At 40.6% G+C, this 144,179-nt stretch overlaps 2 protein-coding genes and 2 long non-coding RNA genes across 9 annotated transcripts; 2 read left to right on the top strand and 2 right to left on the bottom strand.

The window, feature by feature from the left end:
• Positions 1-8,843: 8,843 nt before the first annotated feature.
• Positions 8,844-61,199, bottom strand: GRHL1 (grainyhead like transcription factor 1). 2 transcript variants are annotated; one of them, XM_038560754.1, is made up of 16 exons: positions 61,024-61,199; positions 57,535-57,721; positions 54,737-54,807; positions 52,148-52,538; positions 51,065-51,141; positions 49,482-49,638; positions 49,178-49,289; positions 48,110-48,204; positions 28,079-28,237; positions 20,319-20,406; positions 18,911-19,050; positions 17,365-17,402; positions 15,141-15,232; positions 14,725-14,810; positions 11,882-11,946; positions 8,844-10,519 (listed from the first exon to the last, which is right to left on the bottom strand). In XM_038560754.1, exons 1-16 carry the CDS (start codon positions 61,041-61,043, stop codon positions 10,405-10,407), a joined length of 1,893 nt encoding a protein of 630 aa, XP_038416682.1. In that variant the 5' UTR covers positions 61,044-61,199; the 3' UTR covers positions 8,844-10,404. The 2 variants fall into 2 exon arrangements, with proteins under 2 accessions (XP_038416682.1, XP_038416683.1); XM_038560755.1 differs by having other exon boundaries at positions 20,355-20,406.
• Positions 49,172-55,469, top strand: LOC119869767. 2 transcript variants are annotated; one of them, XR_005372056.1, is made up of 3 exons: positions 49,172-49,329; positions 49,410-49,565; positions 55,190-55,469. It is a non-coding gene; the product is annotated as an uncharacterized LOC119869767 (long non-coding RNA). The 2 variants fall into 2 exon arrangements; XR_005372057.1 differs by lacking the exon at positions 55,190-55,469 and adding an exon at positions 50,836-54,149.
• A 14,199-nt stretch (positions 61,200-75,398) lies between the features above and the next one.
• TAF1B (TATA-box binding protein associated factor, RNA polymerase I subunit B) lies at positions 75,399-142,080 on the bottom strand. Of its 2 annotated transcripts, XM_038560752.1 has the most exons (15): positions 141,976-142,080; positions 140,226-140,324; positions 137,060-137,147; positions 134,653-134,750; positions 132,724-132,819; positions 127,182-127,335; positions 120,962-121,118; positions 114,639-114,738; positions 92,123-92,270; positions 89,931-90,108; positions 89,311-89,357; positions 87,381-87,471; positions 85,013-85,083; positions 83,774-83,996; positions 75,399-78,468 (listed from the first exon to the last, which is right to left on the bottom strand). In XM_038560752.1, the coding sequence occupies exons 1-15, from the start codon at positions 141,991-141,993 to the stop codon at positions 78,270-78,272; spliced, it is 1,767 nt and encodes a 588-aa protein (XP_038416680.1). In that variant the 5' UTR covers positions 141,994-142,080; the 3' UTR covers positions 75,399-78,269. The 2 variants fall into 2 exon arrangements, with proteins under 2 accessions (XP_038416680.1, XP_038416681.1); XM_038560753.1 differs by lacking the exons at positions 120,962-121,118; positions 127,182-127,335; positions 132,724-132,819; ... (2 more) ...; positions 140,226-140,324; positions 141,976-142,080 and adding an exon at positions 112,784-112,859.
• Positions 118,885-123,729, top strand: LOC111090481. 3 transcript variants are annotated; one of them, XR_005372054.1, is made up of 6 exons: positions 118,885-118,945; positions 119,770-119,876; positions 121,072-121,330; positions 121,662-121,766; positions 122,631-122,724; positions 123,679-123,729. It is a non-coding gene; the product is annotated as an uncharacterized LOC111090481 (long non-coding RNA). The 3 variants fall into 3 exon arrangements; XR_005372052.1 differs by having other exon boundaries at positions 122,631-122,727; positions 123,679-123,728; XR_005372053.1 differs by lacking the exon at positions 123,679-123,729 and adding an exon at positions 123,302-123,477.
• Positions 142,081-144,179: the final 2,099 nt, after the last annotated feature.

The following is a 144,179-nucleotide window of genomic DNA, read 5'->3' as shown; positions in this document are numbered from 1 at the left end:
GTGGGCTATGCGCCAGGGGCAGCAGGAGAAAGGCAGCCGCCGTCCAGCTGGGCCAGACGCCCACAGGCCAGCCCCTGGCTGCCAGCCACCGGGGAAGGCTGCACAAGCCTCACACAGGCCCGGCCAGCGTCTGGCCTCCCAGGCCGGCAGGCACAGTGTGAGAGACCGTGGAGGGAGGCCTCGTGGCAGCCGTGCATCCCCTCCTGCCTCCGACCCACACTTCTCCCCTGGCTTCCTAACAGGAGGGGTCGCTGGGGCACCTTTGCCCTCTGGAGCCACAGCCCTCCAGCCCGCATGGTCTGCAGGATGTTTGCTTATTCTTATCACCGCCAGCATGCAAACAGAGATGAAGTGCTCCGTGTTGGCACCTGGTAACTGGGCCATCGGTGTGGGCCGCCAGACTCACCACGGGCTCCCTCTGCAGTCAGGGGACAAAATGTCCACTCCCCGGTCTGGCCCAGCAGGACATGGACATGGGAGCACCCAACTTGTTGGGAGTTGAGGAACTGTAGCCAGGAGAGCTGGCTGGCCTCAGGTCCCAGGAGGCCAAGGAGGGCTGTGTCCATGTGCAACACCCTCCCTGCATGGCTGAGCCTCAGGTCTGGTCACACGGGCCACCCACAGTGCCCACGTGGGGAACAGGGTCACCCCGAGACACCACCTAGGGATGGGGAGCTGGGGAGGTGGCCTGCACACCTCCCAAAGGGGTGCTCTTTGACCTTGCATTTGACCATAAGTCAGAAACGGAGGGCTGGCCGGGTCTTCAGGGCCCTTGGCTTATTCCCGGGCATCTCAGGCCTGAAGGGGAGCAAGCCTGTGCATTTGTGTGTTTAATAAAATTGTTTTATTAAGACTTTACTTTTTGACAGCAGTGTTAAGTTCATAGCAAGATTGGGAAAGCACAGAGATTTCCCGTATACTTTTCCCCAACACACGCACGCCTCCCCATTATCACATCCCCACCAGAGGGTGTATTTGCCCCAAGTGCTGAACCTACACGACACACCATCGTCACCCAAAGCCCACAGCTGACATTAGAGCTCATTCTCGGTGCTGCACCTTCTACGGGTTTGGACAGTCGGATGACGACGTGTGGACATGGATCCATCATTGTAACAGCCTAGAACACTCTCGGTGCTCTGAAAGTCTTGTGTTCACCTCTTCATCGGTTCCCCATAAACCCTGGAAACTCTAATCTTTCTTACTGTGTACGTTGCTTCACTTTTTCAGAATGCCACCGAGTTGGGATCCTGCAGCATGCGGCCTTTGCAGGTCGGCTCCTTTCACCTAGAGATATGCATTGAAGGTTCCTCTGTGTCTTCTCCTGGCTTGGAGAAGCGCAATTCTTTGCAGCACTGAAAATATCCCATTGTCTGGATGGGCTGTGGTTTATTTATCCACTTACCTACTAAAGGACACCTGGGTTGCTCCCAAGTTTTGGCAATTATGACTAAAGCTATTATAAACATCTGCGTGCAGGGTTTTGCATGGATATAGGTTTCCAGCTCCTTTGGGTAAATACCAAGGAGCGTGACTGCTGGATCCTATGGTAACAGAATGTTTAGTTTGGTAAGAAACCAGCCCACGGTCACTTCCAAAGTGGTCCCACCGGTCTGCATTCCCACCAGCGGTGAACGAGCATCTCTGCGGCTCCCCGTCCTCGCCAGCAGGCGGCGGTGTCCGTGCTCTGGACTTGGGTCATCCTAGGAGGTGTGCAGGGGCATCTCTGTTGTTTCCGTTTGTGATTCACTAATGACATATGACACGGAGCATCCTCCCACATCCTTACTTGCCATCCGTGTATCTTCTTTGGTGGGGGTGTCTGTTACGGTCTTTGACCTATTTTTTAATAGAGTAGTTTGTTTTCTTATGGTTGACTTTCAAGAGTTCTTTGTATATTTTGAGTAACAGTCCTTTATTTGATGTTTCTTGCAAATAGTTGCTCCCAGTCTGTGGCTTGTTTTCTCCGTTCTCTTGACATCGTCTTTCACAGAGGAGATGTCTTAAATCTCAGTCAAGTCCAGCTTATCTGTGATTTCTCTCATGGATGTGCCTTTGGTGTCAAATCTAAAAAGTCCTTGGCACACCCAAGAAAACCAAGGGTTTTCTCCTCTGTTAGCTTCTAGGAGTTTTATGGTTTTGCACTTTACATCTAGGCCTGTGATCCACTGTGCTGGCTTTAAGGTCTGGGTCTAGAATCATTTGAGGGGAGAGCTCTGTCTCCATTCCAACAGGTACCACGGGAAGTGCACTCGGGCCCTCCCGGCAGAGCCGTGTGTGTGATAAACTCCCTGGTGAGTTTTAAAACCTCTGAGACCAGAAGGAAATCATGGGTCACTCCTGCAGATGGTTGTTTACAGGGAGAGGCCTCTCCCAGCCTAGAGAACAGGCCAGCTGGAGTTCTTAAAGCATTTTTGCATCCGATAACTTCCCTGGTCAGTGGTTTAGGTCCTGACATACACTGAGACAGAAAGGGAGGGTGGGAGAAAAGAAAGAGAAAGAAGGAAGGGAGAGAGGGAGGGAAGAAGGAAACGGAAGCAGGAAAAGGGGGAGATCCTGGAAGGAGATAGGAAGTAAAAAGCAATTATTTTGCACTGTTTTACTTTTTATCACTTAAGATTTTCCTGAAAATTAAGCAGACTATGTTTTTACCCCCCAGTAGAGCCAAGAAACCAGGTCATGCGAGAAATTGAGAGATAACCACAACGTGACTCTGACCTGCCGTGTGACTTCGGGAGGACCCTGCACTCGGGGTGGCGTGCGCTCATGTGTGAGGCAGTTTCCCTGGGCTCTGGGCTTAATTTCCTATAATGAGTAACAGGAAAATCATGCGCTGAGAGGAGGAGAGGTCAGAGGTCGCTGTGACCACTGAACTGACCCTCCTTCGAGGACACATACAGCACTTAAGCCTGATCACAGGTGTATACCTGCTGGGGCTGCTTCAGGGAAAGAAGTCACATCCTCTCTCCCAATCAGCAAAAGAAAACCCAACCACCAGATTCACTCCCCTTCCTCAGCATTCTAGAAGTTGGAAAAGAGAGCAGTAGAGCGTCTCTGTAGTAGCAACATACAAGAGAATGTTCAGGAAAGTGGGCGATCTTCCAGGGGTTGCCAACCATTCATTCATCTCACAAACACTGGACTGATTGGTTCCTTCAGACAGTGAAAATTTATTATTTTTTACTTTAGGGAGAGAGAGAAAGAGAGAGCGAAAGGGTAGGGGGAGGGGCAGAGGGAGAGAATCCTGAAGTGGGCTCCATGCTCACGTGGGGCTCGACCCCAGAACCCTGAGACCATGACCTGAGGTGAAATGAAGAGTCAATGTTTAACCAATTGAAGCACCAAGGTGCCCCCCAGTTTTTTCTAAGTTTAAAAAAATTTTTTTATTCAAGTGAGGCTCAAACTCATGACCTGGAGATCAAAAGCCCCATGCTCCTCTGCCTGATCCCACCTGGCACCCCAGTCCATGAACGTGTATTGATCATCCTATCAACCGGTGCCTCGGCAGGAATGAGACGGCACGCTCAAGACATCGTAACTCAAGGAGGGACTATTTATAAAGGGACTATTTGCCAAGATGGAGGGAGGCCGACACCACGGATCCACAAAAGTATCTACAAGGTGCCAGGCATTTCTGTAGGCATTTGGGACTCGTCAGTGAACAAGTCAGACTAAAGCCCTTGTTCTGCTAGAGGGAACATTCTAGCAAGGATGGTACATGGTAACCAATGAGTGTAATAATCAAGTATAATATATGGCAGGTTAGCAAGTGGCATGCTATGGAAGAAACAGAGTCTGGGGTGGGGGGTAGGGAGGGAGGGAGACAGGGGTGGGAGGCTGGGGGTGGATCACCCGGCCTCTGTTTCTGTGGCTTTTCTCCCCTCTGCACACAGGTACTTCCTAAGTGTCTAGGGCAGTTGCTATTTCCTACTCAGCTGATCACAGCCTCATCAAGGGTGGGCTGAGTCCACGTCCTGTGGATATAAGGGAGGCTCGTGACGTACAGGAGGCCCTACAGACGGGCCTGATCAGGGCTGGAAAGTCAGGACAGTCCCGAGGTCGCCAGGGAGTGTAATGTTGGCCCTGACAGCTGGAAGCAAACGGCCTCGGATGAACTTTCCACACAGGGATGTGGAGAAACGAACTCGCCCACAAGGGCAAGCCTCAGACTCAGCCTTTCACTCACCTTCTTAATGCCACTAACATCCCATCAGGCCCAGAAAACGTGAATCTTTCTCCTCAGTAACATGACCCAGATTGGGCAGATGTCTCAGTCGTGGTGGTTTTATTAGGCTGACACCTGCTGTCGACATCATGTAACCTCAGGAGATGAAGCCGCGACGAAGGGGTCAGTTCCAAACAGTGAGAAGGCTGGAATGGCTAAAGATGAAGAGAGGGCAGAGAGGGTAGTCCGGGGTGACGTCAGAAGGGTGAGTGGCACAGAGCCTGCCTACGTTAGAAGGGCTTTGGCTTTTCCTCTGAGGGAAACAGGGAGCCACTGTAGGGTTGTGAGCTGGAGTGGTTAAATCTGATTTACATTTCAGAAAGATCTTTGTGACTGCTAGATGGGGAATAAAATGAAGGGGCCCCTGAGTGGAAATACTGAGTCCGGCTGGGTGATTGCTCAAGTCCAGGCAAGAGATGGTGGTGAGCAATGGCTATGTTCTGGGTATGTTTTCAAGGGAGAAGCAGCAAGACTTTCTTAGAGATTGGGGGCAGGATGTAGAGAAAGGGAGGTTGGTGATGGCTTGTGGGAAATAATATATCCTGCGAACACACTTCCGAGGAGTCGTTTAATAGAGTTAATTAGGAGAGGATTAACAGTTTCTGTTCTGGGCAACTGGAAGCACAGAATGACTATCTCCATTTGCTGGTGACCTTCTCTCTGCTGAGACCCTGCTGGGCACAGGCTCATTCAGAAAGGCCCGGGCATGCGTTCCAGGCCCTAGCAGTCTGGGGCAGGGGTGGAGAGGAGTGTGGCCGGACGGCTCAGGAGGTAATTACCACATGACACTATGGAGGCGCCAAGGGGGATGTCAAGACTGTGCTGGTGGGTGCGGAAAGGAAAGTGCCCAGCAAAGCTCTCCAGCTGGTGATGGGTGAGCAGGGTCACAAAGGATGGAGATAGGAGCGCCTGGGTGGCTCAGTCTGTTGAGCGTCTGACTCTTGACTTCCACTCAGGTCATGATTCTGCGGTCGTGGGATCAAGCCCCGTGTCAGGCTCCATGCTCAGTGTGAAGTCTGCTTCTGATTCTCTCTCAAATAAATAAAATCTTTACAAAAGAAAAAAAAGAATGGAGGTAAATTCTCCAGCCAAGACAGGGAGGAGACCCTGAGGAAGCAGAAAAGATATGGGCACCAGTCAAGAGGAGTCGCGAACGAAGGGCAGGACTTCTAAGCTTGGGGATGGGCTCTCGGGCTGGGGGCTTGAGGACACAGCAGGCAGGCAGGATGAGCCATTTGTGGTTTATCCTGACAGCGTCTGACCCACAGCTGAGGGAGCCCGATAGCCCAGAGGGCCCGGAGGTGGGTGAGCTACAGGCTACAACGGAAGCTATTGCAACATGGAGACGAACGAGGAGGAACGGAGGAAGATACGCCAGCCCCAAAGGTCCGGCTGGAGGTGGGGGATGACAGAGAAGGCAGTCAGCAGGGACCACGGTTTCCGGCTTGGTGGTCATCACGGTGGGAGCCCCGGGAGGAGGCACATGATCGAGAAGGACGAGGTTCCTGGAAGCTCAAGTGTCTAGCGGTGAATGTCCAGGAGGTGGTTAGATCCAGAGCTGAAGGGAGGGCTCTAGATTGGAGAAAAGAATCTGGGAGTTGTGGCTGTTCAAGTGCCCGAGATCAGAGGACTGAGGAGACCACAGACTGGCCCCTGGGGACAGGGACACTTCGAAGCAGGAGTGGGGTCAGCAAAGGGGTAGCCGGAAGTGGGAGGACCAGGGAGTGTGCTGCCAGGTAAACATTCTTCCCTCCCTTCTCTGCCTCACTCCCCCCCTTTCAGTTTCCCCAAAGGCCTAATTTCTCTTTGTGAGGCTGTGCTTGAGAGAGGGCTCCCATCCCGGGGCCATGATGGTTCACCAATGGACATTAAGTGGGGATGATCCAATTGGAGAGAAACCCAGGATTTTTGCTGGGAATCCTGCATCTAGGATTTCTTCCACTTCCGGACTTGAAGCAGGGGACACGTAGTTTAAGGAATTGCTGGCAACCACCTGGAGACCACAGAGAGCCAAACTTAGGATGAGGACCCCAAAGGAGGAAAGAAATTAGGTTGCTGGTGACACCGAGCTCCAAGATCGAGCTTTGCTACTTTTTGTTGACTTCTGTGTTATGGAAGTAGTACTTCCCTCATTGTTTAACCGGCTTAGAGTATTTCCAACACCTGCAGCAACCCAAACCTTCCAGAGGACATGCCTGTCATGAAAGCCACAGTAATCGGAAAGGTTCTTCAATGGCCAGTGCCCCAGAGATAAATCCAGCAATCAGGTACCCGGTAAGCGGGGAAAGAGATTCCAGGGAAACAGCACAGGACAGTGGAAAGAAATGGTTTGGAGTCAGATGGGCATGTCTGTCTCTTCCTAGTGGTGTCATCTCCTGAACCTGAGTGTCGTCTGCAGGGTAGGGCTATGTCCCCCTTTCATTAGATCCTGTGAGGATTAAAGGGTGTCGTCAAGGAGCTGGTACAGCGATAAGTGGCAGGGCAATGTCGGGTTGCAGTGAACCGAAGTGCACAAGAAATGAGAACGGAGGGATCCCTGGGTGGTGCAGCGGTTTGGCGCCTGCCTTTGGCCCAGGGCTCGATCCTGGAGACCCGGGATCGAATCCCACGTCGGGCTCCTGGTGCATGGAGCCTGCTTCTCCCTCTGCCTGTGTCTCTGCCTCTCTCTCTCTCTCTCTCTGTGTGACTATCATAAATAAATAAAAATTAAAAAAAAAAAAAAAAAGAAATGAGAACAGATTATCTCCTTCAAGGGCAGAGGCACACAATTGGCAGAAAATGAAGTTAGCAAAAAGCCCCCGAACGTGCAGTTAGGCTCAACTTCGCTCACACAGAAAAGCACAAATCAAAGCAGGAAGATGTCGGGAATCAAACGCTCGTGCTCAGTAGGAAGGCGTGTAAATTGGTTTCGCTGAGGGCGACCTGGCAGTGTCTATAGAACGTTTACTGAACATATTCTGATTTGGCATTCTTCCGCCAAGAACTCATCCTATAGTTTCCCTTTACAAGTGTGTAAGGACAGACACGTCAGCCCGTTTCCTGCAGCAATGCTTGTGATGGCAAAACCTGGCCTGGACGTCCGTCAGTGGGCTCGGATTAGGGAAGAACACAGAGGTGAGTACAGTGCGGTCATTAAAAACATATCTGAAAGATAGTGGTGAATGGGAACCCTTGCAAAAAAAAAAAAAATAGTACACTATTTGTGAAACAGCATGAATAGCACATGAGTTTGCAGCAAGGACTCCTGCACGGCCGTGGAGAAATTATTGCTGGTTATCTATGGGGAGTGGGATTAGGGAGGTAGGAAATTTCCCCGAGAAATCTTCCCATGGAGCTCAATATTCATTCTAATGGCTTGGTTTTTCTTCTTCCTTAGCATGTGTTAGTTACATTTATAATATGACGATTAAGACAAAATTCGGCTACGAGAGTTGAAGGGGGTGATGGCTGAAGAAGTTGAAGGCCAAATGTGTGGGAGGCAGGAGAGACAAGAAGGGAGAGAAACCATCTGTGTGCCTTCTGTGCCTGGAGAGGCAGGAGGCGTGGGTCCAAGCTCTGACGACACCCTGCACTGACCAGGGGGCCTCCACCTGCTACATACTGGGGACCGAGATTTGCAGGGGAGATGCACACAGTGCTAACACTGGATGACACTGCTGTACTGCTTCCTTACGAGCAGGGGGCTAGAAACCGTGCCCAGGAGTGCACTCTGCACCGTCCCACCAAGGCACAGTCCTGCGTCTGCCTTCTCCTGGGGTTCCTTCCCTACCCTGTCTCGTGGGCCTCAGGAAAGCACCTCTTCTTGAGCACACTCTCTTAGGGACTTCTGCTCTGTTGACTTGATGTAGGCAATGTCTACCCTGGGGCCTGCTGGTCCAGGTCGAGGCCATACTGTTTCATGAGCTTCTGACTTGTAAACAGTCTCTCTGCTGTCAAGGGAGAAAGAAACACAGCTGAATATGGGAAGTTCAGGGGAGCAGAAGGGAACCTGTGGAGCTCCTCGGAGCTTCGGTGAACATGGAGTCCAGCAAAGGCTCCAAGCTGGGCTCTGGCACCACCGAGTGACGAGGAGTGGAATCTGCCCCGAGATTCTTGACCTGTGGCCCGAGGATTAGAGTGGAAAATGAAGAGATGTCACAGGAAATCTATCAGGGAGTTCACTTCATTAATTTGATCATGTATTCATTAGAAGTTTCTATTAGCGTTTGTCATATTTAGGCCTTGGGTTACCTGAATAAGCTCACAACTGCTGTTTGATTTAGAAAGTCTGGTGAACTGAAACATTATTGGTCAATTTTAAATCAAACATTTTCTGTAAAGCTTTTAAAAACTAAGAACACTGAGGATCTTAGGTCTGAAAGTGTATACCTTTAGCTTTAGTGGTTAAATTTTCATTACAAGCTGAAAAATTTTTCAGGGCTCCCTTATTTAAGAGCTTGGGTCATTTCAGACATCCATAAGGAAAAATCAAGATGAAGGAAAACACAGGAGTATCCATTTGAGAAATGAGAAGAAAATGCTAAGGAGATTCCTTTCAGCTCTATTAGTTTAAGATCTCACATTCTGTATTACTAATGAAAGGATAACGTCAAACGGAGCAAGAAGAAATGACATGTTATGAAATAGACATATAAAATTTAATCCCTTTGGTTTAAAATACATCTTCAATGATACAATTAAAAACAATAAAGACAAAAACTTATTTCATAAACAAAATATAAAATAGTTATGACCCGTGTCCCATATCTTATCTTAGAAAACCAGCAATTTAGTTCACATACTTCATTAGAATATTTTAATGTAAAAATGTCACCATCAATCCTACTTATACAAATGACCTATTCTAGCTCCCTGAACCTAGATACCCGTGATTTTGTTATAAAATTACACTTTAGTACTTTCATATATTTAAAAATGTGTACAAAATGTTCCCCTGCCATAGTAATACAGTATCATAAACTCATGAATGCTTTCTAGAATTGTTAGCATACAAGTCAATCAAAGCATGAAGGCTCTGAAACATGATAAAATAGAAATCATTTCCTACAAGAGGAAGATGAGAAAGGACTCCACTTTGGGTCGTATCACCTACTACACAACAATTGCGTGTGTTTTGTCATAAGGACTGTGTGTTCACTCTCTTAGGTACGTAGGATTGACATTAGCCTACATAACAGCTAGTAGTCGCAGTAGTGTTTTTTCCTATACTTCATTTGTTAAACAGTGCAGAAATCCGAGTAACACTCTCAAGAGCAAACAATCTATGCCATTTGAGAAGGTTTTGCTATGCTCTGGGATGACTGCTGTTTAGGAAAACACATCTTAGTGAGTTCCACTAGGCACAGTACTCAATCTGCTTGGTATACATTATCAAAAATAACTTAACCTTTCATTTAGGGGAAGTCTTCAAGGTAGACCTTATTGCATCTCTTCACTATATGTACAGACACCACCTTTATATATTATCTATTTGTATTAGACATGTATATACACATTTACAGACACAGGCCTTCAAAAATGTATTGCACTTATATACAATGCAGCGTTAGCTTAACTGATTCATACTGTAACCCATTTTTCAGTTCTTCATAAGAAAGGCGGTTGATATGTTCAAGAAAGTTGCAAAGGAAGATTCAGTAACATGCCCTATTTGAGTAAACATTTTCTGGAGGCTGAGAGGCTGAGGGAGAAAGGGCGCATCCTCTCCTCTTTGGACGCTACTCCCGCTAACCTGAGGCAGGCAGAGTTACACTGAGCTCAGGCAAGGGCACGAAATCCTTAAACCCAAGCCCGCTGCCTTTTCTGACTTGCGCTAGTGAGCAGGCCCACCGACACTGAAGAGGCAAGGTACATATCCCAATATTTTTATAAATAATGTAGCAGATCTTCCAAAGGTTCCCAGAGAGTCTATTAAATCTTAGAACAAAGTTTTCACTTTTAATCCTAAGTATTTATATCAGAAAATTCAAACATAATGGTGTATGGATTTCTGTCATCTGAAAACGCCAATGTAGATGTGGAATGCTATCTATAAGCCACATGCAGCACCGTCTCCAACTCGAGAGGAGTCCCTTCCGTTGACATCCACCCATACCTGCGATGTACCTGCAGCTTGCCAAACAGTAGGAGCTACGTCACACCTTCCCTAAGCTCGCTGGGAGTGGCAGGCCAGTGTGCCCTTAGATCTCGGTGAGAGTGAGTCTGTAAGACCCCCCCGCTTCTTCAATCTGCAGCTGGAAGGTATCTTCATTGGAGTAATGCTTCACGATGTTGTCGTCCATGTTCACCAGAATACTGGAAGAGGAGAAGCAAGACAGGTCTACTCACTCCTGCCAGCTTGGAAGTCAGGCAGACCCCAAGGCAGCGTGGCTGCTAACCAGCTGCAACATGAGAGGTGCCTTCTTCATACAGCCTCCTGTAGCCCCGATTCCCTCATCTATGAAATAGAGGTAGTCTCAGGGCCTGTCCTGTGAGACTGTTTGAGGACTACGTGAGGGACTCAAGTAGAGTTCCTTTTTTTTTTTTTTTTAATTTTTATTTTTTTATGATAGTTACAGAGAGAGAGAGAGAGAGAGAGAGGCAGAGACACAGGCAGAGGGAGAAGCAGGCTCCATGCACCGGGAGCCCGATGTGGGATTCGATCCCGGGTCTCCAGGATCGCGCCCTGGGCCAAAGGCAGGCGCCAAACCACTGCGCCACCCAGGGATCCCTCAAGTAGAGTTCTTATAAGAGTGTCGGGCCAGCGATAAAGCACACTAGCTTATTTACTGTTATTACTGCAGCATGTAGGAATCACTCATAAACAGGAGCTATTACGATGCACAAAATAAGTCTACAGAAGCACTTCATTGATCCAGCTTTAGAAAGTATACCAGTAAAATTAACCGATGGGATCTGAAGCCACAGCTCCCTGACCAATGATCTTCCCTGGTAAGTTATCCTCAAAGTTTAACTGAACTACTAGTAAGTCCAACCCTTCCCATTGGGTTCACCAATTAGGATTTGCTTTAGAATGAAGTCAAACGATTCTTAAGCCATACTCTGCTTATCCATATCAAACAGCATAGTCACTTAAATGAAACGGAACTAAAATATTGATTTCTAGACAAAGAAGCAATGTTCTACGATTGAAAATGTGAACAAGGGCAGGAGAATACAGTAGAAGGAGCATAAGTTGAACCTGAACTATGGCCTTGGCACTAACCTGCTACTTGATCCGGGACATACCTCAGACATTCCTCAGCTGCCTTGTCTATAAACTAATGAATATCACACCCAGCTCAGAGGATAATGTGAAAATTAAATAATATGTGAAGTATCTGATCCAGTGCCTGACTCATGACAGGGGCTCAACAAATGGGGTAGTGCTTGTTGTTATCCTTATTAAATTTCATAACGTGCTCTGGAATTTGGAGCTACTTCGCAGCTGCTAAGCAAAAGAAGAGCAAATAAAAATTGTATTTGAAAAACAAAGTCCACAAAGATGTCTTAGAAAGGTAGATCAATGTTGTGTGGATAATTTAAGGAAAAAATACATCCTTGCATTCACGTTTCTGTAACTTTTTCTAGACTGAGCACAAATGCATGTGAATCGCATTAATGTCACATAATATTAACATTATTCAGAGGTTACTAGGAATGCCAATTAACACTTACCCTTTTTTACATTTCTTGAATATTTTCCCAATCTTATCATGGGGCACATCATATTTGTCTGAGATCTAAAAGAACAAAGAAAAATAATTACAAAATGCTGATCTCAAGGCTTTAAAACACAAACTGTAACTATAAATACTGTGGTACAATCACTTAGATTTCTTTCAAGAATGCATGTGCAAAAACATGCATATCCCAGGGAGGGTGTGTCACCTGCCTCTGGAGGGAGCTGCGGTCAGGTGCTTGACATCTTTCCCTAGCTTACTGATGCCTCTCAGTGTATTGTATGGTCATCTTTTTAAAAAATGACTACTTTATAAGCAGTTTTAGGCTTACAGGAAGATTGTGTAGAAGATACACAGCTACTCACTGCCCCACAGCCCCCCCAGTACTAACATCTCGTATCAGGGTGGTGCTTTTGTGATCATGATAACCCCACATCGCTACAATATTATGAACTAACACCCATAGTTTACAGTCAGGCTCATACCTTACGGGCTGTGAGAAATGAATAATGACATGTACCCACAACCATCACAAGTACTTTGATTAAGTGCATAAAGACCCTGCTTTAGGGTCAGACACATCTAGTTTGAATCAGCTCTGATTCACTTTCAACACGAATAACTGTTGGGACCCTCAGCCTCCCATCATCAGGAAAGTGAGACTCTCTGTGTGCCACAGGACTGCTGCAAGGATTAATGCGTGTTCAGCACAAAGCAGGAGTTAACTTCAGATACAGAATTACGAGAAGGAAAACATTTTAATGTCCCACAGCCCAGAAGAAACATAAAAGTCCCTGATCACAAACCAAGACCTGTGCTACTGTCAGTTCTAACTAGAGCTTCTCTGAGAGCAGTGAAGACTTCGCAAAACCCCAAAGGCCTGGCTGACGTGGCTGCGGCTGCTGGGGTATGGCCTTCAGGCCCTCCTGAGCCTCAACTCTCCCACCCTCCCTTTTATGATCTGTGAGGATCCACACAGCAGTGAAATTAGTGCGGTATCAAGTGTTTAGGTTTCCTTTTAGAAGACAGAGGCTATCTTTAAGGAGACAGAATGAATTAATCCAAGAATAAGCTAATTCAGTCTACACCAAATGCTTTATCTGGAGTTGTGCAAACTACCCCCAAACGGGGGTTACTGCCAAGCCTCCATCTTACAAGACCAAAATCAGAATAGCACTGAGAAAGGGGTCTTCGGAAGCCCAGCCTGCAGACTGCCTTCCAGCTAACAAAAACACCCATTTCAAACCAAATCTAAGCTCCCAATATCCAAACAAATCCATTTTTTTTCTATCACTGAAAATAATTCCTTGTGGATCTGTGAAGCACCGATTAGGAAACCCCAGTCCTGAGAGACACATGACACTGACAAATTTTTTACGGGTTGTGAGCACATTTTATTTGCACAGTAAGTCTCAATGTTTTTCATTTCTTTTCTCTCCATAATTAAGAATTTGTGCACTTCTGAAAACATGAGGCAAGGTTATCAGAAGACAGGGTAGACAGAGTAATCTAGGAGAAACTGCACAATGCTGAGAAACAACAGAAAAGCAGAGGCTAATAGTGGTGTTGGCTTTGGCAGGGAAGGGAATGTGTTCAGAGATGCCTGGGAGCTCAGGGACCCCGAGAGACCATGGCTCCCCCAGTCTATTGTCCCCTCACCCTACTTTTTCTTCATTGCATTTATCAGTGCCTGGAAAATTACTTCCTAGTTTCTCTGCCTATTTTATTGACCCTATGTTTCTAACTGGACCCTAAACTCTATTGGGCAACGTGTCACTTACTCCTGTAACTCTAGTAGCTAGAACAGAACCTGATACAAAGCAGGTGCTTAACAAACATTTGCTAACTGAGTTCAGCATGCTACAGTTGTCCAGGAAACCAAGGGAAACACATTTCTAGCCCAGCAATGCACATGCTTTGAGCTCAAAGATGCCTATGATTTAGGGGGTTATTCCTAGGATACATTGCTGATTCCTTGCCCTGTATCCCAAAGCAAAGCCAAAATGGCCTTCTTCTCATGATATCTCTTGCTGTAATTCCAGAAGGGCAGGCTGGGGTCAGCTCAATGCTGAGGTCTTAGTGGGAAGGATTATGGTTATCACTGGCTATACGTCTACACTTTCTCAAATAGGCTTTGGGTAAGGACTGGTCATTCCCCAGGATCAGGAGTTTCAAAAGCAGACCAAGGAACCACTGTTTTTATGCAGGAAGTTTTTAAAGATTTCTATTTGATTAATTATAAGTTTCGTTAGCTTCTAATGATTTGTTAAAGTGCAATTTCCCTTTAACCAAGTATATTAAAGCTATTTCAAGGGTGCCTGGGTGGCACAGTCGGTTAAGCATCCAACTCTTGATTTTGGCTCAGGTCATGATCTCAGGGTCCTGGAATCAAGCCCTGAGTCACACCCTGTGCTCAGCAGGGAGTCTGCCTGAGATTCTCTCTCTCCCCCTCCCTTTATCCCTCCTGCTTGTGCTGCCTCTCTCTAAAATAAATAAAATCTTAAAAACAAAAAACAAAAAACCCCAAGAACCAAATTAACAAAAAACCTTATTTCAAAGATCATCACAAAAGCACTCAATTCAGTTGATAAGACATTACTCAGAAGTCACTATATGCCAGCTAGCGTGCTGGGTGCGGTGGTGTGAGGCCCTGCGGTGATGGCCTTGCAGATGACTGAGGTCTACACAAGATTGGATGAAACATGGGCTGTATCACAGGCACAGGCCTCAGAGATTTCAGTATAACTAGGAATCTGGGTCTTCTGATAAAATTTGTTTCAATGGAATTCTACTTAAGTTTAACTTTCTAAAAAGGGTTTCCAAGTTTATACTACTTACAGCCTCCATCAAGCCTTTCAAAGATGGAGTCTTGAGCATCAGGGCATCAAAGACTTCCTCTGACTCCTTTCGCACGTAGAGCAGCACTAATTCCCAGCCAGGAGTAAGGAGGGGGGAAGAAAAAGGACAGAGTTATTCATATAAGCAAAATAAGAGAAAAATCTGGATACTTGTTAAAATAGAGAGAGACATCCACATCAAGAACAGTAAACAGGAACCAGTTTCAGATGCAGCTTGAAGAATACAGCTTCTTTTAAGTCTGCTGTAAGTCCAAGCTTCAAGCCAAGAACTGGTCTAATGGAAGAATATTCAAGAAAATCAAGCTAGACAAGATTTGTTTGAGCGATTCAGGCCTTTGATAGATTCAGAATTCACCTCTATTTGACAACTCCCACAAGAAATGTAAACCAACGCACCTCTCTTTGGTTCTTCTATCCGAGTCAGCTTAGCAGGAGGTGGAATTGCAAAATCTTCCTCTGATCCATAGGGACCCCTTTTTAAGTTAGATCTGCAGGCAATCCAAATGATGTGATTAGTGACTTCAACTTAAATCACTTGCAGAAACAAAAAAGAACTTTACTGTCTATCACTCAAGTTTAGATTTAAAATGACCGTTCTTTTATCTGGTCCAGCTTCCTTAGTTGTGGATGAAAATCTGAGGCCAAAGGAAAGACACAGACTAACCAGCTCATACTATTTAATGGCAGAACTGGGACTATACTCAGGTCATCTGCCAGATGCCCTACCCCAACTGCTCTTACACTAGATCAAACTGGCTTCTTAGGAATGGAGGGCTTCTTTTCAGGAAGCATTTTATGGAGGTAGGATTTGAGAGAGAGATATATAAACAAAGGTGGTAACAAAGGAGAGAGAGAACATGTCAACAGCATGGGAAAGTGTGGCCAGCAGAGCTAGGCTAGATAAAACAGAATGCCCCATAGGAAGATAAATCCAGAAGGGCAGCCAGGACGTTAGAGTGAATATCTTAATATCTTGATCATCCGGCTGTAAGGAATTTTAGACTTGTGCTGCAGGCTTTAGGAAATCTTTCAAAGTTTTGTGAAATGGGAATACTGTAATCAAAGTGTGAGGTAAAGACTGGAGGAGACTCCAGGACCCACAAGCAGAAGAATCTCTGAGAGGACTCTGGGGACGATCACAGCATAAAACTCAAAAGGATCTGAACACAGCAGCGTCAGTACAAATAAAAAGAGGAAACAGACACCAGTGTGTCTGAAGAAAGAAGTTATGGGGCGCAAGCTCCATGCTGTGAGGGGGTTCAGTGTGGGTGAGCAAGAGACTAGTATAGTAAGTGAAAATGAAGAAAGTGAGTGCTTGGTTGTGAGCAGAACAATCACTTCAAGAATAGAGGCTGGGCCTTAAAATACTGTCTGTCTGAGTTTCCAGCACATACCAGGCCTCCCATGAAAGCACCTGTAGGCAATGTCTGAGCGCACAGAGGAGCATGGCCTTCAGAGAAAAGGCTCCCTATGTAACACAGGTCTGAAAGGGGAGTCCCAAAGATGGGATCGACCCCTCAACATGGTGGAGCACTGATAAGGGTGGCTGCCGGTGTGGGCAGTCAGGGCCCACATGGGCCGGGGAGAGGGGTACCCACATGTCAGGGGCAGCAGCACCTCCACAGCAAGGAGCACACCCAGGGCCGGGTTCCTATTCCAAAAGGAACCAGGATTTCTTGGAGAAGAAGCTGATCCTCAGGTTGGGGAAGGGAAAGCACAAGTCCCTGGAAGACACTGTGCCTGAATGCGATGGAGTGCTCAAGAGGGAGGGGAGCACCCCAAAGGGACTCAGGAACAACTTGAAGGACTCCGCTGACCCTCGGGGACAATTTGAGCAAATGATAGCTATGATTTGCAACAGGAGTAAAGCTGGACACTATGAGTCCATACGGATAATAAAGAAAAAAATGAGTAACTTGAAAGTCTGATGAAGAATGAGATTTTTACAAAGCTTACAAAGCACCTCCCCGCAGACCACTTCTTACAAGAGGAGGACAAGTGCCCTCGCAGTGGAGAGGCCTGGGAGACACCACCTTGATCAAGTGATCAAAGTGAACAGCATTAGCAGGAGGTAAGTCAAAATTATGCCACCTGACAGGACACACTGAGAACGCAGCATTATGTCCACGACATTCCTGCCAAGATGCATAATTACCTGAATCTAATCACGAGAAAACAACAAATAGACCCAAACTGAAGGACATTCACAAAGCAAGTGACTTGTAATCTTCAAAAGTATTAGGTCAGGAAAGTCAAGGAGACATTGAGACTGTTCCAGACTGAAGGAGATTAAAGAGACAACTATCTACACGGTGTGAGTCTGAACTGGATCCGTTTCTGCCATAAAGGACGTTTTTGGAACAACTGTCAAAACTTGAATGGGATGTGAGGACTGACAGATACCAACATCTTGTTAATATCCTGGCTTTGTTATGTAGGAGACTGTCATCCTTTTTAGGAAATACACACTAAACTGTTTAGGAATGATGGTCACTGAGTCTGCAGCTTACTTTCAAATGGCTCGAAAAAAATGAGTTCTTTGTATTGTACTTGGAATTTTTCTGTAAGTTTGAGACTGTTTAAAAGAATTTATTAAAATAAAATAAAACATAAACCTTACCCTTCACCCTCCAATTCTTCTGAGGCAATAGGAAGGACCTAAGACCAAAAAAAGAGAAAAAAAACAAAGAACAGATTGCTTTTCTAGCATATGCTCAAAATATTTCAAACCGTAAGTAACTTATTTCTAAAATGAAAACAATTTTAGGGATCCCTGGGTGGCTCAGCAGTTTAGCGCCTGCCTTCAACTCAAGGTGTGATCCTGGAGTCCCAGGATCAAGTCCCACATCGGGCTCCCTGCATGGAGCCTGCTTCTCCCTCTGCCTGTGTAGCGTCTCTGCCTCTCCCTCCCTCCCTCCTTCTCTCTCTCTCTCTCTCATGAATAAATAAAATAAAATCTTAAAAAAGAAATTTTTGAATTTGTCTAGTCCAGTACAAAATCCCTTAGTCTTGTTTTTCAGTAACCAGATTCTTACAGGTATCTTGAACTCTAAAGCAGGAGTTGGCAAACGAGGGCCCATGAGCCAAGTATGGCCCAACGCCTATTTATATAAATATTTATTGGAATATAACCACACTCATTCACTGGCAGGTTGTTTATGGGTGTTTAGGCACTACAATGGCAGAGTGAAGAGTCACAACAGATACTATGTAACTCCAAAAGCCTAAAATATTTACTATCTGAGCCTTTACAGGAAAAGTTCACTGATCCCTGCATACCCCAAAGCTTCTCATTAGAAACTGGATACATGGTTGGGGTGCCTCAGTCGATTAAGTGTATGACTCCTGACTTCGGCTCAGACCATGATCTCAGGGTTGTGAGACAGAGCCCTATGTAGGGCTCTGCATTCAGTGACGAGTCTGCTTGAGAGTCTCTCTCCCTCTGCCCTTCCCCTGACTCACATGTGTGCTGTCTCTCTCAAATAAATAAATAAATCTTAAAAAAAAAAAAAAAAGGAAAAGAAACTGGATACATTGGCAATACCCTCCCAACCCCAAGAACTGTAAAAAAATCATTAACCCGTATAAATCTGTGTATGGCAGACTATCTTCATATATTTTTGAGCTCTGCATAGAAAGCTCTGCATAAATATGCTCCACTCTATCCAAGCTGCTATCTGTACTAAGCTTCTGCTCAAAGCAGGCACGGCTAGTTGTGAACTTTTACATTAATTGCCAAGATAGGGCCATCTATGTGCCAACTATGATTCAGTAACTGGAACCATGAAAAGAGCCTTCGGATGTTCTTTCTGATGTTAAAGTGACCTACCCTAAGTATTCCTCTGGCTTTTCCCTCCTGCTCAGAACCATGTGAGGTAAATCCACAAGATCACAGATTCAGACTCTAAACTATATTACTATTCTAGCATTTTGAAAATGAACTAAGACATAAATACATACATACATACATAGTGAGGTTGAAAGGTTCGGTACTTCATTTTCAGCAATAATGCTTATACCTAGTTTACTGCAAGGACAGCATGTCACCCCAACTGAGTATTCCAAAGTGACCCATAACACTGGTCAAACCTCACTAAATTTTGGTTTCTGTTTACCATGAATGTCAAAGACTCCCTTGCAGCCACCCTGGGGTCCTGGTTACCTACGTGAGTACCCCGCTGAAGGTTGGCAAAGTGCACATCCGGAATGAAGAGGACAGGCTGAGTATCAAGATCAATAAAGGGCTTGAAAACCGTGATATCCATTCGTTTGTGAGATGGAAGCAGTGGCACTTTAACATCAGAAACTGGAAAAAAAAAAAAAAAAAGAAAACACCATAGTCAACCACTTACATATACATAATGGATGCAGGCCATAGAGATTTAGAATTTAGAATTCTCTTCATAGAATTTAAATTCTCTTCAAATTTAAGAAACTTAAATTGTAGCACTATATAAGGTACAGGTCATGTTGCCTAAACTAAGAGGAACATCACAGTTCATGTGAAGAAATATGCTGCTTGTATTTATACTAAAATCAACCAAACATCTTAGCAAAATGAAAAAAGGCTATTTTTAAACATACACAGAAAATGTGGAACAGAGGCAAAGCATATTTCATTTTTGTCTGAAAGGCTAAGACTTATAACTGTATAAACATCATTCAGAACTAATTTCACCTTTGCTACCCCCTGATTAAATAATTCATATTCTAACAGCAATGTACTCTTCACCTTGAGAACATACACCTTTATATTTCCAACTTAACCTCACAACTTAACCTCAGAGAGGATCATAGTAAGCGTGACTGTCTAGGCTTTTTATTAAATTATAGACTCCTCTTTCTCCTGTCATTTGCCCTGAAGTCCTCAGTGATGAACTCTCCTGGTTAGCTCTCTCTGAAGTGATATTGGGAGTCCGTACTTTGATGCTAGTTGGAGAACCTAACGTGCTGGGCTGCAGAGCAAATGTCTGCTGAGCCAGATACTAGCAGCCCACATACCACAGATGAAATACTACTGCCACACTGAACAGCATGGCATTCTTCCCCCTTAAAGCTGGGAGATACAGGATTTTGTGAATATGAGTACTGGTCACATAAAAAAAAAAAAAAATAAAGAAACAAAGCTTTCCTGATGAAATGTCCAAACAGGAGAGCCCTACAGATTCTGAAACATTAGAATACTATACATAAGAAAACTGCACTCATTTAGAAGTAAGATATCCTAAAGTCTCAAGAGCATTATTATTATTCTTAAAAATCTAGACAAGTCCCAATTTTATCATCAGTTATTCAGACTAGAGGATATGTTATTTTTCAGGACTGGAATCAGTATCCCAAACTAAAGCTAAGAGCCAAAATAGTCTGAACTCCGGAAAAACTCAAGAATCCTTTTCTGTAGTTCCCCAAGAAAATTTCTTAGATCAGCCATTCATCTGATTTTGCCACTGGTAAAGGAAGGAATGCTAGCACCTCACACATTAAGTATCTACTACTGTATCTTTTACGTGAAAACTCTAGTCACCATTCTGAATGGAAAGGTCTGAAACACTTGGTGGAAACATTTCTACTTACAGGCATTCAACTGGGAGCTGGGGTCAGTACACTTGCCTTTTCTTTTGCTTTGTTTTCGTTCTTCATCCCTGATTTTCCTTTCAGCTCCCTATATGTCAAGAGAAGACAAGGCACAACTCTATTTAACTAATTCTCTTTAAAATAGTTCATTCTTATCTAATGGGGGAAAAAGATCTCCCCTTTGGAGATGAATTCCCTTAATTATGATATTTATGGAACTTATCATAGTAGTTGCCTCTAAAAGTCCATGTTTTTTTTTTTTTTTTCCATTCCCAACCCCCCAGCTTTCTTTAAAGAGTGGAAGGGGAAAGGGGTAAAGGGAGGAAGAGAGATTCTTTTTTTTTTTTTTTTTGAGAGAGAGATTCTTAAGCAGGCTCTATGCCGAGAGCAGAGCTGTACTTGGGGATCAATCTCACAACCCTGAGGATCATGACCTGAGCCAAATTCAAGAGTCAGATGCTTAACCAACTGAGCCACCCAGGTGCCCCTAAAAAGCCCGTTCTTAAAACTACACTTAAATATGTGAAATCATAGGGAAATAACATTTACTTAAAAAACGAAAGCAAAACTCCCCTCAACAATGGATGTGATCAGGTTAAATGAAAAGCTGAGAAAATCTGCTAATGTACTACACTGCCTTCAAAAACATGAGTGGCTGTTCCCTTTGTCTAGTAGAGAAGTTGAACCTGCTTTGAGTGTACTTTCCTATATGGGCAATGTTATCGCTGAAAACTAAGATTCTGTCCAAGGACTTGGCATCAATCAACTGACAAAAATGACCAACTATAACTCCCAAAAGCTAATATTTAAGTAGAAATCTGAATAATCATTTAAAAGAGAAAAAAGTATACTCCCAATCCTATTAAGAGAACATATGTACACAATATATATCAACTATACAAAGAATGGCAGTGCCTTGCAATTGAACCCACAAAAATAAAAAACCATACTATATGACCTATAATCAAGTATAATAAAAATATAACTATTAATCATTTTGTTTCACCTGTTGGGATTTTTTTTCTGGGTAGTACAGGTTTCTTCACAAAGTTACCCAGTTAAGTATGAACAAGTAACTTGTTTTTCTGCAAATAAACTCCCTGATATCAAAGTGAAGCAATAAAAATCATCCCACATATCTTGGCACTATTATATAATAAATATAATAAAACCACATTTTGAAAAACAGAATACAAACCACCTTCTGCCTCTTATAGAAGGTGTAAATATACTAACATATTGGTAAACATACAACCTGCTTTTTTTTTTTTTTTTTAAAAGATGTTTTAATTTTATTTTATTCATGATAGAGAGAGAGAGAGGCAGAGACACAGGCAGAGGGAGACGCAGGCTCCATGCTGGGAACCCGATGCGGGACTTGATCCTGGGACTCTAGGATCATGCCCTGGGTCAAAGGCAGGCACCAAACCGCTGAGCCACCCAGGGATCCCCTACAACCTGCTTTTATACAGATTGCTCTGTTATGCTGATGCAAACACCATATTCTTGACACAGAAAAACAGGTTGATATCCCCAATCTCCCACCCATTACCATATAGTTGGTCTGTATCTCTCTCAATTCTTTCCAACAGTCTAACAATTACTTCATTTGGAAGGTAGTTTTAAAAACTAAGACATTAGAAAAAAAATGAAAAAAAAAAAAAAACTAAGACATTCCCCTCCATATTTATCAGCTACATCCATAAAGAATAAAGAACTTGTGCTTCTGTAAAGATGGGACTGGACTATCAAGGACCAGACTCAGCCTCTACCCTGAAACAACTTCAATATAAAACAGACAGATGCATGAGGATTTTTAAGGTTAAGGCCACCAGGCAACAAAGAACAGGGATCCATGAGAGAGAGGAAAAAAGCAAGATGTGAGCTCTTCAGGGGCTGACTGCCTTCACAATTCCCAGGCTGTAGCACAGGGAGGGATGTCCAGAGATCTGCTCCATCCAGGTTCCCTGGATAGAGAAATGAGTTGAAAATCCAGACAGGGATCCCTGGGTGGCGCAGCGGTTTGGCGCCTGCCTTTGGCCCAGGGCGCGATCCTAGAGACCCGGGATCGAATCCCACATCGGGCTCCCGGTGCATGGAGCCTGCTTCTCCCTCTGCCTATGTCTCTGCCTCTCTCTCTCTCTCTCTCTCTGTGTGACTATCATAAATAAATAAAGAAAAAAATATTTAAAAAAAAATTAAAGAAATTAATCTATATTGAAATAATATAATTTAAAAAAAAAAAAAGAAAATCCAGACAGATCATGGAAGCAGGACGAAGTAGCAATGCAGAAAGAGTTACATGAGAAACAACCCCAGAGATCTTTGGATGGTCCCCCTGAGTAGTCAGTATAGTACTGAGAAAGAAACAGGTATAAGGTTGGTCCCCCTAAGGTTGAGGGAAAGCCCTCAGAAAAGACTAGAGGACAGTGACTGAAACTCACACAGGGAAAATAGTGCCTCTTCCACTGGAAAAACTTCAAATCCCCAGGGTAATTGGTAGAACAGTCAGGAAAACCTCAACTCAGTAGTGGAGAATAATGAGCTGATACTGAGCACTATACCAGACTCACCTATCAGACTGTAGAAGTAAGACTTGAAAGGATCAAAATGTTTCCAAGTAACCTCACAACTTCACTAGCTCTCTCAGGACAAAGCTCAAGAAGATTCATAAGATTATAAAACCACCTAGAACTAGACAACATAAAACTCACAATGTCTATCTCATTAGGTTACTGGGCAAGTAAAGAAAGAAGCAGGAAAACATGAATGTATGAGGATACCAAACCACTGAAACCAACCCAGAAATGACACAGAATTCAGGCAAAGACATTAACATGGTTATTATAACTGTATTCCATATGTTCAAAAAGTTAGTGGAAAAAAACACATATTAAGACACAAAAGATGTAAAACAGACCCAAATTGATCTTCCAGAGACAAAAATTACAATGTCTGAGATGAAAAATACTCTGGATGGGATTAACAGCAGTTTAAACAGGGTGAACAGAAACACTGATGAACTTTAGGACATTACAACAGGAACTATCCAAAATGAAACACACAGAGAAAAAGTAATCCTAGAAAGTGAAGAGCAGAAAAAAAAAAAGAAAAGAAAAAGAAAAGAAAAAAGAAAAAAGAAAAGAAAGAAAGTAAAGAGCATCAGTGAGCTTGTGGGGACTTTAAGCAGCCATACAAGTACATGTATAACTAGCATTCCCAAAAGAGAATGAAAGAACAGCCATGTTTCAGGAAACAATGCCTGAAAAATGTTCAAATAGGTTGAATACTAAACTCAGAACATGCAGCTCAATAAACTCTAAGTACAAGACACTTAAAGAGACACATCAAATTGTTGAAAACCAGCAAAAAGAGAAAATCTAAAAAGAGTCATAGAAAAATAGACACATGAGATACAGAAGAACAAAGATGATGATGGCAGATATATCACTAGAAATGGAAGCTTGGGGCGCCTGCATGGCTCCATCAGTTAAGCATCTGACTCTCAATTTTGGCTCAGGTCATGGTCTCAGGGTCGTGAGATCGAGCCCCACATCAGGCTTTGCACTCAGTGGGGAGTCTGCCTGAGATTCTCTCTCCTGCTGTCTCTGCTCCTCCCCTAGTCATGCTCTTTTTCAATAAATTAATACATAAATAAAATCTTACCCTCCCCCCAAAAGTAAGCCTGACAACAGCAGAGTTATGTCTTTCAAACATTGAAGGAAAAAGTAGTCAGCCAGAATTTTATACCCAGCAAAAAGATCTTTCAAAATCAGAGGTGAAATAGTTTTCAGACATAAAAAAGCTAAAAGAATTCATCAGCAGTAGACCCTGCAAGAAATGTGAAAGGACGTCCTGTGAGATTACAGAGAGCCATTTATTCACACTTTTCTGCTCTATCTCTCTCTCTCAACAACTAAAAAAGGCTGATCTTGCTCCATCACCTCACCTTTTTAGGCAGTGACCTAAAAAGTTAATCTATGACATCCGTTCCTGATTATAGCCACAGTGGATATTACTCAGATGGAGAAAGCTATCTGCAGGAAATAAAGGTCAATGACTTTTTTCTGTATAAGAATGAACCCTAAAAAAAAAAAAAAAAGAATGAACCCTAGATATACAGATATATATAAGCCCACAGAAAGAAAAGTCACCAAATTTCCATTGGTTAGAGATCCAATTCTTGTTCCCGTTTTCTCTGAAAAAGTGTTAAACTGCTGCTGCTTCTGCATTAAGACAAAGTTCCATTTATTAAACCAGTCGACCGATTCATAATAAAGTACTGGTAAAACCTTCTTCTTAAAAAAAAATAAAAACAAAAAACAAAAAAAACCCTTCTTCTTAGGAGAGAAAAACAACGTAAATACCTCTGAAGGATACCAAAAGATGTCTTATTTCTAGTTTCTTATTGTGGATGTGGACCAGACTCATAAGATATGAGAGTTTTAAGAGCAAACACAGAAAAATGAATTGACGGGCACCAAATAACAGGTAAGTCAAATCTCAGAAAGGAGAGCATCAAGGAGGCAGGTGGGATATTCCACAGAGAAGAGGTAGCACCAGACAATCCAGAACACCAAAAGCAATCACAGTCATAAGGGACGACAGAAGTTAAAACAAGATGTACGAGGGCAGCCCGGGTGGCTCAGTGGTTTAGCGCTCCCTTCAGCCCAGGGTGTGATCCTGGAAACCCAGGATCAAGTCCCACATCAGGCTCCCTGCATGGAGCCTGCTTCTCCCTCTGCCTGTGTCTCTGCCTGCCTCTGTCTCTCATGAAGAAATAAAATCTTAAAAACAAAAACAAGATATACAAGAATCAAGAGTGGGTGTGAGGTCACAGAGGAGTTTCATGTGGTTCAAAGAGTCAAGGACTTTGAAAATTAATTATACACAGCAATATATAATATTTTCCTCCCATGCAGAGTTTTATATCAACCCATAACAGCTCTGAGATTAAAACCCAAGGATGAAAACAGGATGTAAGTTTACCTCCCATGTCCCCTAACCCCCTGTGATTATATGACACACCACTGCTGTGTGCCATAAGGGCTGCAAAAGGGGAAAAGAGACCAACAATTGTCATCCCTGAGATGATCTCTGCTCCAGCAAAAAAGGAATAAAAAATGGGTCAGCAATATTTTTAGGGGCCTTAAAAAGAAAGCCATGCCTTTGGAGGCTGAGGGTATGTGGGCATCTAGATAGGCCACACAAAGCACTCTTAGGTGAAGATGCCTGGTTTCTACCAGGTTTCTACAATACCACGGTGTTGTATGATTTCCTTTTTACAACAGTCCAGAGCTTACACACATTATGAGAAAATAGTGACTGGCCTGCACAGTGGACATCATATGTGCGACCTTGGATAACACGCTCCTACGACATGGGATCTAAATGAACAGGTGAGGAGGCAAGCAGCAACTCCAGAAGATGAAGTCAGGTGTCACCCCAAACCACACTCAGTTTTGCAACTCTGAAGAAAAGGCTTTCTGCTTCACCAGTATACATTAGCACACATTCACAAAACAAAAAACTGGTTTGTAAATTTTGTACAACCACTGATTAATAACTTTGTAAAATTCATGAAACTTTCCCTCTGCTTCATTTTCTAAATCAGCTACCAATACAGGAGCTTCCCTCAAAAAGTCTCTCATTAAAACCAAATTTTATTTAAGATCATGTATTGATACTGTTCCTGCTCTGCAAAACTGCTTATACAGCTTTTGCCATCAGATATAGAAAACTCCAGTTCGTGCTGATTCATGCTGACATCATTTAATACAGCCAATATTCTAAGTGTTTGATCCATGGACCGGAATCAGTCCACAAACTGTTACAGTCCGGAAAGATATATTATAAAGAGAGTAGGCACTTGGGAATTAAATAGAATAACTTTATGCCTGTTGAATCAAAAAATTAAAAATTGGGGGTTACAGTTTGTATCTCTTCTTCTGGCTCAAAAAAGGAATGTGGTGTGAAGGAAAGAAATCTGAGAGTGAGGAATCCCTGCTCCCCATTTGATGTGACTCGTCATTTGTCAAATGCAATGTATGTGGAGAGTGCTGTGCTGGGTAGACGAACAGTCCCTGAAGCTATCCACACCCAAATCCTCAAAACCTGTGAATATGTGAGCTCACACAGCAAAGGAGACATAAGGGGGCTAATCAGCTGGCATTCCAAGAGGGCAAGTGTCCGAGATCATCTGTGTCAGCCAAGGATAATGGCAGGGGTCCTTAAAAGCAAAAGAGCCAGATGAGGAGATGTGGCAATGGGAGCAGTGCCAGAGGGATGTAATGTAAGGCTCCTGGCTCTGAAGGTGGAAGGGGCCACAAGCCAAGGAATGTGAGTGCCTCTAGAAAGTACAAAAGCAGAGAAACTGATTCTCCTCCAGAGACTCCAAAATGAGATGTGGCCCTCTAACAGCTTGATTTTAGTCCAGCAAGATCTCAGACTTCTGACCTCTAGAACCATTCAATAATAAAAGTGTGTTGTTTGAGCCACTAAGTTTGTGGTATTCTGAAAACTGCAACAACAGAAAATGAATACAGCCTAGCACATTACCAGGCACACGGTACTCAATAAATGTTACTGAATCTGGGTGTATCAGAAGGCTTTCTGGGGATCCCTGGGTGGCGCAGCGGTTTGGCGCCTGCCTTTGGCCCAGGGCGCGATCCTGGAGACCCGGGATCGAATCCCACATCGGGCTCCCAGTGCATGGAGCCTGCTTCTCCCTCTGCCTGTGTCTCTGCCTCTCTCTCTCTCTCTCTGTGACTATCATAAATTAAAAAAAAAAAAAAAAAGAAGGCTTTCTGAACTCAGAAGGTCTCAGGCTGCTCCACTGAGGCCACATACTATGTTCTGGTCCCCAGTGTGAAAATCAGGACAGCAGACCTCTGATAGCACGTACACTTCCAGTTTTCTAGTACCTTCTAGAAATCTTAATAACAGAGAGGGCTGTTTTTTAAACAGGATAAAAAGAAGGGACTGGCCAAAAATATGGTCCAGTATTTCCTAAGTAAGAAAAGTTAAAGTCGCCTCAGTCTTATTTCATTGGAGCACTTGTTTCTCTGGGGCTGCTGCTGAGTTCTTGAGGAGAATACAGTCTCCAATCTTCGAGACACAGTGGGCCTACTAGCTGCTGTCTGCAGTTCATTCCAGCTGGGCCCCTGGCTCTGCACCTGGCAAAGTAACCAATTCTTCTCCAGATAAAAGAGATGACATTGAATTCGTTTAGGCTTATACTTTCTCTTCTTGCCTACCTGCTACTCTAGAGACGAATCTGAATCTCATCTGATTCAGTGAGCTGGCTGACAATTTACCAAAAGCCCAGAGGGAGGTAAGCTAGTTAAAGGACAGCCCTTTACAGTCATCATTCACATGGAGCCCTCAGACACAAAGCTCCAGAGCTACTGCAGCCCCTGCCTACAAGTCTCAGTAAGCAGAGGGGCCACCCAGGACTGAGCATAGCCCCACACGTATTCCATGTGCGCCACCCGGATTCTATCAGACATGCCCAACAGAATGGATTCATTGGCCCTTCAAATTTTTCAGTTAAAACAAGATTTTTTTTCCCTCCCCTGTATAACGTGTCTATGCATGGCTAAAACAATAATTTCTAACTTTAAATAAGCTATTTCATATTTTATCAGCAATACATTTATATCAAACTTAAATATGAAAAAGACTCTTGGTCATTCTCCATGAGGAAGAGTATATCTCACATGCTTTATTCTTACTGTCCCTACCCAATCTGACAAGCTTACCTTATCACAGAAGACTTTTATCTGGCAGTATGCCCGATGCACAGGCTTATTGCTACGGTTGTTATAACTATAGGTGTCAATTTGAATATTAAGAGGCAACCCCTTCACGCCTTTCTGAGAAGAGAAATCTGTGCTTAAGCAGTTCACAGAGATGAAAACCTGAAAAGGAAAAAAAAGGTATTATAAACAATAGGCAGCAACAGTCAACCTTAGCACAGCTTGTAAAAATACCAACATCCCCAAAATTACTCAAATATGTTCTAAATAAGAGCTCAGCTGCTCACTCAAAAAAAAAAAAAAAAAAAAAAAAAAAAAAACTACAACAACAACAACTTTTTTTTTTTTTTAAATGAAGGGCTTATTTTAAAACTACTTCTGGTCATAGGAATGGCAGACTTTATTTAAAGGTAAAAAAATAGCAGCTTTGAACCTGTTGATTTTCCCTTCTAGAATATTTACTTAGCATCAGACTATGGAAGAGTCCAGTTGTCTTTCTTGATGTCATTTTTACCAATGTTACCAATAGCACAGAGATACAGAGATGTTTTATAGCTTAGTACAAACTCTGGGAACCTGCCTCCATTTATGTCTACACTACCTCTAAGGATAACTGTAGCAACCAAAGCATGCCCCAGTATTCTGGAATTTATGAACTCAGTGAGTCACATTATTAAAAGTGGCATGTTATTAAAGAGGCATTACTGACATTATTAAAGTAAGTTGTTAGGAGAAACCCAAGTGAATCTTTGTACAGCAAAAAAAAAACAAAAACAAAAAACAAAAAAAAACATGCTCCATTTCCCTCTTTCTTTTTAATTGAATTTCGATTTGCCAACATGTAACACCCAGTGCTCATCCCATCAAGTGCTCCCCTCAGTGCCTGTCACCCAGTTACCCCATCCTCCCGCCAGCCTCCCCTTCCACAACCCTTTGTTCGTTTCCCAGAGTTAGAGGAGTCTCTCATGTTTTGTCACCCCATTTCCCTCTTTTTTTGTGATTATGGATTTTAACCTCGCCACACAAGGTCACAATCAATGTACAAGAGCTCCCTTTCAACCATTGAGCTTTGTAATTTATTTCTGATGCGTGAGCACCACACAGTGGGGACTATTGGAATTACAGTTGTAAAAATCAGTGCCTTTCATAGACCAGCCAAGACCCTCCCGCTGGATTCCTTCTGGTCCAATGGCCAACAACCCCTAAGCCCCAACAACCGAGAACAGATCTACCACAAGTAGTGTGGGGTGCCACTGGCTGAACCAAGACCCAGACACAGGGAGAAGTTTAAGCCAGAAAAGCTGGGGTAGGGGAGCTTCTAAGAATGTAGGTAAAGAGAAGGGGGTGGACAGGTAAGAAAACTGTAACCATAACGACAAAAAACGCTCTCTAGAAGGTTTGCAAATACTGAAACACAGGGGTTTTATTCTTGATCTAGTCTATATGCTATTTCCAAGAAGGAAAAGACCCAAACACCCTACAATGACTGAGAACTCGTCCACATGAACAGACTGAAAAGTCATCCCTTACCCTGTCCCTGCATTAGCTCTCCACTCAGGCCAGTCTACTCATGGCCCCTAAGAACACATTTTACTGCTCACTCCTGCCTCTCGTCTTTATCCTTGTCCTTCTCCCTCCTACTGTGTCCGTCCTGTCCCAGTCCAAGTCACCCCGCATGTCCTCTCTGCGTCCCCACATCTGCAGAGGTCCAGCTCTGGAGCCATCTCCACAGAGAGTTTCCATTCACCCCAACCTGTGTTGTAGATGCCACAGCAGTGCATACTTAGGGTTCCATACCGGCACTGGGCACCTGCTTTATACACATGATCTCATTTCACAACCTTGAGAGACAGTGTTAATCCTTTTATGGGTGAAGCCCAGAGAGATTTAAAAAAAAAAAAAACTGTGCCAAGGTAGAAGGCGAAGGGCTGGAATTCATATCCACAACTTCCCCCCCTTTATGCCCTGCAATCTGTCTTTCCCAAATCAATTTTTTACCCTAATCACTTTTTTTCACTACGGGGAATGGTTTGCCATTTTTACATGTTTTATGTTTTATTTACCTGACTAGACTGCAAATATTGTAAGGCTAGGTCCATATTCGTCACGTGGAAGCTATCTCAACACTTTTAGCACAGTGCTGGGTCTAGGGCTACCTTTTCTAGCCCACTATGATTTTTCTTTCCAGTTAACCCATTTTCAGGAAATAAACAAAATGCTTTCATTTTTAAAAATACCGAAACCTAATATACAGGCAAAAAGTGGCACGTATACATTTCAAATCCATTACAGAAACTTTGTGCTTTGACTTTAAATCTTTTCCTATACTGTTGACCCTAGAACAATGCAAGGGTTAGGAGTACCAACTGCTTGCCCCCCACCAAGAGCCAAAAATCCACATATAACTTTTGACTCCTCTGAAACTTAACTAGTGGCCTGTTGACCAGAAGCCTTCCCAATAACATTGCCAATTAACACATGTTCTGTAAGTTATACATATTCTAAACTCTATTTTTACAATACCTTTTTCTTAACTTTCTCAGTTATCTCTAGGCTACGCAGTTCATCTACAACTTTTTTCAAAGTGTTACAAATCTCAAAAAAATTTTCCATTTATTGGAAAAGACCAACATATAAGTGGGCCTCTGCAGTACTGTCCAATGGTCAACAGTATGCTGTTAAGAAACACTTCATATACAACTTACAAATCTGGGTTAAGGAGGTAGGTTATGAAACAGACAAAAGATAAACAGGCACAAGACAAAAAGAAAGGCCAACACACAGTAGTCCATGCAAACTAAGCATATCAAGTAACCAAATCATCATATTTTTCATTTTACAACCAAATGAGAAAGCTAAATTTTTCTCTATCATTCAAGGCCACGTGGCTCAATTTATGACTCAAAAACAGCAGCCTGGGAAAGTTACACTTAACCCTCAACAATTCCAGGAAGTCTCTGACCCAAAGTGATATTCCATTTACAAGAGGATTTCATGGTAATCCAACCTAAAACCTAACCTCCCCTTGCTTCCCAGTGTCGAGTTTCTATTCAAAGCAAAAATAAGCAGGAACCAAATCCTAGGATCAGTATAAACATGGAGTCTTCGGAGAGATGTTACCCTATTACCCAGGATTATTTACAATCGGTTTCTTAAACATGTTCTTCTCCTATTTTTAAAATCAATTCTTTCCAAACTTGGCACTGTTTCTAAATGCAACAAAGAAAGTTTACAGCATTTCTAACTCAACATTAAAAAACACCACCTTGTCTAGATAAATACATAAACACACCAATAAAGTGAACAAGATGTGCGATATAAACATGCCAGCCAGGGACATGAAGTACACAGAGGACAGTGGCCAAAGACCTGCAGGAGAGAAATGAAGGCAGTGCTCATGAAGCCTCTTGTAGCAGGCTCCACAGCAAGAACAAACAGGACAGTCATGGGTACGTGCTGCTACCAGTGAAGGGGACATATTTGCTAGTTTAAGCTTCAACCAAAAACTAGCAAGGGTCCAAGATGCCTTATGTATCATGCATCAGTGGTCAACAGGAAAGGCTTTGGTCTGAAAATGGAAGCATCAGAGTTTTAGCTCCATCACTAATGAGCTGTGACCATGGAAAAGGTCCTTACCTGTTAAATGCAGGTTGAATTAGATGGGGTCTAGATCACTTCTAACTCTTGAGTCCTATTATTACATTTATATTAAAAGATTATGAATCCTTTATCCCTAACTCTGTATTTATTAGTGACAATAATTTTGTATAATACATTTATCAATTTTTTTTTACAAATCATATTATTTTAAAAGAACCATGTAAAGTTTCCATTTCCAGTAACAACACGAACTACTCACATAGAATTAAGAATCTTATAAAGCAGAGATTCATAAAGCATGGCGCCAGGAGCATCAGCACTGCCTGGGAAGCTGGTTGCTTCATACCCCTGACTCAATGAGAATTACCCAAAGAACATCAGCCCTTACTAGAGACAGTAAAGCCACATCTAGAGGTTCTGCTCTCATTGGCCTGGGTGGGTTCCAGACACAAGGCCTTCTTGGGTGCTCCCTAGGCAATTCCAGTGACCAGTCAGGATAAAAGCCACTGCTGTCAGGTGATTAATCTTATTAATCTTCTATATACTTGTACTTTGATCCACCAAACATCTCCTTTAGCTCCCAAACTTTGAAGTGATTAAAATGAGCTCTCTCAGTTTCCTTTCTTTAAAGAATTCAGATATTCTTACATGTATTTATAGGTATCCTATCAAGTTTTTTCATTTAAAGAATGTTAAGAGGTACAGCCCTATCAAATAATAATATTCATTTAACCAAAGGAAAGATAAAGATTAAAGGGTCTGCTCAACCTTACTATTCAGTAACACGATGCAAATTTTCCTCAAGAATTCATACTTCATAAGATAGTGACCAGAAAATAAAAAAAACACCTAATAAAAATCTACCAATCTATGCTTCTGTTTATTCCTCACAGGACATTTAATTTTCGCAGGGGGTGAACCGTGTGTTTGGGTGACCTACGGTGTCATCCCACCAAGCTGCAAAACCCTGGAGACAGAATGTTCCTTCAATCCTGTTTGTTCTGGTGCCTGGCGCACAGCACATGCTTAACATGTATGTTTTTGACCAAAGATGGAAAATGCAGAGAGAGTAGTGAATAAATATGGCTGAGAGGAAGTATAATGCAAACATATATACGATGCAGCTGTCATTTATTTACCTAAACCAGGAGACGGCTGACTTTTTCTATAAAAGGACCCAATGGCGTTTCAGCCTTCATGGATGATGATGTGCAACACAATAAACCCCACAGTAACAGTGCAAAAGTAGCCACAGACAATAAGTAGACAAGTGATGCGGTGGTATTTCAATAAAACCTGACTTACATAAACAGCAGCTGGCTGGCCAAGAGTTTGCAGAGAGCTGCAGTTTGCTGAGCCCTGATCTAAACAAACCCTTCCCTAAGGTGCTCAAACAATAATTTACCCTTACATCATCGCACTGTAAGTTAACAGCAAGGAAGTATCATTTCCCTTTCTGTCATTCAATATTTCCACTTAGCACACAAGTGACTTCCTAAGAAGGACCTCTCGCTGTCACTCACACATGGAGCCATATTCTTTATCCATACCCACACTCACAGAGGGGACTGGGGTAGTTTTAAGGGAGAAGCTGTTTCCGGGAATCTTATTGAGGAAGGTGACAGATCTTTCATCCGTAGCACCCAAATGCGTGAGAGGACAAGTGTAGAAACATGAGGCAGAGCTCCCCTCTAGGTCCCGGCGCAGCCACAAGACAGGCAAGGTCTGTTCCTCACAGTGTGAACACTTGGGGTCGGTTCTACCCAATGGGCAGCCCCCCAAAAAAGCAGAACAGGCTGAGTCACCCAAATCTGGATAAAACAAAAGTTCAGGTCACAGTCACTCTGCAGAGAAAAATACTTTCTGTGACACAGTTACAGAAAAACTGCATCTCTCCTCTGAGGGTAGGAAAGAGGTAAAAACTAAGATAATTATTACAGACCTTCAACTCCTCTATAAAAACACATGCAGTGATGACCCTTTCTCTGCTTTCATGCTTCCTTGCCACTGATTTTGAGGAAACATTTGCTTTTATTCAAACAAATGAAACATAAATCTTACAAGATGAGCATCTAATGTTCCAACCAAAATTATTAGAAGAGAAAAAAACTAACCACAAAAGAAAAAAAACTGCTCAACAGGTCAAAGATGCTCTGCAAGATTCCTTTTCAAATGTCCGGCCCAGTTTTCTAACGTAGTTCCTCATTCTTGGCTGAGAATTCACACACTTAAAACTTTTCAAAAGATTTAATTTTGTTTTCAAACCTCAGTTTAAAAAGTGAGGAAAACAACAAAAATAAAGATTTATATTATCAAAGGATTAACTTGTATAGCTTTTTTTTTAATTCCAAATGCTTACAAGCGCAGAACAAGAAATTGGATCTTGAACTAATTTATGATGATTCTTCCAGGAAGCATACGGCAGCCGTGCACTATTGTTCAAACAGCTAGCTGGTCTCTCTACTGCTACTCCTCAAAAGGGAAAAAGGGAGTGGGCAAAAGACACCAGGAAACAGTAAACTCAAAACACAGGCTGCCACCAGAAGTTCATTTTCCCAGCCAGTGAAGGGAATGCAACTGAGGACACATTTTACAGACCCAACTCACTCTTTTTGGGCAAACCAAGGCACAATTCTGGTAAAATATGGTAAAATATGCTAAAATATGAAAGAGAGTAGTCAGATATATGAGCTTTAACAGGTGAATTTCATTTGTGGGGAGAAATTATAAAAATATTTTTCACCCACCTAATTCACAGAAGGTGTTAACAAAGCATTTAAAATTTATCAGTCAAAAGTCACAAAAATTTTAAGTAGTTGAGTCAGAAGCTAAAGAGTGAAATTGGCTGACTTAAGTACGCTAATTAGGATATTTTTCATCAACAAAAAGGCTGTTCCTTTAAAAAAAATCTACTATAACCATAATACTCGTTCTATATTATCATTCACATATAAGAATCTGACATCCAAATAATATAGTCTTAAATTTTTTCCCCACTGAGAGATTTGAGTAGAATTTTGCATGTTTTTATAACACTGCTGCTATAATGGTGAAGATAATTTTCTTTTACTTTCATAATTTGGTTTATTCAGTGAGTGGAATAAAAAATTTCAAAATGTGAATCTTCAGATTTGCTAAGAATATGAGCCACCCTCATAACAGCTTGGACAAAGTTTTCTTCTTAAGAGATCTGATTTTTAAACTAAAACAGTAACAAAGTGTGAGGCTCATCAGAGTATGTGAGAGGTCACAAGAACTCATCTGTGTAACATCACCCTGACAGCCAGGAAAATGAAAGAGGCCAGAAAAATCATGAACACTTTCGGTGGTCCTCCTCCCTCTGAAGGAATTCAAATTATCCAGAATCTAGCTCCAAACTCCCATTCCAGTTTCACCCATCATTGACAGGAATTTCTACACTTTGGAGATCTGGATTTTCTCTATCCCTCAACTTTAAAATAACTTTTATTCCATTCTCTACTGATGTGGCTCATTGAAAAAGACCCAGCATCAGTTGATAGAACTGCTCTGAGAAGCATCCCCTAATGACCCAAATAGAGTTATAGCCTCATTTTACTACTACTTAGCAAGTAGTAAGTAGCCCCCACTCCTCCCCTGCACCCAAGACTCTGCACTTCAATTAGAGTAAAGAGCCCATCTCTCTATACCCCCATCAATCACCTAGGTCAGGAAAAGGAATCAACAAGTGCCTTGAACATGCCACCTCTACTCTTCTGTCACTCTGTACACTCTAAGTGCTCTATGTCCTTCCATGGCAGAGACTGTTACCTACCCATTTTTAAAGTGCTTTCCAGTGTTTAGTAAGTACATTTTTTTTGTATTTTTCCCAATGTCTATTACAAAATGGTCCTGAATTAACTGTCAGTAATGAGAGAAAAATCATGGGAATGCAAAAAGTCACATATTACCTCCAAATCCTAACCTTCAAATCCTCACAAAATTTTAAATATACACAATAGTGCCCCCTACAAAACAAACAAAAACACTTAACAAAAAAAGAGCTAATATCAATTTGCACAAATTAACCCTTCTTTCTCCCAACCTCTAGTAAAGAGCCCTCTGAACAATAAAATGGCTACAAATCAGATAATGAAATGAAAAGAGACTGCTTCGACATTAGGCAATTGTCAACTATAGTATCACTGTGAATCTTTCATTCATACTAAAACACTTCCTATAGCTCACCACTGTCTACATAATAGGGACTAAATTCCTCAGCATTCAAGATGCCATATATGTGACACCAATCTACCTTTCTAGCCATGTTTCCTACTACCCTACTACACTACTTCTCAAATGTGAACATATATATTATTTATTTAAAGATTTTATTTATTTGAGAGAGAGAGAGAGAGAGAGTGTGTGTGTGTGTGTGTGCAAGAGATTACACGAGAAGGAGGAGGAGTAGAGGGAGAGGGAGAAGCAGGGTCCTCCCGAGCAGGGAGCCAGACACACAAGGCTTAATCCCAGGACAACGGGATTCTTTTTTTTTTTTGACAACGGGATTCTGACCTGAGCCAAAGGCAGATGCTTAACAGACGGAACTACCCAGGTGCCCCTATGTATCCTTTTTAAAAGAGAAAAAATGGGGGCGCCTGGGTGGCTCAGTCAGTTAACATCCAACTCCTGATTTCTGCCTCTGTACTCAGCATTGAGTCTGCTTGAGACTCTCCCTCTCCCCCTGCCCCTCATCCATACTCTCTCTAAAGAAAGAAAGAGATAACACCCCACCACCCTCTCACCACTGCTCACCTCTGACCTCAGTCAAGGTCCAGCAGTCTCAGTTCTGCACACCTACCTGGCAAGACTACTGGCCCATTCTGGGCTCTGAACGCTTGGCTATCTTTTTATCAACAGTGTCATCTCACTTCTCTGATCCTTTTTTAAAAAAAAATGTTTTACTTTCTCTCTATTGAGACAGAGCACAAGCACAGGGGAGGGACAGAGAGAGAAGCAGACACCCTACTGAAGTTCTATTCCTATATGTTTCCTTCTATCAATATACTTACTATGGTGGCAATCTCTTCCACTAAATTCTGAGTTTTCTGAGACCTGGGCCATGTCTTCCTTATCTTTACATTCCCAAAGCACCCTGGCAGTGCCTGGTCAATATGAACCACGTGTTCACTAAATGAATGACCCCAAATTCCTAAACTGTAGTCAAATAAAACAATACACTGCCATGATATTTGAGCTATATTTACTGCATTCTTACAGTGCACCTGACTCTGGCCCTCAAAACAACCTATAAAATCAGTACTATTGTGACCTCATTTCACAGATGAGGAAACTGAGGCATAGCGCTTACATAACTTATTGCCCAAGTTCACAGATTTTTTTATGTTCACAACTTTCCTCCAAGTGGACCTCAACACCTACATCATCTTGGTAGAGAGCAGAATGTCAAGCAACTTTTTACACATACTAGACATAAAATAAATTATCTGTTGAATGGATAATTAAATAAACATTTCAAGGCTCACTGACCATATACATATCTATAGATAAATAGAGAAAGAGAGAAGGTAAAAGATAAAGCCACATCATAAGCTATGAGGTGATTTCCCATTGCATTTATCCACTTTTACACTTGAAAATGTTATCTACAGTGACCATATATTACGGAAATTGCAGGTAGCTGACAATTTTGCATTTGATAAATAAATATGTTATCCCTCACTTGCAGCTTCATGCCATACTAATGGACGTGGTACTTTCTACAACTTTCTTAGATTCGAGTGTTGTAGAAGACCAGTCCCAGCTCTTGTTTTTACTCGACACAATGTCTAGGCCTCTATATGTCAAAGCACCTCTGTAGACTAAGCTATTCCAGTTGCCTCCTTTCCACTTAAATTCACAACAGGTAATCTGTGAGGAGGGGGAAATAAGGAAAAAAGGAAAAAAAGATCCAATCAAATGGACTTTGCAAAAATATTCAGGTCCAATCTTTCAAAAAATCACATCAAGAGCATTCTCTGCCATAAGCCTTCTCTGATTCCTTCAGTTGAAAGTACTTTTTTTCCTTAGACATCGTCAACATTTTTTTTTTAACCTCACTTATGACCTGTATCATTACAGAGACAGTATGATCTCTTCTGAGGACAGGCTTTATGTTTGAATCATTTATTTATGCCCTCACAGTTCTTGCACAGAGAAGTACAATAAATGCTGAATGAAAGAATGAATGAATGTATAGTTAATAAAGTACAACCCTTTACTTGACTTCTTAAGCTAGTTCTTCTACATAGTAGCAACAGATTAATTACTTTGTTAGAATTTCCTGGAAGGATGTTAGAAATAAATTGGTCAATAATGATTGAAATAAAACAATCCTTCAAGAAAGAATGGTGTTTTGCTCCTGCCAACCAGATTATACTCAGTAGACTTTTGGAAAAGCATAAGCATATGGAGCTGAGAGCATGCCTAATTACCTACGTCAATGTTATATACTGCCATTTGTGTATTACCATGCACAGATAGTTCAAATGAGTTTCAACTGTCTGGTAAACATAAGCAAGAAAAGATCTGTTAGAAGGAAGAAAAGAAACAAGAAAAGTGGGTTCATTTATCTATGGAAGATGCTTCAAAAAACTGGTAACTGAAAAATATTTTATATTCCAAAAATGTACTTCTTTATTTGTTGTATACCCTAAAAACATTTACCTTTAGCATGAGCACCATATGGTTCAGACTCTGGCTACTCCACACCTTCTAACTCAACAGAGATAATGTTCAGTTGTCGCGCTCTGAAGATACAGTGAAAGATATACGGGAAATAGAAGGCAAAGACAAAGCCAGGACCCATGTCTCCTACTCCAAACTCAGGGCTCTTGAAACCACACTGCCACCATAAAGCACAGAGAGCTGAAGAAGCACCTCATGGAAAAATTATGCAGGGAAGCAGAAAAGCAGGGAAAAAGTGACCCCCAAATGGCTGTGAGCAGAGGTTGTTTTTTGATCATAAGGTATGAAATTAAAGGTCCCTTTCCTTCAAATCAAAGGGCATTCTACGCCCAATTCCGATTTGGCTTCATATAAGTCAGAAGGTTTAGCTGATGACGTGGGTCCTCAGAGAAAGCTGCAGCCACCTTGGATATAGTCCCAGTTGCCTCTGGGAATCTTTATTATTTTAATCCAATCTGGTATTAAAATTCAGCTTAGTCAAATACAGATATAAAGTTTATAATTCTATTCCTAGGATGTAACTGATCTACTAAATTGTACGTAGACATCCTGGAACAGATTTTAATTTAACTGCTTCCCAGATCAGTCAGAAGATCACTCCAAAACATATCTAAAAGAGCTCTTCTTAGTTAGAAAACTCCTGACATATGAAATTACAATGTGAGGTCAAAAACAAAGTTTATTTGCACCTTAAAATCCAATAGCTCTAAAAAAAAAAAATCCAATAGCACTAATTATTGAGAATAAATCACTATTTTTCCACTATGTTGATATGAAGTTATAAATGTCGACTGAAGCCAATGATAGCAGGAACCATTGTAAGCCAAAGAATCAAGATCCAATTCTTGGCTAAAGTCTAAGTCGACAGGAACATTTATTGAGCATTATATAGCAGATGCTTAATCCTAAACAACATTCCTCCTATCCAACCAAAACCACACAACTAAACTAAACAAACTCTGTTTATTGTAGTTCTGTAAGATCCCTATAGCTCCTCTACTTATTCTGTATGTGCAGGCCTAATTAAGCAAGCCCAAGAAGGTATCAAAGACTGAGTCATAAACTCAGAAGTAGAATCCAGTTCGGCTACTGATATATTGGATAGTCCTAGGAAAGTCATACTTCCCCACTACTCTGATGATGTGAGGTGATTTAAAAAAAAAAAAAAACCCTCTTACAGAATGCTCACAGCCTGAACTAGAAGCTTCCAAATGTGACACCAGGATTTGCGTTGTTTCTCAGACTATCAAATGACCATCTAGAGGTAAGAAAAAGAGTTGAAGGACTGAGGATAAGAAGGAGAAGGATCTAGGAAGAGCAAGGCACTAACCTAAACTCTTCTCACCTCTACGTGGGATGTTTCCCTGAAGAAAACACAGGCTCTGGTAGTCCTCACCCTTCCTGTGGCCTCAGTTCTGCCTTCCCACACCGCCCACATGGCAGCTCCAGTTTCTACACAGACTGCAGAGAGCCAGGGGAAAAAAAAATCACAAAGACAAAGAGAAAAGGGGGAGAGAGAGAAACAGAAAAGATGATGGGAAGAGACACACGCAGAGACATTCCAGAGGTTCCCGCATACTAACTTCCCTCTGTCATATCCTTGAAGCAGGACCTGATGAACTTAAGGATACTTGGCAGATACAGTGATTTGGCACCTGTTGTCCCAAATAAGTAGGATGTTTGTTGTGAAATATGCAGAACTGGATGCAGGTGTGACACAAGACAAACACAGATCACATTCCAGCATCTCTAGGTTTAGAACTGACGGGTAAGCATATGGGTCATAAGGGCTGACTTTGGCAGCAGGCAAGCTAACTTCCAATCAAAATTCCTAATTATAAGATATTTTCCATCTTTAAAAAACTAAAGAAAAAAGTCCTGAAATGAGTAATTAGAGAGTTCACTTATATTTATTAAAGGATTTGGAGTCTTGCATGAAGATCATCAACCATCTGAAAGAAACATGAACTCCAAGGCCCCCTACTGCTCAGATAAATGCAGTCACTACTAATAATGTCAGGCCAGAGTCAGAGCTCTCCAATTATCTCACAAGGAGCAAAATTGGTTGAAATGACAGATTTATAAAACCACTTTAGATGGAATTTCTAGGAAAGACCTGGAAAGGAGAGTTGAGGTGACAAGTTGTCAAAGGACAAAGTTCTGTAGAGGAGCTCGGTGTTTCTTGACAGTGGCAGGGTGGTAAAAGGAGCAAAATTTGACAAAAAAGAAAAAAAAGAAAAGAAAGAAGGAAGGAAGGAAGGAAGGAAGGAAGGAAGGAAGGAAGGAAGGAAGGAAGGAAGGAAGGAAAAGAAAAGAAAAGAAGAGAAAAGAAAGAAAAGAAAAGAAAAGAAAAGAAAAGAAAAGAAAAGAAAAGAAAAGAAAAGAAAAGAAAAGAAAAGAGAAAAAAAAATATAGGTGACAGCACAAATGGTGGCTAAGCAGACATGATGCCTCAAACCTGTTTCTCAAGATACAGGTTTCACTACCAAACCAAAGCTTTCTTCAGCTGCCAAGTGTCTCCCTTATCCAATCAAAAACATCATGCGCTAGGCTCTTACCCTCAGGCATGTGCTACAATAAATGTGTGCTATTGTTACCTGCGGATTCTGAATTTCCACCAGCATTCAGTGCATTTTATTTTCCATCTAGTTGAACCTCTCGCTTAGATGCTAGAGTATACTAGTGAAATACTTTCAAGCCAGAGTCCAACAAAAAGAAATGTAAGAAGTTTCAAAGAGAAACCTTCCTTACAATCAGACCCAGAACAGTTTCTTCAAAGTAAACTTTCTAATTGCTAAAAATTTACTCTGTACCAGCTAATTAAAGGCATTCTCCACAATTTCCAATTAAAAACTTCTTGCCATTTCCAAAACTGATCAAACTAAAACTCTAAAGACTATTCATTTCCTATAAAGGAATGTGACTATGTTTCTGGCACCAAAAAAGTTTATTTTTTACTTTGATAAATATGTACTTTCAAATTGCATGAACGGAAACCCCTGGAGTCAAAGGTAGGACAATTCAGAAGCCCGCTCAGCTACCACCCTGTATTCCCCCTCCTCACCCTCCCCACCACCTGGGTTCCTTAAGCCAACACAGGGATAATTCCACTCAGTGGAGTCAGCCTTGTATCTGCCTAGACATTACAAGTCCTTTGTTTTAAAAGCAGCAATGCTTCCCGACTTCTATTTAGGCCAGGGAGTATAAGCTTTTGTTTTAAATCACCTGCGTGCATTTAATCGCAATTGCAAGTAAAATACTTGACTCACTTCTCTCCCTCCTCCCTCCCATTCACACTGGAAATTTAAAGTTGTGAAACAAACCGAACCTGTCCCTACTTAATGCAACCAAACATGGCAACACCTTACTTTAATAGAGCACTTAATTGATGCTTCACTAGAATGGAATCCCTATAAATGCATGCAATATGCTCAGTCCAAACAAATTAAAAATTACTCTCACAATGAATTCCAGATATTATGCTTAGACAAAACAACAAACTGTTATTAAACTCATAAACCCGCATCCCACAAGCACCTACAAAAAGTCTTAAGTTCAAGTTACCAGAATGGTTACACCCCTCTGACAGAATGAACTCTGCAAGCCTCAATAATCCCTCAGCAGGAACTCCACCACTTTCTGCTGAGATGAGAAGACAAAAGGAAAAGATACCAATACTGCATCCACACACAGGCCCCTCATGGTAAAACTGTTCAGAACCCCAGTCAGGCTGTGCATTCTATTTTAATCCTCTTCCTTTTGTAACATGAGCCTCTCCATGACACATAAAACATTTGGCTCAGAACGCCTCGGCGTTCCTTCTTAAGAGTTGATCGATCTAATCAAAAGTAAAAGCACAAAGTGCTCTCATTGATAGGTCTTTTTCCTCTAGAAAATGGGAATGCTCTGGTTTTATCTTATTTCTGACTGCCCCTACCTTCCCTTCTCACTGACCTACAAAACATGTAGAAATTGGTTCTGTCACCCCCACAGGTTAAGATCAGGCCACCAAGAAAAAGATGTCGTTCTGTCCATCTGCAAAAAATCCAATCACAGACTGAAAAGGAGCGCTGCCTTTGAATGTCTAACGAAGACTCTTTACAGCCCTGCAGGTAAAAGGCCAGGTTGTCTTAAGCCACGGATGCACTAGACAATGAAACGAAACGAAACTCCACATCTAACTTCTTGATGTTGCAGGAGCTTGATGCACATCTGACAGTAATCTCTCTGCTGGGGAGTTTAAAAACCAAACTTGTCAAGGGCAGCTGCACCACAGAACACCTTCTGGTGTAAAAATTGAGAAGTCGGGGATCCCTGGGTGGCGCAGCGGTTTGGCGCCTGCCTTTGGCCCGGGGCACGATCCTGGAGACCCGGGATCGAATCCCACGTCGGGCTCCCGGTGCATGGAGCCTGCTTCTCCCTCTGCCTGTGTCTCTGCCTCTCTCTCTCTCTCTGTGACTATCATAAATAAATTAAAAAAAAAAAAATTATTAAAAAAAAAAAATTGAGAAGTCATTTTGGGAAAAAAATCTGTTAGATATTTTGTATCCCTGGGGTCCATTACATCTTTAAAAGGTTTGCTTTATATTTGGGGTGCCTGGGTGGCTCAGTCAGTTAAGTGTCTGACTCTTGATTTCAGCTCAGGTCATGATCATGGGCTCTCTGCTCAGCAGAGAGTCTGCTTGAGGGATTATCTCCCCCTCACCTTGCCCCCTCACACACATGTGCACATGCACGTGGCTCTAAATAAAAATCTCTAACAATAAATAAAAGATTTGCTTGATATTCATGGAGATCATAGCTACATATAGATGATCAAAGAAAGCTTGAGCTCTGCTCTGAACTACAGCTATTTTCCTATTGCCACACTGTCTAGGTAACTATAACTCATTATGTTCCTATTCCATCAACAGAGATCCCTTCCTATTAGTGTTCCCCTGGGTGGAACTGGCTGGCTGGCCGAGTTTTCACTCGATTCCAGTACAACTATAATTTCTATTTCTCCGTAGTCAAACATCACTTATCCAATAATCAACATAAATTATTTCCTGTTAGCAAAGCGCTCTTCTACTACAGAAATTTTTATGTTTTCTTTTTTTTTTTTTGATAAGCACACAGTGAGAGAGAGAGAGAGGCAGAGACACAACAGGCAGAGGGAGAAGCAGGCTCCATGCACCGGGAGCCCGACGTGGGATTCGATCCCGGGTCTCCAGGATCGCGCCCTGGGCCAAAGGCAGGCGCTAAACCGCTGCGCCACCCAGGGATCCCTACAGAAATTTTTAACAGTGAAGCCATAATGCTATTCTATTAATAAGAATTGTTATACTTTTAAAGATTTTATTTTTTAATGTAATCTCTACCCTTCAACATTGGGGCTTGAACTCACAACCCCGAGATGAGTCAAGATGAGTCGTATGCTTCACTGACAACCAGCCAGGTGCCGGTTTGTCAAAAGCACTTTCTGTCCATTTCAAGGTCTAGATTCTTGCCTCTTCAGACAGCCTCACTGTGATGACCAAGTAGCAAACATGTACTCATCCAAGGGACTAAGTGCTTTTTTTTTCTGGGTACTGAAAAGGTAAGCACTGCCTCATTAAGTACAAACATAGGTAAGACAACTCAGCACAGTGCCTAGCATAAAACAAGCATTCAAGGAAGTTAATGAAGTTAATTCTCTCTCCCTAACTTCTGTTTTCTCTATTTATTTTAGATCTTCAGGCTTTGAGAGGCCCTTACCTCCTATCACTAACCAAATCTCAATGCTGTTGTAAACTCTTACGTTTACAACCCAAGCAAGAAATAAAACTCAAGGCCAAGATGTGCAGGCTATCCAGAATTAACCACTGAGTTCTGGAAATACTGTAATTGGATAGGATAGATAGTCCCAATTTAAAAATTATTAGCGTCTCCGAAGTTCATCTGTGAAGTGGCATAAACACCCTTTCCCTTAGAAATCATGATGTTCTATTTAGGATCTCAGGCTTTCCCACAAAAACCTATTTAAGCCTACAATACATCTGAATTATAACACTGGTGTCATTAACCTGGATTTAGCACAGTGCCTTGTTCATGGCAGGCACTAGCTATTTGCTGACGTCATGAATCCCTGCGATGCAGGAGGTGTACAGTGAACTCTGGACAGAATCTTTATATAGCCCAAGAAGGTGTGTACCTTCTCTTATCTTCCTCATGCACCCTTCTCACTTCCTAGTCCTCTTTCCCATGTGACCAATGCCCTCAGAACTCACAAATTCTAAACTTCAGCACCTTACCAGAGTTCGACCTTTTACTGTTTCAAAGGTAGATGCTTCTCCCTGCCAAAATTACCTCAAGCAGCTGATCTCACATGTACATCGGAAGGAAAGAAATCTGATTATAAAGGTATTCCACAAGGGATTTTGAGTGTCTGATGGACTTTAATTTGTCCAGAGATTTCTGCCTCTTTAAAAGAAACCTGGCTACTTAGACAAATCTAACTTCATGTGGAAGACAGGTAAATGAATTCAAATAGGTCTGCACAGTAGAGAGGTTAGGGCTACCTAGGGGACTGTTCCTAAGCTATCTCTGCTTTCAAAGCAGCTTCTTCCTCCTTGCCACTTTGAAAACTCATGATTTTTCACAAGTTCCATAACTCCTTCAAGTTCCTATGGTAATACAGGTATATGATAACACTGATGGATGGGAGCGTATACAGGGACAGCGTGAGGTAAGTGTAGTTTGGGCAGTGTTCTTCCCAAACTGGAACATAGGCCATGGCATTCAAGATTCAACCTCTTATGTCCTCAAAACAGTCACCTCCAAAGAGAGATACAGAAGCTAAAGGAAGATTTAGATGTCAACACTGGGCCAGAATTCTGGTTTTACTCATCCTGGCATGGCCAAAAGAGGATATGAGATTTTTTTTAAAGCATACTGGGGGAAAAGGGAATACCACATATATACAAAAAACCCTTATGTTTATGGGGGAGAATGAACAGGAATTAAGAATCAACAAATGTATTCTAAATGAGAAGAAAGTGGGCGAAGAAAGTAGGTACTTTTGAAAAAGAACTAAAAATAAAAAAAATCTACACAAGATTCTGCATGTACACTTGTTCACTCTAGCTGCCCTGGGGCACCAATTACTTTAAGTGTAAAAACAGAAAACATCAACTTGGCCAGGACAAGCAGAGAATCTAGGTACTGAATTCCACCACACGCTTGAAGCTATGCCTGATAGCAGCATCAAAAGGTTAACAGCCTCATTAAGAAACGGCACCAACTCCTTCTGGTAGCAGGCGGTTTAAAAAACCAAGTCAGTGCTGGGGGTCTGGAAGGCGAAATGAAAACTGAATTTACCTACATCAAGGAACAAGTAGCTATTAAGGCTACTTAAGACACACCTCCAGCAATATCTCTCCTTAATACCAATATGCCGAAGGTCCTCAGAATAAAAGCAACCATTATCCTGGCCCATCATCTGGGCTTTCATTACTCCCACCCTGAAGAGTGACACATCAGACAAACAAAGCACCCTGCCCACATGCAGGGCCTTTCCGCCCAGATCTCCAGGCACTCTGACAAGTGCTTATTAATCTTGATGACATGCCAGTGAGAAAGAGAGTTGGCCACCACAGCCTTCTTATTTTCCTAGGGGGATAAAGGGGAGAAAATTGAGCTAGTGAACTAAGGGACTAAAGCTCAGGTCACAGATAGGACAGAAAAGTAGACTCAGGACTTACATGTTCCCAATCACTTCCTCCACAATTTCTCAATTAGTCCCTAATGGCAAACAGGAAGTCCATCTCTATTTTGCTTTAAGAACAGAAGCACCCAGAGGGCACAGGGCCAAGCGTTCTGAGTCCTCCTATGATATTTAATTTCAAAATAACTGTAACAACAATTATGTAAAATGAAAAGTTTCCTTTTCCTCCTAACAACTCTTCTGTAGTGAATTCAGGGTTTAATCAAGCGCCAGCCTCTGGATACAACCTGAGGATACTCGTATAGGATTGGGGTGATGGTTGGCAAGAAGACCTCAGCGCAACTGCAATTGCCTGTGCTTCCTTACAGACTGGCAGACCTGACTCGCCACATCCTCCACTGAAGACACACTTTTGCCTTAGACAGGATGTCCCCAATAAGAAAGGAAAGCAATTCTAAATTATAACACCAAGTTAACAAACATGGTTCTCAAGAATCCAGTCATATGATTTTTTAAAAAGCAACCCTATGGACGCCTGAGTGGCTCAGTGGTTTAGAGCCTGCCTTTGGCCCAGGGCGTGATCCTGGGGTCCCGGGATTGAGTCCTACATCAGGCTCCCTGCATGGAGCCTGCTTCTCCCTCTGCTTGTGTCTCTGCCTCTCTCTCTGTATCTCTCATGAATAAATAAATAAAATCTTAAAAAAAAAAAAAAGCAACTCTAGGCAGTAAAAAATCAAATTATGCAACAATACCTAATGCTGTCTTATTTCATCATTGCTAAAATTCCTGTTGAGTAAGTAAAAGAAAAAATAAAAAGGCTGAGAAGGACAGGAAGATGGTCCTCCCTTTGCACCTGGTCCCTGACGTAGAGCAGTGCAATGCACAGTGCATGTCTGCAACATGTACTAACCATCTGCGCCACCCGGACTGCCCACAAATTAATATGTTTCTATGGTGATCCCTGAGCTCCCAGTTTTTAAACTAACCTAAAGAAAACACTAAACACCAAAGCTCTAATAATTCAGTGAAAGAGGAATTATACCGAAAGAATGCTGTAGGAAGGGCAGAGATGACTTAGTATGCTTAATTTTTCTTACAAGGACCAAAAGCTCTGAATAGAATGACCCAAATGACCATGTGAACTGGAGGTAATTCTTCATGAGGAAAAGCCTCAGAGAGGAAAACCGTACTCCAGCTGTATGTGAAAGTAACAGTAGGAGAGTAGAGCTATCAATAACTTGTATATAAGGGCCTTTCTGAAGAACTCCAACAGCTTCACAACCCACACAGCGTGCCCGCAGGAGACAGGAGGCAGGTATTAACGTCATTCTGCAATGAGGATAAGGAACACAGGGAATGAGGTGTCAGGCACCCCAATAAGCAGTGCAAAGTGGCAGGCTCCCCCCCCCCAGTCTGTGGGATCACACATTGCAACACATGTGCTGACGCAGGTCGACAAAAACTGTCCCTTTTGGAGGAAGGAGAGGGAACAAGGACAGCTTCATAACATCTGGGAGAAGCTGTACTTTCAAAAAATGTAAAATAATGAAAAGAGAGAAAGTTGAGAACCCAGCTGGGTCTGCTGACTCAGAAGGACAAAGCTAATGAGACAACAGCTACTACTTCTCCCAAAGTCTTATCTCATTTTCTTTTTTTTTTTTTTTTTTATTTTTTTAAAATTTATTTATGATAGTCACAGAGAGAGAGAGAGAGGCAGAGACATAGGCAGAGGGAGAAGCAGGCTCCATGCACCGGGAGCCCGACGTGGGATTCTATCCTGGGTCTCCAGGATCGCGCCCTGGGCCAAAGGCAGGCGCCAAACCGCTGGGCCACCCAGGGATCCCTTTGTCTCATTTTCATGCACTTCATGACTTAATGGCTCTGGTCTATCTTCTTATCCAGCTTATTTTCCCTATTCCTTAGCAAAAGAACAAAAACATGTAAAACCATTTAAAAAAAAAAACAGTTGTCAAATCATTAAGCTTCTCCCACTTTCCTTCAAAAAGCTGGAAGCAGAGGAGGAGCCCCTGGACTCCGTTACCTACCTTTGCTTCATCATTAATGTCCCAAGTGAAGGAAATGGCATTATACGCAATCTCCTCAATGTTACTGATGGTATTGAAGCTCTCTTTATAGTCAGCTACATGAGCGATGAAAAAGAAAGAGAAATCATGATTTCTGATTCCATTGTGAGATTCTAGCGGTTCAAAGTAAGATTCCACTCCCCATATTATTGCCTCTGAAAAATTTAAATTAACATTTTGTTGATATTTTTAACCCTTTTTAGGGTTCACAAAATGAAGAAAAAGAATCACAAGATATTTAAAATAGAGGTAAGCTTAGACAGATTTAATTTTTTCTCATTATGTCAAAATTGAGATACTTGGAACTAAAAAGTTTAAGTAATTGTCCCAAGGTCACAAAACTAGCCTGGAGAACCAAGATTAGAACTCAGCTCTTTTACATTTTCTGAAAAGAGAATATCATGTTACAAAAGATGAAAGAGTAACGCTAAGATTAAGGGCCATCTTGTAATATAGACAATGGTTTTATGCAAAAATTATACACATGGCAAAAACAGACATTCTCATCAAGCCACTTCATTAAATATGGATTTGCACAGGTCTGTTGCTATAACCCAAGAGATCCATCTCTGGGTCTCTTTAAAGACAGAAGAGTCTAGCAGTGCAGTTCAACATGTAAATGAGAGATTGTTAGGTAAGTGCATGCCAGCAGTATTTGCTTTTACTTGTTTATTTAGGTTGTTTTCTCCACTCTACCATCATCTACGGATAATCTGGTATCTCTTAAGACTCTTCACCTCAAAAACTCTGCAGACCAAAGAGCAGGACACTCTTATGTGAGCAAGCTATAAAGCTTCTGGTCCCAGTGTCATTTGGAGAGCCACCGCCTGTGCCATATGTCCTTATGAAGGAAGTAATGTTAAATGCACTGATTCCAGGAGGCCGAGAACAGGGTTTGGAACAGATCAGTAGCTGGCATAAAAATTCAAATGCTTTCGGCAGGAAGCTGATCACTGCCAAAAATAATTGGAATGAGAAAACTGGATGCGTGCACCTCTGGGAATAAAAGCAGGCCCCACAGCTCCTTACCTATATCAATGCATCTTTGTTTAGCTGTGTGCTGTCGGGAGTGCCAGTACTTCCAATGCCTTAACTGATCTTCTCTGCTTTTGTCTTCTGCAAAAACCACCATGATCACACTCTATGAAAGAAAATGCATTATCACATAAAGACACTAAACGGTGAGTCTCTTTTGGCAATCTTACTCAGTGTTATATTTTACAGTTAGGGCTAAAAACTGCAATTTTGGATCTTCATTTAGATCTTCTTCAGACCTGGGACTATTAAGCTCTGATCAGCTTTCCCAGAGAAGAGAACTAAGAACAGAACTTACTCGGACTTTGCTGATGGGCCGGTGGATCCCCTCACTGCTGTTCACCTCTTTCAGAGTGACAGGATAAAACTGGCCTTTGTTCAGGTATGTCATGGTGCTATCTCCTGGTTTCTGTCGAAGTGATTTTGAGGCTTCTAGGGTATATTCAAAGTTGTTTCTAAAGAACAAAAAAGAGTCACAGCTCTCTAATCCACTCTTTTGGAAACTTTCTTTATGCTTTAGCTCAATCTTGAAATGCTTCTATGTGGATGTATGCAAATAGCCAACTATCAGGAAACATACAACTGACTGTCGTATTATAAATAGCATTCGCTACTTCTTACACCATAAATATAACCTTAAGCAATGCAGATATTCTCAACTCTCTCATTTGCGAGGCTACAAAATGCCAACTAGAAATTCTATGAAGTAATAAAGTCAAAAATTCAAAGTTTGGAAGCTAAGGATATTAAAGATAGTAAAGTAGCCAAAAAGGACTTTGGAAGGCAATCTCACAAGATACTACTGCCAATTTGGTATTTACCCAGCAAAGGTTGCAAACAGGTGGCTGGTAGTCCTCTGATTAAATTCGATTTGGTCTGCACAGCACTTTTTTGTTGTTTTTGCTTGTAATTTAAATGTCTTTGGATGAGCACTGCACAGTTCTCTACAGCTAGTATCACCTTAAAGTGACATGCATGTATCTCCCTCAAGTTGTTTAATAACCTTCCTAGACCAGGGATTGAAAATTACACCTATTCTTATAAATAAAGTATTATTGGAATACAAACATACCCTTTACTTACGTACTATCTATAGCTACTTTTGTAATGCAGTGGCAAAGCTGTGCAGTTGCAACAGAGGCTCTAAGGCCCACAAAGCTTAAATATGTATTAGCTGATCCTTTACAGAAAAAGTTTACTGACCCCTATCTTAGATCCTACAGGCATCTGAGTTTGTGACTCCTGCACCTTGAGGTAGATCTTTAAGGGAAGTCTAAATTTCCATAAAATCCTAGACTTTTAGAAATCAACTGTTTTTACTTCAAGATATAACATACAAAAAATGCATAAAACAAAATTATAAAATGAAATCGTAAATGCTTTTAAAAAGCAATTGAAGGTGTTTGTACATTTTCATAATTAACTTGGAAGATATTCATATTCCCAGTGAGAAGTACAATTTTGTGAGGTTTTAAAAGAAGAGGCTTTCAGGTCAGAAAAAAGCTGACTTCATTTATTTTACCATGAGTGAGGCTAATAAATAAAAGCCTTTATCCACTTGATGTTATTCCTAAATTCTCACAGAATTATATGCTTTAGGAAACAGAAGGGAGCTCAGAGATCTAATTTAATCGTCTCATCTCTTCTTTTAGACTCCATTCTACTACCATCACATAAAGAAACTGAAGGAAAGAAAAAGCACCAACACCAGGAATTAAGGAAACATGAAACACAGTACAGAGTTCAAAATTAAATGCACTAAAGCAAATGTCCTCTAGCAAAGCTAATACCACCAAAGCCACCTCTGATTTTCCAGTATCAAATTAACAAAAAAGTCATAAAAGCTGAAAGTTAAAAATCAAATTAAAAGACAACTATTACCCAGAAACACTGTCAAAAACATAGTCCTCTGAATTCATGCCAGGCATCCGGAGACTGAGATCCGAAGGGAAGAAAACCTGAAATATCAACGTAATAAGCCACAACTATTTAACTGGTTATCAGGCTTACTAAAGACCAATATGTGGTACAGCACAGAAGTATGTGGCTTACAGCAACCCACTACTCATTCAATATTTGTTTTAATAAGAATTTTAACTCTACAAAAAAATTCTGAAAGAAAAATATCCGTTTTTATATGCCACTCGATTAGATGAGGACAACATGCAGGCACTCCCCCAGAGTGCTGTCTTACTCCCCTTTTCCCAACTTCCCCACACATCTCAATTCTGTTCAAACTCTAGAATCTGCAACCGAAATCCTGCAATTACAGGGATCATCACACCAAGTGAAGGTACAGTATCAGGTCTGCACCACCGATGATGGACTGGTGCATTCTTTCAGAAAAGGCTATTCTATTCCTAACTCCATAAGCCAGAGGGATGTTCCTTTCCCCCATGAGACATTAAATATAGCTTCTTCACTCCCTAACTTTTTCATCACCACAAAACCCCCAAAGCATTTAGAGTTAATCTGTAAATTTTACACAACGCATTTATCATCAAGACCTACTGCCTCCCTGACTATACTACCAACCAAGAGAGACCAAACAAATACATAAGAAGTCATTTTATATTGAGACCAATTACAGGGATCTTGTTTTGGTCTAGGACAAAAGCTGAAAACAGACTTATGTGGAGATATCTGTTGTTGATGGAAGATTATGTATGGGGTTCTCTTTTTCCAACAAATCACTTAGCTGAAATCATAATTGTTAACTCAAATGCTGGTAAGATTAGCCATGTGCCCTTGATAATAATTTCTGGTTTTGTAGGTTTAGTTTACAAATTATACCCATGGGCCTTTTCTCGTTTTAAAAAAAAAAAAAAAGGAAAGAAAAAAATCTTTTGTTCCTAATCCATTCATTTCAGGCTGAGTTTCAAGCTTACATAACAAGGAAGAGGTGGAACCCAATACTTATACAAACACACAAAAGTCTTAGGAAGATGCTTGCATTTCCTGTACCTCCTGAACGCCTTCCTTGAAGGTCTCTGAGAAGGTAGAGTCTGGAGTTCGCCTTTGAGCATTTGGGGGTTGAGCACCAGAGCTGAACTGGTCAGCATTAAGATTCCGGTCGAAAACCACCACCCGCTCAGTGGGCTCAGGATGATACACTGCTGGAGAGATTCCCACAGCAAAACCATGGGGCTGGGTTTCTGTCTTGATGGAGTGAGTAGGCATTGTTGCTATGGAGACAGTGACTGTAGTATCAGGAGCTGTTAGATGGCCTCTCTTATCAATGCCCAGTTGGTTGCCATGGGGAAGGACAATGTTAAATGGCACATTTTTCAGTACTTGCACTCTGTTTTCTCCAGCAGAAATGAGGGACTGCTCAGTCACATTCGGTATGCTGTTTCTTTAAGAAAAGAAAAGAAAACTGTGTTTTCAAACTCAATGAAACTCACTACTTCCCCACACATACAGTTCTTTAACAATTTTTATTTTCCTAATGGCAATGGGCCATTGGGTCCTGTGCAACAGTAATAATAATTATTATTAATAATAATAATAATAATACACTTGGAAGAAACCAAATAAATAGAAAATGGCAATGACAACCCATTACGAGAACAAGAAAAAGAAAGACTTTGTGGTCATAAAATCCAAAAGTGTCAGGCAAAATTTCATTGAAGTATAGAGAACTCAGAGCTCTCCTCTACTACACTTTATTTTCAATAATCCTAATACAATGGTCATATTTCACTAGAAGCCTGAAGCTACAAATGTAACTGGCTGGAGCTTCAAGCTTCCACTTTGGTTCAAATTCTGTGACACTTATTTTATCTCTTCGTAAGTACACATATTCATCTATAAAATGGGGGTAATAAACATATCTATCCTCACAAGGTGGTGATGAGGATGAAATGAGATGATACACTGAAATATGTATAATAATGCCTGGCACACAAGAGTTCAGGAAGTATGAACTATTATCACTTGGCCACCACTTTTCCTAGTACCTATGCCTATTGGGCTTTCTCTACCACTAAAGAAAAAAAAATACCAATGTTTACACTGTACAGGTAGATATATTTGCATACAATTACTTTTGGTTTAAATATCCTGGACAACAGAAGATGATTTCTAGTCCACAATAAAATTAATGAATTTTCAAAGCCCCCTCAAACAATATAGGCTGATACCTTTAAGGAAGAAAGCAACTTGGCAGTTTTGTACATTTTGATCAATGAAATGTTCAAACCTGAGAATTTATGAAAGAAAGAAAGGAAAAAGCTTTCTAGAAAGTTGTTTGTTGAGGCTCTGTAGTAGAAAAAAATCACAGCCTTAATGTTAGGATAACTAAGTTTTGCTTCAAACTATAGCAAAATAAACTAATTGTTAATTTAAAAGTTGGAGAAGAGGGAAGAGTAGATCAAACAGGAGGAATTACGTTAGTAACTGTTGAAGCTAATAATGATACACATAGGCTTATATTTCTTTACTTCTGTTGTTTGAAAATGCCCATAATAAAAAGTAACATAATAAAAGCCATAAGCCCTTCTCTAAAGGGTAATTATGAAGATTAAAACAGCAACATGGAAAACACTTATGGAAGGGATTAAGTAGAAGAACACCAACTAACAAATGTTATCTGTGAATACAACCACAACCACATAAAATGTGCACCAATACCCAAATAGTAAATAAATAAATTGTTCAGATAGTGGGATTATGAGTGATCACTCTTTCTTTAAAAATATTTTACTCCTGGGGTGCCTAGAAAGCTTAGTGAGTGACCCGTTTGACTCTTGATTTCATCTCAGGTCATGATATCAGGGTCGGGAGATCGAGCCCCATGCCGGGCTCTGAGCTAGGCATGGAGTCTGCTGAAGATTCTCTCTCTCAAGCAGCCCCGGTGGCCCAGCGGTTTAACGTTGCCTTTAGCCCAGACCCTGATCCTGGAAACCCAGGATCGAGTCCCGTGTTGGGCTCCCTGCATGGAGCCTGCTTCTCCCTCTGCCTTTGTCTCTGCCTCTCTCTGTGTCTCTCATGAATAAATAAATAAAATCTAAAAAAGATTCTCTCTCTCCCTCTGTCCCTCCATTCTTGAACTCTCTAAATAAAGAAATAGATAAATAAATTCTACTCTTCTATTACTAATAGAACACAGGGAAATTTAAAACGTGTGTTTAATTTTCTTTTTTCATGGCTATAAAGTCAAGCCTTAATGTTCTGAAAGTTTTAACCTAAAATAACTTCAACAGAAGTATGGAATACTGCTGTGTCATCAAGTTTTACTTAGACCATTATTCAACATCATTGGTACTTAATTTGTTTTAAAGGACCCCCACCTTTGCCTTAAGCCACACCCTTCTTAAGAGAAACTCAAAGACAACTAAGGGAACAGTTCACTTACATTATTACTAAAAACATTCCTCCACAGAAAAAGAAAGTTAATGCTTTGTTTTGCAGAAAGGATCTAAAGACACTGGCAACTTCTCAGAGCAACAGAATCATAATTATCACCTAGAGCTTTTTCACTTAAACTCCTGCTTTATTTTCATAGGAACCTGTGAAAATACAATAGTACTATTCTATGCTATTAGACATTACCTTTTGCTGTGGTCTGGTTCTGGGTGCTCAACATCTGGCTTTGCTGTTGAAGACCTCCTCTCTCTTGGCACCTTAGATATTAACAAACATAACAACAATTTAGTTCTCACTTAGTGGAGTATAAATACAGCCTCTTAATTTTCAGTTAGTTCAACCATTCATGTCTACTTGATTGCCTACCAAATGCCAGGCTGCAGGGATACACAATGAATAAGACAGTGTCTGTCCTCAAGAGCTTACAAATCTGGTCACCAGATTAATATGTAAAAACTGACAATTCTTTAGTTGCCAGATAAACTCAGGGCATCACAAATTTACTTTGTTATTGAGTTTGGGTTTCATCTCGTAAAAGACATACCTCTGGCTTGGTTTTACCCATTTATCCACACAACAGAATAAAGAAGTTACTGAAAATACAATTGGACTCTCAGTGTTCTCACTCCTTCCTTTCAGATCAAATGCACAATCAAAAGGATCAGCTATACCAACAGTTCATTTCCAAGATACAAGTGCTGGCTTCAAATGACAAATTTCTTCAGATACTCTGGGATTCACACTACCTGGTACCCAAAGGACAAATCGAACTCAGTTTGTTGTTTTTGATTCTGCTCTTCTTTACACAGGAAGTGAAAGGCTAACCTTACAGGCGTAATGTAGACATCAACCCACCTGAGACTAACTCCAAACATATACCCCAAAACTGCTAAGTGTTTGAAACTGTTTTCATTGTGAATGTATGAATATAATTACCTTTAAACACAAAATAAATTGTTTTGTGCGTTAATGTGCTTTTAAAGCTTTATCAAAGCTATTATGTAGGGGTGACTGGGTGGCTCAATTAGGTGTCTGACTCTTCATCTCAGCTTAGGTCTTGATCTCAGGGTCATGAGTTCAAGCCCCAGGTCAAGCTCCACACTGGGCATGGAGGCTACTCAATTATTATACAAAAACAACAGAAATGCTTATATCCAAAGAACTGAAACAAATCAGTTCATTTAAAAAAGAAAATATCACTACACCTATCACAGGAAGCCTGACATATTAGTACTAAGATTGTTTACCTTAATGGACAGACATGATGTATAAAATATTTTTTTAAAGATTTTATTTATTTATTCATGATAGACATAGAGAAAGAGAGAGAGGCAGAGACACAGGAAGAGGGAGAAGCAGGCTCCATGCATGGAGCCTGACGCGGAACTCAATCCCGGGACTCCAGGATTGCGCCCTGGACCAAAGGCAGGCACCAAACCGCTGAGCCACCCAGGGATCCCCTATAAAATGCTTTTAGGATCCTTTATTTAAAGCACATACACCTACAACCCCAGCAATCATTACATCAGTCTTTGTCACTAAACTTGTTGGTCTTCTCTCATTTTCAAAAGTTTAGTTAAAAATATGTAACTTCAAATTTCATAATTAATACTTAGAAACTTACGATTTTTACACTGATTGAGTCAATAAAACAAGCCATATGAAGAACAGGTATCTCATAAGTTCTACTTCAAAGGAATTCTTTGGCTCTACTTCCCAGGCAAAGATTTCTTATAGTTATCATTAGTTACTACACAAGTTTCCCTTCACATTCAAATTAAAAACCAAGACAAAACTTACCTCAGTCTCTCAAACACAACAAGCTGGATACATGTCCTCATATCAGAAAATAATTAAATCTTTTGTTTAGGTCCCACCCTAATTTGGTAATCATAATCAAGCTATCTTCTTTGCGTTTTTCCCTCTGCAGTTCTTATATTCAGGAAGGAATATAGTGCCAGAATGTAACAAAAGGCAAGCAACTGGTGAATCTAGGTGAAAGTATCTGGGCGTTAATCATCCAATTAAATTTAAGTTTTCTCTAATCTGGAAGTTTTAAAAACAAAAATATGGCAAAAAATAAGCTGTGATATATAGCCATCACCACATACTATTATTGGGCAGAAAGAAGAATGCCAAAGAATAAATCAAGCAAAGTACGTTCCATAGGAGACAGCATGGCAGCTGAAGAGGATGACTTTGGCACAATCCAGACCAGGCCTGAAATCCTGGATGTAACACATACTAGTTGTGTGACTTGAGAACTTAATTTTTTTTTCCCATCTGCAAAACAGGGATCATACCACATATTTTGCAGGCTTTCTGGAAATCAGAAATAACATGTATGCTGATAACATGTCTAGTGTGATACAAATAATCAGTAAGTGGTAGCTAGTATTATGAGGACGATGATGAGGATACAGATCTCCAGACAGGAACATCACATAAAACTCCAGGGAGAGAACAGATTACTCAAGACTAATCTATAGAAAAGGCAACAAAACACATCCCACTCTTAGAACTAGAAACTCCAAGACTAGGAAATAGCTTTTTTTACTTCACAAATCCTACAATCAAATCAAAAGGCTCTGTAATATCATGTAAAGAAAAGGAAATCATCCCACATAAAGGTTGGAGCACAGGTAAATGAACCACTCTCTACTCTTCGGGGCACCGAGAAGCACCTTTAGTAAAACGTTCAATCCCAATACGATACATCTACCATCTTCTTTTATGATAGCTTCACCTTTCAGATTGAGCTAGAACAGCTGGCTACTTCACCCATTTTAAAAACAACCCTTTGATTCTATGATCGTAGATTTTCAGCTTTGAACCACAGTAAGTCAAAGCACTCATTAAACTATTTATAGTCACTAGAGAAGCAACTTGCATTACATTCTACCAGCAAATTACTGTTTTACACGCTGTTGAATCAAGTGCATCTTGGACTGTCGTTAGGTTTTTAAAAGAGGAGGCACGTCTACCTTGTAATAGTCATAGAGCAAGCCCAGTGCAGCTGCACTGTCTTCATCTCCATTGATGCTCATCATCGCTTTGGTTGCTGCAGTGAGAGGGTTTTCCAGGAAAGATTTCCAGGCTTCATCCTCACTCGTATAGGAGCGCCGCTGTGGATAAAGTGCTTCATTCTGAAGAACCAACACTGGCCGTTTGCTTCAGAGAAATTAAAAACATATATACACATATATCTCATACTTTTTACCACAAGGCACCATAAGCTAATTTTTAAAGACCGAAACAACCAATTCTTTGATATTTCAATAAAACAGCCCAGTGACCCACCCCAGCAAAGTAAATGAAGACAAGACCAGTAGACAACCCACTTGAATGAATGCCAACAGGTCCCCAGTAAGATATATGGTATTGAGGCAGCCAGGGAGCCTGAAGTCAACCTATATATGTGACCCAGGATATACTATTTGGCAAAAACAAAACAAAATAAAAAACACTCCAAGAAAATGCCAGGCTATTCAAACATTTAAGTAAACAAACACAAGGACAAAGTAAGGCAAAACAGAACATTTATTCTCCTCAGACATCTGCAGACAGGACTGTACCCTCTTAAAGAGAGTATACACGATTCAGTCATCATGCTGCTACATGTTACTTCCCTCTTTCTTCTGTTGATACCATGCCTTAAAAACTTTCCTACCCACAAACCAGGGAGAGAGGAGGAGGGGGCGGAAAGAAAAAGAGCTATTTCGTTTAATCCTCGGGGGTATATGAGAAAGTTAGAATATTCTACTGATTACCAGCAGATTGAGATGGAATGTGGCCAAAGGGGACTGTAAATCAATAAGGAGGCATAATTTTCTGGCATGGGAGTTAACTGTTTATCTCAGAGATAAACACTTAAGAATCTACAACAATAAATAAAGCCACTGAACAAAAAGAGCTTTTTAAGAAAATAGGTGGGAAATCTGTTTTTAAAAATCTTTACTAGATTTTCACACTGGGCAAGAACGGTTTCATTTTAACACTGTAGTCTGGTGAGAAAAATCCAGAAAATCAACGGAGATCTTAGTCAAGTCTTACAGAAGATTTAATTTTAAAGATTAAAACAAACATTACTGATTCCCAAAACTTGAAATGTAAACAGTCTCAACAACTGTTCAGTTGGTATTATTTAATAAGTCAATAAGAAGAAAAAGTGGAACATGAACTCCAGCAAAATGAAAGTTTTTTTTTTTTAAGGGAAAAAAAATTGTTAATGTCCAAACCTACTCTGAATTATCACTATCCTAACAAGTATATTTAAGGATCAGCTCTCATTGCAACACACAAATGAAATATGCAAATGGCCTAAAGGTGACCTACCTACTCTAAAAGTGAATGTAGAAAGACTGATTATCTGTTCAAGTAATCAACAAAGGTTAGGGTTTGTCAGTCACTCCGGCCCTTTAAAAAACAGATACAGATTTTCAAAAAGGAGAACATCTTTGAAATGGGGTGGGAACTCGGACCAACAACTTAATTTATCCTCAAAATTAGGTTTTATTTCAAAGTCAATGTTTTAAACTCATGTCTCGGCATAAACTCCAAGGCATAAAATCCAAATACTAATTATATTTAGTAGGAAAAGCAAGCACTCTTGAGGGGGTATATCATTCTAACACAAAACAAACAAATGAAAAAACAATGAAGCAGTTTATTTAAAAATGAAGGCTGCGTGTATTAATCTCAATTTCAAAATAAATAAACACACACACACACACACACACACAAAGGGGCATTCCCTACACCTTTAGGAGCAGTGTGTAAGTAAGAGCCACTGAATCAGTGGTATCTTGAGGTGATTTACTGGTGTACTGCTAAGCTATTATTAATAGTGTAATAGCTACTTCCAGAAGATTATGACAGCACTTGGCTCATTCGATTCCCGTAATGCTAGTTTTTCAGCTTCCCTCTCTCTCCCACCCCCATCCCAAATTTGTACAGGCAACAGAAAATATTTTCTGCAAATGGTTTTTGTTTGTGATCACCCTGGAGGTGTCTTACATTTTCAAAGCATGCCTAAGGCCAAAATTTTAGCTTTGGAAATTTGCCTTATCTAAACCATAAGTCAAGAAATAAACAGTAACCAGGAGCCTTAGTCTACTTCCTCATATGACAGTCAGGCAGTTGCTAGTCCCTAAAGGCCCATCACTACCTCTCCTGAGTCTTAAACTCCCTCCACCAACGATCTCTCAAAAAACTTCTGAAATGTATTTCAAGTCATGATTTAACTGCACATTCTACAACACGAGATCTAATCCACTTACGGTGTCCCATACGGTACCTAACCTCCCAAATCAGAAAAAAAGAGCACGAAAAAAAGAAAAAGAAAAAAGAGCACGCTTAAATAATAATTCTAAAACTAGAAGGAATACCTCTGGTCTGGATTTACTGAAGTATACGGATTGGTTTGGTGCACAAGTTGCTTTTTTCTTTCCTTAATTCATGCTTTAAACTCGGAACAATTTTACATTTGCAGAAAAGTGGCTAAGACAGAAATATGCCTCCCCCAGGGTCCCTTTGATGTGAACATCTTTACATGGCCACCTCGCGTTTGTCAAAAATATTTCTTTAACCACAAACTCCGAAAGACGTATTAGTACAGTACGTTCTGTTTATCACGGTGATTTCGAAGATTTCACCCTCTTGATATTTTCTGAGGATTTTTAATTACAGTAATCTGTAATTACCATCAATGATGCAAGTGGCAAAGTAACTCCTACAACAATTTTCTCACTCACACAGCCAGCGGGGGGGGGCGGGGGGGGGATGATGCCAGGACATCAGAGCACTTCAACTTTTCCCTCAATTTCTCCTTTTGGAAGTTCTAGCAGGCGGACCGAAGGACACGGACAAGGGATCGATCACCCGAGACGTCGTCTACCTCCCGAGCCGGGGAGCCTGTCCCAAAGAGCTGGCCGCGACCCCCTGAGCAAAGGGGACCCTGACCCGGGCGGGGGGGGGCAGCGGGACGCCCACACGTCGCGGCCGCAGCCCGCGGGGCGCCCCGTGTCTCCCTCCCCGCACCCCGGCCAGCAGCAGGGCGCAGACGGGGGGCGCGCCCGCGGGGAGGCCCCCCCCCAAGGCCGCTGAGGCGGAGGGGGCTGAGGAGAGAGGTCTCCCCTCCGGAATCCAGTCTCCAACACAAGGGCCCCCCCAGGGGCTTCGGGGGAACAAAGGCGCGGGGGGGGGGTTGCCGAGCGCCGAGGCCGCTGCGGGGAAGAAAGTGGACGGCGAGACGCGCGCCCCCACACGCGCGGCCTGCTCCGCGCCCCCTCCACCCGGCCTGCTCCGCGACCCCCCCCCGCCCGGGCTCGCCTCGCACCCCCGCCCCCCGCCCGGGCTCGCCTCCCACCCCGCCCCCCCCCGCCCGCCGGGCCTCGCGGCAGGTGCGGCCGGCCCTGCGCGCCGCGGCGGCCTGAAGCCGCCTGGCCGGACCCGCGCGCCGCCGCCTCACTCACTTGTCGTACTCCTGTGTCATCGCGCTTGCTCGCCGCTGCCGGGCCGCAGAACTGGACTTTCGGGTTGGGACAGTACACCCGATCCGGGGGGAGGAGGCGGCGGCGGCGGCGGCGGCAGGTCCGGAGCGGCGGCCCCGACGGGTTGGGTTCGCTTTTCTCGCTCTGAGCCGGCTCGGCGCGGGCTGCGCGCTCTGGGCGCCCGGGCTCGACCGCCCATTGGCTGGCGGCGCGCCGGCCCGGGGCGGGGCCTCGTGGCTGGGCGGCCGGCGGCGCCGCCTGATTGGCCGGCGCGGGGGGCGCGGGGGCGGGGCCCGCCGCTCCGCGTGGCCGCGTCGGTGCGGCGCGCCCCGCGCTCCTGGCCTGCCTCCCGCCGGGCCCGGCGTGGCCGCGCGGGCCCCGGCGCGCTCCTCCCGCCCCGCCGCCCGCCCACTGCCCGGCGCTGCAGTCGCGGCCCTTGGCGGCTCGCCCGAGGGACTGGCCGTGCCTTGGCGCCGCCTTCTCCGGCCTGTGTGTGTGTGTGTGTGTGTGCGCGTGTGCGTGCGGGGGGCGGGGGGTCCTTCCTCCGCCGGCCCACCGGAGCCCTCCCCGCTGCGGCGACGGAGCCCCCGCCCGCCGTCCCCCCTCCGTCCGCGCCCACTTATTTACGAGGCTCCTGGCTTTTACCTGCGAAAGCTCAGACGTCTGGGTCCTCGCCGAGCCCCCCGCAGCTGTCGGGCAGGAGAACCGCCCGCGCGCCCATCTTCCATTGTCCGCTATGTGACGGCCTCCTGACCGCGGTTCCCCCTCGCGCGGCCGGGGCGGGACCTGCCGAGCGGTGGCATCAGCCTCCAGCCGCGGCGCCGGGTCCGGTGCCCGCGCGCCCTTCTTCCGCGCCGCCCCGCGCTGCTGGCCCTGCCCGTCTCCCCCCTCTCCTCCCTGCGCACCCCTTAAGCCCGTCGGAAACCATCGCCCCATCGGGGCTTGCACCTCTCCCCCCTCCACCCCCCCCCCCCCCCCCCCGCAGAGCTCCTTCCTGGGGCTGCATCTGCCGCCCGCCGCTGGGCCTTCCGCAGCCCTGTAGCCGGCCCTCACGTCCACCCTGCCCTGGCCCCAACTGTCCTGAGCTGAAGCTCTCTCCTTCTCCAGGGTCTGCTCGCTGGCTCGACGAGTCTGGGTTGAGAGAAGTCCTGTACGCCAGGCATCGTTGTAGATGCTGGAGATAGATCCTGAGCACGTCTCCCTGCCTGCCTGCCTTCAGCATCCTGGGGTGGAGGGGGGGCGCGGACAGACCATAAACACAATGAGTAAATTGTATGGTGTGTTGGACAGTGGCAAGTTCTGCGGGAGAAAAAGCAGAGCAGGCCGCTGGAGAGCACGGGTGGAGCCCGGGTTGGAAGGCTGAGGAGGAAAGTCCTTCGAGGAAGAAGTGGGGGAGGAGGTGGCGGAGAGGCAGAGGCACACTTTTGCATAAAGTTGTGAACAGTGCACGTCAGGGGTCCCCCGTGGCCAGAGGGGGACAAAGTGGAGGATGGGGAGATGTAGGACTTCGTGCCCACTTTGGTTTTTACTGAGCAAGATGGAGGGCTTGGAGTAGAGCAGTGACCTGATCTCACCCTTTTCTTTAAATAATCTGGGTGGTGGGGGCACAGAGGTGGGGGCGGTGAGCCCAGACCAAAGATGACAGTAGTGTGGCCTTGGGTGGGAGAGTGGAGTAGTGAGAACTGGTGGGATCTACTCTGAAGGCATAGCTGGCATGATTTCCTGAAAATTTGATATAAAGTATGAGGAAAAGGGAATCCGGATGCCTGGGTGGCTCAGCGGTTGAGCATCTGCCTTCAGGTCAGGTCAGGTCGTGACCCCCGGGGTCCTGGGATCCAGTCCCTCTGCATCAGGCTCCCCACGGGGAGCCTGCTTCTCCCTCTCCCTATGTCTCTGCCTCTCTCTGTGTCTCTCGTGAATACATAAATAAAATATTAAAGAATAATTTTTAAAAAAATTTTAAAAAGAGAGTCAAAGACAACTATAAGGTTTTCAGGTAAAGGCTGGAAGGAGTGATTTGCCATCACTGAGTTGGGAAAGATTGCCGGCATATGTCTGGGGGAAGTCAGGAGTCCCATTTTGGACATAAATTCAAGACTTTTATTAGAGATCCAAATAGATGTATCGGTAGGTTGGAAGTGAGTGTGGAGTCCAGGGAAGAAGGGGCTGAGTGACTGTGGGGGAGTCATCAGCACAGAGATGGTCTTGAATGTCAGGATTAGAAGCATCTCCACTTTGGCAAGGGAGGAAACAACGGGACCAACATGGGATCCTGGAGCTCCCTGGGAAGGCTGGGAACAAGAGGAGCCAGCAGAGGAGCCAGAGGAGGAGAGATGACCGAGGCAGGAAGAGAATGGAAGCACGAGGGCTGAGTAGGGAAAGTGAGGCAGAAAGCATGGTCAGCTGGGACACGTGCTCCCTGGAGGTCTCATGAGGTGAGGATTTAGCAGCACGGGAGGCCCCTGGGGTCTTCATTCAGCACCAGCTGCCCCTCAGCCATTCCCACCACTTTCCTGTTCCCCTGGGGCCCTGAATCAGCATCCACAGACACTTCTCACTGTCCCCTTCCTGCTGTTTCCTGCTTCCATCCCCTAATCTTGGGTACAACACTAGAGCATGGAGTCTGTCCTTTTTTCCCCTTATTCATTAGTTTCCTGTTTAAATAAATTGTACTTTTTAAATGAGAGAATGTAGGGAGAATACTGCTAATAGGATAGGCGGGAGTCATCAGGGTTGCTCTGCTTGAAACGACTCACAGTGGGAAACTGTCTCTGCCTCAACTTTCCTCTTCTTCCTCTGCTGCACCTCCAGATGTGGCCAGGGTCATCTTTATAAAGCACAGAGTTTAGATGGCGTCACTCTAGTACACTCAGATGAAGTTCGAGCCCCTTAGCAGCCTGTGTAGATGAACAGCTCCACCTGCCCTCTTGCTATGCTGCTCCTTCAGGTGTTGCTCAGCACTGAGAACCACCCCTGCCTCCAATTCCCTGCTCCTCAGCTTCCCACTTGGCCCACCCCGCTCAACCTTCCAGACCCAGCCGGGACTCCCCGTTGCTCCAAGGGGAGCTCCCTCAACTCCTAGGCTGGGTCACACGTCCTGTGCGCACCCACCGTCCCTTCTGCATCACTCCATTACTGCGTTTACCACATTCTGTTTGTAATAGGCAGATTTTCTGTTTGTGTCTCTCTCCACCATGTGGGGGCTCTTCATGAGAGGGCAAGGATTGTATCGCTTTCATCTGAAGGTCCCCAGCCTCGTGGTATACACACAGAAAATATCCAGTAAGTGTTCATTGAATGGGCACATTCCTCTGCAGGCACCTGTTCTGACTCTCTTCCCTTCTCCATCATGTCTTCGATGGATCTAAACGGCCTTCCTGTTACAAACATTCTTGCCTCAGTCCCACTGCCTGATACAGGGTAGGTAGGCACAAAGTAAATATGGGATGAATTAATAAATATCAAGCCATAAAAGCAAAAAGAACAGTAAGGGCCTGAGGTTGTTAGACCTTAGGTGTACTAATAAAAACATAGGGTCTATTTTGTAAATTTTAATATAGGCTTATTGAGCTTGTCTCTAAGAGTTCCCTCAAACAGAAGTTAAGATCTATATATCTGTTGGCAATACTTCTATTATTTTTATTATTTTTTAAGTTATAAAGCTCATATGTGGTCATAGTTTAACAAAAAAAGCAAAAAAGAGAAGTAAAGGAACAACAAAAAATAAAGAAAAAGTAAATTTAAGCAACACAGAAGGTTTAGAGCACAGAGCCTCTCCTTCCTCCATCCTATCCCTCTCCCCGGAGATAATCCCTGTGAACAGTTTTTGTTAGCTTCTTAGATAATGCCTCCTTGTATCTACAAGCATACATATGTTTTATTTTCTTACATGAATGGGATTCACATGGTGCACGACCCTCGTCAGCTTGCTTATTTCCATCTCTTATGGTTTAAACATTTTCCACGTGAGCACATACACATCTACTGCACTTTAAAAAAAAAGCTACATATTATTTCTTTGTATTGATGTGTGATCATGAGACCCTGTGGGTGAGCAATTAGGGTTTTTCTCCTCAGTTTTTCACAATTATAAACATTCTGCAATAAACATCCTTTTAACTATCCACTTTGCACACTAGGTTGGGTATGGCTACTGGGTAAATCCCTAGAACTGGAGCTTCTGTGTAAAAGGCATGCAAAGCTGCAATTTTTAGAGATCTTACCAAATTGTCTTCCAAGAGGTTGTCCCATTTGGATACCAACCAACAGGATATCGGAGAGCCTAGAGTGCCTTACCCTCACCAACCATGGCCATTATCAAACTTTGCTTTGCCAGTCTGTTAGATGAAAAATAGTATCTCATTGTTTGATTTGCATTTTTTAAAATTATGAGTGAGGTTTAGCACCTTTTTATTTGGTAATAATTCTTTTAAGCTCATGGATGGAGTTGTGGGGGTTTTGTTTTGTTTTGTTTTGTTTTTTTGTTTTCAGAGAAGGAGGATCTTTAAGGCACCTTCACAAGTCATGGGTTTCCAAGCAGAGAGTGTGGAGGTAAGAAGGCAGGGCTGATTAGCTTACGTGGGCTCTGGCCCAGGTTCTACTGCTTTCTGGGCCTCAGAAGAAGGAAGACTGGCCATCTGGTCCCTTCCACCTCCATGTCTCATGACTCGAAGGATGGCTGCTAGGAGTAGTTCTGATCTTAGCTCTCCACGGTTTATGGAATTGAAGTCCAACCTCCTTAGCCTGGCATTTCAGTTCCTTCTCCATCCAGCCCCTACATTCATTTCCAAGTGTATGTCCCAGTTAAAATCCCCCGGTCAATGCTCTGGACCCACTCACAGTGTTCCCTGAGATGTCCTGTGATTCCAGGCCTCTGGTTGCTTCTGCTTTTCCTTTCCCTCTCACCATCCCAACCCACCCTGGCCTTCACAGCCACCTCCAATGCCATCTCCTCCAGGCACCCCTGCCATCCCGTCTGAACTTCTCCCTCGGCACCTCAGCTGTGCTGCTAACAAACCGCTCATCACAAGCTGCTCTGCCCTCCTGTTCATTGGGGTCTGCGTGAGTTTGAGAGAATGGCTTTCAGGCCATCAGATCTGGATTCAAATCTCAGATCTGCCTTGTATTTTTACCTTGAGCAGTCTACCTCACTGCCAGTCCTCAGCTTTCTCTTCTGTAAAACAAGGAAAACAGTATCAAGTTTTGTGACATGAAGTAAGACCATGTGGTTAAAGACTCTCCCACAATGCCTGGCACAGAGACACTTGATGGTCGGCCTCCGTCTTCTTTAGAGATGAGGGAACCTAGTCTAGTTCCTCCAAGTGTCTCTTCGTTGGCTATGCCACCTCACCTTCATCACCTGACAGGCCATCTGCAGGGCTCATCACGTGCAGGGCCTTCGCTCTGATGAAGCAGCCCATATTGGAGAGACAGTTCAAGCAGTTGCAATGGCAGGGCCTCCAACGCCTGACATTGGAGAGTCAGACCCGCCCAGTGTACCAGAGCTATCGTGTCTCTCGTTGTGACATGAAAGCCTTCCACTCTGGAGACATGGGGTGTGGAAGGGAGAGTGTGGAATCCCCACCCTTGCCTCCCAGCTCTGTGACTTAGGAAAGTTACTTAACCCTCAGCCTCAGTTTCCGCAACTGGGGGATGTGAGGTACTAATTCCTATCACCAAGGGATTTATCTGTTTTGTGAAACTCAAACTATGCCAGACCTATTGGAATTCAATAAATATGAAGTGTTCCACCTTCCCATTTCTCCTCACTGTATTTATTACAAGTTGATTAAGGGACAAAAACTAGATCTCATATAAAAAACAAAACAAAACGAAACCCAACCCTCCTCATCTAGCGTAGCAATAAGCATATTCCAGAGAATCAACAGTCGTTATTCAGGCTGTGATGACATTAGCCTTCTTTGGGCAGTACTCATTGATCAGAGATCATACCTCGGGTCCTTTGACTCTTAAAACAAACCTCTGAGGTAAACAAGGTTATGCCCCACCTTGTAGATGAGAAACGAGGTCCAGAGAGATCAAATGACATATTCAGAGTCTCATAGTAAATTCGGGACTTGAATCCGGACCCTTGTTTCCAAAATCTGCACATTCCTTTCTTGGTGGTGGCACTGCCAATATGAGACTATTTCTGTCTGACATTCTGGGTTTAGCCTGTGGCCCCATTATCACACAGCCTGGACACTTCACATGTGGCAGAGCCATGGCTGGGACTTCTAGTGACAACATCTGGTGCAGGGGATGGCAGTCAATTATTCCCCTAAATAGATTCTCCAATTTTGAGAACATGGCAACTCATAGAACTCTCTCTCCATTTTGGGGTATCCAATGCTCTATCTTCCAAAGTCCCTAATGGCCCTGTGCTGAACAAGCTTGTTCACTGAGGCTTCGCCCCTTCCCTCCCACATCAGCCTGTCATGCCAGGATGACTGCAGTCTCAGGTGAGTCTTGTTAAATACCTGGGACTCCATCCAGACTCTCTCCCCGTTTCTGAATGGAGGCAGAAGAAGCTATGTCAGGTTGGGTGTCACCCTCTTGCTGGCAACTGGAACCTAGATATCTCACATTCTTTTCTTATGGCTTCACACAGATCGATCATTCCAGTGAAGGCTCAAGAGTTACAACACAGCTGCCAGAAAGCCCGTGGCTTAGACATGCTGGCCTTCCCCCCTCAGTAAACCTCTCTTGTCTGTGACTAATCCTGAGCAGGGAGGAGCCATCATGCTTTACAGCCATCTCAAGAAAGCGCTCCAGGCTCAGGAGTGGGAGGCCTTGGCTCGCTTGCTGGCTCACATTTGCATTTTTCACTCTTTGAAGAAAAGGTGGCTAGTGGTAAAAACATCTTCATTATAAAATGTCTATTGAAAATGGTAGCATCTTACCATATTTTAATAAGAGAGAGAGAGAGAGATTATCCTTCCCTTTATAGGAAGGGAACAAGGGATTAAGTTGCTTCCTCAAAGTTTGACATTTTATTAACTCATTTTTTCTAGTAATTCTTCCCCAACTGAGTTTCTTTTTATTTGAAATTTGAGTATTTTGTGATTCACCTTTGGTTATCTTTGCTAAACACTCCGAAACTGTCAATTCCAATAACTGCAATTTTGAATTACTCTTTTTGGTGATAGGTAGAAAAAGGAAGAACTGGGGGTTGAAAAAAGGAAAAGGAAAAAAAATCAAGAGAATGTCATAAGAATCAAGAGAGGGAAACAACATGGAAGCAGGATTGGGGTTGCAGGATTGTTCTTCGTGGAGGGACAGGGCTGTGTGTGCAGTCTGAAAACACCACGAGCACCACACTGGTTATATCACTTTGGAATTGAGAGGCAGCGGAGCATTACTTCTCAGGTGTTCTATCCTCTAAAAGCTCCTCAGGGCATCACAAAACTCCAAGTGACTCTATCTGGGGCTGTCGTGGGGATTAGCAGATGGGGGCACTAACTCTGAGATAGGAAATCAGAGGGCTTTGAACACATAGATGAGTGGGCAAAGCACAAAAACTGCTTCTTGGAATGCACACGATCCTTAACAAAGCAAAATGAAAGTGCTAGCATCGCATTGAAAATGCAGAGAAGAGAGACCCTACAAAGTTTCTGGTGGGTGGCAAGTAGAAATTAACTGTATGGACTTCATCATCTGAAATTAGGTGTGTGAAATCTCCTAGATGTGCTTCTTCTTTGGCACGTTACTTATATTTTTTTAATCTCTGTGAACTCTATTTTTCATATAAGACCTCAGGTTTTTTACCCTTAAAATCTGCTACCCAGGGGCACCTGGGTGGCTCAGAGGTTGAGCGTCTGCCTTTGGCTCAGGGTGTGATCCCAGGACCCTGGGATCAAGCCCTGCATTGGGCTCCCCACAGGGAGCCTGCTTCTTTCTCCCTCTGCCTATGTCTTTGCTTCTATGTGTCTCTCATAAATGAATAAATAAAATCTTAAAAAAAAAAATCTCCTACCCAGCTCAAGGGTGCATGTATATACATGACTAACTCATGGTCTGGGGTCCAAGTTGCTCAGTCTGGAGACCTGGGCGCATTAGCACTAATTTGTAAATGCCCTAATGGAGTGTGTGTCGTAGGCTTAGAGAATGATGGATTCTGACGGGGGAAGTCGAGGTGAGAACATGGCATTTGAGCAGAGTCATAAAGGAAGAATAAAGGGTCCCCTGAGATGAGGGGAAACATTTCTGATAAAGGATAAAGCATGAGCAAAGGCCCTGAGGTGTGAGATGTTGGGGTTGTCCGAGAACCCCTTCTCTGCGGTGGCGGCAGCTGGGGTGGGGCAGGTGACAGGAGGCACTATGCAGGAGCCACAGGCTGATGGCCCTCCCAGGCTAAGCCATCAGGCTGTCAGCACCAAGGAGCCATCAAAGAGTGCTGAGGCTCAGAGCGTCATCAGATCTATTTTGGGGACTTAACTAGCAGGGACAGGACAGGGTCAAATGAGAGTGGTTGTGTGCACACCGGGCGGGAGATGATGAGGGCCTGAGCTGGGCAGGGACTATGTTGTCAGAGGATTGGACACTGGCCAGAGAGGTCCTTGGTGGTGGAACTGTCAGGGCTGAGTGACAGAGATGTTGGCTGACAGACTGGGAGGGGTTGGCGATTTATAGCCTAGGCGATTAGGTGAATGGTGCTGTAATTGAGATCCAGGGAGCACGGAGGACAAACAGGTTCGAGGCGGAGGTTTGGAGGAGGGGGTGGTGAGGAAACATGCCAGGCATGATTGCTAATGTTTTTTCCTTCTTCATGGTAGCATGTGGGCTCCTTTGATTCCAAACTGACTTCAGTGGGGCTTGGAACTTTGAGAGGCAGGGCCGTAAGTTGAAGCCCACAGGTTCTAGTCTGCCTGAGATCAGCACTTCTCAATGTCCTTACTTGTCAAATAATGTGCTGCATCGTGGAATCATTCAGGGATGAAAAGAGGTGATATATGTCGAGTGCTGAGACCGGTGCCTGGCATATTCCAAGCGACATGATAGCTGTAGTGTTGCCATGGGTATACCTCAAGCCAAAGTCATGCCCTTTTTTCCCCCTTCTGTTTTAAAAATACTTCAATTTGGGACACTGGGTGGCTCAGCAGTTGAGCATCTGCCTTCGGTTCAGGGTGTGACTCCGGGGTCTTGGGATCGAGTCCCACATCAGGAGCCTGCCTCTCCCCTGCCTGTGCCTGTGCCTCTCTCTCTCTCTCTCATGAATAAATAAATAAAATATTTTTAAAAATAATAAAATACTTCAATTTGACTCCAAACCAGCATTTGGAAGGCCGACAACCAGGTTCATTCATCAGGCAGTGATGCTTGCTGTGCACAGCCGACGTAGAAAGTAGGAAGGTGTTCGTGATCTTTCCCTTTCTATCATCATTACTTGCATCAGAGCCACTTACTGAGCATCTGTGGGATGCGGGGTTCCATCCAGAGCATGAGGAACGGCCCCGGTCTCAGAGGCTCACCGCCTGGCCAGGTCAACAGGACACGTGCGGAAGTAGGCTCCACTAAATGCTGAACGTAGGAGGTGTTGTAAGAGCTGAGGAACAGAAAGAACTCTCCCTGATGCTGCGGAAGGACTCGGTGGCCTTTCAGCCAGAGGGAGGACGACGTCAGCCAGGGGACCTAGTGAGCTGGGGGCCAGACATGGGGACCAGGTGGCAGGACAGACAGCAGAATTATGGTGCGTGGGGGGTGGGTTGCCAGGTGATAAAGCTCAGACTCTGGGGCCACCCCACCCACTCTGACCCCCAGGCTGTGATGAGGAGGAGGCGAGCAGGGGAGGCAGGAAAGGTCTTAACAAGCGCCACCTTGGTCAGACGCAGATCCCTGGGCTGCACTTGGAGAAATTCAGCAGAGAGAGACAGTGAGAGGCGGAGAGGGGCTGACACATGCAAACTGTTTCTGGCAGGATGGCCAAGCGGGGAGTGGGAGGAGAGGGCCCAAGCAGGGTGACAAGGAACCCCAGGCCGAGGAGATCTTCCCAGGGAGACTTTTATTCTGGCATGGATTTCAAAGGAGAGAAAGGGGAAAAATAAGTCAACATGTTTATAGTATGTTCTTATCCTTCAACATGGTAAAGAACACATTTTTTTCTACTTTTAACCTTTGAGTTAAAATCAGAGACCACCTTTTTCATTTTAGGTAATGTTTAACTTAATCACTTAATCTGAGTTAATGTAGACAACAATGGTGACAAAAGGTAATTACATTTAAGTGGAATTCTAACTTAAAAATTCTTTTGGAAATATCCATGAGTCACCCAGATCAACGCAAATATCCATAAAAACCATACTAATTGTTCCAGAGGAAATAATTGTTGCAGAAGGGCAAAAGGCCAAGTGAGCTGAAATACCAGGTTCTTAATTTGTAAAGTCAATAAAAGCACTCTTTTGTAAGTTCTTCTCAAGTCATAACATATTATCAGGTAAGTCTGGCCCTAAAATCACTTTATGCTTAAATACTTCACCAGGGCATAAAACAAGGGAACATACATTAAGAGCTTATTGAAAACATTTTGTGAGAGACTTAATTCTATGGGAACTTAGCTTTCAAGAATATAGAGGCATTTAAAATGAAGGGAAAAAAAAGTCACTGGCTTCATACCCAACATGAAAATATACACTTTTAATTATCTGCAATATATAATGATTCACAGAACTTTGGAAATTCTACTCAAAGTTTTAAGACTTGGAAATAATGCTCCTTCTCTCCTAAGCAATAAAGGTTCCTGTATAAATACAGGGTTGAAAAATACTGAGGTAACAAGGAACTAACTACAGACACTCTGGGTAAATGTGCAGACTCTGCTGTCCCAGCCCTGGGCTCTCCTCCTTCCTTCAAGCTCTAGAAGGCTCCACGTCTGTGTGGCAATGACAAGGCTCTTCTGGCCCCAGAGAAATGCTACTGTTCAGTGAGGTAAGGGACATAGCAGCTCTTCACCCTGCTAACCAGCATTAAATCCCCATAACAATGTCAATTTACCTGATGCAGGAAGAGCCTAAGTTGGCAGGTGGAAGACCCTCCTTTTCCTTTCAAGTCAAACCCAGAATCTCAAACTGCCAAAGAAAGCCACATTTTCCTTTGAAGGACTAAAAAAACAAAACTAAAATAAATAAATAAATAAATAAATAAATAAACAAACAAACAAACAAACACCCCAAAAACCCAACACCTATGCTAAAAAGTTATGAGATATCCTTGTAGAGTAACAAAATATTTAGGTCAGTGTTCTGTATTCTTTTTTTTTTTTTTTTTAAGATTTTATTTATTTATTCATGAGACACACAGAGAGAGAGAGAGAGAGAGAGAGACAGAGACACAGGCAGAGGGAGAAGCAGGCTCCATGCAGGGAGCCTGATGTGGGACTCGATCCTGGGTCTCCAGGATCAGGCCCTGGGCTGAAGGCGGCGCTAAACTGCTGAGTCACCTGGGCTGCCAAGTGTTCTGTATTCTTATGGGAAAAAATTCTCATTGTACCTCACTGGTTTAATTCTTTAATTTCAAAAATTTAGAAGTTTGTATGTTAATCTACTATGGTCAAACTTTTAATTCTGCAGATGAAGAAGGATAGATTTATCTGGAGACAGTGAGAAAACATGCAAAATGTTCAGTAGGTAGATAGATGTGGAGTAAGTGTGCTTCACACAGCTGTTTTCCATGAGGTTTTGATGATCCAAATTTGATAGACAATGAAGAACATAAAATTCTCTCTACTTCAGCACATATATCCTGTATTTGCATGGCTCTGAGCATAGACTGATGATCACTGACACAATTGAAAGACTGTTTTCCCAGCAGTAACTTGCTTTCTATTCTCACTCCCCTGGAAGTATCTGCTTTCCCACTATTACAATAGTTACTGGAACTGAGATCATATGAAATATTACTTGGTTTTATTTCCCTTTAGGGTGGTCACCTAATTTGTAAAATTGTATTTCATTGTAGAGGTAAGGAATTTAATTAAAAAAAAAAAAACAAGTTTTGTTCATAAAAGAGATGCCACCCAAATCAACAAATATCACAAGTCACTCTAGTGGCAAAATAATTTATTTGCTCCCCCTGAAAGGAGATTAAAAAGTTGCTTCCTGCTCCGGGCAGGGGCAGCCTGGGAACAGGGGCACACCTCCCCGGAAGCCCAGCACTTCCATGCCACCTCTGCCAGCTGTGTTCTCTCTTCCTCCTCTGTGGTGCTGCTGGCCTCGATTTGTACACCAGGCATGGCACTCAGCCTGCTTCTCCCTTATTTCATCATTGCGCACCTTTCTAGTTTAGAAATAAACTGAGGCAAGTATTCAGGCAGAGATAGGCTGTGAGGAGACCACTTCAGAGTGCCCTGTGCCAACATGGTGGGGGAGGGCTCCAGCAAAGGAGAAACGGCTGTCCCCTCTGCTAAGGCACCCTTGAGCATGGAGGTGATGCAGAAGCACCTTCATTCTCACAGTCAGAGTATGGGGGGCGCTGGTGGAGCTGAGCGCCAGTCTTTCTGAGCTAGTGGGGGCTGAGCAGAGGGATCAGCACCCATGACCATCTGCAGAGGTGCCAAGGCCCTAGAGGACACATATAGGGTGGAGCTCTTCTCTCATCTCACCCTTGAGCCCAGAGGCCATCTAGGGAAGATGGATGAGAAACAGCCTTAATAGGGATTTCAACTTTCATTTTGCTATTTATTCCGAGATGGCTGTTTTAACCCTGAAGAGATGAAGATATCTTTCAGTGGTAAGACTAAAGATTCAAAGCAGTATCTTTGCTGCCCTCCACCCTTCTCCTACAGAATGGAGAGTAGGGAAATTTACAGATAATAAAATCAAGTGGCATTAATTTTGCCTATCGAATGTGGTGAAATAAATTTTGACACTGCTGGGGCACCTGGCTGGAGCATGTGACTCTTGATCTCAGGGTTGTGAGTTTGACTCCCACGTTGTATTTAGAGATTACTTAACAAATCTTTAGGGACACCTGGGTGGCTCAGTGGTTGAGCGTCTGCCTTTGGCTCAGTGTGATCCTGGGGTCCTGGGATGGAGTCTCCACATCAGGCTCCCCATGGGGAGCCTGCTTCTCCCTCTACCTATGTGTCTGCCTCTCTCTGTGTGTCTCTCATGAATAAATAAAACCTAAAAAAAAAAAAAAAACTTTAACAAAAAATTTGACTCTTCTAACATTGTAAACTTTGGGAGCAAAGACTAAGTCTCAGGAAAGAGTGTAGTACAGCAGTTTATTTCTAGCCTTGCTGTGCAACTTTGCTCAAATTATTCAACCCCTCTGTGTCTTGGGTTTCCCATCTGTAAAATGGAGTAATAGTGCTTACATCATGCAGTTGTTGTGAGGATAAATAACTAATCTATTAATTTGACTCCATTGTTAATATATATGAAAAAATATATGAAGCACTGAGAAAAATGTCTGGCACATCAGACATTATGCAAGCATTTATTACTATTAGGTCATTCTGTAAGACTAGAACAGATCTGGATGCTAAGAGTTAGAAAGCTCCTAACAGAATGCACTGGCGGTAGACAATCAACAGACATTAGGAATTGTTTTACCCATAACATCGTATTTTGCACATATAAAATGTTAAGACTAGAGAGGAGGGCCACATGTACAGACATTTCTTATTGCCTATCAACAGTCCCTTTGCCTTTCCCTAATTGCACCCAATTTTGCTCAAATATTAGAAAAAGATCCTTCAGCCTAGGGTAGGTAGAAATGCCTACCATGTCATGATCAGCTAAAGCAGTCATGGTGATCCTACTCCCCTCTGCTAGGGATGGTGCAGTTCTGGCCAATGGAATGTAAAGGAAACTCTGCCGGGGGGCTTCTAGAAAAGGTTTTCTCATCAAAGAGACTCTTGAGAAAGTATTTAGTCATAGTTCCCTCTTTCTACCAGGATTTGTTTGTGTGGAATCGTAGCTTCCATCTTGTTTGTGATTGTGAAGCAGCAGCTGAAGAACAAAAGACCAACATGCCCAGAATGGCAGAGCAAAAACAATCTGGGTCCTTGATAACACTGTTGAGCCACTGAACCAAATCTGGAATGCCTTACTTCCAGAACATTTCTTATGTTACAATAAAAAAACACACACTTCTGGTTTGATAGTTAGGGATTTTGTTAATTGCAGCCTAAAAGCATTTCTTCCCATTCTATGTCGTTTATTTTTGGACCTTACTGATATGTGATTCAGCAGTGGTTTTCACATTAGTGTGCATCAGAATCACCTGAAGGGTATGTGGAAACATAAACTGAGTGTCCAAATTGGCAGGTCAGCGATAGGGCCTGGAATTTTGCATTTCTAGTAAGTTTTCAGGTGACATCAGTGTTGTTGGTACAAGGATCACACTTTGACAACCACTGTGATAACTACTCAAGACATTTTTATTGAATTAAATTTACCAAAATATCTACAACTCTTCCTTCTGGTAATGGAGAAAAGAAAGCTACAGAACATTTCTTACAAACATGGATGCAAAAATTCTTAATATTTCAGTAAATCAAACTCAACAATATGTAAAAAGGATGAAAGATCATGACCAAATGGGTTTATCCTAGGAATGCAAGGCTGGTTTAACATTTGAAACTCCATTGAATTTCTTATTAACCATATTATGAAAGCCATATTAATTGGCTAAAAAAGAAAAAAACATACTATCATCTCATAGATTCAGGAAAAGCATCTGAAAAACAACAACAAAAACACAACATAATTCCTGATTAAAAAAAAAAAACAAAAACCTCACTGCAATCTAGGAGTAGAAAGCAACCTGGCTGAACAACAATTAGCATTCATGGAGACCTCAAACTCTCCAGAAGATCCTATCTGGCTTCACAGTTTTTTTGTTTTTTTTTTTTAATTTTTTTAAATTTATTTATGATAGTCACACACAGAGAGAGAGAGAGGCAGAGACACAGGCAGAGGGAGAAGCAGGCTCCATGCACCGTGAGCCTGATGTGGGATTCGATCCCGGGTCTCCAGGATCGCGCCCTGGGCCAAAGGCAGGCGCCAAACCGCTGCGCCACCCAGGGATCCCGGCTTCACAGTTTTTAAATATGACTTATATTCTGATGCTCCCTACATTTACATTACCCCAGACCTCTGAACTATAGACCCCTTGCCCCTCCAGCTTTAGACTTGGATATCTCTCTGATGTCTAACAGGCATCCCAAACTCAACATGCCCCGAACACTTCCCGATCCCCACTCACCTGAGTTCCCCTGTGATGTAGGGCCTAAAATTAAGGCCTGGTATCACGTGCTGCCTTGACATCTGGTGAAACTGGGAAGGCCCCAAAATGGCTTAACTTTGACTTCCCCTCCCCACTCTGGTCCCACAGATCCGGGGGCCTTAATCAAACACACCTTATCAAGAGGACCAGGGGAATTCCTGCAGGCCCATGGGATTATTCAAATAAGCCAGTCACACCCTCTGGCAGGAACCAGGGGACACTCCATTCCCCAGTACAACAAAGCCTGCCTCCCTATCCCTGGTTGTTCACTGTTCCAAGCATGACCCTCGTTGGGCCTGCATAGTGTGCTACATCCTCTGCCAGGTGGGAAGTACATGTGATTAATTACTTAGTCAATCTCATCTATTCAATGCTGGGTAGCCTGTTTGGCTATTCCTGCAACCCTATAACACAAACTGGGTGATTAAGGGGAAATTAAAGCAGCCCCATCTTAATAAATGGTACAGGAAAAAAATTGGGGCATTTTGATTTCTCACACAACCAATCTATCACCAAGTCCTTATTTCATAAGTGTAAACTATACCCGGGACTTAATCCCTTCTTAACACTTCCACTACAATCTCTGTAGTTCAAATCACCATCTCTTGCCCAAACCAGAACAGTAGTCTGTATTGTGGCCTCTACAATCTATTTTCCCCTGCAATCTATTCAGTACAGAGCAAAGTAGTCCTTTTATGACATAGATCTCATCACACCATTCGTTTGCTCAGAATTTTCTAACGGCTTGGCTTCCTGAGACACTCTTGGGATAAAAGCCAAAGCTCTTACCATGGCCTTGAATGCAAACTCTTCCATTTCATGTGCTACTACTTTCCCTGACAACCCTAACACTCCAGCTGCCCTGAACAGCCTATTCCTTGAATCCATCAAGCGGAAATAACCTTCCCCCAGAGGGCAATGTGGCTTACTCCCCTGATTGAACTTCAAACCAGTTGATTTCTGCTCAAGGTCACCTTCCAGGCACCTTAACCACTTTTTATAATCACCCCTACCTACCTTGCTTTTTTCTTCATTGCACCTCATTGGCCCAACTATCATATATTTGTTTACTATCTGCCCCCACCCAATTAGAATAGAAGAACCTTAAAGACAGGGACCTCGTTTAACTATTCCATCTCCAATGCCCAGAATATGCCTGGAACACGGCTGCTATTTGTTGCACGAATAATCTCTGAACAAGAATGCCTCATTTTTCGATATCCTCACCAGATCTTATAGACCTTTATAAATCTCTGGTAATCTAACATGTGGGAAATAGTATATATTTTAATTTGTATCATTTTTTTGGGTTGGCCTTTGTATCTCTTTTCTTCCCCTTGAAGGCTATCTTTTCATATTCCTTGCTCAGCCTGTCTTTTTCCTCTTGCTTTGCAAGAGCTATTGATACTTTAAAGAAGTTATTCCTTTGTCTGTCATATGCTGCAAATATATTTTCCTAGTTTGCCATTTGCCTGTGACTTTGTGGTCACATTATCAATTTTTCCTTTTTGGCTTCTGGTTTGGGGGCATGCTTAGAAAGTTCTCCCCTGTTTCAAGATCATCAAAGCAGCCATACTTGTTTTCTTCTAATACTGTAATATATATGTATATGTAAAACATTATGATATTTAGATCTTTGATCTGGGATTTTCTTTAGGGCATAAAGAGTAAGGAAGTGATCTAGTTTAAAAGCAAAGTTAGCCTAAAAAAAGGGCAAAAAAAAAAAAAGGCAAACTTAAAATACAATGAATAGAAATTTCTGGATACCATTTATAAAACTTACTGTTTTAATCTTCTCAAAAAATATTCATAATTTAAAAAATAAATTCAAACACTGTTTACTTATTTTCCAATACACATGTTATAAGCACATTTGATACATATATATGTGTGTACATACAATAAAATTCTATTTTCCATAATTTTCTAGAATATTATAATTTGACATTATTATCACTATTAAAATATTTTCCCAAGAAAGTTTGTTTCATTCTTCTCAGTTACTTTCTCCCTTTCCTGGATCTTGATTTCTTTTTCGTTTTACTATATTTTGCTTTAAAAAGTCTCTTTTCAATTAAGCTCACTTCTTCATGGAGAGAAGATGTCTTTATTCTTAGCAGGAAGGAGAAGAGATTTATTATAAACTGATAGCTCCGTGAAAAATTTGATTCTTCATAGGTTGTCACATGTTTACAATAGCTAGAAAGGGAAGAAAAATAAGTTATCTTAAAATGACCATATGAAAAAAAAAAATGACCATATGACATGTATCTATCCCTGAAACATCCCCCAAACTAGCAAATACATATAGTTAGGCTTAAAATAGTACTCAGAGTTGGAATGAAACTTGGAACAATTTGGTAAAACAACTTAATTTTACAGAGGAAAAAATGTTAGCACCGTCCCTGGGTTAGCTACCGTGCCAGGATAATAGAGCCAGGTCTCACAATTCCTTACCCACAAGTCCTTCCATTCCAAATGGGCTGCTTCTTTTTACCATGCTCAAGGCAAACAATAGCACACAGGAAGAGATTCTGAGCCTATTTTTAAAATAATCCCTAATCCCCACCCAAAATAACACACCAGACATGATAATGTAGCCTATAATCTTGCACTATTATAGAAAGAAGAGATTACAAAGCAATTTCACTTATCTTAAAAGTAGATCAAGTGCCCAACTACCACCAAATCTCTAATTATGAATCTTTAACACCCCATCTCTAACTATACCAAGGTGTAGGCAATCCAGGGGACAGAGGAACATGTTAAATGGTATCAGAGGTTGTAATCAGCAAAAGGCAGACTACGAAATTGTATAGGACACAAGACCTGGATTATTCAACAAGTAATTTTTTCCCTGCAGGGAAAAAAAAGACCTAAAAGGGGAATTTACCAACCCCAACAATTAAAGGATATCTTAGCTACTTGCAAAATAAGGCCCAATGTATGGGCCTTATTTGGATTGGCTTATATTAAAAATTTCATAGCAATTGGGAAAGCCTAAACATTGACTGAATGTTTGATAATATTAAGGAATTACTATTCATTTTTTTAATGTGTGATTGATGTTTATTGTGGTTTTGTTTTTAAAAATACTATGACATTTGAAAAAAAATACTATGACATTTGAGATATGCTTCCAAATAATCTGGGGGCAGAGGTGGAGGAGTGGGTTGGCATGTCCAAAGCAAGTCTATAGTAATATTGACAAATGTTAAGGCTGAATGACAGGCACATTATACTATTCTATTTTTTAATATACTTGAAATTTTCCATAATAAAAAGCTTTAAAAAAACCTTAACCCTACAGAAGATATGAACCTTTAGATATTAGGACTTATATAACATATATGGTCCTAAGTTCCTGAAAGTTTATGCATGCCTGAAAGTTTGTATGTACATCACAAAATTCTGCCCCCAACAGTTGTGACTAGGATAACTAGGCTTAGTTCTCTCACCTGTAAAACAGGAAAAAATAACAGTGCCTACCTCACAGATTGAACAAAAGTATCGAATGAGAATACATATCAAGCACTTAACCCAGTGGTCAGCACACAGTAAGGGCTCAAAAATGTTCACCTCCACTAGGTTCTTTTCAAATCAGTTTTTGTTTTCACTTAAAAATCTTAAGATTACTTTAACAATCTACAATAAAGCCAAAACCCTACCATATTCACTAATAGGGCATTTAGCCTCAACTACTCATTGCGGTAACAGAAATCAAATATAAGCCATTCACAGGAATTCTCACAAACTGGTGGCCTCTTGCTTTTCTTTTCTTTTCTTTTAAATTTCAGCAATTGTAAGAGAGATTCTTCCAGACAAACAGTTATAACAAAAAGGGTAAAAAAGTAATGTTTCTTTTACTTAGGGAAGCTCTATTTCTACACCAGAAAGATAAGGTATACAAATTATTTGCTCCCAAATAATTGAATCATGAACAATACCTTGTAAGAATTACACTCTTTATCACAAACTCAGAAAACTATCCTAGAGTTAAAAGCCATAAAACTGAATATAACATACAATTTGTTATTGCCAAGTATTTTGCTGTGCATAGAACATGTGCCAACAGATGTTCTTGAGCCCTGACATGGAAAATAAATGTGTGGCAAATGGATGCTGTCAGAATACGTTCATACAATTTTATGCAAAGGGATAAGCACAGGTTTACATTTAAAAGAAGGGTGTAAAGTCTTTAAAAATAAATAAATAAAAAAATAAAAAATAAAAGAAGGGTGTAAAGGTACATTTGAACTTCCTTATGAGAACTTCCTTGTGAGAAGTTCGAATGTATGCAAAAGGTATAGTCTCCCAAGTCCGTATACATATAAAAATAAATAAACCTGCTAACACAAGTTAATGTTTTGGTGGTCTGAAAGATACTAGATGTTCAAATTTGACATATGATTATTTGAGTACTTTTTTTTTTTTTTTAACTCTAAAGTATTAGTTAAAATCTTTTAAATTCAAATCAAATGTTTGTGGGATGTGTATGTATGGGGGAGTAAGAGGGCATCCAAAGCCTCTCCATTTCCTGTGGATGGCAATTTGAAGTACTTCTTCTTATGGAAGGAAAGAGGAACCACCTGCCCTACTCACGGAGGCCTAGGATAGATACTTGATTAGCCAGCGCCTACAATGGGTTGTTAGACCTAGCTAATTGTCAGTAACTGGCCTACTTACAGATCGGTACTTCTACAAATGTGAGGAATATTAAGGGTATTTAAATTCATGAAGACTGTTAGTTCTGCCTCAGATAAGAAGCATAAACAACTTTTTGTATCTGAAGTGCTCTTATGGCCTTTCTCTGCTTAGTTCTTAAGGCTTGAGTGTGAATGTTCTCATAATTATTTTACTGTACGATGCTTGTCTCTTGAACCCTCAGACATGAGTCCTTCTGTGGAACAAAATTCTCTATACAGTTGAAGATTTGCTTTCTGAAGCATCAAAACACTTCATTTTAACCATATTGTATGGACATCTTTTAAAACTGAGTTACATGCTATTTGGTTATTTTAAACAGAGCACACAGCATTTCTTTCTTTTTTTTCTTTTTTTTTTTTTTTTTAGCCTTTACAATTATGGTATTATAAGTTGTTCATTTTTACTGTAAAAACATTAGAAAATACAGCTAAGAGAAACAAACCCAAAGAGAATGCACACAGCATTTTGGGTCATGCTCTGTGTTATAGCTGAGACCCCATTAGGCTTATTTTGTTAGGTGGAGCAATTAAACAGTGGTCATGAATGAACTTTCAGTCTGCTGGAACTTGAGTTCTTTTGTCTGCTTCTGATTCTGATGCTGGCTCCTCTCTCGTTTGTCAAGTGGATGTCATTTATGTTTGCAGTCAAGATGATTATCAGCAGAGCACCTCACAGTCTCCGTCCTTTGTTTCTTTTGATGATTAGGAGTTTGGAAATCAGACATCTCAGCCTGACAGAAACACACCTGAAGGCAGAGTAAGCTGGCTCGGAGTGAGGGGCTCAGAGGTTTTCTGAGAAAAGTGCATTAGCTCTAGTCAGGGACTTTGTGACATTTTTATTGGTTAGCAGGAGCCTTTTTGGCTTACTCTGTGGTTCTAGGCTATGGTCTAAATAAGCAAGGTTGACAAAATTTTGGTGCATAAAGTCATGATATCCCTAATGCTTCATCTATAGGTTATAATTTTTAGCCTTATAGTTCATGCAGAGAAAAAAATCTCAGTTGTTTCATCTCCAACTATACAAGGTCTATTTGTAACTAATTTTCTTATATTACTGTATTAAATCTGTGAAGATTTAGAAAGACCTAGAAATACACTGATTGCACCATAAAGGTAGAAGCTCCCCCCTAACTCACTCAGGACTAATTCCGCAGGCATGAGAGACAGAAGGGTGCCAGAACACCACTTCCTAACTTACAGGTCTCATGCCGGTGCTCCTCACCAGCCAGCACACTACAACCTTTTCTCTTCCTTCTGATGAAATCTTAAAATCGGAAAAAGCCATTGCACTGACCATTGCACAGGAATGTAACACCTCAGACGTGGAGTTGACCCTGGGGTTTGGATTCCAGCCTTTCCCTGTTCCTGTTGTAAAGACAGCGCCACTCTGTAGTCATTCTAGACTCAGCTAAACTTTTGGTGAGTAGTAAATTTTCATACAAATTGCTTCATTTTGTTATCTCCTAATGTGTTTTCTACATTTTACTTATCTTTGATTGATACTCAACTCAGGAAGAGAAACTCTTTAATAGAAAATTATGTTTTATTTAAAGTAATGATCAGTTACCATGTATTGAGAATTACTATATGACAGACACCAAAATCTCATTTAATTCTCATACTCTATTTTCTACACATTCAATCAGCAAAAGACTGGTGAGCACCTACTATATACTAGGCTCTGTTCTAGCCTCTGGGATTTTTCATTAATTAAGACAGAGTCTCTGTACTCAAGGACCTTATATTCTATTCTAGTGTGAGGAGGTAGACAAAAAAGCAAAATAAATATATAATAATCTATTCAATACTGATAAGAGCTTTAGGAAATAAAACACAGGCATGGGGAGTAGAGAATGATGAGGTGTGCATGTGAGGGTGAGGGGAGAGTAGGTGCTATTTTAGACAGGATGGGGAAGTGGAATTTGAGCAAAAACCCAACAGGACTGAGTCCATGTGGATACATAAGGAAAAGCATTCCAGGCTGGAGGCCTAACATGTGCAAAGGTCTGTGTGGGAAGTGTGCTTAGCAAGTTCAGGGAACAGTGAGGAGGTCGATGTGAACAGGGGCAGTGAGCACAGAGCAAAGGAGGTAAGCGAGGAAGGTCAGAGAATTGTAGGGGCCTGTAGGTCCCTCAGGGTCTTTGAACTTTACTCTGAATAAGATGGGAGCCATTGGAGGTTTTAAGAAGAGAAAAAAGATCAGTATTACATGCTCTCTGTGCCATGGGAAAAAGATAAAGATATAAGCTCCCTCATAATTCACTCATAGGCTGGTTTTACAATTGGGACGAGAGAGCTACAAGGATGGTCAACAGCTTTCTCACAATAAGCAAGCAGCAGCGTTGGGATATGAACAGCCCAATTCATTCGCACGTCCTCTTCACTGCTGGGAAATTGCCTTATAAACAATTTCTATGTATCAAGAGTGAGATTAGTATAAAATGAAATTAGTATAAAAATATGAGGTCACAATGAAAAAAGTCTTTATAATCTAAAACTTTTTCCAGCTTTATTGAGATACTTTCAACATGCAATGTTGTGAAATGATTATCACAATAAGGTTAGTTAACACCTTCCTCCCTAAAACTCTTAAACAAGACTCAATGTATAATCCCAATTTTCATGCTTATAAGCCCAACATCTTCTAATTCCAAGAAATAACCTATCTGGTTCTTATTATAGTCAACTGTAATTTTACGTGATTTTTTTTTTTTAAACTAGAAAAGAATACTACTTCATGCCAAACTGGATATTTCACGATGTTTTTTTATCCTTTGATTTCTAAAAGCATCACATACCTTCTACAGAATTTCTGTGTGCTAAGCCAATATAGTGAATTCTTGGTTGTCAGTGACTGGCCTTTCTTCTTCAGAATCCCCTGGAGGCCATGTCCGTGGAAACAGGTTCTTGTAGAGTCTCCTTCAGTCCAGTTGAACTGAAAACTTGAAGGCCTTTTTTTTTCAACAGTTGGTACTGAATCAACAAGTGTGCTAAATTGTTTTTGTAGATTCACCACCATTTCTGGAAATGGAGGACAAAAGGAAAGAAATCAAATAAAAAGTAATGTTAAATCATAGATGAGTTTAGTTGTTAGTCAAGTACTAATATTACTTTCTTAGTTTTGATAAATTCATCATGACAATGCAAGAGGACAACAACAGGAGGGAGTTGAAACTGGATGAGGGGCATTGGGGAACTACTTTAAAAAGGTTAAAATGGTAAATTTTGTTATATATTTTTAACACAATGAGAAAAAAATGAACAAGACAATCTACAGGCAATTCTCCACTTTCTCTCTGAAAGTCATACAAATATAGGGTGATTTTAGATTTTGGTGGGAACTTAAGTTCTGTTTTAAAGAATGCAACGTTCCTGAAACAGATTCCTCTGGAGATTTACGGAGGATGATATTTCTTTGGATGAGTGTTGGAATATTTGTTGAAGAAGTAAAATAATCCCTTAGTTTTTTTTAAGTTTATTTATTTATTTAAGTATTCTCTATACCCAATGGGAGCTTGAAACACAACCCTGAGATCAAGAGTCACATGCTCTAAAGACTGAGCCAGTCAGGTGCCCCTAGGCACACTATTCAAGATATTTATTTATTTTTAAAGATTTATTTATTTGAGAAAGAAAAGGAGAGCAAGAGAGAATCACAAGCAGGTGGGAAGGATAGAGGGAGAGGCAGACTCCCTGCTGAGCAGGGAGCCCAATGCAGGACTTGATCCCAGGACCCTGGGATCATGACCTGAGCCAAAGGCAGACACTTAACCGACTGAGCCACCCAAGCACCCCAAGTCAAGATATTTAGCTTTTCTTTCTTTCTTTTTTTTAAAATTAATTAATTATTTATTTATTAGAGACATAGAAAGAGGTAGAGAGAAGCAGGCTCCTCGAGGGGAGCCTGACATGGGACTCGATCCCAGGACCTCATGAGCCAAAGGCAGATGCTCAATCATTGAGCCACCCAGGTGTCCCGATATTTAGCTTTTCTACAACAGTATTGCTATATGGTGTTAAGAGAAAATGCAACTCACCTCTTCTTTTATATACTACTGCTTTGTCAATGGATGAGTGGTAGAGGGGCTTTTCGCTTTTCCATAGATACCTGTACAATATAGAAAAACATTTGGAGCAGGTTGGAGAAGAAATATATACAATGGTTTTCTGTTTTCTCATGGTATGAGAATTATTTATACATTCTGGATACAAATCTTTTACCAGATATGTAATGTACACATATTTTCTTCCACTGTATGGGTTCTCATTCTCTTAACAGTGTCTTCTGAAGAGAAGATATTCTTTCTTCTGATGAAGTCCAATTTATAATTTTTTTTATAGATCATACTTCTGGTATCATATCTACAAAATTCTGCCTAACCCAAAGGCTGCAAAGATTTCCTGTACATGCCTTTAAATTTTCCTCCATGTTCTTCCCAACATCTTCCATGACAATGGGAAGTCATCAAAGCAACCTCTTAAGCTGTTATTAGGTTTTCAACTACTGTTTACCAGTGTTTTTCGTAATCTCATACATAGGGACCCATACTTAGCTACAGAAATTGCTTTAATAACCTTCATCTGACAACATGGAAGATGATGATCAGAATAACAGGTAAAAATTACAAATTTATGTCAACAGTGAGGGTGAGGTAGGGTAAAACAGACAGGTAACAGATCACATACACAGGGGCTTTGTGCCCAAGCCCTAGTCAGCAGTGACTTACATATGGTATCTCACTTAGCCCAAAGCACCTACTCTATACAGAAGAATCTTGGTAATGTATCCCCTGGACAATCTCTTCCCTGACCCCTGGGCTCTCCCTGGAAGATGCCATTTTAAAAACAGACTCTCTTTGGTCACTAAATTCTCCCCAAAAGAGTCACTAAGAGTCACTAAGTCTAAGATGTGTAACTGAACACTGCCCAATTTGGGTTCTAATAGCTATGTCTGCAGTGTAAGTTGGTGCTCAGCTTGAGCTAATGAATTAATTCCTAGTTACCAATGAGATGCCTGAGTGGCATCATTGTTGAATACCTGGCCTCAGTATCAGTCAGGACAATCCCTGTTGACGCCATAAAAAGGAAGACCCAGTGGCTGGTTCTCCAAGATAGCCTAAGACAACAGAATGAACTTCTGTTCTTCCTGCTACTCTTGTACCACTGAGACCCAATGACTAAAGAGACATTCTTTCTCTGACAAGGAAGAGGAAGGACCCAGTTTCCTGGGTACCCATAGGCTGTCAGAATAAGTTCACACCCCACCTCTTTTCTTTCATCATTGTGTATCAAACCTGAATAGTGAGAAACTACTACACCTCTCCCCTTTTTGGCAAGGAGCCTCTTCCCCACAGTGCTTTATTCATCCCCAAAGTCTGTTTCTCTATTTAAAAGCTCTCTTAATATAGATGATAAATAATCCAGTTCTACCTGTGAAAACTAAATTTAGTTCTCAGAACACAAAGTGGCATTACTATCCCTATTTCATTGATGAGGATCCTGGAGCTGAATGAATTATCATTTTAACTAATTTGAAGAGCCTTGATTTTTCTCAAAGTATATAAGGTTAGTTGATCAAATGAGTATTACCATAAAGTTACATGAAATCCAGAGATGTTAACTTTTTCTTTAAGTCTTGTAAAGACTCAAAGTTCTAAGGATAGATATAAAACTGTTCAGAGATTAATAGAAAGATCAATACTCTATATTATGTAAGATATAGATAGCATCTATGAAAATTTATGAGCAAACTAACTTTCAGTGCACAGAGGCTAAGAAATCAAGCAACTTGCCCGTGGTCACACAACTTGTCTTAGTGCAATCAGGATTCAAACCCAGCACTGTCTGTCTCTACAGCCATCCTCCTTCCACCCTATCAATGAACCTACATCAGAATGAGAGTTCAAAGTCAAATGGCAAGACTTACTGAATTAAATATCCTCTCTTTGTGCTTTCCTCCATTTTGATTTTTGTAGGGATCTTTATTTGGGGGGAATATGCCAATTATGTATGTCACAGACTGATATTTATAATCTTTCTAATATTGGAAAACAGACGGGAAATGATCAACTTTAAGAAAGGAAGGAGGAGGAATATGAGAAATATAAGTGTGACTCATGCAAATTATAAAAAATTAATAACTAAGTATAATGTGGTACTCTGGATTGGATCCTGGATTGGAAAGAGGACATTAATGGAAACACTGGTCTAATCCAAATAAAATCTAGAGTTTAATTAATAATAACATACACACACAAAAAAGTTAATGAGAACACAGGGGTTAGTATTTGTAGAAAAAATGTAATAATGCTAAGGAGTCTAACTGATGAAACTTCAGCTTTCAAATACAAGGTAACAGATTTGGAAATCAAGCAGGTAAACCTAAAACCAGAAGAGACAACATACTTAGCCCTGGCTTCCTCCCACTTTTGTTTTTTCTCATCAATAGATCTCTTCATAACTTGGTACCATTTTCTGAAATCAAACCATGGCTTATCTGAAAGAAATGAAATCCTTGATTAGTAACCAAATCAGTCACATTTATAGCCATATATATTACTCATTTGAGTCTTCATGCACTGATATAACTAAACATTATGGAGTCACTGTCTCCTTTAACATGACTCCTGAATTCCTATCTATACTGTGGCCCTACCCAGATTATACTAAAAACTATCTTTTTTTTTTTTTTTTTGAGACAGCATAAGAAGAGACATTAGAAGATACCTTGTTCAACCTTTTACTTTGTGTAGAGGCTGACATGAAGCAATGTCACAAATTGACTTCTAGCATTAAATCCAAGCTCCTAAAACCAATGAACATATATGTGAAATCTTGAAAGAAAAGTCAAACTCTTAGAGAGTAGAAAAGTAGTTTCCAGGACCTGAGGGATGGGAGGCTGATACAAGGGTACAACATTTTGGCTTTAAGATAAATAAGGTCTGAGAATCTAATATAAGACGTGGTGACTGCAGTTGATCATACTGTATCACACCAAGGAAGTCTGATAAGGAAACAGGACTTAAATGTTTACAAAAGGGACTCCTGGGTGGCTCAGTGGTTGAGTGTCTGCCTTCAGCTCAGGGCTTGATCTCAGAGTTCTGGGATCGAGTCCTGCATTGGGCAGGGAGCCTGCTTCTCCCTCTGCCTGTGTCTCTGTCTCTCTCTGTCTCTCACGAATAAATAAATACAATCTTAAAAAAAAAATGTTCACACACAATTACAAAAGATAAAAATGTGAGGTGATAAATGTGTCAATTAACCAGATAGGAGAATCCTTCCCCAGTGTACAAATATATCAAATTATCACAATATGCACTTTAAAGATCATATATTTTTATAGGTCAATTATACTCAATAAAGCTGAAGTTTAATTTAAAAACAATGAACATAAATCCTAGTGAGGGAGTTAAGAAACTAGAATTGAATTTAAGAACTCTTATCTACCCAACTTTACCAAATTGCTCTTAGACCAGACACTGTTAGGCACTAAAGATACATTAAATAGGGGATGCCCAGGTGGCTCAGCGGTTTAGCACCTGCCTTTGGCCCAGGGTGTGATCCTGGAGTCCCGGGATGGAGTCCCACATCAGGCTCCCTGCATGGATGGAGCCTGCTTGTGTCTCTCATGAATAAATAAAATCTTAAAAAAAAAATACATTAAATAAAACATAAAAAAATAAAAAGATGGCCCCTCCCTCTAGAAACTCACAGCCTACCTATCTTTCTATCATTTATCTTGTGCTTTACTCTACATCAGCTATTCCTAGCACTTTACAGGTACCGGCAGTCTAACAGGGATAGACACATTCGGTCCCCCAGTTTTAATTCCATGTGCTAAACCTGTAACAGATGTGTGAGTAGGAGTGGTTGTGGCAGGAGTGATTAGCTCTGATTGGAAGTGGTGAGGTCAGGAGTAGGTGTGAAGAGAAAGTAGAATCTTGAAGAATAAAGGTGGATGTGAGAGGGATTGAGGGAGGTGGGGAAACATTTCAGGTAGAAGGACCAGCATGAGCAAAAGTTGAGGCATTTGAACAGATGGTACAGTCACAAAACTGCCAGTATCTTCACAGTCTAGTACAGCTAGTGAAGAGAAGCTGGGAGTAAAAAAGCAGGCTGCTCTTTACACATAGTAGGAAATCACTGAAGTTTAGCAGCCTAGGTATATAATTGGATAATTATATGAAGAAATAATTCTGGTAAAAGGTACAATTTGTATACATGTGTATGTATACGTGTACTTGTATATTTTTCAAAGTTTCTTCCTCACATTTATTGCATCTTTTAATCTACCACTTACAATCACTTTGAATTTGAATGATAAAAAATTAAATACCTTCTTTGTTCTTTTCATTATATTTCTCAGCAATATTAGATAAAGTCCTGGAAAAAAGCAAATCAATTTATTTTGAAGTCACTTGTTTGAAGATAAATTTTGAATTCTGAAAAAAAAGTATGGAATACTTGAAACTGATGCTAATTTTTTTTTTTTTTTCTGATGCTAATTTTTAATGGAGAAGCAATCACTATACACCCTGCCATTGTTTATTGGCATTTTGGGGGAAGAGACCCTTTTGTTTATTTTCCAAAATAAATAAATAATAATCTTTGAAGTTACATAGCACCAGGAACCTAAAGGCATACAGAAAAACTGCTACGAGATTCCTTAGGATTTGTGTATGATGATTTAAACTCAGGAATCAGTGAAGCAAGAAGAACATGTGATGTACCTAAAAAATAGGAATAAAACATGACACAAATAACTTACTAAGGTAGAATTAACTCTCTGACAGCTGAGTCAAAATTCATGTTAGAAGTAATTGTCACTACTAGTCAGTGTTCTATAAACAACAGAGGGCCTCTATTTTCTGTTGAGATAATATGTGGATTCCTTTACTCTGAATAATCAGGTGAAAACAGTACAATTTTTTCTTCATAAAACTGACATACACTTACCATTCTAAATTGTCATCCAATAAAAAGAGCAGTTTCAATACTACTACAATGACAGCAACAGCTTGAACATCATATTTAACAGTTTTTGCCATTTTAGCTATGGGATCAAATGTCAGAAAATCCACTTCTCCTATTCCAGTCATTTTTACCACCTGGCAGGTTAAATCATTCATTTCATCTGTTGAAGAATAAAACAGTAAAATATGAATTAAATTCTTCGCCTAACTAGATCATATTAATGTGTACCTCTGTAAGATAAGCTTTATCATCTTAAAACAGGGTACCATGCTAGAACTCAGGATGTGAATAAAATAAACTAAAAAATGATATCTGTATAGAAACACTAATGGTGGAGTCCTGGCAAGGCCTCTCTTTTCCTATTTGGACTTCCTAAAAACATCTACTATGTATAGGATACTTTCTGATACCTAACACACACCACAGGCTAGTTTTCTATCATTTTATACAACTCTCCTGTCTGTGTTTCTATAGCAATTTACATTTACTTGAAACAAAATCCCCTATAAGACCAAAAGCCTGTCTAGGAATGTATACTAACTAGCTGGCTGGCACCTTGGCTAGCACACTAGAAGCCTCAATGTATATTAAACTTGATGTACTGTTTTCCCAAAGAAATTATATGGTACCTTAGCCTCCATCCATTATTCAAGGCTGAATAATGTGGCACTTGGAACCAGAAAGCCTACCTAGTGCCTATATATTTAGGCTTTCCAATCATCAGCTTTGTGACTCTGCATTAGTCACTTAACTTCAGTTTCTTCATTTATAAAATGGGTTGTGAGAGAGTAAATTGAGATTAAATAAGATAGTGTAAGTGAATATACTTTGAAAACTCTAAATTACTAAGCACATTTCTTTACTCAGTAATCTAAGTACTTAAGATTTACAACGTTCTATTTTAATTAATTTTAAGTGAACAGTTAGTTATTATTTGGAAGAACATAATAAATTATACTGAATTAAGTTGCATTTCCTACACATATTCAGTCACCATGTCCTGCGGACTCTAGTCCCCCTCTCCATCCAACAGCAAGCATAGGAACCAGACCTTGCCATGAGCCAGTCTGTATCAGTTACATTTTGATAATCCCTTATGTTCTTTCTATTACCTAGTACTACATTTGTATATATATACACACATATATGTATGTTTGTGTGTGTATATATATATAACATATATATGTTACTACATATTTATTTTTATTTTTACTGTTGGAATTACACTATATATATATATATATATATATAGTTTTGTATATTGCTTTATTAACATATGTATTTTCCTTTCCTATTAACAATATCTTCAATCATTTTTTATATTGCTTAAGCAATAGGATAGCCACACCATGTTTGTATTTTCTCTTAAGAATATAAGTCCTGAGGGGGATCCCTGGGTGGCGCAGTGGTTTGGCGCCTGCCTTTGGCCCAGGGCGCGATCCTGGAGACCCAGGATCGAATCCCACGTCGGGCTCCCGGTGCATGGAGCCTGCTTCTCCCTCTGCCTGTGTCTCTGCCTCTCTCTCTCTCTCTCTGTGTGACTATCATAAATAAAAAAAAAAAAAAAAAAAAAGAATATGTCCTGAATTTCTCACATTTCTAGTTTTGTGAGAAATTCAGGGATGGATTCCATCGGCAGATTCCATCAGGTTACCTGCATCTTGGTATACTGTGAACAAGGTCTGTGTTTCATTGCCTTAAAGAGTTCACTGTGATCCTATCAGACTTTGACCTCCATTTGTTTTAGGGACTGGAAATAGCATTATGTTACCAAACAATAAAAATATTACCATAAGTTAGTTAACTTCTGCCATACTGTTTATTAGAATTCATTATATAATAATCATGCTTCATGTAAATGATGACTTGCTGTTTTTTTTTTTTGGGGGGGAGGAAGGTGTCCAGCTGATTAATTATTGAAACATTTGTTACTTTAATTGTACTCAGCAAACTTACTGTAAAAACCAAGCATATCCCCAAATCAATTATTTATGAACAATGTCCTTTTAACATTTTTCAATAGCCTGAAATATTTTAAGAAAGGATTCTGAAATTAAGCTTCATGTTATGATGGACTCTGTCAGATGGGTCTGTGATTTGAGAGGATTCTATATTTTGCTCATTGTAATTCTACAATTCTATAAAAGCTTCCTCACCACATACACCACACGTACCAGGGAGATTGACTTCCATCAAGTATTTCATACACAAGATGTTTGGATGAAGATAGCAGTCTTCAGTTATGTCTGGAAAACGTGGCAAATCTAAGAATTTGCCAATTTCAATCGTTTTTTTATAGATATCCTCATAAGTAGGCCAAGACTGAAACAAAAAATAATCAAGGTAGCAACTTTTGCAACATAAACTATTTTTTAAAATATTTTCTGATTTTAGAAGTAGTATGTATTTACTGAATGAATTTTAGAATGTGGAGAAAAGTTACATTAAGGGGAAAACACCCATAAATCCCTAATATCCTAACAGCAATTTAAAATAGTAATAACACTAAATTAAAAAACCACTAAAAAATTCCATTTGGCTCATAAAACTCTTACTGGTCTTCCCCGTGATAGAGTGAAATCATTACTCCTTGCCAGTCACAGAAGAACCAGGGGAAGGGACAAAGCTGTGACCAAACTAGAGATCTAAAGCCGTCAGGACTGCTCTACAGAACGACTTCCCTCTCACACTTCCTCGCCACACCCTCTCATTCACCTTCAAGTTCACGGCTAACAAATTTAGCTGTTTCACAATATTCAGAAGCTTCTATGTGGGAGCTAACACCAGGGTTTAAGTCTAATAGTTAAAAATGCATAATCCAGGGACACCTGGGTGGCTCAGCGGTTGGGCGTCTGCCTTTGGTCCAGGGTGTGATCCCAGTCTGGGGATTGAGGTCCACATTGGGCTCCCTGCGGGGAACCTGCTTCTCCCTCTGCCTGTGTCTCTGCCTCTTTGTGTCTCTCATGAATAAATAAATAAAATCTTTTTTAAAAAATTAAAATACACAATTCAGGGATGCCAGGGTGGTTAACTGTCTGCTTAGGTCATGATCCCAGGGTCCTGGGATTGAACTTCCCTGTGTGTCTCTCTCTCACAAATAAAAATCTTAAAAAAAAACTCTGCATAATTCAACTTCATGTTCTCTCATGTAACTGCATATAAAATTGTCTTATAGAATCCAGGAAAATCTATGAGCTACTATTAATAAATTTGTTTCTGTTCACTTTAAGATTACCTCTGTAGCTCATCTAGTATGCTATTTTTATTTTTGCAACTTATAAACATCCTTGAAATTAATACTACATATGATTTTTCCTCATTTCCTCATCCATTTACATAAAAACACTTGATTTGGAATCTATGCAATGTACTTTGGGAAATGTAAAGATGAATAAAACAATGCCTTTAAGGGGTTTATAATCTAGAAAGGGAGATAAGGTGCGCGAACATATAGTATAAAATAGAAAGTTATCAAGTATCTCTAGTAAGATGGGTTTTTTTGTAAGTCTTGTGGAATTTTGGAAAAACTAACATTTCTGATAGGGTAGAAGTCTATTACAATTGCGCCTGAAGACAAACATTTGGGAAACCTGTTTGGCAGTATTAAAGTTGAGCACATGTACATTCTGTGGCAAAGCAATTCTACCCCTAGCTACATATCCCCAAAAGAAATGTGCATGATGTCCAGGGAAAGACATGGATTTGAATGTTCTTAGCAACACTATTTGTAAAAGCCCCAAGCTGGAAACTACACAAATGCCATTAACGGTAAGAAAATTTTGATATAGTCTCATAATTGAACATTTTATAGCAAGGAAGTGAATGCTCTGCCTGCAACAACATGAATGAGTCTTCAAAACATCATGTTAAAAGAAAGCAGACAGACGCAAAAGAGAATGATTCCAGGTATATAAAGTACAAAACTCAAGCAACTCAGCACCAAGTTCTATAGAGTGAGAAGCCAGGGTAGTGACTACTCTGGAGTGGGGGAGGTAACGAAGGGAGTGAACATCAGGGTGGAGCTTCAGGGGTGCTAGTAATGTTTCTCCATCTAGGGACTGGTTCAGGTTGTGAAAATTCATCAACTATGTACATTTGTGATATGCTTACTTTTCTGTGATCTAGTTTACCTCAAAAAGTGGCAAGGAAGGAAAGATAATACCAGGTAAGTAAAACCATGTTGTGTAATAGAAATACTTCATACATCACTTTGTAGGAGAAATAATCTAACTGGCCTATTCAGAATTGGGGACACCCTTAGAAGTTTATGGTCCAACTTTACAAAATCCCTAGCAGGCAGATGTCTGACCCCTCTTACAAATCTCCAGGGACAGGAACTCAATACCTTCCCCAAAGGTAGTCTATTTCACTGTTAATGGGTTTAATCATTAGAAAGTTCATCTGTATTCTAAGAAAAAATTTTCCCAATTTGAGCTAATAGTCAATTAAAATTCCCCAAGTTGTTTGTGAAAGTACGGCTGTTAAATCATGTCTTGCCCATCTTCTAAATGTGTGAGTGTGTTTGGGAGCCAACTAAAGGAATAAATATTTCTCTGCTAAATTTTACTTTGCAAATTCAGGTAAAGCACAAGGAAATGCTTTATAATGGTACTGGGATATGCTTATAGAAAACAATTACACTGTTAATTTCTAGAAAGTATAAGTGTGCTTGATTTTACTTTGCCTGAAGCTACAATCTCATTTGTATTTATTTTGCATTTATTTTGATATCACTATTTCAATATCTAAACTTTCAAGTTTTATTAGAAAAAAAGGTCTTTGGTTTATGCTGTATTATTAACAAATCATCAACCTGTAGCTGAAGACTACAAAATAAATTTCTGTCAATCCAAAGTAACAATGTTGCCTTTTAAGTTTTTTTAAAATGTTGAGATGGAATAATTCTACTTGTACACTCAAGTACTATAAACTGTATTCTAATCTGTGAATTTAAAAGAGAAAAAAAGGAAAAATTCTCAGTGACCTTTGGGAGGAAGTAGTCTTTTTTCTTTATAAAATGAACTCATTTAGAATGTTGCTTCATTTTGCACAAGATCTGAAGAATCTTCTCAAGATAATTTTAACATTACTGACAAGACTTATGGCAACTAATCCTTTCAAATAATGCAGGTAGGAGACGTAATTAAGCACTTTTATCTGCAAACAAAATAAGCACCAGAGCAGTGAATGTTTCCCTTAGAAAAATAATCATCTCAAAAAATCAATTTAATGTATGAATTCATGGACTAGTAATTGTAAGGAATGAAAAGGAATTGTAGTAAATGAAAAGGAATCTGTTAAGCCACAAAGATTTAATGTATTTTCAAATGTCCACCCAAAAAGCTGATATGTCAAACTAAGTATCTGGTGAAAAATAGGCTACCATTCTTTCACATGTGAACTGAAGATAAAATAATTATTAATAATGAAGGTCTATAGATTTATATTATAGTTTACAATAGGTTCTAGATTCTCATAGTCTCAAGTCAGTATGGTAGACTTCACTTTCAACATTTTCATTTATTCTAAACGGAATTTTCCTTTTTGAATAACGCTGAAAACTTTTTTTTTAAGTGCCTACAGAGTTTTCAATATCATTCTTATTTTTTTTACCAATCTTCAATCATTGTTATGCATATAAGTTGTTTCCAATTTATAAATAACTATAAATAACCCCATAATGAATGTATTCTAGCAACACTTAAATTTGATTATAAAAACAATACATGATTACAGAAAATTTTTGAAATATAAAATACTATGATAAAGACAATAAAAATTGCTCCTAACTTAGAGAAAGCCATTGTTAGCATATTGGAGACTTTTCTCTCAGCTGTTTGGGGCATATCCACATTTATAACACTGGGAATTTCAATTCAACAGCCTCTTTGACACCTCCACTAGAATATCTTTCCACTATGTCAAATGTACATGTTCCAAACTGAGTTTTTCATCTTCCATACCCCTGAATCTTATCCCTCCATCAGAGTTCCTTACCCTGTCACAAAACCCAAACATTTAGGAATCATCCTTGGCAGCTCCATTTCCTTGCACACCATATGCACACGCACTGTTTACCTCAAAGCTGAGTCTAGAATGCTATTTCTTATCACATCCACAATTGTTTCCTACACTAAGCCTCCAGAATGGACTCCCAACCAAACAGTATCCCCATATCTGCTTTTGCCACTTTGAAGCTACCAGCAAGAGTGATATTTCAAAATCCAAATCTGATATGTCACTCCTCTACTAAAATCTAATCATTTATCTTGCTCTTAGGCTAAGCTCACATCTGTCTGAGAACCTTTGTACAAACCGAGTTAGATGTAAATGGCTTTATCTCCTACATTTTCACCTAAAATTATATTTTGTATATATTTTCTAATGTCATGAGATAGCCTTTGAAAACATAATTTTTAGTGGCTGAAAAATATTTCCCTCTATGAACCCATCACTTCCTTATTATTGGGCACCTATGTTAGGTATACATTACATACATACATATTAAACAGCTATTAAAAAGTGTTTTCACAGGCTGTTCCATGACTTAGGAAAATACTCATAATGCAATACTGAGTTTTAAAAAGCAAGAGAGAAGTTTGTAGATAGTCTTGAAGTCTAATTTTGCAATTATGTACATTAAATAAGACAATCAAATATAACAAATATTAATGGCACCTAGGAGAAATTGGATTGTGGGTGATTTTTATTTCCTTCTTTATACATCTCACTGTTTTCTACATTTTTAAAATCACTCTGAATATATTTCTTTTATAAGAAAAAATAAATATTCAAAAACACAGTGGTCTAAAAAATTACACATAGAATTACCATATGATATAGCAATTGTGTTTCTGTGGAGATGCCCAAAACAACTTAAAGGGACTCTAACAGATATTTGCACACTAATGTTCATAGCAGCATTATTCACTATAGCCAAAGGTGAAAACAACCAAAGTGTCCAAGGATGAATAAACAAAATGTAGTATATACATACAATGGAATATTATTTAGACTTAAAAAGAAATTTTCATTTCTGACATATGCTATAACACGGATAAACCTTAAAAACATTATCCCATGTGAAATAAGTCAGACATAAAAAGACAAATATTATATTATTTCACTTACATGAAGTACTAAAATATCTACCGAATCTCTTGCTCTGGGTCTCTTTATATAGGAACTATTACTTAATGGTTCTAGTGCAATACCAAAAGGGATGGTCTTTTTACCGCCTCAAATGAGGGAAGAGTCGGAACTGAACATGACCACTGGATGCCATTCCTGACCCAGAGGACATCATCAAAAGAACCAGAATGCTACCCTTAGCTTCCAAAACACTTGAAGTGGTGGTCCAACTGTCCTTAGAGGGCTTGGCTATGAGCCAACCAATGTATACATCTGCTCCAATTCCAACTAAGACAGGCTAATTTGTGGGGCCTGCATTGCTAGTGCAGCAGAGTACCTAACCTCGGGCAGGAGACTGGGAGCACTGTTACATAGTACTGTTTTACAGAATAAGACCACAATGAAGCTTTTTTGTTCCTATCCCGTTGTCCTCAGCCCACAGAGTTGAATCAGGCTCTCATTTTGACAGGATTCTAAAACATGGATAACCATCATATAATATAGTAAACATTTAATGGCTGGGTTAGTATAGTCTTACTTTGGACTTAGAAAATGCATTCATGTAGAAAACACACCCAAGGAAAGGGTCTCACAGAAGTTGTAGGTATTCATACCGTATTTTCATTTGGTGTATATAATCTCCGGGATATTCAAGCAGAGTAAGAGGACTACCAGAATCCTGTTTAAAACTCTGCAGGTATAGTAAGGTATAACGACATTCTGTTTGATACTGGCCCTTTGGTTATCTAAGTAGTCTAATTCTACCTGGAATCTTCTGTGCAACAAGATGGAATAATAACAAAAGAAAGAGAGAAGACTAGTCTGTACTGTCCAAAGCACCATCTTTATCAGAATCACCTGCAAGATACTTGTTAAAAATGCATATTCCAGACTTAATGAATTTCTGACATCCAGTCAAAGAATCTATGCTTTAAACAAGCTCTCCAAGATATTCTTAAACGCACACCTCAAAAATAATAAAATAAAACGCAGTGGCTTCCAATCCTCATTTTTCTTGCAGCCTAGAAGAGAGCCTCAGATGGCTTTACTTCACAAGCTTGAAAAGAGAAGTGTGCCCACAAATCCTAGTGATGGTTAGGATATGGTGGGAGGTCAGGGACAAAAGAAAACATCAGCTGGTTTCTATTCATGCTGTCTGGCAGTGGTGACTCTGGAAGGAGGAGTGGGAGTGAGGGAAACTGAGAACACCTGTTCTTATTACACTCACCTCAATTTCCCTAGGGTAGATTTAAACCTGCCAGGTTATTACTCTAACAAAGGTTGCACAAACTATCTGAAGAGCTGCATATGGCCCACAGAGTAAGATGGCAAACAAAGCTAGGGTGAAGTTGGAAGACTCAAAGACCTTCACTTGGAGGTTCTCAGGGAGTAACCGACAGCTCTGGGGCAGTCTTTTTTCTCCTTCAACCGACAGGGACCTAGTTTCACAAAGGTGTAAGACTGCTCCAAGCCAGGATGAATCACCTTGGCAAAGTGCCACTCCGTGGGTTTGGCTAAACCAGCATTACATCTTTTCTTTTTACTCATTCAGAGAGAAGATCAGAATGTTGCTGATCAACATTCAAAATACGGGAGATGTACTTCAGAACGAATTTCCAGTTTCCTCCTTATCCCTTCTTGCTGAGTCTGGTGAGGGATGACGAAATGCCTAACTCTGGAGAGGATTTAGAAACACTGTCAAGGAGCACAGCAGAGTAACATGTATATGACATATTCTCTGTGTAGAAATCAGTCTGTGAGTTTAACATATCTAAAAATAAAATCAATACTGAAAAGATAGAAGTATCTTACTGTAAGTCATCAGCAGAATAAGGAGCACCTGTAATAGAGACACGTGTGTGTCTAGGCTCAGCTTTAGTTTGAGCTGTTTTCTGATTATTTGGGACTGCACAGAGATGGTCCCTGAAAGAGACTACATTTTTACCTTATTCCCCCAGAAAACCTGAAAGATTTTTGATAGAAGTAACTGATGCTCTGAATCAGCACCATGCTCCAGAAACTGAAGTCAAAAATAAAACAGCAAAAGAGGCAGAGGCAAAAAAAAGAAGGAAGAGGTTATTTTTAAATTAAATAAGTAAATAAGATGAAGAGCCTATCCACGTGGAGTTAGGAATGGGAACTCAGAAAAAGGAGACGGTGTGAAACACTAAAACTTGACTCGCACACCTTTGCCTCTTCTCCTGAGCTTTGCTCTTCAGGGAGAGTAATGGCAGGAAGACTTAAGTGCTCACGGCCTGCTTGGAAAAAGAAAACAAACCACATCAATGCTCTGTATTCTATAGTCCATTCCTCTCGGTTTTAAGTGAGTTCTGTCGGATTTCTTGTCCCTGGGACAGAGGAGCCCACTTAAATACTAACGAACAACTTAATGGAAAAAAAGAGGTCACCCAGTATAAAGGTTCAAGGGTCTTTAAAACTCTTTTTGGGAGTAGTGGTTTGTTTTTAAGGTGTGCTCAACTTTCTAGAATAACAAAAACAAAACAAAACCAAACACAGAAGAAAAACAGTCCCCAGCAGCCCACACACAAAACTCCACCAGCATTATCTTCACCGCCATCTCTTAGAACAATTGCACCTTTTGTCATTTCTGGTGGAGGTACAGCTGCTGAAGAAGCCAAGACTTACTGGAGAAAGCGAAGACATGGAAGGAGGGAAGAAAATGCTTCCTTTGTTAACAAAAAGCCATTTCCATTGAAAAGTTTCAACATACTATGGAACAGTGAATGCACTTTTGTGAGCAAAGGCAAAACATACAATGAAGAAAAGCTGCCTGTCAATTAAATAAACAGTCGTTTGAAGATATCTCAAACCTTCACCCTTTTTCTTGAAAAAAGGAGGGGACAGGAGAGGGGGAATGTGAACTATTACTAGACTTGGCCGGAAATATGTCTAAAAGGTACAGTAAATATGATACATAAGACTTCTGTAGTGATACAAATTCATTTAATTCTAACAGTAAGAAATCACAAGGTTAATATGTTTTTTAAAAGACCACAAAGCTATAATAAATTCTTGTAGCATGCATTAAAAACGAAGTGCTTGGGAAAGCATTTTATTGAATTTCACAAATATTCCAGTGAGTTTATTTTCCTTCATGAGGCAATGCCTTGAGACAGGTAAGGACAAGCTAGAGTTTCTGTTACACAACAGCAGGTTCTGGTGATAAACCTGATTACAATACCCTGTCAGAGGTGAACTTCCTGCTTAGCTATTTAAAAAAAAAAAAAAAAAAAAGTACAGTGCCTCACCCTTACTTATTCTTATGATTGTTTTGAAGCAAAGATTCAGCTAAGAAAAAGCTAGCGAATGGTACATGCACCAGTATGCAACCTCCAAACTTAAAACAAGACTTTCTATTATAACGGAAAATTAGTAAGAAATAAAAGTAAAGTCAGAAGTAATGACAAGGTATGTAATATTTATGAAGGAAGAATAAAATGATTTCCACATGTATTATGATTCACAAAACAGTTCACTTTGCATTTTTAGTCTGCTAGAATTATCTTAATGATTGTAAATTTACCATGTAGTAACATAAAATACTTTTTTATGTTCATAGTTGAGTCTGGAAGTTTGTGGTGAACACATTATTTTATGTGAGCTATAGTCTTGGTCCTGGGGATGAGACTATTTTAGAAATACATCATCAACTTGCACAGACAGACCTTTTGAATAAACACAAATTTACAAACTGATAACCAATTAGGACTTGTCAACTAGATGGGAAATTGCAATTTGTTCTGGGCCCACGATGAGAGCTGGGAAAAACCTATTGGAGTCCACCTTAAGATGTCTGTTGTCTAAATATTCTCCTGACTGTTGCTTAGCTATATTCAAATTTCACATATCTGTACTAACGAAGATTAAAAGTTAGTATCCAGAAAAGCACATGATCCCCGAATAATCTCTATTTGATTTTGGAAGGGTTATGCAATTATTTTTGCAGACTGACTTCTGTCATTATCCAGTTTTCTTTAGGCTAGTGTAAAACCTATCACTCCATCTCTCTTCTCCTGGGAAATAGAGATGAGGGGAGACCTGGGCTGAGCATGCTGGGTCCTGCGGATACTGGCCAAGAATCAAACTAATTAACAGATAATCCACATGAAATCACCAGTTTCACATAGCAGATATGAAGTATAATTTTCCCAAAAGAAGCATCCTCGACGTAGCCTCACATACGTATTTTCTGACCAGAGTAATATATTACTGGTTTCAGTATGTTGGTGAACAGTACAAATTAACTGATGAGATGATTTCTCTCACACACTGGTATTCATGAGTGATACTGACACACCCATAACTTGCATTTTTCAATGTCCTTGTTTATACATCGAAGTCATGTCCCTTAAATACTTATTGCTAAAATATCAGTAGAATGATTTTTATTTTTTCCATCAAATGCCACTATCTAATGGCCTCCTCATATTTTATGTAATAAATACATCTGAAAGTTTCCTAATAGATGAATTTGAAATCTCCTGAAAATAAAGCATTTGAATGTATTCTGTTTTTTAGCTTTTTTTTTTTTTAAGATTTTATTTTATTCATGAGAGACACTCACAGAGAGAGAGAGAGGCAGAGACACAGGCAGAGGGAGAAGCAGGCTCCATACAAGGAGCCTGATGTGGGACTCAATCCCCGGTCTCCAGGATCACTCCCTGGGCTGCAGGCAGCACTAAACCGCTGCGCCACTGGGGCTGCCCCTGTTTTTTAGCTATTTCAAATCACTTAATCAATAAACACAGACTGAATCCTTGCCATATATTCAGAATTATATTAGGTCTTATGGATAAAAAATAGAAGCATTAAATATAGTTCAAAGAGTAGTTGAGGATGCAGGACATAGACAAACCCATGCACCACATATTGCATGTTACTTCTATTTTAGAAACTCTATTTGGACAACATCTTCTAGTTGCCTTTACAGTCTTGAAAAATATAAAAGAATACATGTAACATATCTGTAATCTTGAAGCATGGTAATAAAATAAATACCCATAAATCCACTACCTGATTTAAGAACTAGAACACTGGATCCCTGGGTGGCTCAGCTGTTTAGCGCCTGCCTTTGGCCCAGGGCGCGATCCTAGAGTCCCGGGATTGAGTCCCACGTCGGGCTCTCGGCATGGAGCCTGCTTCTCCCTCCTCCTGCGTCTCTGCCTCTCTCTCTATCATAAACAAATAAATCTTAAAAAAAAAAAAAAAAAAGAACTAGAACACTACCAACGCTGCTGCATCTACCAGTAACCTCCTTCCCTACCCTTCCCTCTGCTTCCCCTCCTTTTACATGTATAACTAGTATCCTGAATTTTGCTCATCACAAACTTACTTTTTAAAAAATACTATCATACACGGGCAGCCCAGGTGGCTCAGCGGTTTAGCGCAGCCTTCAGCCCAGGGCGTGATCCTGGAGACCTGGGATCAAGTCCCATGTGGGGCTCCCTGCATGGAGCCTGCTTCTCCCTCTGCCTGTGTCTCTGCCTCTCTCTCTCTGTCTCTCATGAATAAATAAACATCTTAAAAAAAAAAAAGATCCCCAACTTACTTAAAAAAAAATACTATCTTACACTAAACATACCTAAATAAATATACTTAGTTTACCTTCTTTTTGAGCTGAATACAAATGACAACATACTGTGTATGTATAGTTTGTGAATATTGCCATTTATACTCAACAGAATGTTTTTTAGATTCATTTTGCTTGTGGCTGTAGCTGTTTAATATACTAGCATCTGAATGTCACATTTTATCCATTTTCCTGTTGACAGACATTTAGATGGCTTCTACTTTTGTTTGCTTTTTTTCATTACCTAGCTGCCTTCTTTAGGCTTTTATCACCAAATACAAAACTCCATCAATAAAGAACTAGTTAAGTAAACTATGGCATATTGTATAGTGCAGTTCTTACAAAAATGAAGAGTTAACTAAATTGTAGTTATATAAGACAGTATCTCTATTCTTAGAAAATATACACTAAAAAATTTAGGGGTAATGAGCCATGATAAATGTAACTTACCCTCAATGATGCAGAAATAGAATTGTGCAGATACTCAGACCAATAGACAGGCAGTGAGAATTGCACAAATGATAAAACAAAATGGGATAAAATGTTAACAGCAGTTGAATCTGGGTTAAGGAAATATGGCTGTCCTTTGTACTATTTTCATTTTTTGCAACTTTTCTGTAAATCTAAAATTTTTTCAAAATAAAAAGTTTATTTCAAAAAATGGTAAGATATAAGCAGAAAAGGCAAAGTGCAATGGTTATTGTTACCAAGATATAATCTCATATTATTTTTATGTTTATACTTTCTACCAAAATCTCTATAAGAAATCACTCCCTTATCTTACCCTTGTCCCCTCACTCAAGATTAACTTAAAAATAGTTAAAAGATATTATCACTAGGGCAAGTATTTTGTGTAAACAAAAGCCTATAACCATGACCTTCCACTAATATGGTCCAGCGAGGGGAAAATTTTTAAGCAAAGATCAGACTAGTGATAACATTCATTAGTAGAGATTATAGTTTTTTTTTTTTTTTTAATCCAAGAATGGATGAGTAGTGAGATACTTTAGCCATTCAAGAAAGAATTCTCTTTTAGGTAACACTCCCCTAAAAAACATTTGAATATTGAATCTATTTCTAAATGTCTAAAAATTAGTATTTGGCACTTCCATTTCTGCCCATCAAGGAAACCGACTTCCCACTATAAACAGAGAAGTGGAAAAATTCATGAAATAACAGTTTTAGGCAATGGACAACAGGAAGCATAGGACTATAATCCCTGAAATAAGAGAAGTAAAAGGCCTAAGTTTACTGCCTGGAGGCAGCTTCCAAACTGTAGTGCAGGGAGCCAGGGAGTGAAACAGAGCCCTGTGGTCTTGCTGATTCAAGGAGACAGAGATTGGAGCTCCCAAAAGCTGAGGTGGCTACACTTTGCAGGCAGAGTACCAGCAAGGATAAAGCCACATACAGAGAAAACTCTGGAGATCTGCAGAGATCCTCTCAAGTCTTTGGCTGAGTACTGATCCATGCATGTGTGAGGAAATACCTCAGGCCAAGAAAAAAAAAAAATCATTGGATTCTTTCCGAGTGAATCCAAACAATTCCCAGAGCTCATACAAGGCACCAGCTGCAGTGGAAAGACTGTGTTAATAACACTGGGGGCACTGGATAAAGCCTTCTGAGGGAACATGCCATAGTAGAAGGGGTAAGTCCCAGAATAAAGGCCCTGGGCCAGCAATGAAACAGCTTTAAAACAAGCTTCTACAGGATCAAACTGATTTCTATGTTACATTACACCAGAACTAAAATGCAGTATTCAACAACATAAAATTTACAATGTCTGCATCCAATCAAAAATTACCAGGGATGAAGAGAAGCAGGAAAACATGACACATAATCAAGAGATAGACCAATCAATAGAAACATACGCAGCAATAACAGACACAATAGCATAAGTAGACAAGAACCTTAAAACATCTGTTAATAAATATTGTCAATGCACTCAAAGAGGTAAAAGAAAACAAACATAATTAGGGAAATGGAAAAAATAAACTAAAATGAAACTTCTAGAAAAGCACAGGATCTGAAATAAGAAATACATTTATTGGGTTTAACAGCAGATTAGACATTCAAAAACTAAAAATCAGTGAAACTGAAAACTTGACTACAGAAACTGTCCAAAACAGAACACACTGAGAAAGAAGATATAAAAAACAAACAAAAAACAGAAGTCTTAGTGAACTGTGGGCACTATCAAATGGTCTAACATGTAATTGGTATTCCAAAAAAAAAAAAAAAAAAACAAAGGGAAGATAGGAAAAAATATTTGAAGAAGTAATGAATGAAAAATTTCCAAATTTGATGAAAACTATACACCCACAGACAATGAATTCCAAACAGGAAACATAAAAAAAAACCATGCCAAGGTACATCGCAATCCAACTGATGAAAAAGAGTGATAAATAGAAAATTTTAAAAAGCAGCTGGAGGAAAAAAAAAACACATTACATAGAGAATAGAAAAGATAAGACTGACAGAATGGAAAAGATAAGAATCAGAAATCAGGCAGGCCTATTTCTGACAAGCCCACAGCTAACAGTATATATATATATACTCAATGATGAAAAGCTAAAAACGTTTCCTCTAAGATCAGGAAAACAAGGATGCCTACTCTCGCCACTTTTATTCAAGATAGTATTAGAAGTCCTAGCTAGAACAATTAGGCAGGAAAAAGAAATAAAATGCACCAAATCAGAAAGGAAGAAGTAAAATTGTCTCTATTTGCAGATGACATGGTATTACATCTAGAAAACACTAAAGACTCCACCAAAAAACTATTAGAACTAGTAAAGAAATACAGTAAATTGCAGGATACAAAATCAATATATGAAAATCAGTTGTTTCTATACACTAACAGAAAACTATCAGGAAGAGAAATTAAGAAAACAATCCCATTTACAATGGCATCAAAAAGAATTAACAGGCACCTAGGTGGCTTAATTGGTCAAGTGTCTGCCTTTGGCTTAGGTCGTGATCCCAGGTTCCTGGGACTGAGCCCCACATCAGGTTCCCTGCTCGGTGGGGAGCCTACTTCTCCCTCTCCTCCCTGCTTGTGCACTCTCTTGCTATTTCTCTCTCAAATATATAAATAAAATCTTAAAAAAAAAAAAAAGAATAAAATACCTAGGAATAAATTTAACCAAGGAGGTAAAAGATCTGTAAACTGAAATCTATAAGGCACTGATGAAAGAATTGAAGACACAAATAAATGGAAAGATATTCTGTGCATGTGGATTAGGATTACTACTGTTAAAATGTCCATACTCCCAAAGCAATCTACAGTTCAATGCAATTCCTATCAAAATTCCAATAGCATTCTTCACAGAAGTAAAAAAACAAAACAAAACAAAACAAAACAAAACAAAACAACACACACAAAAACACAAAAACATCCCCAAAACCCTAAAATTTGTGTGGAATCACACAAGACCCCAAGTAGGCAAAAACAATCTTGAAAAAGAAGAACAAAGCTGAAGGTATCATACTTTCTGATTTCAAACTATGTAACAAAACTTTGGTAATCAAAATAGTATGGTAATGGCATAAAAACAGACACATAGATCAAAGAAACAGAGAGTCCAGAAATAAACCCATGCATATATGGTCAATTGATTTACAACAAAGGAGCTAAGAACATACATAGGGAAAGGATAGTGTCTTCAATAAATGGTGCTGGGGGCAGGGGCACCAGGGAGGCTCAGTCAGTTAAGCATTTTTCTTTGGTTCAGGTCATGATCCTGGAATACTAGGATTGAACCCTGCACTGGGCTCCCTCCTCAGTAGGAAGTCTGCTTCACCCTTCCCTTCTGCCCTCCTCTGTGCTTGTGCTCTCTCTCTTGCTCACTCTCTCAAATAAAAAAATACATAAAATCTTTTATAAAAAGATTTAAAACAATCTGCTGGGAAAACTGGACAGCCTCAAGCAAAAGTATGAAACTGGACCACTATTTAACACCATACACAAAAATCAACTCAAAATTGATTAAAGACTTAAATTTAAGACTTAAAACCATAAAACCCCTAGAAGAAAACACAGGAGGTAAGCTTTGACAATGGTTTTAGAAACGAGTTTTTGGATTTGATACCAAAAACAAAGACAACAAGAACAAAAATAAATAAGCAGGACTACATCAAACTAAGAAGCTTCTGTACAGCAAAGGTAATCAACAAAATGAAAAGGCAATCTATGGAATGGGAAGAAATATTTACAAATATGGTATTTGATAATGAGTTAATATCCAAATAATATAAAGCACTCACACACCTTTATAGCATTAATACTCCAGTTAAGAAAAGAATAGAGGGGGCTGCCTGGGTGGCTCAATGAGTTGGGCATCTGCATTCAGCTCAGGTCGTGATCTCAGGGGTCTTAGGGTTAAGCACCCTGTTGGCCTCCCTGATCAATGGGGAGCCTACTTCTCCCTCTCCCTCTGCTCCTCCCAGTCACTTGTGCTTGATCTCTATCTCAAATAAATAAAATCTTTAAAAAACATAAAAATAAAAAATAAAAAATGAACAGAGGAACTAAATGGACATTTTCCAAAGAAGACATAACAATGACCACCAGGTATATGACTCAATATCACTAATCATTGGGGAAATACAAATCAAAACCACAATGAGATGTCACCTCACACCTGTTAGAATGGCTACCATCAAAAAAACAAAGTAACCGGTGTTGGTGAGATTGTGGAGGAGGAGTACGATAAAGGAACTCTTGGGCACTGTTAGTGGGAATGTAAATTGGTACAACTATTATGAAAAATAGTACGGAGGTTCCTCAAATTAAAAATGTAGTTACCATATGATCCATCAATCCCATTTCTGGGTATACATCCAAAGGAAACGAAAACAAGATCTCAAAAAGATAACTGCACTTTCATGTTCATTGCAGCATTTTTCACAATAGCCAATATACTGGCTAAGTGTCCATCCACAAATGAATGGATAGAGAAGGTATGAGATACACACACACACACACACACACACACACAATATAACATTATTCAGCCACAAGGAAAAAGGAAATCTTGCCATTTGTGATGGCATGGAAGGACCCTGAAAGCATTAAGCTAAGCTGAATAATCTAGAGAAAGACAAATACTTCATGGTATCCTTACATGTCAAATCTTAAACACAACAACACCCCCATCAAACTCATAGAAACAGTGAGTAGAAAAGTGGTTGCCAGGGGGTGGGGGTTGGAGGAACACAGAGAGGTTGGTAAAAGAGTACAAACTTTCAGCTATGGATAAGGTCTGAGGATCCAGTGTAAAAACATGGTGACTGCAGTTGAAAACACTGTACTATGTGATTGAAATCTGCTAGGAAGGTAGAATTTAAATGACTTCACACACACACACACACACACACACACACACACACACACACAACTATGTGAGGTGATGGATGTGTTAACTCAATGCGGGAATCCTTTCTCGAGCTATATATAGAGCAAATCGCCATGATGTACATTCAAAATACCTGAACATTTTGTCAATTAAACTTTAATAAAGCTGGGAACGAGAGGAGTGGAGAAAGAAAAAAACCAGGCAGGCCTGTAGAAAATGAAACATCTTTAAAGTGCTGAAAGAGGGGATCCCTGGGTGGCTCGGCAGTTTGGCGCCTGCCTTTGGCCCAGGGTGCAAATCCCTGAGTCCCGGGATTGAGTCCCTGAGTCCCGGGATCGAGTCCCGCGTTGGGCTCCCGACATGGAGCCTGCTTCTCCCTCCTCCTGTGTCTCTGCCTCTCTCTCTATGTCTATCATGAAAAAATAAATAAATCATTTTTTTTAATAAAAAATAAATAAAAATAAAGTGCTGAAAGAAATTAGGTACAAACCCAGAATTCTGCACTAGTGAAAATATCTTTTCAAAAATGAGGACAAATAAAAACATTTTTAGACCAAGAAATGCCAAAAGAATTCACTGCCAACAGATCTGTACTGTAAGATATATTAAAGGAGTTTTTAGACAGGAAGAGTGCCAGAAATAGCAAATATGTAGGTAAATACAAAATCATTTTACTCGTTTTAATTTCTTAAAAAGATAAATGAATTTTTAAAGCAAAAATAATCCAATGCATTGTGAAAATTATAACAGATAAAAGTAAAATGTTTAGGGGGACCTGAGTGGCTCAGTTGTTAAGCATCTGACTCTTGATATTGGCTTAGGTTATGATCTTGGGATTGTAAGACAGAACCCCACGTTGGTGCCATACTCAGTGGCAAGGTCTGCTTGGGATTCTTTCCCTCCCCTTCTCCCCGGCCCCCCAGCTCTCTGTCTCTCTCAAATATAAGTAAATAAATAATGAAAAAAAAAGTAACATGTCTGACACTAGAGGATGAGAGCAAGGAAGTGAAAGTATATTGCTGAAAGGGTCCTACACTAGTATTTGAAGTAGACTGTGATAAGTTAAAAATGAATGTTATAAACTCTAGAGCAATCACACACAAAAAAAACCCCACAGAGGTATAGTTAATATATGGAGTGGAGATAAAATAGAATCATAAAAAAAGTCAATTCAAAAGAAGGCGGGAAAAGAAAAAAAACAGAAGACTAAATGGAACAAATAATAGCAGGATGGTATATTTAAACCCAATCATATTTATAATTATATTAAATGCCAATGGTTAAACATATAATTCTAAGGTAGATAATATCAGACTGCATAAAGAAACAGCTGTAATCCTAGGATGCTGGAGATTTTAATATACCTCTCTTGGTAACTAATAGGATGAGTAAAAATTAGTATTTGAATGGTTTCAGAGCAACTATAAAACATGTAAGTAAATATAAAAAACTCATTTTGTTTCTTAATTTACAAAATTTAAGTTTCAAATTATAAAAACTTAGGAGGGGCAGAGAACAGTCTAGATTCGATACCATAGTAAGAACATAGTATTCCAGGCTGACACTCCAAATCACCAGAAATGAATGTGGATATAACTGCAGGCACTCCTTCCCATACTGCCCATAGGAAGGCAAAGCCAATCTTAGCTTAAGACTTAAGCGAGGCTTCTGGGAAATATAAGCCACATTGGCTACAAGAGTAGTAGTCCCATGGTTCTGTGCATTATGTCACTCCTGCAGTCATTTCAACATTTGGCAATAGTGGACAAGGTATTGTCTGAAAGGACAAGGTATATATTTTTTGAAATAATTATTTTTATAGAGTGAAATTTGAGTGTCTATGTGAGTATAAAATGAAACCAAATTTCTTAATTCAAAAGAAAATTACTGGTTACCTACCACTCTCAAACATATAAACTCAGCCCAGGAAGCAATATCCTTTGCAAGAAGCTGAATTTATGTAACCAAAATTATAAAACACTGTAATGAAAAGCAAGAGTCATCCATGAACTTCCTGGCACCTCCTTGTAGCAAACTTAGAAATAGGCATATTCAAAGATGTTTTTTTGTTTATAACAGAGCTCTATTTTGTTATTTTTTAAAGATTTTATTTATTTATTCATGAAAGAGAGAGAGAGAGAGAGGCAAAGACACAGGCAGAGGGAGAAGCAGGCTCCATGCAGGGAGCCTGACGTGAGACTTGATCCCAGGACTCCAGGATCATGCCCTGGGCCAAATGCAGGCTCTAAACCGCTGAGCCACCCAGGGATCCCTATAGCAGATCTTTAAAATGCAAATCTTAATTTCCAAAAACAATACATTTTTTTCTTCCAAGTAGCTTGAGGATAACTCTTAATCTTCTCCACAGAGAAAAAGTTTTTCTATCCTGGGACCTAGAAGGAATGTCCATTTCAATGTCTATCATATACCTGCATTTTGAAGATATTATCTCATATAATCCTCATGAAAACCCTAATGAAGTAGAGGTTTACCTATTCCCAAATCACATTTTTTCTTAGGCCTGTTCCCTTACTAAAGAACAAAGAAAATGGACCAAGTGATGTCTAAATTTCCCTTCAGCTTTAATATTTTATGATCCCATATAAAAGATTCTGGTGTTTATTCCTGAGAAGCTTACAATTTGGTTAGGGAGTTAAATACAAGTAAGTAATTTCAGGCACCAGCAAAAAGTACAAATAACCTCAACCAAGCAAAAATTATCAATATAACTTGAGTGGTGAATGGTTCCGAGAAATCAGGCTAAAGCTCAGTTACAACATAAGATACAGAATGTACTGGAGGCTAAGGGAGAGGAGAGGGATGGGGAGAGGCAAGGGAGAGAAGGGTAGACGGAGAATAAGGGAGGGAAAGATAATTTTTTGTTAGCCAAGACTACACTGGGGAGATTAATACAAAAAATGATAACAAATGTAAAGACACCAAGAATTACTGAACTAAATGTCTTTTCCTTTTATTTTTATTTTTTAAAATATTTTATTTTATTTTATTTTTTAAATATTTTTAATTTTTTTTTTAATTTTTATTTATTTATGATAGTTACAGAGAGAGAGAGAGGCAGAGACACAGGCAGAGGGAGAAGCAGGCTCCATGCACCGGGAGCCCGACGTGGGATTCGATCCCGGGTCTCCAGGATCGCGCCCTGGGCCAAAGGCAGGCGCCAAACCGCTGCGCCACCCAGGGATCCCTTTAAAATATTTTATTTATTTATTCATGAAAGACACAGAGAGAGAGAGAGAGAGAGAGACCCAGGCAGAGGGAGGAGCAGGCTCCATGCAGGGAGCCTGATGTGGGACTCGATCCCGGGTCTCCAGGATCACGCCCTGGGCCGAAGGCGGCGCTAAACCACTGAGCCACACAGGGATCCGCATGTCTTTTCCTTTTAGCAGAACATTTAAACAAGGCTCAGATGACTAGCTACGACCAATTTTTTAGCAACTAAATTTGAAATTACTAATTAGTGAATTATACAGGTTCTCAAATCAATCATTAAAAAAAAAAAAAAAAAAAACCCTTCTATGTGGCAGTTTTAGGGTAGATTCAGTTATAGTCCAAGGCATGCCCAGGAAATCCAGACACGTCTCACTGAGCATGGGATGCCATTTAAGAAGATGAAAAACCAATCAATCTTGAGTGCAGGCTGGTTCTGAAACTAAAAACTTGTGTTTTTCTTTTCCTAGAGGCAAACAGAGGTGGCACGGGGCACTTTGTACTTTGTAAATACCTCCCTGACTTTCAAGTTCAGCTATCCCACCACATCTCTGACAAATTACTTGGGGTCTGGATGCGGACTAGAAGAACAGGATGTGTCCTCTGTGTCCCCAGTCCTTTAAATAAATTATTGCAACCCTCCACAGTTACAGAATGAGTAAGTCACCAGAATAAGATGTATAGCATAGGGACTATAGTTGTGATACTGCAGCAGTGTTGTATGGTGACAAATAGCAGCTATGCTTGTGCTGAGCATAGTGAAAATGTATAGACATGCTGAATCACTCTGTTACACCTGAAACTAATGTAATGTTGTATGTCAAGTATGTTCAAATTTTAAAAACTAAAATAAAAGATAAATTATCAGAATCCTGTCCAAGCTAAGAAAAAATAGACTAATCTCCCATCTTTCAGGAAGGCTCCCTAGCCTGTGCTTCATGCCAGAACACATGGTTTGCACATTGTCACTTCTAGCCTGGACTATCTTTCAGTTGGATCCTCTATACCCTGTCTTTTGGTTCTGGTTGCCATCTCTACCACAGGGCCACCTCTTGGTTTTGGTAACCAGTCTAGAGCCTAGTGAGGGGCCTGAACTCAAGACCTGAGATCAAGACCTGAGCTAAGATCAAGAGTTGGACACTTAACCAACTGAGCCACTCAGGAGCCTCCAAGTCCAGAGCTTCTTTACTATCTCAATAACCTACTTCCACTTCCTGCCCCTGTTCTCCCTGTCCCACCCCTCATTGCTTGCTTGGTACAGTCCCACTTTTTTTGTCTCCCTACAAACCAAGGCTGCCTTGGCCATGCTGGATTATGTTCATTGTGAGAGTACCAGGCAAGTTACCTAATTTCTCTGTGTCTCAGTTTCCTTATCTGTAGAATAAGCATAATAATAATATGTATTTCACAGGGTTGATATTAATAATAGGAGTTTATAAAATATGTAAAACAGGGCCTACCTGAAAAAGCACTACCACTATTATTATTTCTTCTTTGTTTTTATCAGGTTAAGAGGTAGATGCAGCCATACCCACCTTCCCTGTGCTGCCCATGGATGTGGGCCACTGCAAGTGCAAGCGCGCATGGAGCTCGTCCCATCATCAATCCTGGCTGTAAAATAAATGAGGACTACATGGAAGCAGCCCTGGGAACCCACCTCCAAACTTGCTTTCTCTCTCTAAATCCATAGAACTGCTCCTGCATGAGTTGTTCTGACAGTGGAGCCATTTCTAGTTTAAAATTCTAATGTTCCCTACAAATCATTCGTAGTGATCAATACTCTAAATTCAATGCAGATGTAAAATGTTACAGAATGTTGCAAGCTTGTTTATCTGCATTTCCAATCATCCATAACTTCTGGCTCAATGCTTCAAAATTAGTATTTTATATAATTATATTTTCATAGCACCTACTTAAGGGTTTAGAAGAACCAGTGTATAAAGAAGGGCAGAATGGCAGGCAAACAGCCAAAGATGATACAGGAGCAAAAAGCTGCAAGTACTACAGTCCCAAGTCTGGGACCACCAACCATATGGCCTTGGCATTCATTCTGTCTTCCTGAAGTGTTTGCTCATGTGTAAAACTGAGATGACAGTGAACCACGATTATGCAGAGGTTTAGTAAGGATCACAAATGTCTCTTGAATTAAACTACAAACAACAGAAGGCTGTGAAGGTTAGGAAAGCCTATAAAAAAATAATTCCTTGGGATCCCTGGGTGGTGCAGCGGTTTGGCGCCTGCCTTTGGCCCAGGGCGCGATCCTGGAGACCCGGGATCGGATCCCACGTCGGGCTCCCGGTGCATGGAGCCTGCTTCTCCCTCTGCCTGTGTCTCTGCCTCTCTCTCTCTGTGACTATCATAAAAAATAATAATAATAATAATTCCTTAAGTGGCCAAATGGTAATATTTAATGTCAATATTTAAGATACTGAAAAGCTTCGGATGAAGAACAAAGAGAAGATAATCTTTGAGCACTATAAATAGTGATAAAGACTCATAATTAAAGGACAGAAGTCCTTCCACTGGAGACCTCTGAAAACAGATCTAGAAAAAGACCAACAAGTAAACAACTTATTAAAATAGTACCTCTTGAAACAAAAGAATAACTTTCTTCTCTTTTCTCAAAAGCAACATAGTATGCAAATAACAAAAAGCTTTTTTAAAAAATTTGAAATTATGGGGCAGCCCTGGTGGCTCAGCGGTTTAGCGCCGCCTTCAGTCCAGGGCATGATCCTGGAGACCCGGGATCGAGTCCCACGTCGGGCTCCTTGCACGGGGCCTGCTTCTCCCTCTACCTGTGTCTCTGCCTCTCTCTCTCTGTGTGTCTCTCATGAATAAATAAATAAAATCTTTAAAAAAAATTTTTGAAATTACCTAAATGTCTCTATAGAAAACTTCTAGGGATCTCTGGGTGGCTCAGCGGTTTAGTGCCTGCCTTTGGCCCAGGGCGTGATCCTGGAGTCCAGGGATCAAGTCCCACATAGGGCTTCCTGTGTGGGACCTGCTTCTCCCTCTGCCTGTGTCTATGCCTCTCTCTCTCGTGTCTCTCATGAATAAATAAATAAATAAATCTTAAAAAAAAGAAAAAGAAAGAAAACTTCTAAAGTTTAATCTCACCCAAACACCTATTGACAGTGCTCGCACCTCACACCATAGCTACATGTTCAGGACAACCGAAAGGATTAGAAGAGACCACATGAGGAAAATAAAAAATAATAATTCCACTCCTCATTAAATTATAATTAATGTTCTACATATACACAGAACAAAAACTAGATGCCATTTTCTAAAACTTCTAACACCAAATAATAAGTCAAGAAATAGAAATTATACTATATTATTTTTGTGTCTTATTAGTGAGTACAAAGTAAAAAAGAAATAATAACTTGCCTCTATGGCAAAGATTCCTTTGTCACGCCCATATAATTTCATCTCTTCTGGAAAACGCTGGAAAGCATGTATGTAAGGAATATGGCCCTCTTCAACAAATCTGCATTTAAAAAAAAAAGTGTTAATAAGAGATATGCACTGACTTAGCAAAGTGGGATAAAAGCTGAGGATGTGTTTCAAAGATCAGGTGAGAACCAGTTAAAAATGTTCCATCTGCCATGTTTTTAAGGATGATAAATCTGAAAAGATCTATTATTCTCTGTACCCATGTGTGGAGAAAACATTTAGCCAATTATCTAATGGTATCTTAAGTTTCTAACTAACTAGATGAAATATCTCTACAAAGTATGTATTCTTTTTTGTGAATTCACCACCAAGCTTGCAACACAGCATCCTTCTATCTCTGGCTCCCCTCACATGATTGGCATCTACTCTTCTAAATCACTTCCTTGGGGAGACCCTCCTTGATCCATTTTCCTTGTTGGAAAACCTCCCTTGTCTACCTGCCTGTCCTCAGTACCTATCATAGTAGACAGTAGATGCTTGCCCTCAGAGATATTTAAGGGAAAGGACCTTGCTCATTTGTTTATCACTCCATCCCAACATCCAGTACACAGCAATTAATCAAATATTTTGAGTAAATTATTGAGTTTGAAGAAAATAACACATATATATAAGTACATATTTATTTACAATTCATTCATTAAGTCAACAGAAATTTATTAAGTACTAAAACTCAGCACTACTTGAAGCTGTGGGCACACAGCAGTGAACAAAACAGGAAAATATTCTTGTTCCCAAGGAGTGTATGTTCTCATGAAGGAAGATAACAAAACAAATGGATGAAATCTATAGTCTCTTAAGAAAAAATGGTAAGGAGAAAAATAAAATAGGGAAGAACATGGAGTGAAGAATGGTGGTACTGCAATCTAGGCCATATATATGTATCTATTAGATTTTTAAAATATGAAAATGGTTAAGGAAAATAAGATAAAGACAGGAATAAGTTAATATACAAATGTTTTGCATTAAACTCTTTCTTGTTGGGGTGCCTGGACATCTCAGTCACTTGAGCATCTGCCTTCAGCTCAGGTCATGATCCCAGAGGGGCTGGGATCGAGCCCCGTGTTGGGCTCCCTGCTCAGCAGGGAATCTGCCTCTCTACCCCCCAACTCGCTCACGCTCTGTATCTTTCCAGCGTTTTCCAGAAGAGATAATAAACAAACAAATAAATCTTTAATAATAAAAAATTTTGTTCTTGTTCAAGCTAAACTGACATCTAGCTTCTGGCTTTCTGTGTGTGAAAGAATAACATTGCTTCAGCTTTAATTTCAAATTAAAAATGTGACTTCCTCAATCAGAGAAGGACAAACATTATATGGTCTCATTCATTTGGGGAATATAAAAAATAGTGAAAGGGAATAAAGGGAAAAGGAGAAAAAATAAGTGGGAAATATCAGAGAGACAGAACATGAAAGACTCCTAACTCTGGGAAAAGAACTAGGGGTGGTGGACGGGGAGTTGGGCGGGGGGTGGGAGTGACTGGGTGACGGGCACTGAGGTGGGCACTTGACAGGATGAGCACTGGGTGTTATTCTATATGTTGGCAAATTGAACACCAATAAAAAATAAATTTATTTTTTTAAAAATGTGACTTCTTTAACTTTTTAGTCTACTGAAAGTTGAGAATTAAAGTAAATATTATATAAAAATGGTGTTTTATGAAGTTTAATGATAAAGCATGCTTCTTTAGAACAGTCCTACAGGGAAAACCATCCTCACCTAGGTTTTCATTCATTTCTTTCATTTACATGAAAGTATTTGTGCATAGTGATCAGTATTCATATTATTTTGGAACTACATTCTTGGTTTAATATTATTTTATATATAGGATATATTGCATGCTTATCATTTTTATAACTATGTAGTATTCCACAATGTTAACAGATTTACAATTTTTGTAGTCACTGCTCCGGTGTGACAATATACATATGCTTGCCCTGTGTTAGGGGTTAGTTCAGAGTCAATAGAACATGAAGAGTCCCCACCATGGCCCTAGCAAAACAGGCAGTGGCCCACAGAGGCACAGGCACAGTGCTGCAGGAGCAGAGGGGGAGCAGAGACATCCACACACAGCAGTCTTGGGCATCTGGAGTTTTAACAACTTTCACCATTTCTAATAGTGCTGCTTGTAACCTCTTTCCAAGTTTGGTGGGTTTTCCAAAAATTTCCTTTTAGAAATATATATACTTTTCCAAAGAATAGCTACTGAATAAAAGCTCTGAATTTTAATTTTGTTAATAGTATCAGATGAGTCTCTGAATCAACCCAGGAAGTTGACAGAGACTAAAGTATCCCATATGCCCTTCCTGGCCATGTCCCCCCGAAAAAAAGAGTCTCATTTTATAATTTTGTTGCATTTTTCAAAAGTTTTAATCTGTGATAGACTGGAAATTTAACAAATTGGTTCTTTAAAAAAAAAAAAGATTTTATTTATTTATTCATGAGACACAGAGAGAGAGAGAGAGAGGCAGAGACACAGGCAGAGGGAGAAGCAGGCTCCATGCAGGGAGCCTGATGCTGAACTCAATCCCGGGACTCTAGGATCATGCCCTGAGCTGAAGGCAGATGCTTAACCGCTGAGCCACCCAGGTGTCCCCAGATTGGTTCTTCATCACAAATAATTTAAGCAGCACTGCCCTGCAGTTAGGTTGTGTCTACCTGCAAAACATACCCAGAGCCCACTCAGCTTGTTCCATTTCTATTGCCACCATCCTCCTCCAGACCACTATCTCTTGCTTGAAATACAGCAAAAGACCACCTGGTCTCTCTGCTTTCACTCCTGCCTACCTAGAATCCATTTGCCTCATAGCTGCCTCCCTTGCTAAAATCTTCTATCACACTCAAAAGCCAAATTCCTAATGGGGGTTTCCTTCTGGAGTGATGATCTGGAAATAGAGGTGACGGTTGCACAACTTGTAAGTATCCTGAAAACCAGTGAATGGCACATTTAAAAGGGTGAATTTTACTGGACATGAATTATATCTCAATGAAAAAAAAAATCCAAACTCAGCCTGGCTCACAAAGACCTGTGCCTAGCCCCTGCTTATTAGCTCTCTGTCCTCACCTTCCTACTGCTTCTTCAAATTCTTATTCCTATCAAGCCTCCTCTGCTCCTTGATCACAGACCTGGATCTCACTTTAGGACTTGATGCTAGCAACTGCCTACCACACCCCCTGCCACCACTGCCACTGCCGCCGCCGCCGCCGCCACCGCCACCACCACTTGGAGTGCTAGTACTGCTGATACTCACTCACCTGCTGGGTCAACTCCCATTCAAAGTACTTCTCAGTGAGGCCTTCCCTAATGACCAGTCTAAAGTAGCCATCATCTGATTTCAATCTTCTACATTAACACTTCACTGTTTGATCATTTTTTATTCATTTAAATGCTCATCTGTTTCCTCTAGTCCTGAACTTCATGAGAGTAAGAATTTGTTCTATATGGTTTGCAACTGTGATTCAAGGATCTAGACTCTAGAACAATACCTGTACCTAGTAGGTGGTTCAATAAATATTTGTGGAATGAATACATATTGACTATTTTTATTTATTATTGTTTTTACCACTAAGTAGGTAGGGTTCTTTATTTTTTTTTTAAAGACGTATTTATTTGAAAGAGAGAGAAAGAGAATGAACGGGCAGGGTGAAGGGCAGAGAGGGGGAGAGAGAATCCCAAGCAGACTCCCCACTGAATGTAGAACCTAACTTGGGGCTTGATCCCACAACCCTGAGCCGAAATCAAGAATCAGATGCTCAACTGATTGAGCCACCTAGGCGCCCCAGACAGGGTTGATTAAAGTTTAAGAGTTATGAATTAATCCTAAGGACTATGGATGCAGCAAAGGAATTTAAACTGGAGAGAGACACGCTGGATGTATAAGATATATAATAAGTACTGGGGCCAGGATAATAATGTATTTCCCTCACATCAATGTTTTTTAAATACTTTTTTCCAAGTTTGGCAGTGGTTCTCAAACTTCAGCATCCATAAGAATCCGCTAGCTGAAAAAAAAGAAAAAAGAAAAAAAAAAAAAAAGAATCGGTTGGCTGGCTTATTAAAACAGAGATTGCCAGGCCCTACCCCCAGATTTTCTGATTCAGAAGATCAGAATGGGTTAAATTTGGTTAGAATTTTCATCCCTCATAAGTTGCCAGGTGATGCTGATGCTGCTAGTCAGGGAATCACAATCAGAACCTATGACTTGGGAGCTCTTTCTCTGAGAAAAACAGAAAGAGGATCAGTGGTAACAGTCCCCTTTCCTGTTGCTCCAAATACTAAGGCTCGGTTCCCAAATTTGTATGTCCAACAGAGCAAAATAAAAGCCCTCCAGCTAACTAGATCCAATCTCTATGAAGGCTCTTCAGAATTCTCCTTTAAGGGAGAGCAGGAAAGAGGGAGGAAGGGCAACAGAGAGGGAGACAGACAAATGTGTAGGATCTTACTCCCATCTTTCCAACCACATCTAATATTCTCTTTAAGAATAATTATGGGTAAAAAAAAATAAAAATAAAAAAAAAAAAAAAAAAAAAAGAATAATTATGGGTGAATATTATTTTCTCCATCTTGTCAGGTCTCTAGGAATCTTGTTACTCCCTTATAGATTGCCCTGGGTAGTTGGACAGCCCCTTTACCCAGCTCTAGCGACATGATTTGATCAGTTTCTCTAAGACCCCTGGGCTATGGAAAGGAAAACGGACAGGAATGGCACAAGACTGAAGCACAGGGCCCACTTGGGAGGTTGCTAAGTAATGCAGGAGAAGATATGGAGGGGATGGGGAGAAAAATTGTTTCAAGCGTTGTTTTGGAAGTATAATTGACAGGATATGACTGACTATAGATGTGGAGAGAGGGAAGAGTCAGGGATGAATCTTAGGTTTCTGGATAGGAAGAAATGGAGTGTGTGATATTTATGAGGAAAGAAAACACTGGAGAAGGAGTTGGGTTGAGGAGAAAAATGATGAAAGATGAACCTCTTTTTGTCATACTGATTTTGTGATACCATAAAGACACCTAATAGTGTCCAACAGGCAGTTGTATGTATGAATATATGGGTCTGACTCTCACTAGACAAGTCCGGGCTGCAGATATAAATTTGGGCGTCGTCATCATCATATAGATGGTAATTAAAGCCTTGGGAGAAGATGAGATCACCCAATGAAGGCATATAGAACAAGGTGAGGTTTTTAACTTAATAGTAAAATTCACTGAATCATGTACTATCTGTATGCAGGGCAATCACCTCTGAGAAAAGCCTTGTTATTTGGTTGATGTGGCCAAATTCAAAGGCACTATCATCATTTACTGGAGGCATTTTATTTAATCAAAAGGCCTAGTACTGATGATGATGATGATGATGATGATGATGATGATGAAAACAAAACAATAACTAGCATTGAGTTCTTATTATGTGCTAGGCACTGTCCTGAGTGCTTTTCATGCAGTAGTATTACTGGAAGTAGTTACAACTCTGTGAAGTAGATGTTATTATCAGCTCCATTTCACCAAGGATGACACAGAGTCAAAGAGAAATTAAATAATTTACTTAAGGTCACATATAAATGGCATAGTCAGGATTCAAACCCAGGAGTCTGGTTCTAAATCTGTGCTCTTAAAATCCCTCTAGACATCGATTAAACCCAAATGTTAATATTTAGAATACATATAAAACAAGGGAAACATGAACATACTATGATTTTGGCACATCTTCTATTTAATGGGAAAGTCTTATACACAATGCCCTATTTACTCATTAACTATAAAACGCTATAAATTATCCTGAAAAAATGTAAATATTGACCATTCACTAACGGGTTTTTCTAATAGTTTTGTTTTTAGTTTACCTTACAAACACCGACAACCTATATTCTAGCTCTTACCAATACCAACATAAGCTGCTATGGAGCTACTAACAACCATTTGCCAATATTCAGCTCTTTCTTAGAAATGCAAAATAATTAATACTACCACTCAGGTACTTAAGTGTCACTTTTCATAGATCATTTTACTCATATTGCATAATTAATTTTCCAACTACTTGTGTAAGGTAAATACCATTATTTCACTATATAAATAAAGAAACCAAGGAGATGAATTACCAGCCAGAGGAGGATTATATTTTAGATCTAGAATTCAGCTACCCAATCTTTCCTGTCTCTTCCTCAATTTAAGCCTCCTTGTAAAATTCAAGATATCCAAAGGTTGTCCCCTGGTTCACACAGATAATCAGCAAAGACATCATCATACGAGAGGTCAAGCTTACCGCAAAAGATCTGAAAGAGTAATTGTCTCTCTTTGCCACAGTAATGACAGATAGCAAAAAGCAAGTGTCCTTGGCACCGTCATCTTCACGATTCCTTTCTCCTTTTGTAGCGAATATGTAACTCCATCAAGAGATCCAGAACAGATGGATGCTGTTTCTTAGGGGATAAATGGAGTTGTTTGTTTTTTTAACTTAAAAAGTAAAGTAACTGTTTGAACAACAAAAGAAGAACAACAACAACAACAAGAAAAAAAAATCCAAAGAGGCATTTTCAATATCTTAAAATCAAGTTATAATTGATACAATCTTTAACAAAGAACAATTTGGCAATAAAGAACAATGACAGCTTAGAGGAAACTGACCAAAAAGGTAATTGCTGGTTCTTTATGGGAGTGGGATAAGTGGTGGTATGAGCTGAGATTCTAAAGAGGGATGTGACCTGCTTGAATTTTTTACAATGAATAGGAACAATTCTTCAAATAAAAGAATAAACAATTAAAGCAAAACAAAAAGTATGTAACTGCTCTTGATCCAGGCCCCAAGCCACATGTCCCTCTAAAGCTCTGAAATACTCTCCAAAACACTAGCTAGGGCAGCACCTCATCTCACTCTCATCCTCCAGGCACCTTAACCATAGGACCATTATTTTTCCTCCCTCATTCATTCAACACTCATCTCATTCTTTGTACCACCGTTCTAGGTCTGGGGAAATGACAGGGAACAGCATCTTGTGTCCCTTGGAACTTCCATTCTAGTAATGAGAGATGGTCACTCAACAGGAAAAAATTACAACTGAAAGACAGTGGTAAGTGCTACACAGAATAGTAATATAGGGGCATACGAAGTGATGGGAAGAGGATATAGGTGATACTTTATATGGGTGGTCAGTGAAGCCCTTGGAGAAGATGGAATCTGAGCAGAGACCTAAATGAATTCAGAGTAAGTCTTGAGAATCTCAGGAAGAACACCAAGTTCATTAGCAGGAATGAACTTAAAGAAACAAGGGGACATGTGGGTGGCTCAGTTGGTTGAGTGACCGACTCTTGGTTTCGGCCCTGGTCATGGTCTCAGGGTTGTAGGGTCCAGCCTACATAGGGCTCCGAGCTCAGCACAAAGTCTGCTTACGATTCTCTCCCTCTCCTCCTGCCCCTCCCCCACTTGCATTTTCTCTAAATAAAATCTCTTAAAAAAAAACGAGCGGGGGGTGGGGGGGGAACAGCAAGAAAGCCAATGTGGTGAAAGCATCCTGGGTGAAAGGAAAGTAGTAGGAAATGATGTAAGAGGGCGCCTGGGTGGCTCAGTCGGGTAAGCATCTGATTCCTTTTTTTTTTTTTTTTTTTTTTTTTTTTTAGCATCTGACTCTTGATTTCAGTTCAGGTCATGATCTCAGGGTTGTGAGACTGAGCCCTGCATAAGGCTCTGTGCTGGGCGTGGAACCTGTTTAAGATTCTCTCTCTCCCTCTGCCTCTCTCCCTCTCCTCTAAATGAAAGAAAGAGAAAGAAAGAAAGCAAGAAAGAAAGAACTATATTACACAGGGCTTTGTAGGAGGTCATCTTTTGTACTTTGGATTTTATTCTGGATATTATAAGGAGTTTCTGGAGAGTTTTAAAAAAGGGGAACAACCTGATCTCATTTGTGTTTTTAAAAAGCTCTCTCTGGCTGCTTTAGGAGAATGGAGCCATAGGAGGGCAAGAGTGGATATAGACCACCACCATCCAGGACAGCGATGACAAGCACTTGGACTGGAGTGGTAGCACTGCAGGTGGTGAGAAGTGGTTGGAATCTGGACATATTTTGAAGGCAGGGTCAGAAGAATTTGCTGGTGGATTGAATGTGAAGTAGGAGAGAAAAAGAGGAGTAGAAAATGTGATTCTGAGAGTTTAGGCCTGAGCAATAGGGAGAATGGAAATGCTATTTACGAGACAAGGAAGATAGTAAAAGAGCAGAGTTGATGGAAGAAATCAAGATTCAGAACTGCACGTGTTAAGTATAATGTCCTATTAACTATACAAATCGAAATGGTAAGTAGGCAGCTGAATATAAAAATCTGTAGTTAAAAAAAAATCTGTAGTTCAGAAGAGAACCTAGAGATAGAAATTTCTGAGTTGTCAGGATACAGCTGGTATTTAAAGCCAGAAGTAGGGTAAGTAGCAAGCAGGACTAAGAATGACCCCAAGTAAGAGACCCCATGCTTTCTTGGACAACTCTCTAAATTATTTCTCAAAATCCCTTTTTCCAAATCCTACAAATCCTTTCTTCATAGCATTTATCATTAACTGAACCTTTTTTTTTTTAAAGATTTACTTATTTATTCATTCATTCATTCATTCGAGACACAGAGAGAGGCAGAGACCTAGGCAGAAGGAGAAGCAGGCTCCATGCAGGAAGCCAAATGTGGGACTCGACTCTGAGACCCCAGGATCATCCCCTGAGCCAAAGGCAGATGCTCAACCACTGAGCCACCCAGGCATCCCAATAATTGAACTTTTGAATAAATGTGTGCATTTACTGTCTAGCACCTCCCACTACAATCTAAGTCCCTTGAAGGCAGACAACCTTGCCCACCACTATGTCTCCAGTGCCTAGAACAGGCTAGCACAAAGGAGGAACCCAATAAATATTTGATGACAAACAGGCTAGCAGTTCAAGATTTTCACCCTAGTGAAATGTTTTTTTTTTTTTTTTTTTTTAATTTTTATTTATTTATTTATGATAGGCACACAGTGAGAGAGAGAGAGGCAGAGACACAGGCAGAGGGAGAAGCAGGCTCCATGCACCGGGAGCCTGATGTGGGATTCGATCCCGGATCTCCAGGATCGCGCCCTGGGCCAAAGGCAGGCGCCAAACCGCTGCGCCACCCAGGGATCCCTGAAATGGTTTTTAAAACATGCAAAGATTCAAAGTCAAGGCATGTTGTAGCAGTACTGTTTATAATATGAAACAAATTTAAAACAACCAAAGTGAATAGAAATTTAATTAAATAACTCTATGCAATGGAATACTAATATCAATTCACTCAATGTTTAAGTCGGTGTTCTCAAGAGTATAGTCCCTAGACCAGGTGTATTAGCATGACCTGAGAACTTATCAGAGATGCAAATTATTGAGCCTATCTATCTGTGGTCTAAGAAGGATTCCAGTTGATTCCAAGGGAATTTAAAGTTTGAGGAGGATAGTTTTAAAAGAATTATAAGAATACAAATTTCAATAAAATATTATGTTAAAGTATACACATAGATATACATATATATACAACAACTTGTAGAGGCTTTCAGTTAAGATGGCAGATTGAAAACACATAGTAGCCTCTGCTCTGTCTCCCTACAATTATATATAAACTCAAGAACAAACAACACAGAAAAGGAGACAATAGTAATAAAAATTTAAAAGCTAGAAAGCTTACGTGGAGGTGATTACTGCCTTAGCAGTGTCAAGAAAGCTGGTTCAAAGCCAGAAGAAGGGAAAACCATAAAATAACAATTTTTCCCTGGGGACTGCTAAAGAAAGCTCTCAAATTGGTTAAACCCTGGAAATTGGGTGAAAATAGGTCTAACACCAGAAAGATCGCCCAAAAGTCTGATTGAGAAGCAGTCAGACACTCAGACTCCTACCCCAACTCTATGTAGCAAATGTCTGCCTGCCCCTTCCTAATTGGAAGTTTCTCCTCTGGAGACAGTAAAACAAAGGGTCTCTGGAATAGGGCATGTCAGTCATATACACAATTAAGCATAGGGTATATTATTAAAAACAGGAAGATTAAGTGAAAGTGTACATATTGAGTACAGAGAAAACCCCCACCCTCTACACTCCCCTGAGGCCTTCTACCCACCCAGTTCCTAGAACAGCCAGGATTACACACTCCAAACAGATGACTCAAAGAGATTTCTCTTGAAAATCCTATCAGCTCAGGGGGAAAAGATTTAAAGATGATAATGCTGGAAGCTTGTTAAGAAAATAATCCAGCTAGATCATGCACAGCACAACTGACAAAACTCAGCATGGGTACAAGGCTTTCACTCAATTTTTTAGTCTCCATTTTTAAGAAGACTAGTCATATTAGGATCCTAAACATTTGAAGAAACCCTCTAATTCAAAAAGCAATGGCCAAAAGAATCAAGTCGGGGGAACATAATCAATAGCTTTATCAATATCCTCAGTAAAAAAAGAAAAGATGCGCCACATAAATGAGAAAGCAAACCAGGAAAGATGAAATACGATCAAGGAAATAAGGAATTTAACAAAAGAGGAGTAAGAGAATCTTCAGGATGTTGGTGAAGAGATACCAAAGATAGCTGGGTCATAGGTTTAGAGATATATCATTGTAGATTAGAGTAAGTCAGAAGTTCCACAAAGACTTCTTCCAGAAGATGAAATTGGTAGAATATCTAAGAAATTGAGAGATTTTCAGAAATGGGAGGGCATGTGGAAATACACTAGTAATAAATTATAGATTAGTAACAAGCAAATAGAAAACTAAACAAATAATGAGGCAATTACCAAATGTGGGAAAACAAAAAGATGTACAGAAAGTGTCATCATAAGCTATATGGCTCACACTAAATACTGGACTAGTAAAAAATTATAATTATATTGTGAAGATAGAGAAAGAGAAATGCACAATTGTCTGCTGATGACTACATGGGGACAGGGGCGGTGAGGAATGTGTGAAAGAGCCAAGACTTCATCTTCAATAATGGTAATTTAATAGCTAATTTCCCAAAGCAGAAATCAAGATATAGTATTAGAAGCTATGGAAATTGCAGAAGAGCAGAAAATGAATCCCTCTCGGGAAAAGCACATTTAGGGGAATAATGAAACAATGAAACATAATATTAAACATGAAACAATGAAAATAATATTTTCATAACAGACTTTGTAAAAGTCTTTTTGAATTATATCCATGTAAAATTCTGATTAGAAAATGTAAAGAATGAAGAAATAGTTCACATTTTTTGTAAAAATAAACAATAAAACTCTTTCCCTCTCTCCCTATAAACACATGAATAAAAAATTTTCTGGAATGATCTACCACAGGAAAGTGGTTATTTTCAGATGGTACACTGGAGATTTTTTCTTTGTGAATATTTGTATTTTATAGTTTTAAAATAAGGGTTATATTTGCAGTTACTTTAAACGTAAAAACTAAAACAAAGCTGTAAGGATCATCATTTACTAAAAAACAAACACACAAACAAAAACTCTTAACATAGGTAAACAACCATGGTGCTCTAAAAGGCTTGGATGATTTGAGAGTCCTAGTCATCTGGGACAGTTTTAGTTCAGGCTTGTCTGAAAGCATGGAGCTAGAAACCAGAGATTCACTGCTGCTCAATTACTCTATGATCCTAACTTCTTTACTTCTTTGGACACAGAAAGTAACTTATCTGATATCTGTGTCACTGTGCAATCCAGCAAGTAATGCGGATATACTGATAAAAGGAATTTTTACTCTGGAGGGCAAGAGGCTTGCAAAGCAGTAGTCCATACAAGAAAGGTTTTGTTGAAAATTTTATATAACCGCACAATCTAGTTACCCACAATCCCTAACACCAGTTTGGAAGCTATTTCCCAAAGAACCCTGTCAGCACACATCAAGATTCTAGTAATCTATAATAAGAACTTGGTCTGTTCTTTGAGGTCTGTTTTCTACCATGTTGCTTGGAAAAAAAAAAAAAAAAGTAATCTGGAAACAATAAAAATCACGAATATATCCTTTAAGAAGGTCTCTGTTACCTTAAGCATACTTCTTTTTTATTTAGAATTATGGAATTAAATCAGAAAGTAAAATTCACACACATACATATGATATAATAAGTTTTACTGCAGCCTATGCTTAGAAATTGGGCATATCATCTTTGATTCTTACCTATCTGACCATATGGCTAAGATCTACCATCTCTCTATTGCAACTTTTCTTTGAAAATTCTGAGCCCACACATATGTGATCTTTGTTGAGCTAGCTTCTTTCTCTCTGGATCCACATATTGTTAAATCTCCTTAAAAATCATACAAAAATACTCGTGTGGAAACAATGTACCTTTTTAAAAATTCCACTAAGGTTTCATTTATTTTACCTTTCTCCTAGCCATATTATTTAGCAAATCATTCTTTCTTGCTAGGCCAAGTTCCTTTCCTTGGAATATGAAAAGATTAGACTAAATTATTTTTAGGACATATTACTAGCTTTAAAATTCTAGGTAGTCTGATTCTCATTTTTACCTGATTGTGATGTTCTGCTGATGGGGAAAGGCTTCTGAGTGTGGCCATCAGGCTTAGAGTCTGTTCCACTTTCAACAAAAGAAGGGCAGCTAAAGTCACTCAGCAAGTCAGGCTCACTATCCCAGTCTGAATGACTTGGGTTATCTTCTAATACCTATTTGTAAAATAACATACATAAAATTATTACATAAGAATTTTTTTTAAGATTTTATTTATTTATTCATGAGAGAGAGAGAAGGGCAGAGACATACGCAGAGCGGGAGAAGCAGGCTCCATGAAGGGAGCCCGATGTGGGACTCGATCCCAGAACTCCGAGATCATGCCCTGAGCTGAAGGCAGCCGCTCAATCACTGAGCCACCCAGGTGTCCCGCTTATTACATAGGAATTTAAAATGCAGTTAATTTCCATGAGCTTAACCAAGTCCTGCCCATCTGAAACACCACAGAGTAAACTATTCTAGAAAACTGCAACCATTTACCAAGTTCCTAAAACCAAAGGATCTTTAGCTCTGCAATGTGCTCCCTGGCTGCTCCTGGCGAAAGGCTACAGATAAAGGTGAGCAAGGAAACAGGCTGCCAGCAGACACATCAGGATTCCTTCTCCTCTAACATCTCTCCTATAGCCCTACTAGCTACACCAATAAAAACATCAATAATGACTCCTGCACAATGCTGGCTTCTCTTCACTGAGCTTACCTGGGAATTTTCACTTTGATCTTTGCTAATTCCATTTCTCCTACCTGGGTTATCTTTTCTTCTCTTTCTCTTCAATTTCTTATTTACTCTATCATGCTTTCTAACCAACTCTTCTTCAATGAGTTCTCGATTCCCTGAACTCATCTGGTACTTTACTATTTATAACACTTAATTGACAAGGATATACTATTTGATAGCACTGTTTAATTTTTTACACATATACTGTTGAAATGGTGGTCAGAGTGTCCCTAAGAAAGCCAGATGGCTGGCTACCCAAAGGCCTCATTAGCTGACATTACTTTGGGGAAATTGATCACAGTCAAAAAGCCATGTTATCAGCCACATGGACCAAAAGACTCAATCTTATCAACAGGAAGTAAAACTCATGTTAAGGAAACTCACAACAGAATAAGGAAAAAAAAAATCAGGGAAAAGATCCTCTCTCTACAGGTAAGCATATAAGACAAGGTATGCCATAAGACTGGCAAATAAGCATGGACTCAATGAGAAAACTGAAGCAATCACAGAAGAAAATGTCTACAAGCTTATGTAACCAACCATCTGCCAGGAATTTGACCACATACTCTACTCTCTGATTCTTCTGGTTGACTATCCAAGCTCCCATCTAAAAAGCCAGTTTCGGAACACCTGGGTGGCTCAGTGGTTGAGCTTCTGCCTTCGGCTCAAGATGTGATCCTGGGGTCTTGGGATCATGAGTCCCGCATCAAGCTCCCCGCAGGCAGCCTGCCCTGCCTATGTCTCTGCCTCTCATAAGTAAATCAATAAAATCTTTTAAAATATATAATAAATAAATAGCCAGTTTATCCCTCTGCACCTAATGCCACCCTTTCTACTCAAAGATTATCCCTCATTTCTATTCTCTCTATTGAGAATTTCTTCTTTCCTATATCATTTCTATCAAGTACACAAATATGCTATCATTTATCTCACTTAAAAAAATGTCCTTGACTCCAGCTACAAAATAATTTCTGTGTATTTCTTCGCAGAAAAATGCCTTGGAAGAGTTATCCAGACTCGCCATCTCCAATTTCTCCCTTCTCAGCCTATCTTATACCTCATTCTAATCAAACTTGCAGCCCCACTGCTCCACTCATCCATTTTTAGCCCTTTCCCTTCCTGACTGGGAAGCTGTATTTCTCGGTTGATCACTCCCCTCTTCTTGAAATACTTTGTTCCTTGAATTCCAGAACACCCCCTCCTCACTCTCTAGGCTTCCTCCTAATTTACCAGTTGCTCCTCAGACTTCTTTGCTGGTTCTGCTTTTATCCCAGATATCTTTACCCTAGAGTGGCCCAGAACTCAGTCCTTGGTCCCCTTCTGTCTTCACTCCTTGTTAATGTCACCTGGTATTGTGGTTTTAAATACTACTTACTACATTGTTTTCAACTCTAAAGTACACTGCCTCTCCCCATATTTTAGTAGCCCTGACATCAGGGTGTATCTTACAACCAATGGTATGTCACAGTTTGATTTGCAGCATTATTTTCTTTCTTGGGGCACATCTTCCGAACAATGGCATTTAAGATTTGAGGATTATAATGTAGACTGACAACATCCAAATCTGGATCTCCAACAGTCCTCTTTCCTGAATTGAAGAGTTGTAAATCTGAGTACTTACAATTTCCTCTTAGGTGTATAACAGCTATCTCAAACTTAATGTGTCCAAAACCAAACTATACATCTTCCTGCTCCACCTGTTGCGTCGGGTCCCAAATTTAAGTCATCCTTGATAACTCCTCATTTTCTCTCACATCCTACATCCAATCCATCAGGAAATAATGATGACTCAATCCAAAGTTTATCTAGAATCTTAGCGCTTATCGTTTCCATTGCTACTACATGGCCCCAGCCACCACCATGTCTTATCTGGAAGAGGGCTTCTCAAACTTTAGTGTGCATAAGAAGCACCTAGGAACTGTGTTAAAATGCAGACTCTGATTCAGTAGGTCTGGGTGAGGCCTGAAATTCTGCATTTCTTCCCCTGGATAGCCTCATGGCTTATTCGCACCTAAGATTCCTCATCAGGGAGAGGAGACTTTCCCTGATCACTCCCCATGAAATAGCACTGATATTAGTGATTCATCAGCTGCATGTAACACTCAGTGCTCATTATATCAAGTGCCCTCCTTAATGCCCATTCCCAGTTACCCCATCCTTCCCCTCCTCTCCTCCAGCAACACTCAGTTTGTTTCCTAGAGTTAAGAGTCTCATGGTTTGTCTCCTTCTGATTTATTTCATCTTATTTTATTTTTTCCTTCATTCCCTGTGATCCTTTTTCTTAAATTCCACATATGAGTGAGATCATATAATAATTGTCTTTCTCTGATTGGCTTATTCCACTTAGCATAATATCCTCTAGTTCCATCCATGTCATTGCAAATGGCAAGATTTCTCCTTTTTGCTGGCTGAGTAATATTCCATTATATATATATATTCCATTATATAATGGAATATATTCCATTATATATATATATATATATATATATATATATATATATATACACACACACACACACACACACACACCCCACAACTTCTTTATCCATTCATCTGTTGATGGACATATAGACTTTCCATAGTTTGGCTATTGTGGACACTGTTTCTATAAACATTGGGGTGAAGGTGCTCCTTCAGATTGCTACATTTGTATCTTTGGGGTGAATCCCTAGTAGTGCAACTGTTAGGTCATAGGATAGCTCTATTTTCAACTTTTTGAGGAACCTCCATACTGCTTTCCAGAGTGGCTGTACTAGCTTGCATTCCCACCAACAATCTAAAAGAGCTCCCCTTTCTCTGAATCCTTGCCAGCAACTGTTGTTTCCTGGCTTATTAATTTTAGCCATTCTGACTGGGGTGAGGTGGTATCTCATTGTGGTTTTGATTTGTATTTCCCTGATGATGAGTGATGTTGAGCATTTTTTCATGTGCCTATGGCCATTCGTATGTCTTCTTTAAAGAAATATTTTGTTCATATCTTTTGCCCATTTCTTGATTGGATTATTTGTTCTCTGGGTGTTGAGTTTGATTAAGTTCTCAAGATTTTGGATACCAGCCCTTAATCTGAAAAGACATTTGCAAATATCTTCTCCCATTCTGTCAGTTGTCCTTTTAGTTTTGTCGACTGTTTCCTTTGCTGTGCAAAAGCTTTTTATATTGATAAAGTCCGAATAATTCATTTTTGCCTTTGTTTCCCTTGCCTTTAGAGAGGTATCTAGCAAGAAGTTGCTGCAGCTGAGATCACAGAGGCTGCTGCCTGTGTTCTCCTCTAGGATTTTGATGGAGTCCTGTCTCTCATTTAGCCCTTTCATCCATCTTGAATCTTTTATGTATGGTGTAAGAAAATGGTCCAGTTTCATTCTTCTGCATGTGACTGTCCAATTTTCCCAATATCATTTGTTGAAGAGACTTTTTTCCATTGGATATTCTTTCCTGCTTTGTCAAAGATTAGTTGACCATAGAACTGAGAGTCCATTTCTGGGTTCTCTATTCTGTTCCATTGATCTGTGTCCATTTTAGTGCCAGTACCATACTGAAGACTAAGCTTCTAACTTAAAGTACGTGCTCCTTTATCCTTTCAAAAGAGAATATATTCAAAGTAGCTATACTCTTCGATAAAAATTATATTAACAATTTGTTTATCAGGTTAAAATTTTGCTTAGTGCTTATTTATTCCTCAAGAAGATTTTAGTGTGGGGGTGGCTCAGTTAGGCATCTGCCTTTGACTCAGGTCATGGGATCGAGTTCTGCATCAGGCTCAGAGCTCAGCGAGGAGTCTGCTTCTCCTCTCCCTCTGCCCTCCTCCCCAGGTCCCTACATCTGCTCATGTTTGCGCTCTCTTGTGTAGTCTCTCTAGCATAGTAAAATCTTTAAAAAAAAGAGAAGATTTTAGTGATACTAATATTACCTTAGACAGATGTTTATTCGAGTTAACAAAATCTTTTTAAATATCTTAACCTAAAAATGTTAAAATGTCAAAGAGAATTCCAGGTTCTGATTCAAATTTTCTATGTGCTAGGCAAACCCCCAGTATAAAAATATAACCAACCAATACCTTAACTATGTAATTCTAAAGATCAGAATTTTTAATAAAGATTTTATTTACTTATTTGAGAGAAAGAGAGTGTGAGTGCAAGAGGGGGAGGAGGGGCGGAGGGAGAAGGACAAGCAGATTCCCCACTGGGCAGGGAGCCTGACATGGGGCTCAATCCCAGTCCCCCAGGATCATGATGTGAGCTGAAGGCAGATGCTTAACCAACTGAGCCGGCTAGGCACCCCAAGATCATATTAGTTTATCAAACTTGCCTTTTTCACCAGTGGAATCCTCTCCTACCCCCAAATAAAACTTCCTATGATATACTCATAAAGTAGTTAAAAGCAAACTAAAAATATAAATGCTTTGGAGGATGTGGGAGGGGGTGATGAACCAGCCAGACTTATTTTTCTTCACATAAAGACCGCTGAGTAGAGAGAACAAGCTGAATCATGAAATATGAGGTAGTGGATATTCCAAGCAAAAGGAAAAACATGCAAAAACAAAACATTTTAATACTACAATAGAAATTCCTTAAGTTTCTACTTAGAAGTTAACTACAAATTTCTTTGTTTCAACTAGTCGAATTAGAAGTCAAAATTAGAAAAAAAAAAAAAAAAGTCAAAATTAGTTCCAATGTCTAGATCAATAACCCTGTCCTTCTAGACTATGAGAGAAACCTCTTCATTGATAATTCTGACAAGCATCATAAATCCAGATGAAGATGAACTTGTCTTCATCTCTATCTCACACTAGGAATATCTTTTCATCCTGCTTCTCAGACTTGTGACTTACCGTAGCTTTTCTTTTACTGGTATAAACTGGGTTTTTACAATACGCCTGCTTGCTCTTCTGAAGGTAGCGCTTCCAAAAATTATGTAAAACTTCATTCTAAGGTAGAAGGGACAAGAGTGGTGATTCAGGTTATGACAAATACACTGATAAATCTATACCACCTGTATTTTATATATTGCCCTCTATCTAAATGTATTCTTAGCTTTCTTACCTACTTTTCTGAAAAAGAATTATCATTACAAAATCAGGTATATGCGAAATAGTGAATAAATTCTTAGTGAATAAATTCTTCATTCTTCCCTTCCTTTTGCACATTTAGTATATTGAAAATGAGAGAAAGAAAGTAACTTATCTGTAACTACACATCTAGTTAGAGGCAAAGCTGCTACTAGGTCCAAGTGGAAGTAAAATAAGATAACAAAACAACTTTTCTATTTATTCATCACCTCCTAGGTAAGAGGCATCCATTAGTTCTAATACAATACTGCAAGAGAGCTACTATCTCCTTTTTACCACCAAAGAAACTGAGTAAATTGGCCACAATGACCCAGCCAATAAGTAGAAAATCCATGAATAAGATTTGAAGCCAGTTTTGATTCCTGAGCCTGTGTTCTTAGCGTAATGCCATTCCTGTGCTATTGGAATGGTCAGGTCTAAACAGTTATATTCATTGGCTAATTTTAGACAAACCATTTTCAGGATTAACCCTGATGAAGTATGTAGAAAACTATACAGGAGTAAACCTACTGTAATTATTTGGTATAACCATACGAAATTATAAATTAAAAAGCATTTATAACATAGGATGACTTGAAACAAACCAGATTCACAAACCCCCAGACTACCACCATGGGTGCCATCTGGTCTCATGTTTTGTATTTTTAATTCCTATAATACTTCTCAGGGTAGGCCCAGAGTCCTTTTAGGCCATGCATTGATCTTGCCCCAAACACTGATTTGAACAGCAAAGGCTCCTTTACAAATCTTTCCTTGGTCACTTCAGTGCCAATTGATCTTTCTGCCTTCTCTTTCCCCTTAATGTCACTTATGAGCACATTGTTCTATCATTTCATGTTTACTCATTCCAGGTATACATTAAAAAAACCCCTCTCTCCAACTAGGCTGGATCTCTTAGAGCCTGGTTTCCAATAATGGGCATGAAGCAAGTGTATGATGACCACTTGCTGCTAAATAACTAGCTTTTTAAAGAATTCCTGAAATGGTTTCAACCGGATGAAAAAACATGAAATTCACACAATAGCAGAGATACTGTGCTACTCTAGAGGGGCAGCAAAGTCCAAATGTGTACTCTGGACCAGCAGCATCAGTGTCAGCTGGGAACTTGTTAGAAATGCAAATTCTTGGGCCCTACTCCAGACCTATTGAATCAGAAACTCTAGAATGAGGTTCAGTAATCTGTGGTTTAACCAGCCTTCCAGGTGATTCTGATACACATTCAAGGTTGAGAACCAGTGGTTTAATGTATCACTCCCTGAAGTACATTCTAGAACTCAAGTCCTAATAGATGCTACATTATATACACACACTACAGGATTTTGTTCTCAAACTGTGAATACTGCACACTATACCCTGAGCAATCAAACAAGCACATTAACACACAAAAGACACCAAAAAGGCTGCAAATTTATTTGTTTTACTTTATTTAACCCATTGTTTCCTAAATTTCTAAAGAGTAAAACGTTTTTTATTTTCTTTTGGTTGTATTGCTTATTTATATCCTGTAGAACACACTTTGGGAATCAGTGATCTTAAAAAAGAATTAAAGCCAAAACACAAAAAAAGGAAAAGATTTTTCCAGTAGCCCTAGCGTCATTACTGATAACCATACTTTTCTCCTTAGTTTCATTCTAAATCTTACTGTTCTTCAAACAAAACATAAAGCTAATACCTAGGCACAAATGGACTTACCTTTAATTCTGGGCCTACTCCAAGGGTCTTTAAGGCTTCTGCTTGTTGATAAAGTATCTGCTGAAAACCTTCACACACATACCAATCCCAGCCTTTCTCTAAATAACAAATAACATGTTTCAGACATTTGTACTCCTATTTATTAATATGCTACTACATAGTTACAACCGTGCTTTACACATTACAGCTAGGATTGTTTTGTATTCCTGAAGAGGGTTTCCATCCTTACACTCTCTTGGCTCCAATCCAGCAAATATGTACACAAATGCTGAAGCTAAACTCCATTTTTAGAATTTTTCAGATTTTAAATATTTTAAATTATCTACAATTTTTCTAAAATATTAATGTAATTACAAGGTAGAAAAATGAATAGTCACCATGTTAAAAAATTAAATAAGCTTTAAAAGTGTGTACTCAACGATGAAGTATATCGTACTGGATAATACCCAGCAGAATCCTGAAGGAAAGCATGCTCAACACTCAGCCTTTGCTTCTCTCCTCCTCTGTTCCAACTCACAAAGAAAGGAAACAATGAGTATTTGGATAATGAATGAACAAAAACCAAGATGTGATGGTCCAAGAGTACAAGAAAGGGCAATAAGAACATTCAGACAAAATAAACTATTTGATGGCACTCTGCTTTTCTGGAAACAGTTCCAGTATAGAGGGAGATATTGGGAGCAGGAAACTAATACTTACTGGGACCTGCCTAGGCATCAAGTATGTACTAGGTATTTTAAATAAGTTATTTTCTTTAATCTGCAATAAAACCATATGAGATTGTGAAGAAATATGCCACCACCAGACAGAGCTACATGTTTAAAGAGAACTACAAGTTAAAGAAAAATATTAAAATCTGTTAAGACCCTAATGTAGTACCCCTCCCTGCTGGATAAATGTTACAACTCTTTGAAAAACATACTATCGACACCTTTAGCACGTAGCTTATGAAGTCTATTACTAGGACTCCAAGATCCCCTCTCCACTGCAGAATGTCATAGGACTCTTCTTCCCTACCCTGTGACTACCTCAATTTCTTGGGTTGTATATGAGTGAAAGAGGAAACCTCTAATTTTGATGCATTCTGAATGTGAGGAAGTTTAAACTTCTCAAACTGTATACCTGTGCACTCTTCTTCCAGAACACTACTCTTACAAACTGGTAAAGTTGTATTATAAATTCTGAGTTTTTGTTTTACATAACAAATCGTATTACCATCCTCATTTTAAAGATAAGAAACTATGCAGGGTCAAGTAAGTTGAATCTAAGCCAGTTGATAGCTAATTTGAAGCATCTAAATTTCCTGCAGCAATTAAAGTTGAAACTATACATTTTAATTAAGTCAAATCCAAATTAATCAAGTTATACTCTAATAAAATTTAATTAAAAATTAACCAGCCTAATAAAAATAGTCACTATTAAAAGGTTAAACAGAAATAATAAACATTCAGGCATTCTCTCTGCTATTCTATTAAGAATACCAGTGTATTTCACATAGATATTTCACTAACACTTATATATCTAGGTTTCATGTGTGTGCAAACTGAAAGCTACCTCCTCTACAAGAATCCACCACCCTCATTAGCCTGGTTCCATACTGGAGAATCTGGCCCTAGATAGTTACAGAAACAAAAAGCATCAGTTAGACTTTACCTCAGATTCTTCTCTATAATGGTCATTCTATGTACTCACTGGATTAATGAAGTCGATTACCTTTAAAAAGCACACCCATGTTGAGATTATTTTAAGGAAAATAATTTTCCTATTTTAATAGAGTGTATTCAAAATTCAATGTGAGAAGTGGATTTCTATAAGTTGAACATCATGTTGAACTTGTCTAACTTGACAATTCCATACTCAAATCATTTTAGAAAGCATCTCTCTTAGAAGCACAGAAAATCATATTCTTAATAGATGACACAGAACAGAGAAACATATGTCAACAGATAAGAAGGAATACACTCCATTATCATTTTTTGCATAATAGTTGCTCCACTGGAAAAGCAACTCACAACCATAATCAGGATAAAAACAGGATATGCTTAAAGACATTTACTTCCAATTTTACCATCAACAATTACTCATTTTAATTCCACTTTGGATGACCTGTTTACAAATTTGGCAACTTCTTGACAATCTATTTAAAATTCTACGGGACACCTGGGTGGCTCAGCTGTTGAGCATCTGCCTTTGGCTCAGGGCATGATCCCGGAGTCCCAGGATCGAGTCCCACACCAAGCTTCCTGCATGGAGCCTGCTCCTCCCTCTGCCTATGTCTCTGCCTCTGTGTGTGTGTGTGTGTGTGTGTGTGTGTGTGTGTGTTTGTCTCATGAATAAATAAATATTTTTTAAAAATAAAATAAAATTCCATTGCATATCCCTAAGCACGTATAAAGAAAGGGCTTACCAAATTTTCTTTTTCTTTTAAGTCCCCGGTTGATGGCTTGTATTTTAGTATTAGGAATATCCCCAGTGTTTATAACTTCCTTAGATCGCTGCAGGAAACAAACCATTAAAAAGTAGTTTTACATCTCCCTAAATAAATTTCCAAGCACGCTCTTGGAAGCATAATGAACCAAACTGCAGGACCAAGGACAGTAACATTCTGGTTAACCTTTACTTTGCTTTTTCATTCAAAATTTTTCACTACTCAAAACAGTACCTGGAACACAGTAAACACTAAATAAAAGTCTGATAAATGAATACTTATTTATTTATTTATTTACTCACTCACTCTTTTTTTTTTACTCACTCTTTTATTTTAAATCACTTTAAAATAAAACCTGAAGTTAAAATCAAATTTTTTCCATTTTTCCACCATCCAACCACACTCTGGAATTAAGAGAACTGTATTTTTTGTAACCAGCAATGCCTATGTTACATACAGATTCATTTTATCCTGCTTTTCTATGTATTTGAATAATATAGTTTTCATTTCTGAAATTATAAAAGTACTACTTTTTATTTTTAACCAAACCTACACAATTTTAGAATGACTGAATAGGGACTATAACTCATCCCATAGTCTTCAACTCCAAGTGCTCTCAAGGGCTGCTGCCTAAGATTCTGCCTCTCTCATAACCAAAATATAAAAGAATTAAGTCTTGGGCTAGTATCCAAGATCTATAAAGAACTTATTAAACTCAATAGCAAGGAAACAAACAATCTCGGGGTCATGAGATCAAGCTCCACATCGGGCGCTGTGCTCAGCCAGGAGTCTGCTGGAGTGGAGATTCTCTCCCTCTGCCCCCTCCCCCTGCTTGTACTCTCTCCCTCTCTCTAAAATAAATAAGTTAATTTCACAAAAAAGAAAAGAATGCTTCTTTCTTGACAAGTTACTCTATACAGGTTCTCTTTCAAATGTAGAACTCGGTAGTCCAGTAGTATTAAGATCTTTCAAGTTAAAATGACTGCAGTAGATTTTATCATTTAGAATCAAATAGGAACATTATCAAAGACAGAAATAAAAGAGGCAATTAGTTAATGTAGTTTAATTTCTACAAAAATAGCACACTGACTTCATCTACTAATGGCAAACAGTCCAATTAGACACAATCTTCCTTCACTACCTTTACATTTGCATTGCTGCTACAAAAACAACCGTGGGTAAAACTGCTAGTGCCTTACATGCATCAAAGCAAAGAGGATCAAACTGCATATATTTAAAGTGTATGCATTGGGGCCCCTAGGTGGTTCAGTCACTTGAGCGTCTGACTCTTGGTTTTGGCTCAAGTCATGACCTCAGGGTCATGGGATCAGGCCCCAATATGCTGAGTAAGGAGTCTGCTTGAGAATCTCCCTCTGTCCCTCCCCCACTAGTGTTCCACACACTCTTTCCCTCTCTCTTGAAAATAAATAAATCTAAAAACTAAATAAAGTGCAAGGGCACCTGAGTGGCTCAGTCGGTTAACTATCTGCCTTCGGCACAGGTCATGGTGCCAGGGTCCTGGGATTGAGTCCCACATCGGGCTGCCTGACCAGCAGAGTATTTCTCCCTCTGCCTCTCCACAACCCCCCCCCCCCACCAGCCATGTTCTCTCTTAAATAAATAAATAAAATCTTTAAAATAAATAAAGTATATGAGTTAATGTGTATATGTATGCATATTCATGTATCTATACAAATACATACATATCTATACATCTTTACAAAACCATCACCATAATCAATGAAATATCCACCATCCACAAAATTTCACTGTGCTAGCATCTTTTTAATATTCTGTGTAACTTAAATGAAGCAGGCACAACAACTTCAGCTGCCTACTGAAGAACAATGATTGTTTCAAGAAAAGCTCTGTATAAGAAACAAAGTATATTAGGCACTTTCCCCAAAGGAAATTTTTTTTTTTTTTTTTTTTTTTTTTTAGTTTTTTTATATATTATGCCCAAGTTTTCAGTTGTTTAAAGTAGGAAAATAGGGATCCCTGGGTGGCGCAGCGGTTTGGCGCCTGCCTTTGGCCCAGGGCACGATCCTGGAGACCCGGGATCGAATCCCACGTCGGGCTCCCGGTGCATGGAGCCTGCTTCTCCCTCTGCCTGTGTCTCTGCCTCTCTCTCTCTCTCTCTCTCTGTGACTATCATAAAATAAATTTAAAAAAAAAAAAAAAAAATTTAAAGTAGGAAAATAAATCTAGTCCCTGCTACTCCATCTTGGCCAAAAGCAGAAGTCTACACAGTTACTTTTATCTGTCTCAAATTTGCCTTTCTTAAGTCTATGTGGTAAATGTAATATTTGTTCTTTCCTGGCTTTGGAGACTTTGAGCAAATCTTTTTCCAAAGTGGAGCCCTGGCATGTTTACCTGTCCAATAGCTGACTGTCCACACCCTTGATTATTTTGGTTATATTGCCCTGAATGTGTGGTGATTAGAACAGGACCTAACACTCACTCCCAGTGTGAAGGGGGCCTCATTTACCAAGGTTATATCAGACAGTATGACAATCTCTAGTGTAAGAGGCAGGTGTGATGGGGTAAAATGAGCACTGTAGTCACAAGACTCAGGTTCACGTCCTGGCTCAACACTTTATACTTGTGTGACTTTGGCAATCTCATTCAACTCCTGAGCCTTACTTGCCCCATCCATGGATTGGCATGGTACTATATCTCACAGGTGTTTATGAGGAGGAAATGAAATAATGAATAAGACTTTGTAATTTCTAAAGTACTGTACAAAGATAAAATGATAATGAAGCATATTTCCAATATTCCCGTCTTCAATCTTTACAACATTCCATCTTCCAAACCTCTAAGCTACCACAACACATAAAAACTTATATAGGTATTAACAAATAAAGAGAAATGCATCACCTTATAAGTACAATTTTAATTATTTTCCCTTATATTACACAGTCTGAATCATGAAATTATTTATAAATGCAGCCCAACATCTTTTCAAAAACCCATCCTAAATCTAATTCCTTAACTCACGTGTAAACACTTGAAGACTACTTACGTTCTTGGAATTTGGGCAGTACATGAGTGACAATGATTATTTGGGAACTAGGCTACATATCAGGCTAAAATAGCAATTTTTAAAACATTAGCAGACTCATAAATGATCTATATTACTTACTTCTGTAACGTTGTGGCAAGAAGTGCAATAATATTTGCCTTCATCAGTAAGACCCCAGGAGACAGCAGCACACTGAGTACATCTTTCCTTGAACTCTTTCTATAGAATATAGAAAAGCTGTTACTATCAAGCCATATTCAACACACTGCACCTAAACCCTGCAGTTCTACTTAAAGGGTTCCCTGGAATTTTAACCTACAGATTAAAAGAAAAAAAGGAAGGAAGGAAGGAAGGAAAGAAGGGAGGGAGGGAGGGAGGAAGGGAAGGGAAGGAGGGAGGGAGTGAAGAAAGAAAAATGTATCCAAGAGATTAACTATAAACAAAGAGAAAGAAAGAAAAATGTATCCGAGAGATTAACTATAAACAAAGAGAATAGTTCAGTCTTTTGAATAGTTTGAAGTGGAATTAAATGATTTAAAAAGTTTCTAAAACACAGTGTGTGAAGGGGGAAAAAGAGGAAGAAAAGGTGGTAGGGGTAAAATGGGAAAAAAGGATGAGTTACTAAAACTGCAAAGTGCTGTGAGAAAAAAAAAAGAGGACAAGATTTAAGTAAAGACAAAACCTTAAAAATAAAAACTGCAAACCATTTGGAACTTTCTCAATGATACTAGAAACACATACAGCAAAAGAACCAGATTTTTATTGGGGTTGTTCCGAGTTTCGATTTATTCATCCAGCAATATAAGGAGCATCACCTGTGTACGCACGAGGCATTTAACTAGGGGCCGGGGATTCAGCGGTGAGCAAAACAGACGTGATCTCTACTCACAGCAAACACGGGCTAATGGTGAGATACAGTCACTAATTTCATTAACCCAGCACGTACGGACGTTAGCCTCCATCATCCAACAAACATTTATTGAGCATCTATAACAAGTAAGGCCTTCTATCACCCTAACGCTTCTGTACCTACACAGGCAGACCCTAAAAGGATGGGTCTTTGACCTTCTCTTTGATCTAATTGCCGAATACTCCTTTACCGCAGCACAAGAGAGCAGTGGTTGGCGCAGTGTGTCAACAACAACAAAAAGGAATGCGGAGGGGCACCTGGGTGGGTGGCTCAGGGCGTGACCCCGGGGGGTCCTGGGATCCAGTCTCGCATCAGGCCCCTCCCTGCAGGGAGCCTGCTGCTCCCTCTGCCTGTGTCTCTGCCTCTCTCTCTCTCTCTCTCTCTCTCTCTGTGAGTCTTGAATGAATGAATGAATGAATGAATGAATGAATGAAATCTTTAAAAAAAATGAACCCGAATTTATTTCAACAACAATCAATAAATAAAATCTTAAAAAAAAAAAACCGAACCCGAATTTATTTCAACAGGCCGGTGAAGTGTGCGGTGCCCGCGTCCTGATCACCTGGATAAATTACCCTGGAGAGTTTGGAATCACCGGACGGTGGCGGGGATGCCGAGGGACAGTTGCGGGGTGGCTGGGGGGGGGGGGGGGGGGGACTCAGGAGCCAGCCCGTCGGACCCGGCTCTCCCACGCCCACCCCGCCGTCCAAGGAAACTTGCGGGTGGCCCGGTCCAGAGGGGATGGGCCCGTGGGTGGCCACCCCATAAAACCCACAACTCCGTCCTCCTCCAGAAACACACCCACGTGGACGCCCCGCCCTCCCTCACCCCCACGCTCACCGGGCCCGAAACGCCGGCCTCTGTCCCCGAAGCGCGCGCCCCCCCCCGCCCCGCCCCGGCCGCGCCAGCGCTTTCCCCGCCCCGCAGCCTTCCGCCTGCCCCGCTCCGGCCCGTGCTCACCGCCTCCTCCAGGTCCATAGCGGTGGTGGTGCCGCCGCCGCCGCCCCCCGGCCGGGCCCGTTACCCGGGCAGCGAGCGCAGCTTCCGGGAGCGCCGGAAGGGGCCCGCCGGGCGGAAACCCAGACCGCGGCTTGGGGTTCCGGGCGCCTGGGGCTGCGGGTTCGTCTCCGCGCGCTGCGGGGAGCAAGCCCCGCGCGCCCTGCAGCCCCAGCCCAGGCTGCTCTCCTCCGCCCCGGCGACCGCCCTGCAGCCCACGTCGGAAGGAGGCCGCTCGCGCCTCCCGCTGAGCCCGCCGGGTCCCAGCGTGGACGCCGCCGCCCCGTCGGGCTTTCACAGGCGCGGGAGCGGCGTGGGCTCCGGGAGGGAGGCGCGCGCTCGCGGAGCTGGGCCCCGTGCAGGCCCCGTGTGGGCGCCCTGGGCCTCGGTTTCCCCCGCCGTCAGACTCGGCTACTGGCTGCCCCGGGTAGTTGGAAGCTGGGGGAGGAGTCTACACCGTCTGGCCCCTGCTTTCAGCCCGACGCTCGAGGGGAGAAGAGTCCGACCGGGGCAGAGGCAGAGGTGGAGAGAAGGCCAGGTCCGCGGGGGCTTGCGCAGGATGAAGGTGCGGGAGACCGCGGGAAGCTCGGACATTCTGGAGATGCGGGCTTCGAAGGGCCACGAGGATGCCCGACGGGCGGGAGGAGAGAGAGGCAGGGATGACCGCAGGGTCTCGGGCCTGAGCGGCCTGAGCGCCTGGGAGGGGTGAAGCCCGACTGAGCAGGGCCAGGCCGCGCGGGGACAGCGTGGGAATCGGGGAGAAGAGGAAGCAGGAGGCCCAGGTAGGATGAGAGGACAGCTTGATCAGGGAGCCGAGCGCTCCCAGGTGACGTCTGGACTGGGAATGCTCTCGGCCTCGATGGTATTTAAAGTCCTGAGACTTTCGAGATCATCAAGAGACTGGCTCTTCGCGGCGCCTGGGTGGCTCAGCGGTTGAGCATCTGCCTGCAGCCCAGGGCGTGACCTGGAGACCCAGATCGAGTCCCACATCGGGCTCCCTGCAGGGAGCCTGCTGCTCCCTCTGCCTGGGTCTCTCGTGAATTAAATAAATAAAATCTTAAAAAAAATAAAAATAAAAAAAGACACTGGCTCTTTATTCACTCACTCCTTATTTGCTTGTCTATTTATTTATTTCACAGTTATTCAACATCCACTCTACGCCAGGCACTGTGCCAGCTATTGGGAAATGAGAGGACAGAGTCCCTGCCTACAAGAGCCATCCAGTCCAGTGCAACAGTCGGTCACATTATTTTATCATGGCACTAGACAAGTGTTCTGTCCAGTTGTGTCACCCATGTCATTTGCCAGGCTTGCCTCTGTGCGACTTGAGACTCTTTCTGAAAAACCTTACCTATCTTTACAGCATTAAGGATTGTCCTAGAAACAGCTTGACCATAAGCCTTTTCTTTTCTTTTTTTTAAAGATTTTATTTTATTTATTCATGGGAGAGAGAGAGGCAGAGACACAGGCAGAGGGAGAAGCAGGCTCCCTGCAGGGGGCCCGAGGTGGGAATCTATCAGGGTCTCCAGGATCATGCCCTGGGCTGAAGGCAGGCACTAAACCGCCAAGCCACCCAGAGATCCCCCAGCCTTTTATTTTCTAGATCAGCCCTGATTTTAAAATGTTGAAATGTTAGAACAGGAAGTGACAGTACTGAATGCGCTACTAAAGAGTTTAGGCATTGAACTAAAATATGAGACCAGGAATCTTTGTCTTTTTGTTTATTGCTATATATCCAGGGCCTGGAACAGTACTTAGCTCACAGGATGCGATCAATAAATATTTGTTGACTGGGTGAATGACTTTGTAAGATGTTCATGTATATGCAAAATAGTTTAAATAGATGACATACCTTGATTTAAGACTTTGGTCTGGGGGTGCCTAGGTGGCTCAGTGGTTAAGCCTCCAGACCTTAAGGCCCAGGGCATGATCCTGGAGTCCTGGGATCGAGTCCCACATCGGGCTCCCTGCATGGAGCCTGCTTCTCCCTCTGTCTCTGCCTCTGTCTCTCTGTCTCTCTCTCTATCTCTCTCTCTGTGTCTCTCATGAAAAAATAAATAAAATCTTTTTTTTTTTTTTTATGATAGTCACAGAGAGAGAGAGAGAGAGAGAGGCAGAGACACAGGCAGAGGGAGAAGCAGGCTCCATGCACCTGGAGCCCGATGTGG

Source organism: Canis lupus, chromosome 17 (genome assembly GCF_011100685.1).
Source record: "Canis lupus familiaris isolate Mischka breed German Shepherd chromosome 17, alternate assembly UU_Cfam_GSD_1.0, whole genome shotgun sequence".
NCBI classification, from domain to species: domain Eukaryota; kingdom Metazoa; phylum Chordata; class Mammalia; order Carnivora; family Canidae; genus Canis; species Canis lupus.
This window is presented reverse-complemented; position numbering and strand designations above follow the sequence as displayed.

Bases quoted from the DNA above. Each gene is read 5' to 3' on its own strand.
- GRHL1 (XM_038560754.1), bottom strand. From the start codon at position 61,043: ATGACACAGGAGTACGACAA. The intron at 49,290-49,481 runs GTAAGTTCTGTT...TTTCTTTCATAG, and splicing joins GGCCCATCAGCAAAGTCCGA to AGTGTGATCATGGTGGTTTT. The intron at 10,520-11,881 runs GTAAGTGTTAAT...CTCCTCTTCCAG, and splicing joins TTCAAGAAATGTAAAAAAGG to TATTCTGGTGAACATGGACG.
- TAF1B (XM_038560752.1), bottom strand. The intron at 132,820-134,652 runs GTAAGTCCATTT...CTTCTACCTTAG, and splicing joins GAGTAGGCCCAGAATTAAAG to AATGAAGTTTTACATAATTT. The intron at 92,271-114,638 runs GCAAGTTATTAT...TTTTTGTTTCAG, and splicing joins AAGGAATCTTTGCCATAGAG to TCTTGGCCTACTTATGAGGA.